Source organism: Glycine max, chromosome 2 (assembly GCF_000004515.6).
Source record: "Glycine max cultivar Williams 82 chromosome 2, Glycine_max_v4.0, whole genome shotgun sequence".
Taxonomy (NCBI): Eukaryota; Viridiplantae; Streptophyta; class Magnoliopsida; order Fabales; family Fabaceae; genus Glycine; species Glycine max.
This window is the reverse complement of record NC_016089.4, coordinates 6,582,266-6,699,728: the sequence shown is the minus strand read 5'-3', so window position 1 is coordinate 6,699,728 and position 117,463 is coordinate 6,582,266. Positions and strand designations below refer to the sequence as shown.

The following is a 117,463-nucleotide window of genomic DNA, read 5'->3' as shown; positions in this document are numbered from 1 at the left end:
TCAATTTTATCTTTCACATCATGCTTGAATTATACTAAAAGTTAAACTAAAATCTAACAATTTCAAGTGGTATTAACAGGGGGTTTTCAGTCTGCCCCCAGCAAGGAAATCTATTTTTCTCACGAAATATTTTGGTCATCAAATCTAACCGTAGTAGCTTAGCCTGATATCTTTAAGCTATAAGTAGAATAGAATTGCAAGTGAAAGGGAAAGCATATCAATAATCAAATTATAATCCATTAGACAAATAAACAAAATAATCTTAATATGTCTTAAGTAACTATTCCAAAATTAATCAGTATAATCTTAATAGGTCTCACTAATCTTTCTAGATGCTGAAACTCAGGATTTTGGCACAGCAATTTTTTCTGTTTGTCTAAACTGTCTTAGCATTAGGGATGTTCTAAATATTTAGCCAACCCATTAAAATGCTTATTTTACATATTACATCTTTTATAAATTTAGAAGTTGTTTCTTATATTCTTTTAAAAAAAAATTATTTCTTATATTTCTTTACACCAAATTCACTTTACCTTTTTTAGCGTATAATTTGAAATCAAAGCTTATTGTTATTATGATATTTATTGTTCAAATGTTAAGAAGTTTGTTAAATGTCAACGATTGGCATAAGTGCCCATATATTTTTTATGAGTGGTAGTACCTAATAGTGCCCATATATGATATATGCCATAGATTCTCACAAGAAAAATGGTGAGTAAACATTCAAACTCTAGTCTCTAATTTTTTTATAAGTGGGAAAATAAAGACAATCAAGCCATAGGGAAGCAAACCCTCAAGGCATCAACTAAAACAAGAGAACAAATAGCTAAAGGACAAGAATCCAAAACATCTAGAGACTGAGACAAACATATTCAGCTTCCATATAATTTTTTAAACTAGTTGTGCCAAACATTTTATCCAAGATTAATTATATCTGATTTTTTTTTGTTACAATTACATCTAAATATCATATTGGGCATCTATTATTTTTTTCAATTAAAAAATATAAATACTTCATTTTTTTACATCTTTTAATCATTTCTTATATTTCTTACGCCAATTTCACTTTACCTATTTTGGCGTATAACCTGGAATGAAAGCTTATTGATAATTATGATATTTATTGTTCAAATGTTAACAAGTTTTTTTAAATCATAATGTTGAGAATTTTCAAATGATTAGTAAAAAATGTGCCTTGACAAGTACGACCCAAACTCTTCCAGATACCTAGAGAGAGAAAATATGTATAATAGATGATAACTGATAAGTGTATATTGATAGGTGATATAGCACATATTTGAAAAATCATGTAAAAAATGTGAATAGTTTAGCATGGGAATAAGTTGTCTCAACATGAATGGGAAAAATTAATTGTGTTTCATTGAACATGTTGCAATACCATAGTTGTCATTAGCGGTCAAAACAGCCACTATCACATTGTGCTTTAGAAATGTTGCAATACCATAGTGGTCGCGATAATTGTTTCCATTTCTTTTGCTATCACGGCCTCTATTGCGCATACCCCAAAGTGTTCATGTATCATTATTCTTCTCACAAATAATAAAACGAAATCCTGGTATATGGTGCTTCAGCGTTGGAAGATCTTGACAACAATATACAAAGAGACAATCAACTCACCAGTTGCTTGCTATAAGAAATATCATAAAACCTATCTTGACTTTTCTTTTCTTACGTGCCAGAGAAATTGTAGACCAAGATGTCACTGTTGTTTCAAAAGGGAATCCATGGCCTCTGCCACTTTTTTCCTAAGAGCGTCAAGAGACTCTGTGAAATGAAATACTTCTGTTTGTTCCATTTCTAGAGACATTGCAGAAATATTTCCTGCATGATCGCACTCAAGATGCTTTACAACGGAGGATTGTTCACCCAAAACCTGCCATATGAAAAAGATAAATCAGAAACACAACCAGTATATGATGGAGCTCTAAGCACATTACCTTCATGCAAGAGTTCAAATACTAAAAACAACATAATTGGTCACAGTACCTCAGCTATTGTTGAAATTGCCAAAATAGTTTGTAATCTTTTAACACAAGATTTTGATTCTTGATCTTGTAATGGTCTCAGAATTTTATGGATCTCAGGACCAAGGCCACTACCAAGCATGCAATCGGCCTCATCCAACACCTACGCAAGAAACATGAGAAAGACTAGTGAGATCAATGCTAGGAGCTCCCAAGAACTGGTAACCTAAGAGCCTCTACAAATAAGATTCCCATACTAAAATATGATAAGTGAATGAATACTAACCAAGTATCTTATTTCAGCAGGAACAACACTCCCCTCTTCAATGTATTCAAGAATCTCACTAGGAGTCCCAATCATGAGGCCAATTGAGGCCTTTGACTGCCCGTTATCTGGTGAAGCACTATCCTTTGCAGACTTCAATTCTGCATTATGGATGATATATTTTGCAGCATTAAAGCACTGCAATGCCAATAAAATTTGCAAGGGACAAAATCAATTCATAAAATCCAGGTGCATACACCAAAAGAACTAAACAAGATGACAATAGTACATAGTAGGGATTGGGTCACCTGCTCACTTTTCTCCTCTGTAGCACAAAGCACGATGGCTTGTGGATACTTTGAATTCGAACCAAGCAACCCTCCATCCCGTCTTAGCAGCTGCACACGTTGCAGATTTAATCCATTTTTTCCAAAGGAAATAATGAAACACAGAAGGAACAGAACAGTAAAGGTAGATAAGGAGGTGTTTGATTTGATTGTTTTCTGTTTTCATTTTCACTGGAAATAAAAAATGGTGATGGAAATGCGTTTGGTTAGATTTTTGAAAACATTTTCAGTGAAAATATTTTCCCAAACGAACCAAAAATTGGAAAGAATAAAATCTCGTTTTCACTATTTTCAGTTGAAACCAGGAATCTCATTTTGGGTAAAATGAAAACGCGGTGACAACTAATGTAATTTTAACCAAATCTAAAAATACATTTCCTTTTAAAAACGCATTTTCAATGTTTTTATTTCTTGAAAGCAGAAAACAAGAAGTCAAACCAAACATGTTTTCAGAATTCTAATCTTTTGAAAATGAAAACAATTTTCAGAAAATAAAAACAGAAAATGAAAATACAAATCAAGCACACCCTAACAGTTCTCATTGCTTGTGTTGATGTGATGAAAACGAGGATAAACAAATATGTCACTAACTTTATAAATACTAAAATATTCAGCCTTATTTTGTATTTTATTCTCACCATCACTTTTCTAGATTTGGACTCCTTCCACAATCTTCTTAGTTCTTACCTTCCCAAATAATGTAATATGACTTTTTCCTCCCAAATTTGTGCTCCATCAATTTACCAATTTTACCATAGCAGTAAATAAAGCAAACAATCATGCTGATATCATATTCTTGTTGCAGTTTTAGGTTTCCACAATTGTCACCCATTTGTAAAGTCGACATAAGAAAACACTAGAAATAGAGATATTTTATAATTTAATTCAATACAAGATTGTAATATAAATCGCTAATTTGATCATAATAATTGATTTCGGAAGAAAAAAAATCTCTAAGTAGAATGCCAACGTTAACAATCGATTTTATATAACAGAGTTCCAATAGATCAAACATACAAGAATCCTTCCATGTGATTTTATGACATGATTAGGAACAAGGACCAACATAGTTAAGAAAACCATTTTCACTTGACATCACCTTCTAAGTAATTAAATTCCGGGTTTTTGAATCAAACTGAAACCCATACTAATACCAAATAAATAACACAACAAGAACAACAATAGTCTTATCCACCAAGTGAAATACCAAATAAATAAAAATAAACAAACTTCAAATTTAAAGGCACCTTGCAATGTGAATGCATTCAATTCCAGTATATAGTATCCACTCATCTAAAGGAAATTGTTGCCAAGGCTCACAAGTCAAAACCTTGGAAGGCAAATGAACAGAATTAAACTAACCTGAATAAGTGGCAACAAGAAGGCCAAGGTTCTGTCAGGTTCAGATGGTGAACTCAACAGCACACTCTTCCCTTCCAAAACAGCAGGAATAGCCACACACTGTATCTCAGTAGGAACAAACTCACCAATCCCTTCCATCACCTCAACAAGCTCCTCACTCACCCCCAACTCCTTGAAGCCTCTAACCACCAAGGTGGGGTCATTCTCATTCCGCACACCCTTTTGAACCACCTTTTCAGTGTCAGCATCAGAACTTAGTGGCACTGAAGTTGAACACACTTGAGGGGTACCCTTTGAGTCTTTTGGAGACCCTTTGAGTTTTCTTTGCTTGAACTGTTCGAAAATTAGCGAGTCCCTTTGGGACTTGGATGACGAAGTTGAAGTCTTTGGTTCTTCGATGGGAGGGGTTGCGGAGGAGGAAGAGGTTGAGAATGTGATGCTACTTTGTAAGAAAGAAGTGGGTGGTGGTGCTGATTTTGCTAAAGGTTTGTGCTTTAGAGAAAAACAGAGGCTAAGAAGCTCTCGTAGTCTTCTTCTCATAGCTTTTTTTTTTTTGTGCGCTCTTCAGAGGGTTGAAAGAGGGGAAGGGGTTTGGGATTTTGGTGTTGCCGAGGCGGTGAACAACGTTGAAACTATTGAAGGAAAATATCATCTGCAGTCCACTACTTAACAGCACATCGTACAAGTCAATCCCACCCGTTCAATCTTACTAAAGGATATCCATGGTTAGTTTTTTGTCACGTAATTTACTGGGGGCTAAAATATATTTTTTGTACTTATAAATATGAAAATGTTCAGAATTTGTTAGAAAATTATCAATATATTTTTATTTTCGTAAAATTAAAATATATTATTTTTAAACTTGAAATAAGGTTTGAATATTTGAATTTTCATGTATTACTTTTTTATATCAATTATATGCATAACCGACATAAAAAATATTACATTTATATATGTTATATGTATAATTAATATAAAAAAATATCATCGTAATTCTAGATAAATCACCAAAAAATGGCACATTTCAATTTTATAAAGATGAAAAATGTATTAAAAATTGTGTAATAACTAATTTTGAGCATTTTCATAATTACAAGAATGAAAATCATATTTTAGTCTTTACTATTTCAATTTAGGAGCAAAATGTACATTTGGAATTGAAGAGTAAGAACAAAACAAAGTCATAACCCTAGGAGGTTTCAAAGTTTGATTTTTGGATAAATAGTCAAATTCGTTCCTGAAAGTGTGAGACACTGACAACTTGATCCCTGAAGATGAAAAATTCAAATTTAATGTCTGAATGTGCAAAAAGTGCGATAAATTAGTCCTGCAGACAATTTAATGACAAATTTGTTGAAATATTCTTAATCTTTAATCCTTATTCTTTATGCGGAAGCTAAAATTTCACAAATCTATATCTAGGACAATTCACCAAAAGTCCTATGATCTATAACATACCTAATTATTAAGGATTAGAGTAAAATACATGAATTTGTAATTGATTCCTAATCAAAGCGTTCTTTGACAAACGTTGAATCACGTGATGAATAATGTAGTTGGCTGTCTTATGATTTTTCCGCAACCGGAACCTCTTTATTCCTTGATAAGAACTTTATAAATCTTCATATAAGGGGAATAAAAACTATATGTGACGACTCGATATATCGAGAATCATGACTTTTTATAGCGTGTTAACCTAATACGATTTTTGTTATCTTCTAATGGGTCAACATTAACATCTGTTCATTTAAACTCATATTATTTTATTTACTAGTCTAACAGATTCACTTAATTTGACAACATAAAATAAAACTCATTAATGATAAATAATTAATATATATTAATTATTGGAATAAAAAACTTCAACATAATTGACCCATAATTTTTGTAACTTAATGTCAAATTAGTACTCAAAATATACAACTTATTATCAAATTGGTTATGAAATATTACAACTTAATGAAGTGAACATTTGACATTAAATTACAGATATCAATCAATTAAAAGAGTAACAATTAAAGAGTTTAAACATCAACATGGTCAAAGTGAAATTAAGACTTGAATAAATTAGTTAAGAAGATTTTGCTAAAAATGATAAACACTAAGATAAATATTAATCATTAATAAAATTGATGAATATTTTACATTATTTCATGTTAAAATGACGAGTGGTGGATTTACATTTTTTTGGAACAAAAAATAGTCTAACATTTCTCAAACAAAAAATTATATAAGCTTTATTAAAAATGATAATAAAAAATTAAAAATAGTAAAATTTAAAAGGATAAAGTGGATAAAATTAATATCAATTTATTCTGTCTTTTATCTTTTACAGCTATTTACATTCATTTTATTAAAAAAAATTTATCTTATAGGAACAAGATCTATTTTTTTATGAGGACAAAAAAATATTCATTCAATATATTAAAATAAAAAATATTATTTATCCAGCACTGAGATGGACTCAAAAATAGAGTTTAAACATAATAATAAAGGGATAACTCATTAACAAAATTAAGTTAAATAGCAAAAATGACAATTAGTACATATATATGCATATATATATATATATATATATATATATATATATATATATATATATATATATATATATATATATATATATGCATATTTTTTTATTTTATTTGTAGGAATTAAACAGAATTTATAAGATTCATTTTAACCAATTGAGCTACACTATATATAATAATAATAATAATAATAATAATTAAGATTCTGCATTATCATTCTTTCTAAAGTGTACTTTACTTATATATAGATAGATAGATTCTTCAACTAGATTGCTCTTTACTATCTAAATTGATTTGTAGATAATAAATGAACCGTGTGATTTAATAAATATCTTAATTTTCTAATTTAGTGGAGACAGCGCTGGAACGGGGTAACCAAGGGGGTGGACGAGAGGGGAAGAATTTTCTATTATCAATGTGACTATGACGTTCTCCTTTCATATATTATGCATGTGTACAAAAATTCATTACAGAAAACGTACACGTAATAGACTCTAGCTAATTCAATCTATTTCCTTAATTTTGAAATTCATTATGCTCAAAGCTTTATCTATATATAAATTCAGAAATTTTAAAGTACCCACTTTCACTTTTCTTCAATTTAATTAAGCAACTTACTTCCTTCCCAAACCTCCTTGAACTGATGAGAAGGCTCATTGCTCAGCTTGTCTTTGTAAGCCTCGTATTTCACTATTTCCCTTGTGGTTTCTGAATTCAAATTTCACTTAGTTAATGAATTTTGTTGTTACGCATACGTTGTCATTAGTAATAATTTTCTTCTGTTGCCGCCACGGATTCATCTTTGTGGTGAAGGTGAGCTAGAGAGAGATATTGTTGTATTCACTCATGCGTTGATGGAAGACTATTTTTATTTTTAACTTGTTAGCAATATATGGTTCCGTTCAGAAGAAAGCCGGAGTAGTATTAATTCATATAATTCTGTTTATTATTCTGATTAAAATAGGGGCTTCCGATAATTAGCTAGCTAAACTTGATGGCTATGTGCAGTGTACTCTAGGTAGGAAATAAGGAGATACGTACGTAAAGAAAGTAGAACACGTACTCTTCACACTTTAAGAAACTCACTTTGTTTTGATTTTTTTGCTTAATGTACTAATATATACTACATAAGACACTGATAAAAAAAATACGTACTACATATATACAAGACATTCATGCATATATAAGACACGACTTGATCTTGAAAAAAAATAAATGCTTTAATTAATCTAAAGACGCATTAATAGGGAAGATGATACTCAAAATACATACGATGAATAGCAAGTTTAATTAGATTTTCCATTAAACTCTAACATAATTAATTACTTTTCCAACACTATCAATATTTATGTTTTAAGTATCTTTGTGGACTATTGATTATATCAGAATGATAATTTATATTCCTTACAGTATATAGTTATATACATAAGAAAAATATAACATTAATTATAGTATTCAAACTAATAATTTAATGAATGAATATTGTATTTTTCACCCTTAATTAAACAGGCCTGGGAATTTTTAGTTATATTCAGTCTTTATCCTTAGATTTGAAAATTTATTATATGTTCAAACCTTTATATGTATCTGAATTAACGGACACATGAGCCACTTCATTTCAGAAATCTCGAAGTGCAATTGTCCAAGAAATTGCTTGAAGATTTCATAAAGAAAATCTACATAGAAAAACTAGAAATGGCCAAAAGAACAAGTGCAATGAATTTAGCATTCATTTTAATATTATTGTGTGCCCCAATTAGCATGTTTATATGTATGGGAGAATGGGAGCCAACTTGGAGCACAAGAGCTGCAGAAGAAGCTGAGGCTGTGGCAGCCATACCATGTTCAGGACATGGAAGAGCCTACTTAGATGGTCTTATTCTTAAAGGGCATGAACATGTACATGTTTGTGAGTGCAATTCATGCAATGGTGGATCTGATTGCTTCAAGTTTTTATCAGATTGTATTGCCAACGCTTCAAGGTAAACCCTTTCCATAATCAAAATCCAATCTACTAACTGCTAATTTAATCATATGGTCTTGGACATTTGATTTATTTTTCCCTTTCAGTGACCATTTTGATCTCACTAGCTAATGTCTGTTTCCAGCATTCGTAAGTAACAATGTAATTAAAAAATTTAGTCAATGACTCATCTAAAAGTTTAGCATTTGATCGAGATCATTAGCACAATACTTCATAATTCAATACTACTTAAATTAGTAAAATGAATATTTACAATTTACATAAAAATATTAAAAAGTATGAGGCATTAAACTTACCCCACAAATTTTAAAATCACATGCCAAGAAGTAGCTAGCAAACAAAATTACAAAAAGTATTATTTGTGGACAAAATCATTTAGATCACATTCAATATTGATTTTTGGTCGATAACCTAAATTTATTCAACTTGTTTCTTGCAGTGGGGACCCATATTTTTTGGAGCCATTTTGGATGCGACATGCAGCAAGTAGCGCAATTTTAGTATCAGGGTGGCACAGAATGAGCTATTCTTATAGTGATGGATCATACATTTCAGAAGTATTGGTTAAGTACATCCAAAAAGTTCATAGCATCGTTGGAAATGCAATCACTAAAGGAAGGTACTTCATATTTGGAAGTGGCTCAACGCAACTATTCAATGCTGCTGTTTATGCCTTGTCTCTCAACTCTTCAGTGTCTCCAGCAAAAGTGGTAGCCACGACCCCATATTACCCAGTGAGCTCCATTAATATACTACTTCTTTATACAAAACTTAAATGCAAGTTTTAGGTGCTTTTATATATATATATATATATAAATATATATTTTTAGTTCTATATTTTCATGAAATCTTGTTTTTATTTCCCATAGTTTTATATCATTCAATTTAATTAGTCCTACATGATAAATAGATTACACGGTCTATTTAGTATGAATTTATGGAAACAATGTACAAGAAACAAATAAAATGAAAAAAAGTCGCAAGAATAAATCTCTAGCAATTGTTCAAGAATGACAATGGAAACAAAGATAAAATTACAGTTCTTGAAAACAGTTCAATGTGTTTGGGAGAGACAAGTAGAAGTTAAGGCTGTTTATAAAAATTCTTTGAGGAGGGATAGAAAACAAAGTCTTATGTAAATTACATGGATTAAAAATAAAATTTCATCAAAGTATAGGAACTAAAAATATTTTTTATATATATCATTATCAAAATTTTGGTAATCACCATAATTAGAATTTTTTATTTTTCGATAAGATCTAGAATATTTCACAAGTTTCAGTCCTTTGGATCGACTATGAAACGTATCCTTTATTTGGAGCTTAATCACATTTAATCATACTTAAAATTTCTTGCTAGTAATCCCCAAGAATGTATTCTATGTGAATTACACTCACATCTTCCTTCACAAACTTAGTATCTGTTAATTGAGCTTCATCGATTGGGTTATCAAATTAAATTGAATTTTATCTTAATAACTTATATTGACCTTTTAATACAAGCATTTATTGTGTAAATTAGTGATATGAAACTTCATTTGTTAATATAGAATATAACAATACCTAAGGAACTTTTTTTTATTACTAATACCTAAGGAACTTCACGTGTATATATATAATATATTTATTGATATTTAGTTTATGAAATTATTAGATATATAGATGACATAAACTATGTTAAACTTTTTGCCACAGCTCTATAGAACACAAACCCAACTCTTTAATTCTAGGGATTTTAGTTATGAAGGAGACACGTCCTTGTGGAAAAACAACACAGATAGCAACTCTAGATTTATTGAGTTTGTGACTTCACCGAACAATCCAGATGGAAAGTTGACTAAGAGAGTTCTTGAAGGTCCTAATGTAAAAACCATTTATGATCGAGCCTATTATTGGCCACATTTCACTGCTATTCCTTCACCAGCTGATGAAGATCTTATGCTGTTTACAATTTCCAAGCTCACAGGCCATGCTGGGAGTAGATTTGGGTGAGATATATATAAACGTTCATCAAAATTAAACTATATTTTGTCAACTAAAAGTAACCATGCATGTGTTATATATTGTGATTTTAATTTAACAGATGGGCAATAATAAAGGACGAGGCAGTATATCAAAAGATGTTGATATATCTGCAATTGAACACCATTGGAGTTTCCCGTGACGTTCAGCTGAGAGCATTAAAACTTTTGGACGTGATTGTTGAAGGAGATGGAAAAGAAATATTCCAATTTGCATATTCAACCATGAGAGATCGTTGGATAAGGTTGAAACAAGTCATATCTGAATCAAAGCGGTTTTCTCTACAGAAACTGTCTCCCCAATACTGTACCTTTTTCAAGAGGGTCAGAGATCCTTCACCAGGTAAATATCCTTTTCTGATAACTTTTTTTTTTAGTTTTCATAATTTTTTATGTATATGCATGATAATTCATTCTTAACCCTTTTGATTTTTATTATGTCTTACGCCATTTATTTCATGAATCTTATGATTTTTTTTATCGGTTAAGATTAATAGTTAATTTGTTAGTTTTTATTAATGCAGAGGAATTTGAATCTACAATCTCTTTTCTTATCTTCTCTTTCTATGGAATTAATTAATTACAATTGAATCAATCCTACCCAATAAAAATGTTGTGTAAAATATAAGAAGTGAAGTTTTTTTTTCCTTTTCTATTTCCTCACAGCTTACGCTTGGTTAAAGTGTGAGAGACAAGAAGAGAGTAATTGCTATGAAATCCTTGAAGCTGCTGGCATCATTGGCCGTGAAGGAAGTGACTATAGTGCAGATAATCGTTACCTGCGTCTCAGTCTCATTAAGAGCCAAGATGATTTTGAAATACTAATAAATAAGTTCAAAAGCCTTGTTGCTAAGGAAATGGAAACCCAACCTACTATAATAAGGTCGGCCTAATTCTAAGGTTTTTGAGTAGTTTGCATTAGCTATCTTAGTTAAAATAGGAATGCGAACCCAAATAAAGTTCACAATCAGTTTCATATGTTATCAAAATAACTAGCTAGTATATGTCTTGGGGGAAATTTCGATAAGAATCAAAGAAGGTATGCCAAAAGGCTTAATGAACAAAGGCTGATGGCATATTTTTTAGAAAATGGTTGTGTAATGTTAAATACGATCCTAGATAAGTTTGTTATTATTATTGAACAACATTAAATAAAGAGCATGAGATATTTGATTAATTTTCAAATATTTGAAAATCAATGTCCAGGCTCACATATTTTAAAGATATATATGTGTCCAATATCTAATTTATGGTTGATTAATTTTAGTTACATAAAGTATTGTTTTTTTATTTCTTTATCATATTTATTGTTTTATAATTAAAAAGTTAATTTGAAAAGTGATTGATTAAAACTGATGACATGCTATCATAATAATTTTTTTTGAAAGGGTCATAATATAAATTATGAAAAGAAGTAAGTGTTTTATAATCTCGATTGAAATAATAGGATTATTATAAATATGAAATCAATAATTTAATGGATCTATCAATATGTATGTAATATGGTTTTTATTAAAGATTAATAATTTTTATTTATTACTCACATGGTCATTAAATTTATTTTATATTATAATTTGATCTATTATTTATTAAAAGTTGTAGAATGGTTCATTATTTTATTTTTGGTTCTATATATAAGAAAAAAAAGATAATATTTTTTTAGTCTTATTAAATTTATTTTTTAATCTTAATTGATTGTGAGGTCTATTAATGATGACTCTCTTTTCTCCGTGAAAACATATGGGTATATTTATTGATCTATTAAAAAAATAAGACACACTTATTGGTTGAAAAATTATCTTTCAAAAAATAATCATATCTTAAATCATTTAATGTTATAGGTAGTCTTATAATAAAATTAAAATTTATAACAAACAAACTAATCTAACTATTATTATTGGTCTTGATAGATTAGATAACTATTTCGTATATATTGGATCAGAGTTAATAAGCTATTACTTTATAGCACATCGATCCTTTTCGAAAAACTAATTATTCTCAATTCTGGGAGAAGATTTTAAACTATTTGGTTGATTGATTCAAAATCTCTCCTGGGATTCACCTACATGAAAATTCATTGATGTTCTAAAAAAAAGAAACAAAAACAAGATGAAAATTAAAAAAAAAAATGAGTTCATGAGCAACTAGAAATTGAAAGTAAATATGACTAAATCCATATTATTTTTCTTTAAAGATGAATGTGACTCTTAAAAGGAATCTAGAAACCAAAATGAGATTAGATTTTTCACTTTTTCAATTACTGGTGAAATTCATTTTTCATGTGGATTTTTACCGTATTTCTATGTCTTCTTGGAATTAGTAAAATGAATTTCACGTCTTAAGTTAAAAATAGATTCAAAATTGTGCTTCAAAATAAATATAAAAAATCATTATTTCAAAAGGATAATATTAACCAAAATTTGAGAAATAAAAGATGAAAATAAATACTCATAATAACTTTTAATAAAAAAAGGACCAATTTTATTTTCTTCTTCTTATGTTTGTTAATTTTTATGTTTTTTCTTATAAGCTCTAGTTTTCTCATCACATTAACATTAATCATTAGGCCCTTTATTTTATTTTTCTTTCTATTATTTCTGCCTTCTTTTGGCCCTAAAATTCAGGTGGCCTTCTAAATTTCAACATTTCCCATTAAAAAATTAGGCGCCAAAACAAAATCCCCAAATTTCCCTCACATCTTGCGTCGTTCCAGACAGCTTCAGCACACAGCAGAGACTCCCTTCGCATCCAATGTCTACGCTCTTCATCGCCCTCCAATGCTGCCAATGCTCCACCATGCAGGCACTCTCTCTCTCTCTCTCTCTCTCTCTCATATTCTGTGTGCATTCTAATCCAATTGATTGCAACTATGTTCAGGTGAAGCAGAAGAAGAAGAGCAGCAACAAATGGAATTGCGCGGTCTGCAACCAGAAGCAATCGGTTTGCAGAGTCTTCGCCCAGGGATTCATGGCCAAGGAGCTTCGCAAGTTCGTCCAGGACTTCAACATGTCCCGCAAGTCCTTCGACGACGGAGAATATCCCCTTGCCGGAACCCTAAATCCGCCGCTTCCCGCCACGGAACACGGAGACGCCGAGCTCAACCTCAAAAAGAAGCGGAACGATTGGTCCGCGTACCTCCACCAGGAACAACAACCAGATCATGATGGTTAGAAATTTTAATCTGAAAATTTCAACATCAGTCTTTATTTAAATTTTATTCAGTTTTAGGCCTCGAAAAATTGTACAAATTAAAATATGAATAACATTTAGTATTAGAGTTCAATGGTCATAGTAGAGTATGGCTTTTGAAGTAGTTGATGTAAAAGTTAAAAAAACTTATCAGTGATTTGTAATTGGATCACAATGTAAAACTATTTTACACATTACATGATCATCTATGTGGAATAACTGGGTTTTGGTTTGTTGCGGTGTGGTATTTTTCTCTCGATTTTGATGAATTTGGGATGGTGTGAATTGAGCAGCAGATGATGATTTTGAGCCACTGGTTGTGACTGAGTTGCAAAAAGGTATGTTCAAGAAACGCAGAGTGGTGGAGGATTCTACTGCAGGAAGTGACAGGCTTTTCAAAAAGTCCCTTTTCCATAACTCTCAAGGTGCATATTCCTTAATGCTACGTGTCTGTATATTTCAATTTGTTTTGATGGTTCGTTGTTCATTCGCATTTCACGACATTGAAAAGAACAGATTTTATGTACTGTAGTTAGTTATAGAGCAGGAAAAATTGATAATTAATGCCATGTTAATTTCTTTTCCAGCACTATACGCTTTTAATCATGTTAATATATAGCATTTGGACATTATTCGCAACTTAAAAAACCTTTAAATATAAATCTTGATTGAATGATAAGACAACCAATTTTTCTACTTGTTAAATCCATCACCACTTATGCAATTGTTGCCTTAGAATGTGGTCTCAGTGGATAAAGAGTGAATCTCAAAGAAGATAAAATAAACTTTCATCAAAACCTTTTCCTTTTAAAACTACTGATAGCTTTGTGATGGATGAAAGAGCAGAAAATATAATAAGAAAGAAGAATTTTATTTTATAAATGTAGTATTGAATAACATTGAAATTATGTCATTTATGTGGATTCACATTGATGCAGAGGAGCTAAGGATAGATCAACCAAGAGTTACATCATTGACTGAAAGCAATCCAAAGAGAAATAATTACGTAACACCAACTAATCAGAGGACTCAAAAATGCAAACCAACTAGCAGCAGGGCAGCCTCCAAATGGAACAATTACTTAACTGAGGACAATGAAAATTTAGAGCTTGGATGGAAGAAAAGCTTTAACTTTGAGGACCATTCAGGTCCAAGGAACAACACCGTCTTAGAGACCATGACTAGTGAAATAGTAGAAGATGATATTCACCCAGATTTTATGTGAATTGTATTATATTATAGATTGTTGTGCTGAATGCTTATCAGCATGGAGACTAATTACCAGAAGAAAAATAATCACCAATTCACCAGATGAATATAAAAAGTACCTTGCATATAAAATTTGTCAACCTTTTCTCTATAAAACCCGGCGTTACATTAAAAAAAAAAAAAGATTTTCTGTACAAGTTGACAAGTTCTAGATAGCAAAGAGAGATTAACTTCGGGAAGATTACTCTAGTATGTATATCTTATTCAAAAGACGATGAATAAGTACAGGAAATATTATGCCTATTTATAATCCCAGGTTTGTACAGATTAAATGAGAAAATGGGGAATTAAGGAGAAGTTCAATAAAATTGCAATTAAATCAATATAAAAAACGGAAATATTATGCTGACACAAGTAATCTAATAACTCTACACAGTACTCGCGTGTTTCGGTGTAATGTTCAATAGCATTATTTGACAACAAAATACGTATATATTTTTGTGCAGATTATTTCGTCAGCAAAGGATACTTTCTTTATTCTGTCTAAACAATTAATAATTGACATAGCGTGCACAATCTATTTTTTTATTCGAAAGATTGGCTAATGGCTAGGTCTCCCAAGACTAATAATTTAAGGATTTGGGTATAAGTTTAATTTAATCTTAAAAGTTAATTTTGAGGTTGAGGATTACCTTCATTTATATAGTATATTTTGGTACATTATATCTAACGTGAGACTGGATTATTCTCAAAACATCTCTTTATGTCCAACATTTTTGGACTTAGTGCATAAATGATATGGTGAGTAACATTTTAATGGATTTAAAATAAACTTTGATAGTGATACATTTTAAAAGACTTAGTTTCAAAAGTTAACTCATAAATTAAAGATTATCTCACACTTTTATATTTTTTATTGACAATATTTATAGTAGATATAGGACTTGAGTTTTACCTAATAAACACACTAAAGAACGACTAAAAAAGAAAATGTTTATAATGATAATTTCAACTCCCAATCCTATCTACAAGGATCATTATTAGAGTTACATCCTTCAAAACATACTTAATAAACATTTAGCCCCTAGGAAAAGTTTGTCTTTACACTAGAGAGAGTTGCTCACTAAGAAGACCTAAGTTGTGACTTAAAATATGTTTGCTAAGGAAAAATCGTATTCCCGTAATAATTTAATTTGTAATAAACTGAATAATTTGGATTTTTGACAATAGTTGAATGAAATGTGTTTAATTACTAGTGAGAAAAATAAATTCCAAAGCAAATAGGAAAAGTGATAGGAATCAACACATAAGAAAGCCTAGGATTATGGTTACAAATCATGCAATTGATTTCCCCCAATTCATCCCATCTAATATGTCTTAAGTCTTCAGTCATTGACTTATCTTAAATACGCTAATAGGTTCTAATCAAACTCTATCACCTATCTTTCTCTTAGTTCAATTCCTATTAATTTGGTCAATTAGAAATTAAATTAAAAGGAAGTATAAATTTAGAGAGAGTAATTAAAATTAAATTATGTTAGAAATCTGTAAAATATGTATGGTCATTTGTTGTTTTAAGGGACCTGGTTATTCTATAGTTCCACTTATTCATACAAGGTTGGTCACAAACGCATAAACTATTTAAATATAGAGTGATCAATTCTAAAGAGATTAAATATAATAGAATAACATAATTGAATAAAGAAAATTTCAATTGATAAAATTGGGGTTCATTTGCATGTTACATCATCATAACCTAGAACAAAGGATTTAGCTAGCCATAGGCACAAACAAGCAAATAAACAACCTTAAATGCATAAGGAAAATACAGGATAAGAAGAATTATAGTTCATAGCCCCTATAATCTTCCTCATGTTCTTCCTATTCCAACAAAGCTCTCACATTGTGTCTAGCTCATTCTCAGAGTTCAATTTTGTAACATTAAAAAAATAGCTCAAACCCTCACCCAATTCTCCTTTTATAAAATAAAAAAATGTAACTAATGCATGCAGGAGCACGATTGTTCTCATTGAGCGGGAACTTTAAATTCGAACTTTGGGTGTGGGGGGCAGCGCAGTCGTCAATAATGCTTAATTATTGTAACTTAAATAATTTTTTTTTTACTATTTTCTATTCTTTTATGCTTGATTATTGTAACTTTTAAAATATTATTTCTAAATTAATATGAAACTAGTTATAATAGAGAAAAGTTACGTTGCCATGTCGTCAGTGGTAGTGCATGTTGCCACGTTCTTCCATTATGCTGAGTAAATGATACACTTACATTCTTCGAGGTTTCATGTGATTGTACGAACTCTATTATATATATTTTTTTATCTCTACACTAATTTTTTTAATTGTTTGAAAATATTACATTATGTTTCCTTGCCGAGAGATTGTTGAAAACATTGAAAAAATCTCACAAAATTTCAGGAAGTATGAATGTAACTCACTTTTTTACTTTTATTCCATTCAAGTAGTAATAAGCAGTCGATATACAAAATCATACTTTCTCTAAGAATTTTTTTCTACTAAATGAATTTAAGAAACAGAATACTATATTTTTTTTACGTTATCATACTAAATTTCTTAATTATAATGAAATTCCAAAAACTACACAAAGGAATGAAGTGAAATAAAAAACTTTCAAGGTCATAAAATTGTTGTAACAAGGATAAATTACCTAATTAAAAACTCACAACAAAAGAATCACCATTAAATAAAGTGTGAAAATTTTCAAAATATACATTCCACATGAAAAGGAAGTATGGAAACATGAAGTGAAAATAATAAGTAGAAAGAGACAAAGAAGGTAAATATTTTATTAAAAATAATATTCTATTAATGACATTGATTAGTCAAAATATAAAAGACTCATTAAATATGATTTATTTAATTTCTTAAATGAAAACACGTATAAATATACCTCTTTTTCTTTATTGAAAAAAGAGAGGAAGGAATTCAATTTCACATTGCACTGTAAGTTATTGTGGATTCAAAATTAGTTTGATTGAATCCAACTACACTCCACTTCAGATTTCAGTATTATATTACTTTTTTTTATGAACTTGTTTGCCATTAATTACTAATTTATCACTTTTTCTCCAAATAATGCATGACATCAATGGGATGTTAGTGTTGATTTACCATTAAATAAAACATGATTTATCTTATTTTAATTGGATTATATTGTGATAAATGAAGTGTTATATGAACGAAGTCTGGCTTAATACAAATCATTATAAAAAAAAAAATTAAAATCATCAATTCTTGAGTTTGATTTGTCTTTCCTAATTTTACTACCACATCTAAAATTATTACCTTTTTTTTATCAAATGAACATTTAATTATGAACACTAGGAGGTCAAGATTTTTTTATTTTATTTTATGTACTGTATATATATTTTTTTATTTTGTTAAGTTACAGTGGATAACAGTGGGCTTATGGGACAAACTGGATACTGGAAAAACTTCCCATGGAAACCTGCAGAATCTTCTCAATCACCCTGTGGTGTATTTGGAAGCGGAGGAAGGAGCCTATTTGGGAAGGAAAAAAATACACCAATAAACATCTCAACATATCAAGCCTTGCAGTTTCTTTTTGAATGGTGGAAATAATCTGTCTTTGTCGAAACCAGATCCTGGGGTCGTGAAAATAAATGTCGATGCAGCAATATTCAGTGATGCTAACACTCTTGAAGCAGACATGGTGTTGCGGGATCATAATGGAATGTTTCTTCAAGCAAAAACAGTCAGAGGCAGAAGTTTGAGCTTTGTTGTAGGCCAAACACTGGAGTATTCAGCAGTGGAGGAGGATTGTAAAGCTTTTGATGGTTTACAGACCAATATTATAGGAGTTTCTGAGTTTTATAATCTGCTTGCAACATGTCAATCTCTTCTCAGTTATTATCCAAACTCAAATGTGAGTTTGGTATTGAGACAAACCAACCAAATAGTCCATAATCTAATTAGGGCTTCTCGGTTACATATATTTAAGCAAATATTTTAAATGAAATATAATAAGTATTTTCCTCTAAAAAAAAAAGTTACATAGAATCTCGTAACTTCAATTTTCGAAACCTAAAATTTGTGATCAAGAATGATGACTTGGAAATAAAGTTTACAAACATATATGCTTTTACCAATTCGTCTTTCAAGGATTTAATTGGAAATATTTATATCGAATTTTAAGTCAAAAGAATATTGGCCAAACTATTGTTTCACAAGAACCACCATTAATTATTTTTATGTCAATGATGTTTCTTTAAGAGTTTTGTCAGTCATGTATAAATATGGTTTACATCTTAAGAGTTAAGAGAAATAGAACTATCCAGAGGCTAAGCTGCTAGGTGGAATTTATTTTTATATTAATTAATTTTATTACTTCAGTTGCTTAAAATATCTAGTAAGAATGTCTGAATGTCAATGTGTAACTTATTGTAAAAAAAAAAATTCCAACCAAGTCCACCTATGCATATAATTTAGATTTTAGCTTCCTTTAAAATTTTGGTCTTTAATTTTTTTATAAAATAAAAGCATCTATAAAAGATTTATTTTTTCTCAATCGATGAAAAACTTGGAAGGAAAACTTTTAGGGAAAATTGCAATGCATGCCACTGCGCAATCAAAGAATAGTTATCTGGTTAATATAAAGACTAAAAAATGTGAATTTCTTGACTCACATGTATTAATCTCATAAACATAATTAACATAATGACCAAAATATTTTTTTGAAAGGAAAATAATGACCAAAATATTCTAAACTAAAAAGAAAATAATTGGAAATTCTAAAATCTTTCTCGACCCAATTAATGCAACAACCTATCTGTTTTGGCCAATATAAGGTTTCTGAAGTCAAACACACCAGGACTAACTTGTTAGGATCATAAAAAAAAACTATAATATTGATCTAGAAGGAAATAGCGACAACTTGTTAGGATCATAGAAAGTCTATAATATTGATCTAGAAGGAAATAGGAACGGACATAATTATCCAAGATAGTTTTTGCTATCAAGCCAATATTCATGATTATGAGAATTTTAAAATCAGTGCCGACACTGTTCACGCTCTCATTATCAGGCTGATCGACTATATCAATCATGTCTACCATATACCAACCAAATCTAGATTTGTGGGCACCCAGAGAAATAAAACATCCTTTGCAAATCTAAACATGGCATACCCTAGAGTAGTTATGTTTTCATAAACATAGACATGTACACATAATAATGGAAAATTCACATGAACTCTAGAACAAATAAGAACTTAGCAATGGCCAAACAATTAGAAAACCAACCATGCATATAAAATAGGGTTGCATTTGCCTCATGGAGATTTTTAGCTCATCCACTTGGTTGTTTTAGCTCATCCACTTGGTTTGAATTCCTCAACCCAAATTAGATGCACGAGGTGGAAAAAAATTAATTTTAAAAAAAGGAAAAAAGAATGCATGTCCACCAACATCCCAATTCAAATAATGTAGGTCTAAACAAACAATATCGTCAAAAAGTTAAAAAAAACTAGATCATTTACTGCAAATCGAATCCAAATTAAAAGAAATTCATAGAAGACTAAAAAGATCCTTGACAACAAATGTTCTGATTCAAAAGTCAATAATCCAGGGTGAATAAAACAAGATCCTCATGAGAAAATGGCTCAAGTATGATTGAGTATATAACTCTAACACCGAGATTGAGATTGTATCATTCCTTCAATGAGACTGAGCCAAGTTGATCACCAACTTCTTCAGAATCTGGTGCGGCTTCACCAAGGGCCTGCATTGCCTCAAACACCTTTATTTTCAAGTCCTCGGGAGACTCAGTCAGATGGATGACCTCCGACTGATCCATTTCCAACAACATTCCTGTCACCTTTTCAGTCTGATGATGATTTTTAGTAATTTCGTCCACAAGTGGATATAGATGTTCAGCTAGCATCTGTTAGTTTTATCCATCATATAAAATTACATTACTCATACCAGGATAGATATAACTTGTCAAGAGTAACAACATTAATGTTAAACTATGTGCATAAGGTTTACACCCCTAAACAAAAAAATTCAATGAATTCAGAGGCCTTTCGGCCAATGCAAAATTTTACATACCAGGTGCTGATTTTCTGGGGTAGCAGAAGCCAGAGCTGAGGCAAATGTGTTGGACAATGAACCACCAGGATGCTGATTATAAGTAGGAGCTGCGGAAATTCCTGAACCATCAAAGGGCAATGGCATCATTGGAGCCACTATACCATGGGGAACTACTGACGGATCCATGCCATTTTGACCATTTCCCATGTATCCAAACCCTTGGCTGGAGTTAAGATGCAACATCTGGTTCTAAAGTTCAAATTTACAAATGTGTGAAATAACTAGTAATGTTATTTATATTAGAGGAATAAAGCTGAATTTAAGTAAAATGAAGTAATAATTACCCGGTGGAGATTTCTAAGTCTTGGAGGAACCTGTCTCTGGCGGTGGTATGGCATGATGAAATTTGGAGCAACACCAGGATGCATGCCCGGCAAGAGCTGCTGCTGGAAACCATATCCTGTTGGTTGAGGTGCTACAAGACTTGGTGCCCCTTGACCATAATGCAATGCTTGAGGGCCATGTCTTGGTGCCCCTGGATGATATACAGGGATTCCCGTAGGTAAATGCGTGATTGCATATAGGGCATGCATTTGAGAAAATTGAGCCTGCCGATAATCCAATTAGTAACACATTGTCAATTGATTCAGTTTATGGAAAAATATAAAATTCAAATATGTATGACTATATTAAATTAGGTTTTAAAACTTAAAAAATTGAAAAAGTAAACAAGTTTATGAATTAATACAAAATGACAGTTTTTGTCTTCGAGATGCACCAAAAAAAAAAAGATTCAAATTAAGCCTATGTCTAATTCAATTTTAGGTAAGAAAATTATTATAGATATACTAACATGAAACCATGTGTATGTATACCGGAAATTAGAAATTCACGCTACATCCACTCACTATAGAAGTAGTAATTTGTATGTAAATCATTATTAATTTATCCATAATTCAATCCAAGACAGATTTAAATTATATAATTAGATAAAAGATGAGCATCACCTCCAAAAGAGCCTTCCTCTCTTCTTTGCGTTGGGCCACAGCTACATATAGGGGCCTCCGTCCAATCATCTTTCCATTCATTTCATGCAACTAAACAAACATAGCAATAGTTCATGCTAGATAACAAAATAATTAAGGATATATTTAACTCAACCAAGCCAGGCTTCTGTTCTACGAACAAAAGAACTAAATACTTACGGCTCTATTTGCATTCCGAGGAGCAGAAAAGGCAACAAAACCATAACCCTTGCTACGCCCATTCGGTTCAAGCATCACCTAGAAAAGAAAAACAAACAACAAATGCAACAAAGGCTATCATTTATTAAAATAATAATAATAATGAAGTCATGTATGACGTCCGTACACAACCATGATAGTCAGTTCACATGCAAAGAGCCTAAGAAGCACCAAAAGACAAATAGACAAACAAGGAGAAAATTTCAATATACCTTGCAAGATGTTATTGTTCCAAACTCAGAAAACAGCTCCTTCAATTTGTCATCATTGATATTATAGTCAAGGTTTTTCACGTACAAATTAGTACCATGGTATTTTTCATATTTCCTTATTCTTTCCAACTCAAATCTGGCTTTCAACTCCGCCTCTCTTTCTGCTTTTCTTTGAGCTCTCCCTACATATAAAACCTTATCATCATTGACTGTGGTTCCGTTTAACCTTTCAACCGCAGCAACCGCTGAATCTGGACTTTCGAAATTCACAAAACCAAAACATCTAGATTTTCCATCTGTGTCTTTCATGACCACAGCACTAGTTATTGTACCATAGGTGCTAAAGAGCTGCTCAAGATCTTCATCAGTATATGTTTCGGAAAAGTTTTTCACATACACATTGGTGAACTTTGGTGATCCATCTACCTGAGCCCTTTCCTGGCGATTAACAAAGAGTCCAACATAGACTTTTTTATCATTTATCAACATGCCATTCAACTCTTTGATAGCATTTTGCGCAGACTCTTCATTGTCAAATTGCACAAATCCATACCCTTTCGACTGACCAATGCTATCAACGGCTACCTTACTAGAGAGTACAAATCCAAAGGCAGCAAAAGTGTCATGCAATGTCTTGTTATCTATTGATATGTCAAGGTTCTTGATAAACACATTTGCATATCCACTTTTTCGAATGCTAGGATCTCGGTTAGAAAACATAACACGAATGGATTTTCCATTCAGAGGAGTGAAATTCAGATGCTCCATGGCATTAGCAGCTGCAATATAAACACTGGAATTAGAGAGGCAAATCAATGCACTTCAATGTTAAGTTCATTAAATAACAATTTTTCACTTCTATTTTTCTCCTAGACTGGCTTAAATGGCTAATTATTAATCATCATCATAATAATAATTAATAAATGAGTCATTTATGTAAATGTAACAATTAATGACATCATTTTTCTTTCATCCTTAGTAATTTTCATTTGGAGAGTGGTGTTAATCACTCAAAGAACAAGAAGTAACCAAACAAATGGTAGAGCGAACAACTTTCTCAAATTCAATGTAATTCAAGCATTGTTTATTGTAAAACAAAAACAATGAAAGTTTCCTTCAGAATCATAATTGGAAAGATTCAATTTAGCTTCTCTAAAGGGTGCATATCACTTTAGAGAAGGCAAATCTGACTAGACTTAAAAAAAATTTATCAGTGAAATAAAAACTTTTTTCTATTTATTGTTGTCATTATTAAGCATGAGAAACCCGCATTAAAATTTAGGTCATTCCAAACAAAAAGCCTATTTTATTTATTGTTGTCATTATTATTATTAACTCTTGGACCACAAAACAAGAGTCAAACATTAAAGACAGAGAAATATTATAATTGAAGAGAGAGAAGGGGAAACACCCACAAATTCCCACCACTCTCCCTGTGAAAACAAAATTCACTGAAATATTATACTCCAAATGAATTGAATTAGCGCAGCATCAAACTCACAAGGTATTTTTCTTCTTTTATTCAATTAAAAAATTCATTCAGTAATAAACAACACATTTAAAAACACCAAACGTACAACCCAGACAGAAGACTACTCTAGATGAAAATAATCAAATGCAGAACTCACTAAAAGAAAAGGAATCACCCGTTACCCAAGTAATAATACAAATATATATAAAAAAAAAAAAACAATTCACTCATGAGGGCGAATGATATTTTTTTATGTTTATCATTTAAAAAAAAAAAAAACAACCAACACAAACAGAATTAGAAAACACAAAACACCACCCCCATCTCAGTAGACAAATTATTTCATTCAGAGCAAATAATGAAATCTAGAACTTCAATCAAAAAATAATAATAATAACTTTTTGGCACAAAACAATTTTTTTAATTCTAAACAATGAAGAATGATGTAACAAACCATCCTGTGGGTTGACAAAGTTAACATAAGCATATCCAAGAGATCGGTTTGTCTCATCCCTACAAACTCTAATTGAAAATATTGGGCCCACTCGGGCAAACAGTTGAAACAGCTGCGCCTCGTCAACGTTCCTTTCAAGATCACCAACGTACAAAGAGGCATTCCCAGATTGCATACCGTTCAATGCTCCTGCTGGAACCATCGCCGCCGCCATTTTTTTTCTGCAAAATTTCAATTAACTGAAGTCAAAGTAGCAGTGTAAGGATCAAACAGTGAAAGAAAACAACGAAAAGACAAAAAAAAAAACAAGGATTACAGTGGCTAGGGATTACCAAAAAGGGATTGAGGATTTTTTTATAATTTGCTTTAGTAAATATTTTGGTTCTTTGTTCCCTTGAGGTTTATATATGATGTTGGTGTGGTACTAAGGAGTATAAGCATAATGATGTGGACCCACGTCCGATGACAATGATGCGTGTAACAATGAGGCATGTTTTTTTTTTCTTTGTCATAATTCCCGCACGTTGAAGTTGACGTTTCTGGGACTTTTCACATTATATTAATTCACTACATTTATTATATTAATTGACTGCATTTTATTTTAGTAAATATTAATTGACTGCATTTTATTTTAGTAAATATTAATTGACTGCATTTAAGGGGCACACAAGTGGACTCTGGACCTTTGTTTTCACGTCATTCCGTGAGATAGAAACACGACACGTCATACTTACATGCCACCAATAAAAGGTTTACAACTAAAAAAATAAAATTAAAAAATTAACCTCTAAAATTATAGAAAAAGGGTCCACAACGAGGGCATTCTTGTGATTTCATTTTCCTTCTTTAGTTCCCCCTCTGACTGTCATCTTGTTGGACTAATTAAAATACCCGAGGTTGAGAGTTTTAAGATGTGATTTGAGTTTAATTTAAAGTTAGTTTGTATAATGAGACTTGTTATTTATTTATATATTTTATTTTTAGTTATCGTGTGAGATTTAAATTTTGTAATATATTTCTCATGTCTAATACTTTTAAACTTAACACGTGAATAACATAATAGTAATCTTTTGAATGGATTTAAATTCTAATATCATATTAAAATATGAATTTAATTGTAATTTATTCCTAAAATTAACTTATAAAATAAGGGTTATTCTTTAGTTATATATTTTATTTTAATATTATTTTTAATCAATTTCAAACTTAAATTTTTTATTCAATACAGCTATGATGATTATACAATGTCCTGAAAGTCAATTGAAGTTTTCTTGCTTTCTTCTTTTGTTTTAGTTTCACTATGTACCAAAAAAATCTAATTCCTTTTAATAAGGAAATAATATAATTTATTGCCTTTAATAATGATTTGATTTTATAAAAATATTATATATTTATAAAAAAATAATTTCTCTTGTTATCTTTTTGTTTATGTAAAATAAAATACGTAACTAACTAAATGAGAAATTTTATACATATATTATTATTATTATTATTATTATAGGCTTGACTCAACAGAAGAGTTTCTGCTGATTTTAACTTGATTTTTTTTAATTAAAAAGACATATAAAAAAATTTCAGAATCTAACTTGTTAAAAATAAGCCTAGAATAATAATTTTATATGTTTTTCTAATATATTTTATATGTATTTAAAAAAGTATATATAAATAGATTTTAAAATATATACATAATAATCTATTTAATATATAATATAGTTTAAAAAATATATTTCAAATATATTTGAGAAAAAAAACTAAACAAAGAAAGTCGTGTAGTGTATGGCATTTTCGCGTTGTCATGTAGAAACATCCATAGTTTTAGTTAATGAAAGTTTAGAAGACAAATGTGTGGCTTCAGTTTTACTTAATTTTTTAAGTTTAAATATATTTTTGATTGGTGTTTTATATTTGGTTTCTAATAAAAAATTTATTTGAGATGAATTCTTTATATTTGAAAATTTTTATGCAGGTCCCTTCATGATAAAGGATCCGTTGATGTGACAGTTATTTATGTTGCATGTCAAACATCATCACACACCGACCTAATCCCCAATCACGTGTTGCGGAACATGATAGCATAGTGGTGCCGTGAGCAGAACATCCCCTTCAAAGCAAAAACGGTTACAGGGAAACACAACGGTGAAGTTACCAACACGGGGATTAAGAGGCTGGGGGTGGTGTTGAGGGAGCGATCGGAGAGGACGAGGGAGAGTGTGGGGACGACATTGGTGGGGAGAATGAAGGGTTCATGAGAACGACTATCATGGTTGCTTCTGCAACTACAATGAAGGGGATTCTCTACTTGGTGCACCAGGCTCCTATCATGTTCAGTAGCACGCAATTCGGGTTTAGATTGGTGTGTGATAGCATTTGTCATGTGTTTAGCTCTAAGTCTCACACTTAATCCCACGTGATATCACATATGTAATTTATTGAGGCGTCGAGTTAATAGTCACATCATTAATGGATATCACAGGAAATTTTTTAAATATTAAGAACTCAGGTCAAAGTAAACATTTACTAGAAAGACCAAATATAAAATTTGGATATATATCATGTTCAACAACACATGATTTAGGTTTAAGTTAGTGTGTCGTAGTATTTGTCATCTGATTAACTTACATATCACACTTAATTTGTGAATAAGGATCTAACACAAATTTTTTTAAATATTATAAATTCATCTCAAATGAAATATTTATTAAAAAATAAATACAAAATTCAGATATATATCAATGATAAAAAATATATTTAATTCTTTTTTTTAGTAATAATAATAACAATAATATATTTATAAAATTTCTCATTTAGTTGATTATAAACCAAATATAACAAAAGAAATTTAATTTTTTATTATATAAATATTTAATATATCTTCTTAGGCACAATGGTTAAGTATCTAAATTTGCATACGATGCACAAATTTTTTTAACACTTATATTTATGTTTGGTACATCATGCTATCTTGGACTTCTGAGGCTATATCCTTCCTCCTTCAACTCTCTCCCCTTAAGTTGCAAACAGATTGACTCTCTCCCGTTCGTGCTCCACTGCTCCGCCGTCATTTCTGTCTTCGTCAAAAACCAGCTCCACGAAGTGAATCTTCGCTTAGAGACGCTGGTCGAAGAGAGGGAGTACGAGGTTGCCGTTCTCCACCGTGAGGTCAGCGACCCTGCCACGGGTCTGGAGAACAAAGCGAGTGCTCTCGCCGAAGAGCAGAGAAGGTTAGTTGGAAGGCGAAGAGGTTTTGTCTCAAAAACATAGAGACATAGCGGAACTGAAAACAAAGAAAGATTTAACGGTGAAGAGTTCTCAAGAGTCGCTTACTGTTATTGTCATTGAAACGTTGATCAAGGAGGCGATTGAAGTGGTGAGCAGTGAGAAGAGTGAGATTCAAAGCCGAAACCGTGCTCTAGAGAAGAAAATCGGTTCTCTGGAAACTGAGTTGAAGTGACTCAACGAGTCTACGAAGAAGGAAAAGGACTCAAACTAGAAGGAGAGCAAGAGGAGATAAAAATGGAGTGGAGGAGGGAGGCTTGTAACGGTGGTGGATAGTGGTGACTAGTTGCCAGTAACATTGGAGGAGTCATCAAAAATTGTGTTTGGCCAGAACCTGAGAGTCAAGGTTCTAGGTTCACGGGAGAGAATTGGAGGAGGAAGAACACACACTCTGGGATGTAATTATAAGATTTTTTTAATTCAAATAAATTTACAGTTTTTTAATTTTCATAAGTTTATGGTATTGGGAGTGACTGATTGATTAAATGGGTGAAGCTTTATGGAATGTGTGGAAGAGAGAAATAAAACAGAGAAGAAAGAAAATGAAAAGAAACGAAAATAAATATTGAGTTTTTGGAAGGAAAAAAATTATCATTTTTACTTTCTTTACTCTACTATATATATATATATATATATATATATATATATATTATTTTTTTTCTATCAATTTCTTTTTGCTGTTTCAACTTTCAAACACATCATACTAAGGGGGTTGGATCTAGGAGAAGGAGCTACTATCCCACAGCATGACAAACTACAGTTTGTCGTCAGGAGATGTGCTCATATTTAGTGTCTGACTGAGCTTCGGAATTGGATTGCTTATGAAGGAAAATACTTGTGGAAACCAAAAAACATAGCATAAATGTTTTTGGAAGAGTGGGTTTTTGGATGAAAGGATCTGAATGAAGAAGGGAATTTGAGATTTTGTGTGCCTATTGCCTAATAAGGATTATGGAGAGCAAATGAATTTAATGGTTAGGAACTAAGAAAGAAAAGAAATTTAACTTGTTTATGTTAAATTGCTTTTTGTAATGGGAAGAAAAGAATGTGTGATCTAGTTTAGTGAAGCTCAAAAGGTTTCAGTGTACTAATAAATTAGGGAGGGGAATATTCTATCTAGGTCTTAGTCTTGAATCCCATGTTAATATGTTATGGATAAGTAAAGAGCAGAAAATTAGTATGTGAGTAGTATGCGGATTCTGTAAAAAAGGAAAGTTAGCGGGTGGAAAGAAAGCCCCATATTATGCTTGGTTTTACGTAGAAATTTCAATGATGTTGAGTTAAATTGGCAGCCACAATAAGAAGAATTCCATAGGTTGTTGTCTAACAACAGTCTAAAATGATTTTATCTGAGTGCCAAGGAGGGGAACATTTTCTAGAAATTTTCTGTTGTTTCAAGGAATTAAGAGGAGTATACCAGAGGCATCAGTGATCAATAATTTATATGCTTCTGTATTAATCTGAGAGCTAAAAAAATTTCATTTTTGAGAGGTAATGGTGTCAAAATGTTTCTTGTATACCATGCTTGTTCATATTTGATTAAAGATGCGTTTATATTTGCTTCATATAAACTGGTCATATAGAGGATTTGACATAATTTATATATTTTTTTCACGAGTGATGTATATACAGTTATACATTTCTACACTATTTTTAAAGTTGAAATACTCCCAATATGAAGATGCAGTTAATGTAATCATAATACCAGTGCATGTAATATTGTCATTAGCTGAAAGACTGAAACTTTTCTTTTGCAGGACTCACTTGTTAAACCAGTGACCAGGATCTTGGTTGGGGTTGCTTTAATAACCTTTATGATAACACTAGTTTCGAGGGATACTCCGGACTGGTTGAAGAAGTTAAATTTCTCTGGTGTGAACTTCCCTCCATGGATCTTGGCTTGTGTGGTTATTGTCTTCACCCGCACGAGGAAGAGAACTAGAGATTTTCTGAAGAAGCGTGGTTGGTGAATGAACTTGTGTGTGAGGCTTCTGTGGTAGGGTTTTATGCATTTCTCTATACACTTTCAAGATTTGTTCAAACTGACATAGTTTTGTTAATTAATTATTTCATCACAATACAAGAGATGTCACATGTGATGATACATATAGATGTTTTTGTTCAGCGAGTATAAGCTATCTATCTACATAGATGATAGATCTTTTTCCTGTTGTTGCTCAAATATGTGATCACTGATTGGAGTGGAAAGAAATAGTTTTATATCATGCATGGGGAATCTTCTGAGCTAGCTAGTATTATATCGTTTTCTATTCTTCATGGATGAGTACAAGTGTTATTAGGCAACAATTTATAATCATCAAGAAGTATTGATGTTTATATAGTTATACTTGGAAAAAAAAAGTGTGAATTAACGGAAAATCGTGATCCTTGAAAAAAGTCAAGACGGAAGAATTGAAATATTGCTGCATAAGAACTGAAAATATAGTTCATCTTCAAGAGCCTTGAACTGAAGTTAATTGCAAGTGACTAGATGCTTGATGAGTAGCAATAGGAAGGTAATTTTTTTTTTTAGAAAAGTTGAAAATTGATAAATATTATCAGAACTGAGCTAATCATTGATCATACTAAATTGACAAGTCATTGGTTGAATGATGAGTCATTAGTTAAAAGATATGAATTATTATAAATTTACGAATTTATATTCAAATATAGTGTATAAATTCTATTTTTCTTATAAATCTGAACCGCTTCTTATAGTTCGTACAGTCGACATATCAGACACGATTCCTTATTATCATGTCACGTCACCATAAAGATTCTCAATTACAAACAACATAATTCTACCCGTTAATTAAGTGTAATTATACACAAATGAGTGATATTAATACTAAATTTCAAAATACAATGTAGTTAATAAGATTGAGAAATGGAAAAGACAGTATTTTTTTATAATATATAAAACTTGAAGTGCGAGCAAAAATGGTGAAATATAGCTCTCTTTTTTTGCATAACAGTTTTCAAGCTTTAATATAAAATTGTCTTTGTTAGTCGTTAAATAAAAGAGGTGGTTAATTTGTGGGAAAAAAATAATGATTCTTGATTATACTGTAAACAAATAAAGCAGAAATGTCATTACAAATATTAGAGGTATCAATTACTTATGCTCTATATTCAGTTGTAATGCTAAAAAGGTTTAAACTTCTGCTTTCTATGATTTTCGTTCTTTTCCATTGCGTACACTCGTGTTGCACCCTGCATATTTTTTTCTTCTTTGAAAAGTACTAAATGTTCCTTAGAATATTTTTAGAAGCTGAGTTATAAATAATATGGAAGCAACTAAATGAGAGAAACTGATTCTTCTTAATTTTATGGAGTGTTACCGATGATTGTTGTTTGGAGATTGAATGATAGTTGCGATTAAAGAATATTAGCCCGAGTTTAGAACTCCTTTTTTTCTTATCTTTTAACGGAAAATATTTTTTTTTTCCCGCTATTATACCCTGCGTTTATTATACAATATCGTAATGCAATGCATTACAAATGGCCATGCATGACTTGAGTATAAGCATAAAAAGGAGCAAAATAGGGTATATTGATAGAGATTTACGTTACAGGTTTCCTTGTATATGCTTCTTCCAAAACAGAATAGAAACAGAATAGAGAAAGAGCAATATATGATTTCAACAATCTAAAATTATATATATATATATATATATATATATATATATAAGTTTCAATGTGGCATATATATATATATAAGTTTCAATGTGGCATAATTGACTTTCTTTTCTATTTGTCCTATGCATTTTTTTGCTTCAGCGCGTCTTTCTCTTCAACCTTGTGTATACTGATATCTTCAGGGCGGCATGTCATATAATCATCAGAGTGGATTTATAAGGTTGTCTTGTTAGTTGAAGGGAGAAGGGGGAGAGGAAGAGGTTGTGGGTTCGAATTCCTCCTACTAGCAAACTAATAATTAACATTGGTTGATAAAAAAAAAAAAGAATAATCTGTCATCGATTGTGCTAATTGACCATATGGATTCATCTAAGTTTGTCTTATTAGAAAAAGCATATATCAAAGAAGCTTTCAAGGAGGCTGGGATCAAATAACACCTTCAAGAATTTGACTACAAAAAAAAATACTGTATTGAATTGTTATAAACTATATTTGGTAATTCATACGAGTTTGGATTTATATATATGTGTTCATGTTTATTTAGAACTAAAAATTGTTGTGCGGGTGGGGCAAGTGTAAAGTAACTTCAGCTTCTGTAAGCTCCAGTGGTAAAGGAGCATCTGAGAAGAAACCAAACAGAAATTTCAAGTTCTCTACAAGGCTAGTAATGTAGTTGTGCTTGCATAGGCAGGCCAATTGATGTCTGCATGTGTATGCATTTGATTCAAGTGTAGATTTGGAAAAAGAGATAAAGCAAAAGTAGTGTTTCTGATGATTTCCCACATTATTATTAGTGAGTGCCATTCTCTGTTGCATGTTCCTGTTTGCTGAAACAAAATGAATTGTCCAACCATCCATTGGCCTTTGCTCTTTCAAAATAGCATGCAAACTGATTTTTAGCATCAGGGACATCCAAGGCCAAGTCATCAAGAGATTCAGCAACCCTTCCAAAACCCTTCACCATTTGATTCATGGTTATTAGTCCTGATTCAAAGCACTCCTTGAGTAAACCCCACAACCTCTCATTCTTCTTTTCAATGGTTGTCACCAAAGCCTTCTTAACAACCTCATGATGGAAAAATGGCATTCCTAACTCTTTCATGCAGCGACATGCCTCCCTTATCTCGCCTCCAGACTCATACTCCTCCAACAGCTTCCCAATCATGTCCTTGACATCCTCAAATGCCCATCCAGGCCTGCTACTCCCTCCACCACCCCAACATCTTAAGATTCGCTCCCCGGCAAGTCTTGCCTTTAGCAATGACTTTGTCATTTGAAGCACTTTGCTCCCAATTGAACCTGGTCCCAAACTCTGTGCTCCAATCTCTTCAAGGTGTTGTGGGGCTAGGACTTCATCCACCACTGCTCTAGCTAGAAACATAGCAAGATCCTCGACAACAACAGGATTGTCGAGAGCAGTATCATCTGCTGACTCTATCAACATTACAAAACCACTCACTACATCATCGGCTGGGAAGCACAAAGACGACAGCAACACAGAAGCCATTTCCTTCTCTCTATTCTTCCTATCCATTGCCAGAGTTATCAGTTTTTTAACAAAGATTGCATTGAGTGCAGCACAGTTCTTGCTGTTTTCTTGTTCTAGACAGCTATTTACCTCCAATATATCACCCGATAAGAAGTACTCTTGAATGATAGACTGAGTCTTTACCTTGAAACTTTTGGCAGCACTATCTTCTATGGTGTTCTTTTCAGGCTCCACTGAAAGTGATTTCAAAGATGACACACATAACCAACCCTCAGATGCTGCTTTAGACATCAGTTTCTGTAGTATTCCACGTGCATCTGGTATGTCAAGTGATAAGTCGTCAACAGTGTCAATCAACCGACCGAAACCTTTAGACATTTGGCTGGAGTTAATGAAACCTTCTTCAGCTGCTGCCCTCAACAGGTCTAACAGTGGGGATTCTGCTTGACGTCTCTCCATTGCCATTATAAGTGCCCGCTTCACTATTTCGTGATGGAAAAAAGGAACTTTCAAATCTTTGATGCATCTGAAGGCTTCTTTCTTGTCACCACTTCCAACATACTCCTTCAAAAAATTGTTTATCTTGGCTTTAACATCATCAACTGTGGTATTCTTACTTCCACCCCAGCATCGCTCTATGATTTCCGCATGCAGAGGGGCAGCTAGATAGCTTTTCTCAGTTTTTTTCAAGACCTCAACCCCTTTTGAATCTTTGGGTAAGTAGGCCATGTGCTTCTTCAAAAATGCAGGAGGAAGTATGTCATCAACCACAGCTCGAGCTATGAAAAGAGCTAGAACTTCAACTGTGTCTGGTATATCTACAATCAAGTCATCTGCTGAGTCAACTAATTTGCTGAAGCCTTTGTAAACTTGTGAAGGATCAAGTACGTCGGCATAAAGTGCAGATAACAGAATAGCAGCCATTTCTTTTTCTTTGTCATGTCTGTCCATGGACATAGAGACAAGTTTTTTGACAAAATAGTAGCCATACTGTGGTTTTCCCAATTCTTTAACTTCATTCATTGTTGCAACAACATCATCAGTGGCAAAATATTCCTCCACTATTATTGTAGCTTTTTTCTTGTAGTTGTCAAGATCTGTCATCGGTTTCTTTTCATTTGAATGGTCTAATTCCTACAAAACCATATATATTTTCATGGTCGTTGGTGTTACAAAGACAAGCTCTTTTAGTAAATATAAGAGACCGAATCTTAACCCCTTACCTCACTGCTGTCATAGTTTGGATCATTAGGATCAAGAACATTTGTGTCATCTGTATCAAGCAATCCACCCCAGGTGCCTTTTCCCCCAGAACCACCTAAATAATGAGAGTAGGGTAAGTCGGTTGCTTCTTTGAATTTAAGGAATGCAAATATTTTATCATGTATGATTTGATTAGTCATAAAACATCAAGGCTAGACCATTCCATTCAATGCCTGTGAGTTTGTGACCAAATGGCATAGCTGAACGTTGAACGAATATTCTACTATTCCAAGTACTTAGATAATAATAATATTTAAAAGTTAAAGATCTTTATGTTGTTCTATGGACAGGGGTTTTCAAGAATTCAAGAAATTAATGTGTCCAATTATCATGAGTCTTCTAAGACTAAATGAGGGAAACTGGCAACACAAGTCTATGACCGTCATTTACCACATATTTTATGGTAGCTACTTGGTGAAGAAGTTATCAAGCCATGAAAAACTTCAATGGGTAAAAAGACTTCACCTTTCTTTGGACGTCCATCTTTTTGGAAATATGATTGTCTATGACTCCTTGGACTTAGATTGCTGCACTTGCCCTGCACCTTTGGGGACCTTGGAGATTGTGGAGACCTAGGAGTTTTAGGGGACCTTGGAGATTTTTGAGATCGTGATGACTTAGGTGAAAGCTGCAATGGAGAAACAGATAATGGATCTGCACTTTCTGTTGCAGATCGATGAAGCTCGCGATGCTCATTTGATACGTAACCTTCACCGAAATCCATTACGTTATGTCAAAATTTCCACTGTACAATCACAGAAGTCATATATGCTCAAAACAGAACGTCAGCTTCAGAATATAAGCCACTTGAGTCAATTATTATACACCATAGGTGACTTCAATCTCTAATTTGCAACTTGAGTCTTTCTTGTCTTCTTCTTTGTATTATCTGCAGACGATGATCCTTTCGTTTCCCTTCTGTCCTACAATCACCACACCAAACACGGGGCATAAATTTGATGTACACAAATGAAACAAATTAATCAGAAATATGCTGTATATTATTATAACAAAGTCATCTTTGCCTTTCATCAGTGCTATTGATATCATGAATTGTGGTAGCAAGCAACCCAGAAACACGTGATATAGAAGAAAATATGAAAGTGAAAAAGCCAGATAAGTGGATCTTATTATCTATGGTTTGAACTATAAGTACATACCCTTTATACTTTTGCCACTGCACATGATCTACAACTTCCATGCACAAGTTAAGTGCATTTATCTCTCACCAATTCGATAGGAAATCCTTTGAACCAATTTGAAAAGCGAAGATAGAGACAGGAAAGTATATTCTAAGTATACTTAATTGACCATGTGCTTAATACACTGTCCTCCCAAGAAACATCTGCTTAGCATACACTTTACTGTCTCTACCTTCCCTTTTTATATGCTTATTGTAAAATGCTAAGAATATATTGCAGCAACTCAAATAAAACAATTGATCATAATGGAAATATTATAGATCTACTGTTAGTCTCTTCACTCACTATACTAAAAAATCAGGTGTACAAGTACAGAACTAGCAAGTTGATTTGGTATTTCTTCTGTTTCTTTGTTTCTTGATTTTGATGGTTAGGAATATCTTAGAAGTCAGGCCAAATGCATTCAGACGAAGTTCAGATTTATTAAAAGCAAAGACACCTAAATCGTGACAAACAAAACTAGTTACCTACAATGCCAACATATGGAGAGTTTCTTATAGGATCACACTATTATACTAAAAATCAATGCGTGACATATGTAGTTAAACTAAACTTATATATTTTTTAGTCACAAAACAAATTGGATATTTAAACTGCCAAAAAAACTGTTAAGAAGATTAAAAATAACATTTTTTTTAAAATTCAGATTAAAAAAACAAATTTAAATTTAAAGAACCAAAAACAAGAATGATCTAAATTTGAGGGAACAAAAACATATTTTAACTCACTTAAATTAAATATAAAATATTATTTAATCAGAAGTAAATGGTTATAAAATTTCCAAAGTATCAATCTGGGATCATCTTGGAATTTCTTCAATACATGCCATCTGATTTTTTTACAGACAGAAGAGGTTTTCTAAGAAAATATTTTGTCCCATCAATTCAATTATATATATTGAAATACAATTTTTTTTATAGGTACCACAATAGACATTTTAACATCTTAGCCACAAGAATCAGATTAGACATTTCTCACATTAGATTCACGAACATTCTCATTCAACATATATAGATACACTCCAAATGAATTAATTGTATTTAGACATCATAAACATTTCAAATGGTCAAATATTAATCCAACAAATTTCCCATCAACGAAGATCGTACAAGATTACCTTTAGTTATTGCTTCCAAGAGATGAACGCTTGAGGGAGAAAGCATTGGCAGTGAATGGCTTTGATCGAGATTCTATGGTGTTAACTGCGTCTGGATAGAAAAACTATGTCTACGTTGATTATTATTTAGTTTTAACTTGGAAGTCGCGGTTAGTGACAGGTTTTTTCTCTTTTCTCTTTTCTCTTTTGGTTTCTTTTGCAAAGAGAATAGACAGTGTTTCAAAGGTGGTTGCAACATTTTAGGTGTTTGTATGTGTGGTCGGAAATCAACACGTCATGTCTAGGACTCTGTGGCTTCACAAACTTTGCCTATAGAAACGGGAGAGGAATACGCCAAGAGACCAAGTAACAAAATATTATTATTATATAAAAAATAAATTACATTAATTTTAATTCACACAAATTCCTTCATGTTCACCTACTATGGTGCACCATTTTATTGAAGGATTAAATTGTAAAATATTCTTAATATTTTTACTAGCCGAACAATAAATATGCATGTGTTTATCTATCCATATTTTAAATTGAGTTAAATATCTTCTAATCTTTCAAATTTAATCTATTTTTAAGCAACAAGTCCTTGGGTCGAAAAGAACTAAGTTTAATATCTTTAAATAAGATTGTCCTTCGTTTGAATAGAACTAAGTTAAATATCTTTAAATAAGATTTCAAATTCGAGTGTGATTTAAAAAAATTCCATTAAAAATTATCAATAAATTTTTTTCACTAAAAATTAATTTAAAAAAAACTAATTGATACTTCATGCTAACGTCTAGGTAACCATTTTTTTTAACTATTCCCTTTTTATTCTCCTCCATTCTTTCGAAATACCATAATATTTCCCACAGTTTCTTTTCATCCTTCCGTTCAAAAATCACCATCTTTTCCTTTTTCCTTCCATAAGTTAGTCCTCGTTTCTTCTTCTCACCTTGTAAAAAAAAAATGTCTACTAACTTTTATTTGTTTAGGTGGAAAGAAAATGAGGACAGAAAATAGAAAGAAGAAAAAATTTAAATTAATTTGAAAGTCAATTTGTTTTTCTTTCCTTCTATACTCCGTCCCTTTTATATAGGAATCTCTTGGCAAATTTGCTTGTGGAACAAGCTAAATTCATTCTACATTATTTTCCTTTTTTACAAATGCTTATGAACAAAGCTTATCAAACAGATCGAAGCAGGACCTTAGTCACTAATTCAAAACGTCTACACGGGTTATATGACCATCCCAAATTTTGAAACATTGATCAAAACTCAAACTAGTTTGCTTTTTCTAAAACGAACTCTCATTGCTCAGAGAAGTGTAACTTCACTGAAAAACTATAGAACTCATTGTCCCCTGCACTCAAAGGAAACAAAGACAACATTTCCATTCTCAAATAGTATTATGTATGGCCAACACATATATGTCTAGCTTGTTAAAAATCCAGGGTCAAAACGCTGAAAAGAAGTTAACATGCCATTACCGAACCATCAGTTAACCCTGCGAAGGTTTATGCTAAGCAACCTTTCAGGAAAGCTTGTCTAGCCCTTACATAGTCAAAGCTATGTTATGGTTCACCATTCTCGAATTGTTTATGCTTTAGTATCAGGTGCATCCTTTGGAATTGGATAGCTGCTTACAGCATCTTTCGAATCTTGTTCTTTACTAGCAGATGCTTCTGCTGCAAACTCCTCTTCTGTGTCACTCTCATCATCTGAACAAAAAGATCAAGAGACCAGTCAAAGTCAACTACGGCTAAAGCAAATTAAACTCAAGTTCATAAAAGGATTGAACAAATATATATGAAAAAAACAATTGATCGTGCTGCATCCCATAAATAACATGGACAAAATTTGTATCTAGTTACCATCATCATTGCCTGCAGCATCAAAATCCAATCCCTCACCCCCTCCCATGCTCATCTTCTGCATAGAAAATGAATTCATGGTCAAGACTTGAGTGCCCATCTAACTAAAAATATCAGTGTAAAACTATATTGTTTGAGCTATGCTACTTACAGAAAAATCAATGTCACCAAAGTCCATATCAGATGCTGCAGCTGAAAAGGGAATATGGAAATGAGACAAAACAATGGAAAATGAAACCTAAAGTTAACAGAAATTTAGAAAATCACTAACGTTTATTATCTTGCTCCTCATCTTCATCAACCCATTTATCCCAATCAACTTTCAGAAAGACTGGAGATTTCCCTCCCTGCTTCAACAATCTGTCCCACCACTTGTTCTCAGCCTTTTTCACCAAGTAGCAGATGTGTCTTGAACCAACACTGGCTTTGCTATTCTGAGAAGACATAGTACCACACTAATTACAAGATAGATGAAAAAGATATGATTAACAAACCATCAGGTCACTGCTCTTACATTTACATCAATCTTGTCAAACAGATCAATGTCAACTTCATAAGGAATCTTCTCTGCACCAGCAGTTGCAGAGAAGTAAAATTTTCCTTCTGGCTCCAGTTTGAGCTTAACATCCTGAGCATCAGGCAGCTCAACTGTTAAGTAGAGTACATCAGACGTCTGAGCCCATTTGACAGAAGGGTGGCGGCTGTATTATAAGCAAAAATATCAGGAAGAAAGTTAGAGTAGCACTTTTGAGGAACAGATAATAGTATACTTGCTGTAAACAGTTTGGTAATGTGACAAGATTAATAGAGACTCAAATAAGAAAACTGTTTTTGGATGAAAAATAGACTGATTGTATCCATGTTTGAATAAATGCTAATTCAAGTAGAGCATTTTTAAGTTCTACCTCCAAACTGCAGACTAAAATAAGCTATAAAACACATTGACAAGCACATGTGCAAGAATGAAGTTTTTGGCAATTCATGTAGTCATCAATTATTATGAAAAATGTTTTCTTGATACATGCTAAACAGTAAACAACACCAAAGTGGTAAAATGAGTGCATCCAACTCATGAGTCATTACTATTCCAGATATGTGGTAGACAGCAGAAGATTCCCATCACTTGCATCCATAACCATTTAGTAACAAATAAATTTAAGAATGAAACCAAAAAGAGAAATACACCTCTAAGACCAAATTCAATCTTGCCACAGAGATCATGGATGAACAGGGTACCACAACTGAGACAGTTTCAAATTTGAACAACAAAAACACGATTTTTTTTTACTAACCAGTCGTTTTCTCTATTTCTCGCTACCCTAACAGCAAAAAAAGAGGCAAAAACAGAGCAAGTAGTACTAAACTAAACCCTACAAGAAAGAAGCAAACTGAAAATAAAAATCGAGAAAAAAAAAGGTTACATAAACAACTCTTTGCAACAATCCATATGAAGATTACAAACGATATGATACATAATGAAATTATCGCTTCAATGAAAATTTAAAACGCTAAAACCCTAATTATTTTGTTTTTTTTTTTCTAAAAAATAAGCAGACAAATTAAAAAGGAGAACACGAAGAAGTAAATACGATTAAAAGAAATCCAGAACAACAAAGCACAAAGAAATTTATCCAAGTTAAAAAAAAAATAGTAATTAGGCAAAACAAAGAGAAATCACAGTATGCATGTGCTATAAAATTATCTGTTCAATCACGTTCTCAGAAGAGAAAGAGTAGCTAAGAAAATAAAATGCATGCGCACCTCATCTTGTTTTCTCAAGAGTAATCGATCTGCTTGGGTTTCTCTGCTCAAGGAAGCGTTCTGTCACCGCTGAGGGAATCACTTTCTCTTTAGATTTTCAGTGTTAAAAAAAACTAGTTTGGATTTTTCATTGTATTCCTCGTAACGTGTGTGCATAATGATTATTTTTACATAAAAATAATAATTTCAATGGCAAACATTTGTTTCAAGGAAATTCTTTTCATCTGAAAATATATATTATAATTAATAAAATATTCTTATTACAAAATCTCCCATTACCTCCCTCGTTCCCTCTCATGTGTTCGACGATTTGAAAAAAAGAATAAGAAGGAGCATGCTAAAGGAAAGGAAATATGATCCTAAAATGTATTCATGAAATTGATACAAAATCAAATTGCAACAACATTAATTTATTGGAAGGAAATGAAATTTGTGAAATTGAAAAAAAAAAAAAAATCAAGTCACATGTGCTGAAGGAAGGAGCAACGAGATACTAGTAGGATAGTGGTTACTAGGAAATTATATATGAAATTTTACACCTAAGGACTAAATATTAATAGAATATGAGATTATATTTTTATTGGAAATAAAATATATCTAGAATTAATTTTTTTATCTTGTATTCTCAAAAATAATTAAATATTCCGTGAAATAAATACTCCTATCTCAATTTCTTTGCCTCCCCATTTTTTTATTATAAAGTTTGAGACAAATAAATGAAATTGACATAATACACTTAAATGAAGACTATCATTTATTTTTCCAAAACCATAGAAATTGAAGGAATGGAGAGGATTTTTTTCCATGAACCGTATGTAAAGTTTTTGCATAACGAATGGGCGAAAATGAGTTAAGTATATGTTTGTATTTAATTTGAGTTGAGTGGTGATGTATCGATAACATAAAATAATTTTATATATTCATTTAATTATAAATTATTATTTATATAACTTTTAAATAATTATCACACATGATACATTAATATTATGATTGGAAACGATATAAATTATTTTACACTGGCAGTCTGTTTTTTATTTTTTTTATTATAAATAATAAGACTCCAAAAAATAGTAATAATTAAGCTTTATATTTTCCAAATTAAGTTATAGTTAAATACAAAAGAAATCATTAATAATTAGGCTTTATATGCTCCATCTTAAAATACACAATAATAATAAAAAATTGCACAAAGTAAACTAATACAGTTTTGAAATTTAAATGTATGGCTAATTAGGTTGCGCATGCTCGATAACTTAAAGCTTTGATTGAGTTCCAAAAAAGATTATGATTTATCTTAAAGAGACCACAGTTGCAGCAGTACAATTTCATACCTGAAAATTCAGAGGAATATTTGCTATTCTGATTGCAGTAACATTCTAAAAATTACTAACAACATTGGAGAAGAAAACATAAAAAAATTACTAACAACATATAAAGAAATTACTAGCAACATATAAAAATATTAGATATATTAGATAGGGTACAAGGGATACTCAACCTTTCTACAGAAAACAAAAAAACCTGTTCTGCACCATTCCACTGACCAATTAAATCTGATAAACCTTTTCCTATAAATAATAAACACACCTTAGTACTCCTACATAATTCCTTCAAACACTCCATGGGATACATTGACCATTCATAAAAAGAAAAGGAAAAAGACTTCATTCTCCTATTAGACCATCATATCCACGATCTATACTTGATCAAATCAGAAACACATTCAAAGTTAGGACTGTCATTATTGAAAACAATTTTATTTCTATGTAACCATAGAGTGACCATTCGCATATGGTCTCTTTGTTTTTGCTAGGGAGCAAAATTATTTTCTGTAACGTTTCCTTTTGGCTTAAGCTTTATTTTTTTTGGATTTTATCAAGGTCGACTCTTGATCTTTGATTCCAAGCTTAGTTAGATATAACCTCTTTGTCCGTTTTGGATTGCTATTTTATGTCTTGTATCTTCATGGATTCCTCTTAAATTTCTGATGTTTCTTATATATATACAAGGGTTAGAGTATTCCTTTTACTTCTGATTTGAATCCCATGTTAATAAATTTTTTTTGCCTGCAAAAAAAGTCAACAAAGAAAGTAGGACACTTCTCACATTTACCCCTTCTTTCGAACCAAAAGCAATGATAAGTAAATCACAAAACAAATAAACAACTAACACAAACAACAACCTTGCAACTTCTTGGTATATAAATACTTGCTAATTCCTCCTTACTGATCACAAACTTGTTTTACTGCAAACATAAGTTGTCTTCCAAGTTTCTTTGTGTTTATATTTCTGAAGTTCCTAAATCATGGCACACAGAACAGCACCATCTTGGTCTACCTTCACACTTAAATGGATTTATGATGTCTTCCTCAGTTTTAGAGGTGAAGACACTCGTCAAAAATTCACTGGCAATCTCTACAATTCTCTGTGTGAAAAGGGAGTTCATACTTTCATTGATGATGAAGGGCTTAGAAGAGGGGAAGAAATTACACCAGCTCTTCTCAATGCCATTCAAAATTCAAGGATTGCCATTGTTGTTTTCTCTAAGAACTATGCATCCTCAACTTTTTGTTTGGATAAACTTGTCAAGATCCTTGAGTGCTTGAAGGAAGAAAAAGGTCGATCAGTTTTTCCAATATTTTATGATGTGGATCCATCACATGTTCGGCATCAGAAAGGGACTTATTCAGAAGCATTGGCAAAACATGAAGAAAGGTTCCCAGATGACAGTGACAAAGTGCAAAAATGGAGGAAGGCTTTATATGAAGCAGCCAATCTATCAGGCTGGCATTTCCAACATGGGTATTCTATACTTCCTTTTTATTGTATGTGTTATAAACTGATCTCTTTTTACATTTGCCTAATAATTTTCATATTAATTACTCACAAAGAAAGAAAGCATAGTAAATCACATTGATCTATCTTGAACGGTGAAATTTAAGAAATGGAGACAATAAATTTATGAGATTAATTCTGATTGAAATGAGTAAACTAAACACAAATTTGAAGCTTTAGTTTCAATTCACATGTTTTATACAATGGGCAGGGAGCTAGAATATAAGTCCATCCGAAAAATTGTTAAAGAGGTCTATAAAAGGATTAGTTGCATTCCTTTACACATTGCTGATAATCCAATTGGGCTAGAGCATGCAGTGCTAGAAGTGAAATCTCTCCTTGGACATGGTTCTGATGTCAACATTATAGGAATTTATGGTATTGGTGGTATCGGTAAAACCACAATTTCTCGTGCCGTGTATAACTTGATTTGTAGTCAATTTGAAGGCACATGTTTTCTCCTTGACATTAGAGAAAAGGCAATCAATAAGCAAGGTCTTGTCCAACTCCAAGAAATGTTACTTTCTGAAGTACTCAAGAAGAAACATATCAAAGTGGGTGATGTTAACAGAGGAATTCCAATAATAAAAAGGAGGCTTGAAAAAAAGAAGGTTCTTCTGGTTTTAGATGATGTTGACAAATTAGAGCAGTTAAAGGTTCTTGCAGGAGAAAGTCGTTGGTTTGGCAATGGAAGTATAATCATTATCACCACAAGAGACAAACACTTGCTAGCGACTCATGGGGTGGTAAAAATATATGATGTTAAACCATTAAATGTTGCAAAGGCTCTTGAATTGTTTAACTGGTGTGCCTTTAAAAATCATAAAGCTGATCCACTTTATGTGAATATTGCTAACCGTGCAGTTTCTTATGCGTGTGGCATTCCATTGGCTCTGGAAGTGATAGGTTCTCATTTATTTGGAAAAAGTTTGAATGAATGTAATTCTGCATTGGAGGGCGAGCCCTGGTGCAGCGGTAAAGTTGTGCCTTGGTGACTTGTTGGTCATGGGTTCGAATCCGGAAACAGCCTCTTTGCATATGCAAGGGTAAGACTGCGTACAATATCCCTCCCTCATACCTTCGCATAGCGAAGAGCCTCTGGGCAATGGGGTACGAATGTAATTCTGCATTGGATAAATATGAAAGAATTCCTCATGAAAAGATCCATGAAATACTTAAAGTAAGCTATGATGGTTTGGAAGAAAATGAGAAGCAAATTTTCCTTGACATTGCTTGTTTCTTCAATACTTGTGGTGTGGGCTACGTCACATCAGTGCTACGTGCTCATGGTTTTCATGTAAAAGATGGTTTGAGAGTGTTGGTTGACAGATCTCTCTTAAAGATTGATGCTTCTGGTTGTGTGAGAATGCATGATCTAATTCGAGACACAGGCAGAGAAATTGTAAGGCAAGAATCAACAGTTGAGCCTGGCAGACGTAGTAGGTTATGGTTTGAAGAGGACATTGTTCATGTTTTGGAAGAAAATACGGTATGTTAGAAATTACGAACATCTCTATGCTATTTCTTTGCTTTTCATTCCTTTATTAAAATAACAATTTTACTGAATACATGATAATTTTTGGGATTCTTTCCCCTGTTATCTATTTAATTTTTATATGATGATGAGATTGCTAATGTGCACATTTTTGTGGCTAAATTGTGCTTTGGGCATGGAAGGGAACTGATAAAATAGAATTCATAAAGCTTGAAGGGTACAACAACATACAAGTGCAATGGAATGGAAAAGCCTTGAAGGAGATGAAGAACCTGAGGATTTTGATTATTGAAAATACAACCTTTTCTACAGGCCCCGAGCATCTGCCAAATAGTTTGAGAGTGCTAGATTGGAGTTGCTACCCTTCACCATCTTTGCCTGCTGATTTCAATCCTAAACGAGTTGAGCTACTCCTTATGCCTGAAAGTTGCCTTCAAATCTTCCAACCATACAATGTATGTATCAGTTTCGAAGTTATTATTTTTAACATGAATTTCTACTTTAAAAAAAAAAAAAAACACGCACCTCACACACAACTTGAGTCATTGTCTTTTAATTTGCAGATGTTTGAATCATTGTCTGTGTTAAGCATTGAAGATTGCCAGTTCTTAACAGATCTACCAAGCCTACGAGAAGTACCACTTTTAGCATATTTGTGTATTGATAATTGCACCAATTTGGTTAAAATTGATGGTTCAATTGGCTTTCTTGATAAGCTCCAACTCTTGAGTGCTAAACGGTGTAGCAAGCTAAAAATTCTAGCACCCTGCGTCATGTTGCCATCTCTTGAAATTTTGGACCTTCGGGGGTGCACATGTCTTGATAGCTTCCCGGAAGTATTGGGAAAGATGGAGAACATAAAAGAAATATATTTAGACGAGACAGCCATAGAGACACTGCCATGTTCAATTGGAAATTTTGTTGGGCTTCAACTTTTGTCCCTGAGGAAATGCGGAAGGCTTCATCAGCTACCAGGTAGTATATGTATATTGCCGAAAGTTAAAGTGATTTTCGGTTTTGGGCATGTGGTATATCGATTTTGGGAAGAGAACCAATATGAACAAGAGTTGAGCTTAGAAGTGTCTCCAAGGTCCATGGTTGTTGTTGATGGTGACCTGGATTTTACATATATTGACATGTATTATCCACACATAAGTCCAAATAATGTCATCCAAGTATGCAGTCCTAATCTGCTCTTGCATCATGATTTCATTTTGTTGTTCAAAAAGCTTGCAAGCAAGGATGGGAGCAGATGCAGGAAATCGTCAATGCATTTCTCGTTTCGAAACAAATTCCCCAAGATTGCGGTATGTTGTTCTGTATTGCCTAGTTTGAAAATTACCATGATATTGATTTTGAAGTTGGGCGTACTCATCAACGGCACTAAGATATTTAGTTCATCATGTAACTACTTATTTACACAAACATGGAACCCAAAACTTTGGTGTGATCTAGAAAGCAAAGCAGAGGGGATGTTTTCAGAGCAAGAATGGAATGAAGCTGAGATTTTGTTTGAGTTGGGATACCCCACACCATGTGCTGGATTAACAATGTCGCTCCACAACTTTGCTGAGGGACGTCTAAATTGGACCCTATTTGGTGTCTACGAGGAGGGAAATAATAAGGAGGATATTAAATTTAAAGATCCCATGTCAACCTTTTCATTCTGTAACATGCTCATGGAACCTCCCTCTTCATTACCTAGTTGTTTGTACTATGTTGTTAAATGAAAAAGAGGTAGCGATCGATGGAATGGAGAGAAATTGAGTGAAAGGGAAAGTAGTTTCATTATTTGGTTTGTGAAATTTGGAATGGAACTTAATGAAAGATGATAGATCATGATTCATTCTATTCTATTTTTTAACTTCGGTTTCATTAATTTTGTGTTTTTTTCACATATTCTTTTATCGATTCATTCTATTCTATTGTTTAATTGATCTTTAGGTCCCTGCAGGTTTTCCTACTTTTCGTTTCTTTCCTATACGAAAAAATTATAAGTTATCATTACTAAATTTTTTTTACAGGTCTTATAAACTACCTTCTTTCACAACAAAGAAGGTAAGAGAAACCATGATTATTTGTCCAAATCTATTGCATTCTTTGTCATCTATTACATTCTGAATTGCCTCTTATATATATGTCTTGATACATAGACAGTTTGACTAATAAGTCAAAATTATGGAATATTCATCTCTTACCCTTTTTCATTCAGCTGCATAACTAACAACATTGTACAACCAACTAGGTAACAAATATGGAGGTTCTATGAGCATGTTAGAGAATGAAAAAGTTGACATCTGATTTTTTAACTCAATTAGGGTCCAGTCTAAAATTACTCTGGCAAAGTTAGGGATCTCCATTACTACTCCTGAACTTGATGTAGGGCATTTTAACAAATAAAATCTCAGCTTCATTCAATTCGTGCTCTGAAAATATCGCCACCTCGGCTTAGCATTCTAGATCACACCAAAGTATTGGATTCCCTGTGGAATATATGTAATTACATGAAGAACTGAATTGCTTAGTGCCATTGATGAGTACTCTCAACTTGAAAATGAACACCAAGAGAAAATTCAAACCAGGCAATATAGAACAACATACCGTGATCTTAGGAAATTTGTTTCGAAACCAGAAATGCAGTGATGATTTCCTGCTTCTGTGATGCAAGTCTTCCTCACCTCTTGCAAGCATGTGGAACATCAAATCAAAATCACAATGCATATACAGATTAGGACTGCATACTTAATCGGATGACATTATTAAACTTTATGTATGGATAATACACATCAAGACATGTAATATACTCGTAAAAATCACTAATAAGCATGGCCATTGGAGACACTTCTGAGTTCAACTCTTCTTCATTATGATTTTCTTCAAAAAATCAGCATCCACCATTTATTGAAGAAACAAGAAATGTCACGGAAAATTCCCTTCTCACTCACTTTCTTCCAAACCATCATAGCTTACTTTAAGTATTCCATGGATCTTCTTATAAGGAATTCTTTCATATTTATCCAATGCAAAATTACATTCATTCAAACTTTTTCCAAATAACTGAGAACCTATCACTTCCAAAGCCAAATGAAGGCCACATGCATAAGAAAGTGCATGGTTTGAAATATCCACATAACTTGGATCAGCGCATGCCAGTTAAACAATTGAAGAACCTTTTCAACATTTAATGGTTTAAAGTCGTATAGTTTTACCACCCCATGAGTAGCTAGCAAGTGTTTGTCTCTTGTGGTGATAATGATTATATTTCCAGAGCCAAACCAATCATATTCTCCTGCAAGTACCTTCAACTGTTCTAATTTATCAACACCATCTAGAACCAAAAGAACCTTCTTTTGTTGAAGCTTCCTTTTTATTATTGGAATCCCCTGTTGACATCTCCCACTTTGACATCTTTCTGCTTGAGTATTTCAGAAAGTAGCATTTCTCGGAGTTTGCCAGGCCATTCTTATTAATTTCGTTTTCTATAATGTTAGGGAGGAAACGCATACCTTCAAAATGACTAAAAATCATGTTATTAACAGCACGAGCAATGGTGGTTTTCCCTATACCACCAATACCATAAATTCCTATCATATTCACCTCATCAGACCCAAGTCCAGGGAGAAATTTCACTTCTAGCAGTAAGCATTCTTCAATAAGCTTTGTTTAGAATTTAGAACAAGTTAATTCAAACGAAGCAGAAAAAGGTGGTGGGTTTTCATTTTATCAACTGCTCTTTCTCTATCTCACTATTATTTAACAGATTGAATCAAAAGAATGGCATGGAGTTTATGAACAGGAGATCTTCCAATTTGAACAGAGAAGTAAATATTGAACATGGATATTTAAGTGGCTTAATTTTGATTAATTACACATTTCGAGTGAGACTAGTAGAAAAATTGTGGTCACTGGTTAGATAGGTCAAAGGTGATTGTTTGAGCCAATATTTGGTCTATTAGAGAGGATTTTATTGAAGTGATAACAGAAAACAAAAAGACTTGTACAGGGGTGAGCATTGGAACATGCTTACTAAATACTCGTTTTGGTAGTTCCAATCCTAAAATTTTAAATATTAGAACATGCTTGATCACTTTGAAAACATATAGAAATGAGTAATTATATTCTAATTTAATAAAAACAGGAGTTAACTAATTTATTCTTCTAAATGAAAATTAAATCGCCATATGGACTGTGTACATTTTGTTCTTTAAAATTGCAATATACCGTAAGTTATGCTTATGAAGACTTGCTCTTGATGTACTCTGCTTGTTAAAGCCTAGTCTCTCCCAAAGAAAGTTTCATTTCGGTTTAATTTGTCGACTTATAAAAGTAACGCTAACCATCAAATTATGCTGGCATTTTCATTCGCCAAAAAAGATGTATTTACCATTGATATGTACATCTACAAACTTTAAGAAAATACTGCAAAAATAACATGAAGTACAGTGTATTAGTGTCAGTGAATAAAGTTTAGATATATTGGTGGAATACATAACATTACATAATAATCAAAGCAAGCCAATTTAATTTGTCCTAAAACCATAAAATTTTATCAATATCATCAATCAAAGGGAAGAGACTTCATTTCCAGGAAGAGACAAACGCCAGTCTCTTCTTTTTTTCCCCATGTTGGTCAATTGTGAAAATCTCGCTTTTCATTCAACAATAGCGGAGGTAAATTGGATATCCTCCATGTTGCTTCCTTGTTTGAAAACATGGATTCCAATTTGTTTGATTGGTACCCATGATATAGTACACACCACGTGATTCCATTCATTTTCCAGAAAAACACAGTCGTAGAATAGTTCTTCTATGTGATCACATATACACAGAAGATCACCGGATAAATCCGCACAGAAAATATGCGGTGATAAATATTTCTTACTATTGATGATAACTATGAACCATACTCCCGCATATAACTCCGGTCCAGCAAAAACAAAAGATAGAGATATCACAGGGAACTTGTTACTAAACCAGAAAGAAATTGATGAACCATTGATACAATGCTCAAACCACTCTGGAATGCTTGTTCCTGGCAAATCAGCCTCATCCAATTCCTATAGGTCATAATTCATTCATAAATTTAGCAACATAAATATTCAGAGTATCAGTCAATGTGAAATATATAAATTATCAAGTCAAATATATAGGTAAATACCAACATTATTCAGTGACATGCTTCTACACTCAAAACTCAAGAATCTACAATATCTTGCAGAAAAAATTCCAATGATGGATGGAATCCCTTTTATTTCTTCAAGCACCCAGTAACCATTCAATTTAAATTTACTCAAACTACGACATTCTTCGGTGCATATAGGAGGAAGAATAAGATCTAGATCTTTCAAGGAACCGCAGGATTCTACAATCAATTCTTCTATGTTCAGTGGAAACCCTTTAATTTTTTCAAGATTCTTGCACCCACTTAAAAGAAGGAATTTGGCTGACATATTGGACTGTGAAAGTTTACGAAAGTCAAATGTATTTTCAAACATCAATGAGCTCATTTGTTCTTCTCCTTCATTCTCTCCGGGAAGTAGCAACACCTCACATTTGTCAACATGGAAACAACGAAGTTCTTTCATAACAAAAATGTTATTTGGTAACCGAATAAATCCACCACTACTCAGTTTAATTGTTTGAAGTCGAGTGAGATTTTGAATTGAAGATGGCAGTTCTTTTATGGGAGTGCCATAAATATAAAGGAAAGTTAAATTTTCCATCTTCCTTAATATTTCTGGAAAACACTCAAGAATATCACAAAATGAAAGATGAAGTTCTTCAAGAGAGGCCAATTTGATAGGGTGAAAAACCCTTAGGCTTCCTGCAGCCATTAGCATCCAAGATTTTAAGTTTATCCAGGGATCCAATCGATCCAAGAATTAAAATATAATTCTTGTAAATTTGGGACACCACATATGTCAGGTATCTCTGTTATATGTTGACAATCATTAAAATTCATTACTGTCATGTTCTCGAACAACTGCCAAAACATACAAAATGAAAATTAAAAAACAAAAAAAAGGAATCTAACGAATAATGTTTAAAAGAATTTATTGATATAAAATTAAAGAAAACTTATGCTTACCTTCCTTGAGTTGAACAAACTAAGCAACTATTAAGAATAAATAAGTATGATCAACATACAATCTATCATATTATCAATTCTAATAAAGAATTATTTTTTATTTTATTATTTTATTAAATTATTAATTTGATAAGTTCTTGATTAAAATAAAAATTTGTTATCATGATTATGATAATAAAAAATAAGTTCTTTATAATTTTAATTTAAATTATTTTTTATCATAGGATTATTAAAAATAAGACATTAATAATTCGGATAGATCAAAATATATATAATGATATGATAAATATTAATAAATTTTATTTATTAAATTATATATATAAATAAATGATATACATGTGAATGTTATATTAATTAAAAGTTATTTATTATATTTTAAAGTCAGACACCTCATGCCTTTGCCTTAAGGTATTAGTAACGAATATTTGATATGATTAAATATATTGGTAAGGAAAAAAAGTTTCTTAGATCATTAATCATTAATTAATTAATTAAATGTGTTAGTCGTTTGACAATAATACTATAATTCAGAAGAGTTAATCTTGATATATAAATAATGCAAGGAAATACGTCACTTATTCTTTCTAAGCCGTCACAAATTCCTGTTTCTTTCAATTTATTTATTATTAATAATAATAATAATTTATTTTCATTAATTTTAAATTAACTTTTAAAAAGTAAGCAATTATTGTAAACTCTGACTTAATCCGCAAGTTAAATATAAAAATATTTACCCATTACTAATATATTTTGACTAAAATTATTATATGTTTTTGGATATAAAAAATGCCATTTACATATAATAAATTAAAACTGTCATTATTATTTAAATACATGATATATTATTTATGTAAAAACTGTCATTTCACAATAAATTATTCTAAAAAAATAATAAATCATGATGTAGTATAGTAAAATTAACTTTAATAAGTTATTTTAAAAATTATACTTCCAATAATATTTAATTAATGAAATAATATAATAATCATTTCAATGACAGTGGATCAAATTAAACTTGTTAAGATATATATGCATATCAAATGGCATAAAATTCAAATGTTTAAATGAAATCCAGTGAAGGCTGAAAAAGAAAGAAATGCGACTAGCGTATTTATCTTGGACAGGGGTATCTAATTATTCGCAATAATGCCATGTGGCTGTGGATTACATTCATGTCATCGAGTTCTAATCCCGATCACATTCATTAATCCATGTCGCAATGAAGGATGCTTGTCCCAATGTCGTCAAATTTGTCCACTATTTTTTCAGATCCATAATTTAATTTGCTCCTCTCATAAGAAAATTTTACGTATCATGAAATTCAAACATAATTCTCACATATATAAACAAAACGAAACCTTGAAAAGAAAATTTTACATTTCATAAAAATCAAACATATCTCACATATATAAACACACCAAAATTTTACACCTCTCAATCAACCCCTTAAGTTTATTTATTTCTAAACAGTACATTATTGAGGTAAAACTTTAAATTTGATTAAAGAACAACATCAACTGTACTTATGATACTATATCTAAATTTTATTCCTCCCCTGCAATTTATGCACCTAGATTATCCTAACCGTAAATTAAGACTCAAGACTCTTCGTTCCCTGTTGTGCAACTTCTTCCCCATTTCTTTGGTTGAGTAACATCAGGGTTGCAATGTCATTATTGTGAGGTGTAAAAATTTGAACTTCGCTTATTTTGCAGATTCTTATCATGTTCAGACTTAGTCCTCTTAAAACTTGGAACTTGCAGATGACCATCCAAAGGCCACTATTTTCAAAGTATTTGAGCCATTCTAAGAACTATGAATTATGAAATACACAACTTCCTCACATGCCATGTCCAACATGATATCAATGCTTTCACACTTTCAATTGCTGTTCCATTCATTTTCTGAAAGTACTTCTTCGACAACGTCATCTTCATGTACCAAAAAAAAAAAACCTCATCCTCAGATTTATTTATCGAAAAACATGACCAAATACTGCGATGTGAGAACCAAAGGTGTTTCCCTTCTACTTGGGACTTTTTATTCACTTAAATGCCCATTGATAATCATTTAGGGCATAAAACATATGCAAGGTAGAAAGTGATAACCATTAAATAGAAAGATATGACAGGTGACTTGTTACAAAATTTGAACCAAAAAAAATGAAAAAAAAAAAACAAAATGCCGAGTTTGCAAATACATTGAGCTAATTGCAAGATCTGAACACATTCCACTGATCCGTGAACTTCATTTAATTAAATTAAATTCTCACAATTTAAAAACAACATGTCTTCTAAATTAGGGACGCCAAATACAACAAAATCTGATATCTCAGCTATAAACTAACAACTTCCAAACTTAGACTCCCAGATCTATGAACCTCTAGAGAAAAAAAAGGAAAAATAAACAAACAAACAAAAAATCAAACAAAATTGCTGTTAACAATCTTAAAATTAAATACTAACATAGAAAACCAGAGAAAAAAACCTAATTTAAGTTTTGTTTCTCTAGTTTACTTAATTTAATTTATTCTCACAATTTTGAAATAACAGATCTACTAAATCGGGGCAACAAATACATCATAATCAGAGATCTGAGATCTCCATTATAAACCGAGAACAATCAAAACATAAACTCAGATCCGTGAACTTCCCAACAAATAACCAAACAAAACTTCAGTTAAAAATCTTAAAATCAATTTATTGGAAGACAAAACCGGAGTAAAAACCCACTATACTTGCCTTCTTCAGAAGAAATCAGAAAACTTGAAGGGAAGGGATAGATGGAATTGGTGGAATAGGTAAAACAACAACTAACTATAACAATTACTTTTACAGAAGTAGTTGTTTTACCTATCCCTCCACTTCCATAAAATCCAACATAGAGAACGTGTTAACACCTTCATATGATTAGGGCAAAAAGAGGAGAAAATGAGAAGTGAAAAAGGGAAAATATCACCACTGGTATTTGAAGGAGAGAGTCAATTCAATTGTGCATCTTTGGCTCTAATTTAAATCCGTGAACCTCACCTCGTGAAATGTGATAAGCCAGCGAATCTTCGTAATTACCGTCGCACGTGAACGGCTGAGAAGGTTCCACGTCATAATGCACTTCCGGAACCAATAAACTAGGTTACTACTAGTATATTTTAATATTGCGATTTTTTTTTATTCTGTATTCTGCAGTTTCATTGTTTCAAGCTACGATTGTTTTTTTATTAGGTGAAATTTATATTAATTCTACTAAAAATGTACTAGTAAATTTAATTTCTAAATCAATGGGATTCAATATTTTAAGTAATAAAATAGGTTATATTAGGAATTATTGAAAAATTATTAAAAAGTATTTTTTTAAAATGTGCCAAAAAAAAGTATGTTATTGATACTTTACTTTATATCAAAAGCCAATATCTATCGACATTATAATTTTATTTGTACTGCTTTCTAAAAAGAATATACAAAATACTTATTTCCCAGTTGTTTCCAACTGTCTCCCACTTCTACTCATTAGCCCATCCGTGTTCCATTTTTCCCACTCAGTAGTCAATACACGTGCTCAGTGACTTTAGTATTTTTTTTTTTTTCAGCTTACATATTTATATACTGAATTTATTATTTACACTTTGATTGAATAACTTATCACCAACCACTGTCATACCCGACCAAACTTCGTAAAAATCGAAAAAGAAAACGATGGGGCAAGGGCCAGATCAAATTTCGGGTTGGAAAGTTAAAAAAAGAAAATAAATAAATAAGAAGATTATAAACAGTTTCATTTGAACGGTATTGAGGAGAATAAATTGGTATAATTACCTTTCTATTCTTCTACCGACAATAAATTTTCTTTTAATTTTTATAGTTTAAAATTTATAATTGTAATTTTTTAACTTCGTTAATGTTGTTATATTTTAATCCTTTAAAACTACTATAAACTTGAAACTAACAATGTAAAATGGTCATAAAAATGGTGATTTTCAATGGCTAAATATTAAAAAAAATATTTTTTGCGCTAAGATGGACCAAAGTAACACCATTACCTCCACCATGAACAACACACTAACAATGCTACACAAAAGTTTGGATCCTCAAAGGAGGTTGTGAATCTTGTGGTCTTGACCAGCATGTGTACGGGAGGATCGACAAGTCATCTCTGGAAGAGGATGGCAAAAGGCACACAAAATTGCCGGAATGTGCGATGTAGAACTTAGAAAAAAAAAAAAAAAATCTTTGGTGGCGAGGAGAAGAAGAAAAAAAAAAAGCAAAATCATTATGGAGTCTCAGGGTAACTTAGTTCTCACATATTTTAATATGCTCCCTGACAAACCTCTATGGAGAGAAAATATTATAAAATATCACATCATCTATTTCAATTCTCTCCATTAAACATCTTCACTTAATGTTAAATAATTTAAGCTAAAATAAGGAGAGAAAAAAACTCTTGCTTTTTCAAATTTTATCAGTCAAAATCTTCATAAATCAATTTAGACGTTTTGGTCTCAATCTCATTCTTTTATTACTACATTAGTAATTAGTCAAGTGAGGGCAGAGAAACTCGTATAGGCATTGAAACTTTTTTTTTGAGGGAGGCATTGAAACTTAAAAATAGAGTAGACCCCTAATTCGTTCATGAAAGGTGTGAAGCGCTAGCAAGTTAGTCCCTCAGAAATATTAATTAATATTTGGAACAAAATATGAATACTTATACTAAACTTTAATTTTCTATAATCCTAACTACCTTACAATCATTTTTCCTTAATTGAACAAAATATGAATACTTATACTAAAATTTGGAATACAATATTGAAATAATTGACAGAACATAGCACCTGTTCAAATCACATTCACGTACACCAGATTAGATCATCATATTTAATATTTTCAGGTATTTGTTTCTAAGGCACTTTATTCAAGATGGAGAAGGTTTGGAATGCAAAAAATTCAAAATATGGCATTCTAAATGTTTAATTAACTTTCACTTCTTAATTATTATCTATTTTCATGTTCCCCTGTTGTGTGTCCTAAAGGAATCTTGATTGCTGTATAATCAACAAGTAAATCACAGGTTTCCGAGAATTCCTTCACCTATAATCTTCTTTTAGGTGGCAATAGACATATGATAACAGGAAAACCATAGAAGAAGGGATATGATAACAGGAAAAGAGTAGCATCTTTGTTGTTCGGAATGTTGAATTCTATTCGCATGCGCATTATGGTTTGTACTTTGTAGTGTCCTGTAGTCAATTAAGCAGCTTTAATTTTGCGACTTGCGAGAAATGAAGCTGGTAGTTAACGTCTCTGTTGCTCTTGTGGCCCTTGTGTTATCGTTAATTATCCTTACACAGATTGCATAATATCTATCAGATAACCATTTCAGCATTTCTTTTTTCTTTTAAAAATGTACTCCAATCAATTAAGTGCGTATTATTTTGTATCTTACAATTTTTATTTTTTATTTCATCCTCAAAAATATGAAATTACTACTTTTAGTCCCTAAAGTTTATTGATAGATAAATAATATTTACTTTAAAAATATAGAAGAAAAAATATATATTACATGTTCACATGGAAAATAAGTCAGTGACCAGGTTGAGTTTAATCTAACTTTTAAATTAATTCAATTAAACTTAATTGAATTTTTTCGAGTTAATAAATAGTTATTTGTACTCCCCTTTTTATACTAATAAACTTTTCATTTATTAAAGAAATGAATGATACTAATTTTTAATCATAAGAAAAAATAATCACTTTTATTATTACTTTTTTATTATTTTAATGTGAAATTAGTTAATGAGATATCGTTCATTTTTAATACACTTTCCATTTATTAAAGAAACAAATGATACTATTTTTTAATTATAAGAAACAATAATCACTTTTAATATTAATTTTTTATTATTTAAATGTGAAATTAATTAATGAAATATTACTTATTTTTATAAAAATAAATATGTTTATTGGACTATTAATAATATAATTAACTTATTTAATTTCATTAATTATAAAAATATTTCTTAAATTATGAGTGATATCATTATATTATATTTAATGACCATCACACTTAAACAAATGAATTCTATAAATATTTTTAAATTTATAATAATATTAATTAAACATGACTTAGAATCATATCTCTTTTCCTTACATATAAGAACTCTTAAAATGTTCCTTCGTGTCTCAATACAGTTAATGAACTTTATTAGTTTAATAAGATAACAAATATCTTTTAGAAATTTTGTATGGTTATATTGGATAAAATATAGTTGGAATATGGATAAATAACTGGATGTTAAAAAATTAATTTATTAAAATAGAAGAGTGAGTTTGATGAAACTAGCTGGAATATTGAAAATGAAATTGAAAAATTAGTCAAATAAATTAGAAGTGTTTATGAAAAATAGTAAAATAATAAAAAAAAATACATCAAGAATAAAAATAAAAAAATCTAAAAAAATTAGGAAGTAACGTTTTAAAAAATTAAGAAATATTTAAAAAATTAATTACTAAATTCAAAAAATATTTAAAAAATTTAATTACTAAATTAAAAAAATATTAAAAACTAAAAACTAATTGAAATTGAAATATTTGTATTTGACTTTCTCAAATCATAAAAACTCTTGGATTTTGGAACTCATCCTAAAAAATCTATACCTTTCAGATTTCCTAAACTAATTTTGCAAGTCAGAATAAGATTTACAAAGTCTCACTAACCATTTAGTACTGCTATTAACAAAAGAAAAAAAGTCTTACCATTTATTGAAGAGAACAAGCATCAAGACAGTGCACAACTCCCACCTTAATTAATAAGATGAAAACAAAGAAAAGAAAAAGAAAAAAAATTCCCAAACTATGCAAACAAAGTTTCCTCCCATTCATATCAAACTTACATTGATTCATATGGCAGACACGTAGTTATTAACTTGTACAGTAATATGCACAGTTGCGCACACACACATAACACAAAACTCATTCAAACATTACAAGTCCTCATGATGCTCCATCATCATCAAACCACATCAATCTGCCTCACGTTCTTGTTCTCCGGCTTCTTCTCCACCTTGGGCACGGTGACGTTCAGCACCCCGTTTTCGAGCGTGCAGCTGATCTGGTTGGGGTTGGCATCCTCCGGCAGCCGGAAGCGGCGGAGGAAGCTTCCGCACTGCCTCTCGACGCGGTGCCACTTGTCGTTCTGGTCCTCCTTCTCCTTCACCCTCTCCCCGCTTATCTGCAGGATCTTATTCTCCTCCACCTGCACCTTCAGATCCTCTTTCTTCACCCCTGCCATCAATATTATTGTGTCCCCACAACTCGCTCAGCTTGCATAATAGGGACCTCGCGAATCTGAACCCGCGAGAAACCAACGCACACACGCCAATTACACATGCTATAACTGCTATCTCTTTTTCTTTTTCCTTCATTTTTTATATCACCACAAAGAATTATGAATTCTCAATTAATATATATATATAAATAAATTTTCATCTTTGTCATCAACTAAAGGGTAATAGTGAAATAAAATTCAACTTAACTTCTTCACAAATTAGAAAGGATAAATAAAATATGAAACTAGGCTTCTCCTTTCTTCAAAACAAAGATTGAAGAATTAAGAAATAAAAATACGTATACACAGCAAATTATTGAAAGATATTTAAGTTTAAAAAATTGGACCAAACATTGAAAGAAGAAGATTTTATTTCATTTGGCACATCAAATATAAGAGTATGATCCCCTATTTATATTAAAATAGAGTGATGACTCACATAATTTGTTTATTCAAGAATACTAAATACTCACATAATTACTTATTCAAGGCTTTATAACTTACAACCTTACAACTTTCATCTTTTACAATTTAAGACTCATAAAACTTATTATTATTATTATTCTAATTAATATCTAACAACAAACCCTTCTTAAATGGCTTTATTTCCTGAATTAAATCCAATGATGGTATAAGGAAAATAATTCCTGGACAGTAGACAGTCTTTATACTTGGAGAAGAAAATAGATAAATGAAAAAGAAAGCGATATGTACTATAATATAAGTGGTGATATATCGTGATGAAAAGTGATAATATAGAATAACATTAATTTCCCTATTTGAGTGTTGTGACTTTCTCTGTTATATGCATGGTATGGGAACATGAAAGGCTATAGCTAACTGGTTCTAATTAAATTCCAAATTGATTCAGCGCGTATGTATGATGCGAATATAAAACAAAAAAAAGTAAGTTGAATTGTTAAAGTAGGTGCGTGTGGTTGAGAAGGGCTAACCTGGAAGATCAGCACGGAAGATATGAGCTTTATCAGTCTCACGCCAGTCAACGTGAGCATGGGCGAGAGAGGAGGTGATATCATCAGCGTCACCGACACGACGAGGGTCCCACAAATCAGTGAATGGTGATGAAGGGTCGCACCAGTCCCTGCTTCTCTGGCCTCCGCGGTACGCTCCGATCCAATCCATCTTAGTTCTTATATTCCTATATTCTCTTCTTCTCGATGAGGGCACATTAATTTATACATATCTATATATATAGTTGGCAGGGGAAAATGGAAACAGCGTGCACCGCTTCGTGTGTTGTATCTGCATGCGGCAACGTGACTTTGCGGAGGGCACGTAGGAGAATTAGGGTGCTACGTGGTGAAGTCTTGCTATACTTTGCATGGGGTCTCAACCAACTTCAATTCCTGTGATGAGAAGTGAGAACCGATTCATTACTCATGGATACTGATTTCTTTGCCCAAACATCTCTGCCATGTGTTCGGTGTAAGATGGAATTATTATACGGAGGCCCGGCAAGGGAACTTGTATTTTTCTACGTAACTTTGTAAAAAAAAAAGTACACGTACTATAAACAAAAAATAGGAAGAAAAGTGACAGCGAACGAAATATGAAATGAAGTAATTATTACGCATAAATAAAACTAAAAACGTATCATATAGAGGGTGGTCTAAATGTTCTACGTATATGTATAAGGCTAAAATATATATACCTCGATTCTTCTGTGTTTTAAATTTTTCAATTTTTTTATATTTTTAAAGTGAGTGAAAATAATAATTATGTAATATAATTTTAAATCCATTGTGATTAATTCGAGTATGAAATTTATCCTGCTAGATTTATGTACATGCATGAAAATTTTAGAATGCAACTCATGTTTATATAAAATATAGATATGCCCTTTGCAAGTGAGTGAGTTGATCGACAAACTTTGCGGATGAGTTGTGAATACCCACTGGAAATTTTAATTTCCTTGGACTTTGATCAAATGAAACCAAACTCAGAATTTATAGAAACGTTAGAAGCGATGCCATCAAACACTTTGCATGAAGTTAGGATGTTCACGTTTACCAGTATTTGCCATCAAACACTTTGCACGCAGTTAGGATGTTCATGGAAGAGTTACTTCTGAATTTAAATTGATTCAAATCAATTCAAATAATTTAAACTTGATATATAGTATGTTCAAGTGAAATTCGAACTAACTCATTCAAATGTCGAGTTTTGAATTAGGTCTTGATTTTTGAACCGGTTTCACAATAACTGACTCAATTCAATCCTTTTAATTTTAATTGAATTAAAATTATGAATTTGACCAAAATCAAGATGTAAACACTCCTACTTGCAGTCAATTTAATTCAAAAATGACATCCTGGTAGTGCTTATCAACCACCCAAGTAATGGCAACCAACAAAGCCTGATTTTCTTCACAGGGCCCTATATCTCTGAAACTGTGTCGCCCATGATCTGAAATTAGAAAAACTTTAACTCACAAGTTATTGCTTGGGGTATGCAAAAAAAAACCGATACGAACCAAACCGGTTTGTAATCAAGTTGAACCGATGTTCAACCAAACTGGTTTGAAGAAAAAAGAATTGAATTATTGTAAGAATAGTTTCAATTCGAATTGAATTTTCTAAAAGAAACAGGTTCAATTCACTTACAACCAATTATTTTTTCTTTAAAAAAAATTGATTATCTCATCATATCACTTATTGTGAACCCGTTCAGAATCCATTCAATTCTTAAACCACCAGTTCGAAACTAATTCAAAATTGATTCGCTTAAGAATTGATTCCTTAAAAACATTTTGGTTCCAAACCGAATTGACAAATATAGTTTGTCAATTTTGATTTAAGAAACAAACTTATTAAAATAGTTTGGTTTGGTTTTTAATTGATTTGACCAATAACTCATCAACACACACTGATGAAAGTTTCCTTAATTATTAAAATTTTTAATCAACGTACACTTTTGTTATCTTGTTAGTTTAATTGATGAAAGTTTTATAAATAAATATTTTTGCATCGATGATTAATATAACAAATGTAAAACAAAATATTTGTATATTAATTATCAATACATCCATGTAAAAAGAAATATTATACAAATCCAAATCTTAACAAAAATGTCAATTTTAATTTACATTGATTATACTCATATTTGATGTAAAAACATCTTCTGTCAAACAATAAAAGTGATAAAAAGAGTGTGATATATAGTGTTTTAAATCAAGAACATGATTTAACTTGTTAGTAATTAAGAGTTTCAATTAGGATTTTAATAATAATTAATTAATGAATTGTACAACTAAGCCAAACATTAATTAAGAGAGGCGGGTCTAATTTTGCCTTCAATAAAATAAAGTTTTAAAGTTTTAACCCGAGAATATCCTCTTCCATTTCCAAGTTATCCCACACATGCCACGTCACTAGACTCACACCAGAAACTCTCAATGGCTGAAACTCCCACAATCCGTTTCGGCGTCATCGGCTGCGCCGACATCGCGCGCAAGGTCTCGCGCGCCATCTCCCTCGCCCCCAACGCCGCCCTTTACGCCGTCGGCAGCCGCTCCCTCGACAAGGCGCGTGCCTTCGCCGCCGCCAACGGCTTCCCCGCCGCCGCCAAGGTGCACGGCTCCTACGAGGCGGTCCTCGACGATCCCGACGTCGACGCCGTGTACGTACCGCTCCCCACTAGCCTCCACGTGCGCTGGGCCGTGCTCGCCGCGCAGAAGAAGAAGCACGTCTTGCTCGAGAAGCCCGTCGCGCTCCACGCGGCGGAGTTCGACGAGATCGTCGAGGCGTGCGAATCCAATGGGGTGCAGCTCATGGACGGTACGATGTGGATGCACCACCCCCGCACCGCCAAAATGAGGGACTTCCTCTCCGATTCTAACCGTTTCGGCCAACTCAGATCGGTATCAACCCTTTCTTTGTTAGTTTTTAACTACCTTTCTTTCCTTTTTTTTTTTTTTAAATGAACCGACCTTGTATCTCCCAAAGTAAGAAAATGTTGAATAAGTCCTAGGAATGTTAAATAAGTCCTTAAATTTAATTTCTTATTGTCATTTTAGTTCCTAAACATACGTTCTTGTTCTCACTTTTGTTGCATGATTTTTTGAATTTTGGACTAATTTGATTGTCGATTTACACTTTTAAGGACCTTTTTTTTATATATAAAAAAAAACCTTTAATTCAGATACCAATGTGACACTGCAGTACAAATTGACTTAATTGAGGAGCCAAAATGACTGTATACACCATTTTTTAATTCAATTTTGCTTATTCTAGGCATAGTTTTTCAGCGTTTTTAGATCGTTATGCCCTCCTATGGAAAAGTTGAATTTCAGGACCAGATAAAGTGGGTTTATGCATTGTCCATCTCCAGCCAAATGGACATTTATGTTAGGGAATGGGTTAGATATAAGGCATTCATAAGTTTACACCTCTAGCTCTTGGGAGAGTTGATCTTTAAAAAATATGAGAAAGATGGCACTTCATCGATGATTTGGCTTCAGATGCAATGTTTAATTTTCATATTTGTATTATCTTAGTATTTGAATATTGAAACCCTTTTAAGTAACAGTGATTAGATTTTTGGCTTGCCTTTTCACAATGCTTGTAAGTTTTGGCTTAGTTTCGATTCCATTAATTAAATCTCATCTTGAGTTTTTCTGCTTTACTTGTTGAAAGTGATCAAGGTAGTGTAGCTTTTGAAATATAATCAAAGGCACAAGTAGAGCTTTGTATCTTCTCACGGTCTTCTAAGTGCGGCTTCGTTTTTTAGCTGTCATTTATCTGATGTTGAATCATGCAGTTGCTTGCCTATTCAGTATTCAAATGGTACATCATCATTGCCATATTTGTTGAAATCACACGGTCTTTTGGGCCCTGATATCTTTTCCCTAAGTACAAGATGCAAAGTTAGGTTCATTCTCAAGGAAATAATAAATTGTTCAGTTGAACGTATTAATAAACTGTATTGTTACTGTGCTGGGTATGAAACTTTGTGTATTAAATTTAATCCAGATTCAAAATTAGTCGTCAATAACATAGAGCTACTTACAAATTGTCTCTAGCAACCATAAAAGGTTCTCAATAAGTATAAAAATCAAAGCAATAGAAATATGTGTCAATTAATCATTTTCAATTTATTTTTAATTTGCATATTTGATACTTATCTTACTTGGTGGGATATGGCTTTTGTTGTTGTTGTTGTTGCATATTTTATTTGTTTTGTTTTACTTATGCATCTATCTAAATAAATCAGATTTGCTTCCTTTGTTCTCCACATTTTTACTGATGCATGCCATGTAATAATGCATATTGTTTGGACTTTGGACTTTAAATAAGTAGCTATTGAATGAAAAGACAAGTTAAAAGACATTCCTTGGAGGCTTAGACTGTTGGCCATGTTAGAATGTTGGGGAGGGGGTATGATGTATTATCCATTCATGTTCTACATTGATAAATCATTTCTTTTTGAATTGCACAGATTCACACTCATTTTACATTTGCTGCTGATGCCGATTTCCTTGAGAATGACATTCGTGTGAAGCCAGATCTTGATGCACTTGGCTCTCTTGGCGATGAAGGGTGGTATTGTCTTAGAGCAATACTCTGGGCTGCCAACTATGAACTCCCTAAAACTGTAATAGCCTCACGCAATCCTGAGCTTAATAAAGCTGGGGTGATATTGTCTTGTGGGGCTTCTTTACACTGGGAAGATGGGAAAGTAGCAACCTTCCACTGCTCCTTCTTGACCAACTTGACAATGGATATAACTGCTGTTGGGACAAAAGGAACACTACATGTTCATGACTTCATTATCCCTTATGAAGAGAAGGAAGCATCGTTTTATGCAGCTACAGAAACAGGCTTTGATGACCTTGTGTCAAAGTGGATCCCACAGCCAAGCAAGCATATAATAAAAACTGATATCCCTCAGGAGGCTCTTATGGTAACAGAGTTTGCTCGTTTGGTGGCAGATATCAAATTCAACAACTCAAAACCTGAGAAGAAGTGGCCAACAATTAGTAGGAAAACTCAACTGGTATTGGATGCTGTGAAGGCTTCAATTGAGAGGGGTTTTGAGCCTGTTCAGATTCAGGAATGAGATGTATGTATTGTTTCTGTGGCTTGTTGAACTGAGGTCTTTGTTCCATTAGTGCATCTCAAAAGTCATTTCTATTTTATTTGTATTTTTAAGCAGTCATTGCTGACCTGTGCATAGAGGAGGAATGCAGGGTCTGAAGACTCTTACACAATGCACATTTTTATGTACTTCAAGGATGGTGACGGGGAATGAACCAAATAAATAGTTCTAACAACTTCCTTACCTGTTTTCATTTGTGATTATAGGAGTGCTTGCCTAATGCCTAGTCATTTTAGCTAGTTTATACTTTTTTTATTAGCTTATAAGCTTTTGAGTTGGGCTATTTGGCAGAACTAATTTAGAAGTAAGCTTAAGTTTATAGAACTAGCTGACAAGTTAGCTTAAATTTTAAAAGTTACTTTAAATAGCTTATAAGTTAACTCTTAATATGTGATTTTGGTCCATTTATTTCATTTTTTCCTTTTTTTAATTAGGGTATCTCTTAACTAAAAGTCAAAGATTAATTTCTCGAGAGAGACTAAGATCCATTTAAGGAATTGATGTTTCCTAACATATTTTTCTATAGACATGATAAGTACTCGAATTGATGATCATATGTTTAAGGAATAAAATTATCTATCAATTACAACAATGTTATATCATGTTGGTTTATTTTCACAATTTTAGTTTCTATATTTTTAAAAATTCACAATTTTGATCAAATCTTTAATTTTATATGCATTTATTCTATTTTTTACATTTTAATTAATTAAATTATTTTTTAATAGTATTTTAAATGAATATGATAGATGTAGACTACAGTATATAAAAAATTGAGAATTGTATCAAAATTGTTATTGTTTTACAATGTACCAACTAAAATCGAGAAAAAAAAATAAAGGACCAAAATCACATATTAACAAGGAAACTAAAATTATAATTTAAAAAAAATAGCACATTTTTTTCAACAAACCACGTAGCTTAACTGATATATTAAGTGTAAGTGTAATTTTTTTTTCAACAAACCACGTAGCTTAACTGATATATTAAGTGTAAGTGTAATTTTTCTTATAAACAAAAGTCTAAGGATTACTGACTCCTTATAGATTGATTTTAATAGTAATACTTGAGGATCTTTTCCATTTCGTTATTAAACTGCAATGCCTCACATTTGCTAAATTTTGTCCTATATAAGAAAAATCTACCTTCCTAGTTGAACTACTTTGATTTTGACAAATCTTTTTAACTGTCAATAAATACCAAGAACTTAGTTAGTAGAGAGTTGTCAACAATTATCACCTGATTAATAGATTCAACGCGCTGTGTTTGTATTGAGCAAATTAATTAAAGCAACAATACCTTATTTGAAGGTGAAGTTTGTAATTAAGATGGTTTACATGCTCTGGGCCTGTAACTTTATAAAAATAGAAACATGGAACATGATTATTTTTTAATTTAATCTGAAAAGTAGTAAAACTGGAATATAAATAAAGTTGAAAGCTGTTGGATATAAAATGAAATTTGATGTCAAAACGGTAAGAATTGGTTGAGTAAAGAAATCAAAATGTCTAATTGTACTTGTAAAGTTTTCAGAATTTAATTCTGGTAGGTTAGTAGTCCACCACTTTCAAGCTAAACCAAATTGTAATTACTTTTACAGTGTAAATAGCATCTGAAAATGTTTCTTCTTTTGTAGTTGTAGTGAAGTTATGTATATCAATAACACTAATCAACAGTTAATTATCAATAAATGGTAAGTATTAAATATACCCTATCTCTGTTTATGAGAGTAGTTTTTTTTTTCTAATAAAGAATATAACTTGAACATGCGTATGTGTAGAATACGGCATTTCAGTGTATCCGTGCGTGATAAGTATTAAATATACCCTCTATCTTACAATCATTTTTCCAAAAATTTCATTAAAAACAACTTCACTCAATAAAGCAATATATACTCTAAAGACTATAAGATACAAAAAACTGACATAATTCGTTGAAATATCCCTCTTCAATTTCTTCCTCAAATATTTTCCTCGTTGTACTAACTAACATGGACTTTCTCTAATCCTGCTAAGCCATTCACACTGAACTCAAATCATATTTAATGACAAAGATTAAGGATAGTGAAGTCATATCATATTTAATGACGAAGATTAAGCCTCCTCAACATAACTTTCTATTAAAATCTGTTCCATTCAGCTGAATGCTGATATAAAATTTCCCACAGGAATGCTCAGATACAATTGGAAGTAGTATTGTAGCAAAGTGAACATTTTTCTCTCATGAAAATGTGGCTTGACAAGAAAATTATCTTCCTTCTAACTCTGATTTGTTTTTCCTTAGTTGGAATCAATTCCCATGGATTGAAGGAATACCATTTTGTTGTGAGTTCTGTTACATACTAAACCACTATCTGCCTTTGCATCATAATTTTTAATTGGTTTTATGTTAGTTTGTTTCCCAATTCTTGTTGCATGAGATTGCATGCTTAGTAGTTCCTCTTGAAGTACATGCAGTGCTATCTATTATTTATATATTAGGTCATGGTTCATAGTTAGAATAATTAAATAGCTAATTTGATAAATTGTGTAGGTCAAAGAAGCTCATTATAGAAGACTCTGCAGCTCAAAACCCATATTGACAGTGAATGGACAATTTCCAGGACCAATTATTAGAGCCTACTATGGCGAAACGATATTTGTCAATGTTCACAACAAGGGAAAATACGACATCACCTTGCACTTGTATTGATTTCTTAACCATACGAGCTTTGATGTTATTTGGTGAGAAAAAAAAAAAGCAAGGGTAAAATGTGTTTTAAATCTCTTAATTTTTGGTCAAAATCTATATAAGTCCATATGTTTTTAAAGTGGCAGTTCTGATCCTCATTTTTTTTATTGAGGAAGGAACCATACGATGGCATGCTCATAGTGACTGGGCAAGAGCCACTGTCCATGGACCTATCTATATTTATCCAAGAAAGGGTGAATTCTACCCTTTTCCCACACCTGATGAAGAAGTTCCCATTGTATAAGGTATGAAAATCCTTTACACTATTCCTTTACCCTTTTAGATATTTATTTATCTTTGCTTATTTAATTTTGTGTACTTAGGAGAATGGTGGAAGAATGATGCCAGAGATGTCTATGAGGAATTTCTCAGAACTGGAGGAGCCCCAAATGATTCTGATGCTATCACTATAAATGGTCAACCTGGTGATCTTTATGCTTGCAAAATCAGGTAGACATCAATATTTTATTTTACATTCATCAACACAAGCATATGATGCCATAATTATATGTTTATGCTCAAGGAAAGAAAAACTAGGAGTAAATCTACGATTTAGTTCCAAAAGTGACAATCTGTATTGATTTAGTCCATGAAAGTTTAATGTCTAGTGTCTCAATGTGACATCATAACAAATTAGTTCTGCCTTCATGAAATTAGATAAATTTGATGAACGAGTTCAATGAAATGGAGTAGTTTGTACTTAACAAATTTGTGGACTAAATTATTCACACAACTTCAAAGAGAAAATCAATACATATAAACACTTTCAAGAATGAAATTATATATGTATTCAATCTAATCTTTTATGTTTTCTTTTGTAGACGTGTATTTTCATTTCACAATTACTATTTTTTTTATAATTTCAGAAACATTGAGTTAAATGCACACCAAGGAAAGACTTATCTTCTGCGCATGGTCAATGCTGCAATGAATCTCAATCTCTTTTTCTCCGTTTCAAAGCACCATCTCACAGTTGTTGGTGTTGATAGTGGCTACTCTAAGCCATTGACAAGAGATTACATATGCATAGCTCCAGGACAAACAGCTGATGTATTATTGCATGCCAACCAAGAGCCTAATGACTACTACATGGCTGCAAGAGCATTCAAGTGCATTTGGAGTTTCCTTTAATAATGGCACAACCACAGCTAGGATCCACTATGATGAGAATCATGCTCCAAACAAATCTCTTTCATTACCTTATCTCCCTTATTACAACGACAAAGAAGCAGCTTTTGACTACTATGTTAGCATCAAGGGCTTAACTGAAACATACCCTTATCAAGTCCCTACAAACCACTCATGAGGTAACCACCCTTTCAATTAACACATTTCCATGCCCTGAAAACCAAACCTGTGAAGGACCGAACGGACCGCGTTTAGCTTCTAGCATGAACAACATAAGTTTTGAAGACCCCAGAGCATTGACATACTAGAAGCCTATTACTACCACATCAAAGGGGTGTATCACAAGGGGTTTCCTAAATTTCCTCCATTGAAATTTGACTTTAATGCAGAGTATTTGCCTCTAGAACTTTAGATACCAAAGGAAGAAACCAAGGTTGCTCTTACTAAATATGGTTCAACAGTGGAACTTGTTTTTCAATGGAAAAATTTGGTTGCTGGGATAGACCATCCCATGCATCTTCATGGTACTAGTTTCTTTGCTGTTGGATATGGGTTTGGGAATTTTGACATACACAAGGACCACAAGACATACAATCTCATTGATCCTCCCATTATGAATACAATACTGGTGCCCAAGAAAGGTTGGGCCAGCATAAAGTATAGGGCTGCTAACCCAGGTATGTGGCATGGGAAAATTTCTCCTTTTAAATGCTATTTTTATTTGAGAAAAAGGATTATACACTACCAATTAATATAAAAAAATTTAAATAATCATCTAATCACAAACTATTATGTATAAATAAGTTTGTTGACTTTTATAACAATTACTTTAAAAGTCATATGAATAATGATTTGTGATGTAATTATATGATAGTATAAAAGTATTTTAGAGCTGACCATTAAACTCTTATTTTAATAAATAATTTATGCATTAACAATGTAAAGTGTGTCATGTAATTACAAATTGTTATGTGAGAATTGAGATAAATTTATTAACTTTTTTAATAATTATTTTAAAAATTTTAAAAAAATATTTTTGATTGATTGTTGATGAAATTTTGTAAGATAGTTATTATTAAAATTAACAAAGTTATTATAAATGATGACGGGAAAAACACTTTACTGTTGAAGCAAATTCATTTGCATTTTCATGTTCTATATTAATGTATATAATTCATTAATGATCTCATTTTGAGTAAAATGAAAATGCGAACAATAATTTTAAGCTAATATAAAAATACAAAAAATCAATATATCATAGATTTTCAATATTTTTATTTTCTAAAAACAGAAAATAAGAAGTCAAACCAAACATATTTTCAGAATTATAATCTTTTGAAAATAAAAACAATTTTCAAAAAATGAAAACATAAAATAAAAATGGAAACCAAACACACCCTAAAATCCTACCACCACCTCCATATATGTCCCCGTGTTGAAGAATATTCCTCTGTAGAAAATTTTAATAAGATGGCCACATGGCACGGTTGTTTTAACTCATGCTTTGGGAACTGTATTAGAAGAATTAATAGAATAAAGTTTTGCATATGTTACTGTTAGGCTTTTATTATAAGGAAAATGTTACATGGACAACTTTATACTACTTAAAAAAGAAATATGGGTATATGAATATCATGACTAAAATATTTAATTATACGGTCTTTTTGTTTTTAATGTGCCTATTAATATTTGACCGATTTTGATTCTTCATTTGTTTTTTTTTTTTGTTTGATTTTTGGTCTTCACTGGATTAATTCAGTTTCATCATCTTTTTCGTTTCATTTTCTCTCTCTGTTACCAGAAAAAGAAATGCCAGAACTCGAAGTAGAATCCTCTAATTATGTAATTTAAGGGCGTAAACATGACATGATTTGATATAAGATTACCTCTAATCATCAAGAAAAGAATTCATTTACTTACAAATTAACGAGAAAACTATGAAAATGAAGTATGCGCTATACGTAAAGAATTAAAGAATTGAACAACAAATTGAAATGAAATTTAGAAACTTGCAAATGGCAAGATTCTTGTATCTGGTCAGATATCTCTGCCAACAAACAAATTTGCTAAGCAAAGGAAAATTGTTTGAATGTGCCGCACTAGGTATTGCTCACACTCGGTTGGTTTGCCATGTATGTTAAATATATGGTCCATGCATAGGCGCAGGCACTATTCAGCAGTGGCTGCAGAAATTGAAAAAAGATATTCAAATCAGGACAACTAAACAAAATAACTGCTGAGTTGAAGCTGCTGATTAAATTAAGACAGAAAATTGTTCTTAACAAAGACATTTCATCCACAGTCACAAACCTGTAACTGGACTGGAACGAATCTGAAGGTAACAAAATCACATACAGGCCAAAACATAGCACCGCCTAATAGTGTAGGAAGTAGATCTCTCTTCAATCTGGCAATGACTTCAGGCACACCTTCACCTGATATTCGCATCAAAATGTTAATTCAGAATCACCAATAACTTTTGTAAAACATAAGGGTAAAAACTGTATGCTTATTCCATAAATATGATCCTGCTTTTATAAACTTCTTCGTAAGTACTTATAGGAAAAGAAAATACGAAGATAAAATGAATTAAGCTTCACACATTAGTTAAAATTAGCCATTGCATAAATTAAATTTTTTTTTGGAACAATTAAATGGGAGAATTTCTATAAATTAGCTAATGCCAAATATGGCCATAGCAGATTTTAACAAGCATAGCTTACGTTACAATGCCAACTAATGCATGGAAATAAATCAAATATGCACATGTTAATCAGTAGAGGGTTAAATAGCAAGGCAGCGTATAGATCACAACCATGGTTAAACAGCCCAAGTTCCCTACACCTGAGTCTGTAACTAGCAAAAGAATATTAGAAAAAACTATGAGGGTGTATTGAAGCCCATAAACACATGTCAGTGAAGTATCATATAAACTTATGGAATTGAAGATTTAAGACAAGGTCAGCATTCAAGAAGATAAAAATCACCTTGAAGAACACCATTATAAGAGAAGAAAACAGTATTGATGATAGGACCAAATATAGCTTGCCCCAATAAAATTTTCTTCAAGGTTGATAGCACATCTGTCTTCGGTATAATTTTGGATAGAAAATTAAACCACTTATGCTGTACTGGCCCCAATATTAGCAACCCATATATTGCCATTCGGGACGTCCTCATTAAATCATATGAAGCAGGAAAACTGGGCAATGTAATAATCTAACAAATGTGTAAATCAGTATGTTAGTGACAAAGACCCATTAAAAGTCAAAAGAAGTAATAAAAAAAATAATGACAGCATTTTTACCCAATTCAGTAAATAGAGTATGCTCCTCCTAGAGCATGATTTAAAACAGACAAGTAGTTTGATAAAATTAAAATTCATTAAATATGTTGAGAAGTAATTTAGTCATCCTTCACCTAACTCATACAATTTATACAAATTATTACAGCAGTAGCTACCAGCTCAAATATGAGTATTCATTAGACCAACAGCAAATTGAATTAAGAGAGGAGGAATATAGTGTGAATGCTATCTTACTTAGTACTCTTTCACCAAGCAGATTTAAAAATGACAACAAGTACAAGTCTAGGTGTAAATTTTTTAACAAAGGCTTATTAAAACGAGGTCTAGACTGAATTTTATTTTTAAGAAGCTCAAGTTTATGAAAACAAATTGAAGTTATCTTACAATGTAGAAAACCCTTTTCTAAATTTAATCTATTTCAAATTTGTCTAAGCATTTCCTTCAGCAGATCATTCAAACATGTGGCTTTATTCAGATTATGTCCTTCCTTTATTCCTCTGTTTCCTTTCTTAGTTGATTTGGATAAGTTGATTGTAACTTATAAGAGAATTTCAATTCATGTTACCTTCTTATTTTATTCTGCAATTAGTAATAATTAGAAAAGTTTATCCAAACAGAACCTTAAGTCATCTTCAGAAAGATAGGCTAGAATGACGGAAATTTGAAAAGATCTAGTAAGCTTCTTGAAATCCTAAGAACAATATTGAATAAAACTTTTAATTTTACAAAACACAAAAAAAAGAAATCCTTTTACTTGACCAAAATATCAGAAAACTGCAGCATATTAATCTCAGAAAATTTTCTAATAAATATAATACCTACAAAAGGTCAAGCAATGAAAGAGGAAAAAGAAAATCCCACCAGAGTTATTCGAAGTAGAATGCAAAGTAATCATCTCATATAAAATCAACCAAAAGTTTTTGACTGGAGGTAAATTGAGAACAAACTTGAGTCTCTAACATCCCCGCAAGAGGTCAATACATGATAAGTTGATATCACAAAATCGTTACCTTTCTCATAATTAATTCATCAAAAAGATCTCTTTGACTAATATCTATAATCTATATCTATAACAATAACAAAGGGAGGATGTTTCCATTTGATTTACAGTTTTTAGATTTTTCCACTGTTTAACTGTAATTGAAAACCACTTCACTATTCTATTTCAACCTCCACGTCAATTACATTGATAAAAAAAATAAAATAAAAAAATGCATCAGTATATATGCATGCAACAAATCCAATCTCAGAATAAAAAATGCAGACACCCTGCTAGTAACAACATAATGCCAACAAGAAAACCAAACTAGTCACAAGAATAAACATTAATGGCAAACACTTGGAAATAAAATTAGCTCAATATCACCTTTCACAGAAAGCTAATCTCGTTATAAAAAAAAAAAAAAATTCTTTTGGATTTTTAGCAATGTATCTCACATGCAATTCAGTCCTTAAATTATTCAAACGCGTTGCATATCAGCGATAACAAAAGGGTCACCAAAACTGGTCGTTTAAATTTGAGCACTTGACAAACACAAGTTAAGAACGAAGGAGAAGAGTTTTTCCGTTACGGCGTTGTTACCTGGGAAGTGAAGTCAGCAGCGGCGAAAACAAGCGACGACGTTACGCTCTTGGTGACGAGAGGATAAGTTTGGAGCATGCGCATATACCATCCCACGAACCCGAACTTGTGAGACTTGCCAGACGGAGAAGAAGAAGAAGAAGAAGATGACGACGATGATGAAGAAGATGAAGAAGAGGAGGAGAATCGCGGTAGCGAGAGAGAAGCGCGTTGGTGCGGTGGCGCTTTGTGGTGGAAATGCATTCTGGTGAGGCGGAAGCGTCGAAGATGCGGAAGCGGGGTGGCGAGGAAGAAGCGTTTGGGAATGTGTCTTGAGGCCATGGTGGCGCGTGGAACGTGACGAATGTGGAGGCTCATGGCGTTCGCATTTGCAGTGGCATATTTGGTTTCAAGAGAAAAAGCGTTTGTGGTATTTTGTATGCAGAGATCCGAAGGTGGTGCCGTGGTGCCAAGGACAATATCTTGTTAACTGTAAACCAATTAAGGGTACCAAAATAAAATTCATTTCATAATATTTTTAATTCATCCAAATAAATTCTCACGTTTTATTAGTATGGATTCACCATGAATTTTTTTTGCCATAAATATAAGGCATAGTAGTTATTTTCCTTGGTGCATGATGAGATGATGTTATTTTTCTTTGTGTAGCCGTTGGATCGATTAGCAAAAATGTTTCGCCAATATTTTCATATATAAATTAAATGAAAAAGATTTAAATAAACTAAAATAAAATCTTTTACTTATAAGTAATAAACTTGGGAAGTATCTTGTAGATGCTCTAGGATTGTTATACTTGGGTCCAATTGATCCATTTAACTAAGCAAGTCAAGTCAAAAAGATTTTTTTTTTATTCTGGTCACCATTTTGAAAATCAACTTGATCCTATTAACTGGTTAATTAGGCGAGTCTACTAGGATAAACTCATTTTGTCAACTTTACTGAAGGGTCCAATTGGTGCAATTCAAATTTAGGAGACTAAAACATTACTATTGTGATATCCAAGGAGGAACAAAAAATGTAATTAAACAAAAATTATATAATTAATTAAAATTCTAAATAAAGTGAGATGGGTTTCTCACAAAATTTTCCAAACTCAATAAAATCTTATAAGAATGAGGTTGGATTTAAAAAATTTAAACTCGTCTCTTTTAAAATATGATAAAGGTCAAATCATACCTTAATGGAAATAAGTGACTTTCGATCTTCCTTTACAAACACACACCCGGAATTATTTCAAATAAGTTAATCTCAACTTATATTCTTTCCGATTTGAATTGGCATAAGTATCGAAATTCTTGTAAATACCCCCCCTACTTGGTATCTACTTCTGGATCTTCTCCGATGTCATTAGGCAGCTTGACCGAAATATTGATAAGAACAAGTGTAATTTCTTTTATAAGCTCATTTTTTTATAAGTATAATCAATCTGATATTAGTTTCTAATTTAAATTTAAGATATTGAATAATATGTAAATTAAGTAAAATTTTAAGTTTGAATCGGAAATCCAAAAATGATAATCAAACAAGTTTTTAGATGAATATTAATCTTTGGAAAAGCTAACGAATATTTTCTACCAATATCAGGCTATCTTATAATCACTGCAGAGGGATTCTGTTGTCTTGGTCGGAACAAAAGGAAACTTAAATGACAGAGAGTGTATGTTGGTTAGATGGTATAATTAGAGGGTTTCGATGTTAACTATAATAAGGAAGGGCCTGATATCGATGTTGTACTTGGTCTGGAGGGTGTTAAAGTTGAGAGAAGGAAGGTGTATTTTATATGCAGCTACTGGTTTCAACAGGATGGAGTTTAGATGGTTAGTAGTTATTTATGTCAGTTGAGAGTGTAAATGGAAACTAACCATGTAAAGCTCTTGGTTACTTTGTAGATGGATTTTGGTATCCCTTGTAACATCTTTTACATAATTTTTTGGCTGATTAAAAAAAGTCATGGTGACCCAAATAGATATATATAGGATCAATAATAAAATACTCAACTCATAATTAATATATATATATATATATATATATATATATATATATATATATATATATATATATATAAAGTGTATGATATGAAAATGATTAATCACAATCATTAGATTTAAGTGAAAGATTAAATTAAAATATTTTAAATTAAAATTAAAATTTTATTTAATCATAAAATCTCTAAAAGATTTATCAAATTGAAAATCAAATATTTTAAAGATTTAACTTATGTCATCCTAAAATATTTTAAATTTATCATCACGGTTATGACAATTTTCGTCACAACTGATATGAACACTACCACAAAATCATCACCACAACAAACATCACCATTATGATCACTGTCATGATCTCTATTACTTCTACTATTACTGTCACCATCAAATCTAAATTCATTTAAAACTCTCCACCATATGTGTATTTTGCTAATGTGGTATTACACCAAGTCAAATTTTGTACGGGTTCACGAGTATATTCATATGCAATAAATCAAATTAGTCTATAAACTTTTCTAAAAACATAATTTTTTAGTAAATAATTAACGAAATAAAAAGTTATGAGTTTAATGATTAAAAATAAATTTAAACCAAAATAGGTTAAATTAGTTTTTTCCTCTATAGCCTTGAGAAGTTGAACATTCTTGTTTGGCTGATTGTTCTTCACATATAAGAACTTCTAGGCAGCTTTTCTTGTCCTTGTTGCTTGCAATGTTTTCTGGGGTTATAGGATACTCTTCTGAATCTGAAGAAGAAGGTTCCACCACAGAGCTTTTGTGTTCTCTTTTGTTGGTTCCAATCTCTAAACCAAGAAAATGGCATGGATGGTATAAATAGAATGTGGCATTCCTCTCAGGAACCTCTTACTCTTTATTTTCACGGACTTGACTACTATAGCTTCTTCCTCACATCCTTTTAATTGGCTTGGAACATGCAAACCCCTCATCAAGCCATAGCAGCCGGCATGACAAGAAAATTAAATGAAGCTCACTCTCTTTCTCAGCGTCTTTAATCTTCTTCTTAAGTTAGGCAATAAATTATTTTTTCACTTTGCGATTAAGTTTTTCTTTTTCTTAACAAGGCAAAGAGAACTTTTTTTATTGACAAAGAAAAGAACACAACTGATACAAGAAGTACCATAGAAGACCCAAACAAAACAGAAAAAGCAATAAAAAAAGAGTTACAATCACAAACCAGTTAGAAAAAACAAAAAGAGTTCCCTGGTAAAATAAACTGCAATGAGAAAAAACTAAACCATGAAGCATCACAAATTAACCAGACATATCAGATCCCTCACTTTATGTTTAGTCTGCCTAAGCCTTTTCCTAAGAATATCTCCTTCTATCTCACTAAAATCAAATCCACCCTAAAGGGGTCAACTATATATTAACACCAAAACACATATAGATTCATTCTATTTTATTAGTTACTATATCAAACAACGTAAATTTAAATTTAGTTATTTTTGTATCCTAAATCAAACACTTAATCATGTATTCTGAAAATCATAGTGTTACAGTAAATAATTTTACATGACAACAAAAACTAACAAAATTATACAAATTAAAATCAAACTAAAAAATTTTAAAGGACAAAAATTAAAACTCCCTATTTTATAAATAGAAAATTGTATTTAAGCCTAAAAAATGTTTTACTCTTTACTCCAAGTCAAAAGTAATAATTTTGAGTAAAAGCAAAATATAATCATATCATAAATCATCTCTATATATAAAAAAATCATAAATCATCTTTTCAAATTTAAAACAAATAAATTTTACGTACGGTCTTTATAAAAATGCAGATAAATTTATGTATAATTTTCCATAAAAAAATTGTATGAGATTTCAAGAAACAAGAATAAAAGTGAAACACAATAAAGTAATGTCAGCACAATTTTTCAAGCTTTTTTTAACTAGTATAATTTTTTTGAAAACCATAAAATTAAGAAAAATTATATTTGAACATTCAACATTTTTAAACATTTAATCAATATTTATTGTTTTTCTTTTTCATTCTCTTTTCTTCATATCATATCACCAGTACTATCTGTAATTTTTCTCTTTTTTTTTCCTCTTATTAGATATCACTTGCATTTTGAGTGTCCAAGTATTATTTTTCTAAAATAAATTTTATGATGATTAATAGTCAAAGCTAAGTCACTGTAAACTAATCATGGAATACAATAACAATAATATAGCATGTGACAATAATAACATGTTACAGAAGCATAGGATAAAAAACCATAATACCGCATAAAGGCAAGGGAAGTGGGACCCACAAAGTGACACGCTAATTGACCCCAAAACGGAGGGTTTTGCCTCACGTCGCTTTCCGCGATATAGCACGAAGGCGTTTTGACTGGATTCGGGCAGCGGTCAGCACCGTTCGGGCAGCCTCACTCTCACTCTCAGCAAGCAGCACGCCTCACTCAAAACATTCACTGATAAATACACAAACAGAAAAATGAAAATAAAAATAATAGTGTTCTCTTTCTGAACCAAGAGAGAAAAAGTTAAAAGCAAAATGTTTATTTTATTTTATATTTTCAACTTAGAAAAACAAGAATGTGGGAAAGTGTCATTATTTTTTTCTTGATTTTTTTTTTTTTTTTTGGGAGGTGATTTTGGAATAGGCGTGTTTTGATGAGATCGGGTTCTGGGTGTGGTGTTGGTTACTTGCATGTGAGATTTTTTGGGGGGTTAGAGTTTTGTGGCATTTTGGGTTTTTGAGGAGAATAAGGTTTGGGTTTTTGTGATGGTGTGTTGGGGGGTGAGGTATCATTTGGATCTGAGGTTTGTTCTGGTGACTTAGTTTTTTGATGGAGAGAGAGTTGTGGGGTTCTGTTTTCATCTATTGGGTGTTATTAGCTCGCCCATTATGGTTGGTTTCTGCTAACATGGAAGGTTTGTACTTTGTGTTGAAACTCTTTGCTTTGTGGCTCTTTTTGAAAGGAATGTGTGCTTGTTAGTTCTTTGGTTGTGTTTGAGTTGGAGTTTGTTAAATGGATTGAACCTTTGGTGTTTCATTGTTTGTGCCATCTGTGTTTTTGTTTTGTCAAGTGGTTGTGGAATGTTAAGTGTTGGAGTGGTTTTGATGGATCATCATTGAGGGATATTGTATCTCTTGATTCTTAGAGTACTATTTTTTGTCCCAATGGTCTTATTGGTTTTCTGTTGGAGAGTGTTTGATGACAATGCCTTTCCTCTTAAGGTGCTCGGAAAATGGGTTATGCCCTTATGGCTAGGGTATTCAATGATTGCTCATATGGGAGAATAGGAACAATGTTCATTAGGCTTATCTTTTTCCTCAATTGTTTGTACTTGTTTGTCTAGTAGGGGACCTGAACCTAAGGTTCTCATTCACTTTCTTCAATTGCTGCTCAACTTGTTTTGTTTTCTTTTATTTTTGTCTGTGTGCGTGTGCGTGGGGGGAGGGGGTGAAATGTGTTGCTCAAATAGTCAAATCCAACAACACAGTGCTTTCTTAGCTGCAGTGTCTAGCAGATTCTTTTTGCAACTTTGTTTCTGTAGGTGATCATCTTTACAGCACCTGATCTTTTGTCCTTGTATTATGAAACAGGTGACGCCTTACATAGCCTGAGGACAAATTTACAGGATCCTAACAATGTTTTGCAAAGTTGGGACCCTACACTGGTCAATCCATGCACATGGTTTCATGTAACATGCAACAATGATAATAGTGTCATAAGAGTGTAAGCTGCATGTCCTTTGAGATCTGTCATATTTATTTTCGTTCTGTATTTATACAGCTTAGTTTCATCTTCTTCTTTTTTAATGTGTTCTTTCCTTTGGTTTAATATCAGTGATCTGGGAAATGCTGTTTTGTCTGGTCAACTTGTTCCACAGCTTGGTCAGCTCAAAAACTTACAGTATTTGTATGTTATACTTTCATCCTTTGATTTTTCAATATTTTAGTTTTTCTTTTTTGATATTTTTATGAACTTGGTTAGTGGATGACCATGCTTTGTTTTCTTTTTTGTTAATATTTTATTTGGCAGTTTGTTTTTCTATTACAATAGTATCGTAGGAAAGGTCATCCAAGTTTTTAGATTGTTGTCATTTCATTTGAGTTGCATAGAAGCTGTAGGCTTTTGGAACAATACTTTTTCTAGTAGTGTGGTCTTAATGACCAATATTGGTCCTCATATCTCTAAGGTTATGGTTATTTTCATGATTTATTCTCACTTTTTAAAGTTGTTTCCTCTCTATAGCATGTCATTCAGCTTTTACAATGCAGACTTTTGGTGGTAAGGTTTATATGTAGGACATTGAACTTGATAAATGCATGTTATTATTCAAAATAATCATAAAAAATTTCTGTAACTGGTGAGTTTATCTAAGGCTTCTGAAGCATGATGAAGTTGTAACATTATAGCCTTTGTAACTGGCCAATAAGAACCATGGCATGGGGGCAGGGACAAGCACGCTTTTTATAAGAGATTCTCTCAAGGGGATCTTTATTCCTTTCTTCTGTTGTGATTGTTTGGTTTTGACTCTGCATGATGATGTATTGCTTCACGCTTTTATGTTAGGAGGGAAGGGGGAGTTGAGGGTTGGTCTCGATTCTTGAGAATGTACTAGTCTCTATTTGTCTGTACACTGTTGACTGTGGATTATTGAGAAGCTATCTAAATTGAAAATGTATTTGGCTAAGGGTGGTTTGACTAGCATTATAATTGTGCATAGGTTCTCTTTGGTTATGCTATCTATTTGAGTTTGTGAGATTCAACCGTTGCATTTGACTTGATCAGAAGTTTCTTAAAGAGGTAATCCAAGGCCTCCTGTGTTTTGGGATTACGTGGATCATATTCTAAATGTAATATTATAAGGAGCCTTGAAACAAATCTGGTAGCTAAATGCTAATTTTACAAAATATTAATTTGGATATCTGATATCTTCATATTTTTATGTAATTTATTTTTCATAATAGAGAACTTTACAGCAATAACATTAGTGGACCAATTCCAAATGACCTGGGGAATCTTACTAATTTGGTGAGCTTGGATCTGTATCTAAACCGTTTCAGTGGACCTATCCCAGAGTCATTGGGCAAGTTGTCAAAATTGCGCTTTCTGTGAGTATACTTATTGATAGTGGAAATTCTTAAGAAATTAGTTTTATTCTGAATTCAATTATTTACCATCAGTATACTTTGTTTGCATTATGATTTATGAACAACTCCCATTAGTGTATATGAAAAAATGAATATGCCAAAGTGCCTTCTTGAGTTAAAGTATTGAAACTGAGATGATAAAACAAAACAAATTCTTATGGGTTGTAATAAAGAATTTAATTTTCATACATTATCAGTGTAAAGATTTCTACACTGTCAATCAATTAGAAATTAGAAATTAGAAATTATCCTAGATATGACTTTTAAAGTAATTATTATAAAAGTAAAAAAATCTTACCATACATGGCAATCTATGATTAGATGACAATGTCAGTACATACTAATTAAATTCCATAATAAATCTAAAAATTAGATGAATTGCATCCAACTATGGTTTTGGTATGCATTTGCTGCAAATTCTGTGTATTCTCTGTGGAGTTCTTTCAAACTTGAAATTTTTAAATCTATTATATGAAAGTGAAAACTTAAAACCAATCAAAATAAAATCGTTCTTTGTATGCAACATTCCCAACTGAAAACTAACCATTGATAAAACCAAAGGTGTCATTCTTTGTTCTAAATGCATATTGAAATACTAGGTTAGATTAGTTACTCATAAAAGGAACTTTCATTCTATTCCTATCTACCCAAAATTACTCCTTCACCCCTCCCTTGCCCCAAAACATTTGATCTTCATTAATTAAAGCCTGTGCATTTGACTCGCCTTTTTATGCATACATTTTTTTTTGTTTTTCATGCATGTTTCTTTGAAATTTTTTAAAAAATACTATAAGAGTGAACCTGAAATGAAAGAGAGAACTATTTTCACTTAGGTATGAATTGCTAATACTTTTTTGTCATAGTCATAGGGTAGAACTGCAAAAGCTCAGTATGGTGGTTTGTGCCTGTTGATGTGTGTATTCTTGTTTTTTTGTATTACTATTGAATTTAAGTTCTAATGCCATTTTCCTGGTATGTTTGTCTAAGGATAGCCGGCTTAACAACAACAGCCTGACTGGTCCTATTCCCATGCCACTGACTAATATTACAGCTCTCCAAGTGCTGTGAGCCAGTTTACCTCAACACGTGGTTTATTTCTCTTACACAATATTTTTATGCAAAGCTAATGTTTTGTTCTGAATATTTACTTTTAAATGTAGGGATTTGTCTAACAACCAACTATCAGGTGTGGTTCCCGATAATGGCTCCTTCTCATTATTCACTCCTATCAGGTTTTTTGCTCAGCTTTGAGATATTCTTGCATGCAGTGGTTCTGACTTGCAAACAATTTCTGAATGGACTGCCCTTCTTGCAGTTTTAACAACAACTTGGACCTATGTGGCCCAGTCACTGGGCATCCTTGTCCCGGGTCTCCTCCATTTTCTCCTCCTCCCCCTTTTGTCCCACCATCCCCAATCTCAGCTCCAGGTAACCTGGGCCATATTCCATCATACTTATTTTTGTACTTTTTATTGATTGAAATATAATTATAGGTCTTAATATGGTGTTTTTTATTTTTCTTTTTTCATTCAATGTGTTTGGACTCTTACTGTCTCATGCTAGTGAGTTTGTTATATCAATTTACATAGACTTGTTCATTATCCATCATTACTGTTTATTGTATTGTTAATTTTTTAAGACTAAATTCTTTAATGAATCCACTTGGGATAAAAACTCATTGGTCAGATATACATTTTAATAGGTCCAATCTCTGTTTTTGCTACAACAACTTTACATTTATTTTATATGTTCTTGGAAACCTCAAGATAAAAGAAGCACTATTGTTTCAACTTTCCTCTGTTTGATTGCAGAAGGAAATAGTGCCACTGGTGCAATAGCTGGAGGAGTAGCTGCAGGTGCTGCTCTGTTATTTGCTGCTCCTGCAATTGTGTTTGCTTGGTGGCGTCGAAGGAAACCACAGGAGTTTTTCTTTGATGTGCCCGGTGAGCTATCCCATCCTATTCAATTGAATACTGTATTGGTTGAATAAATTAATTGGATGGAATTTGACTTACATCTAATTACAGCTGAAGAGGATCCTGAAGTACACCTTGGGCAGCTTAAGAGGTTCTCATTACGAGAACTGCAAGTTGCAACAGATACTTTCAGCAATAAGAACATTCTTGGAAGGGGAGGATTTGGTAAGGTTTACAAAGGACGTTTGACTGATGGTTCACTGGTTGCTGTGAAAAGATTGAAAGAGGAGCGCACGCCTGGTGGGGAGCTTCAGTTTCAGACTGAAGTAGAGATGATTAGCATGGCTGTGCACCGAAATCTCCTCCGTTTACGTGGGTTCTGTATGACTCCTACTGAAAGGCTACTTGTATATCCTTACATGGCTAATGGTAGTGTTGCCTCATGCTTAAGAGGTACGGCCTTTGCTTTTTCCTCCTATATGGCCACTAGACTAGTAGGCAACAAAATAGGACATACTGTATTTTTTGCTATGTTGTGACTACGGACTCAATTATTTATTTTATTTGTCAAATATGAGTCTTCTACATTATCTTCTACTTAGCATTGTCTTGTGATCTTGTATTTGCATTATTCTAGAGCGTCCGGCACATCAACAACCCCTTGATTGGCCGACAAGGAAAAGAATAGCATTGGGATCAGCAAGGGGTCTTTCATATTTGCATGATCATTGTGACCCAAAGATTATTCATCGTGATGTAAAAGCTGCAAACATACTGTTGGACGAGGAGTTTGAGGCTGTTGTTGGAGATTTTGGGTTGGCTAAACTGATGGACTACAAGGACACCCATGTTACAACTGCTGTACGGGGCACAATTGGGCACATAGCACCAGAGTACCTGTCTACTGGTAAATCTTCAGAGAAAACAGACGTCTTTGGGTATGGTATAATGCTTCTGGAGCTAATCACTGGACAAAGGGCTTTTGACTTGGCTCGACTTGCAAATGATGATGATGTTATGTTGCTGGATTGGGTATGTTGACTATAAAAGAATATCCTTGTGTTTTTTTTTTTAATTATATTTACCTTTACTGTTGAATTTCATACGACCCCTAAGTAATTGTTTTCCTTCTTTCAATACTATCCGCACTGATGGCTTAGAATAACTATACCCATAGATAGTAAAGGGAATTAGGAACATTTTCCTTTGCCGTCACTGTCGACTAATTTTGATTTTCTTAGTGTTTTGAAACACTTGAACTTTTTTTATTCAAAGGAGTATGTATGACATGAAATGTAATATGTTGGGTCTCAGAAGGAAAAAGCAAGTTCTATCTGCTACTTTTTGAATGCAGGCTAGGAAAATTGGGTTAAGGTTAATAATGCCCATTAGCAAGAATCAGTACTGAAATTGTGTTACTGCCTTGATAATCTCACTTATGGAGGAAAATTTAGGCTGTCTCTAATTGGAAAGAAGGATTAGCATATTGGTAAACAATGGCACGTACTCATTTGAAGTGTGCATTCATGATCTTCCATGAACCAATTATTAGTATTTGCTTGTAGTCCATGTTACTTGTTGACATGAATTTCATAGTTGAGCACTGATTGTTTGTTTCTCTGGATGCATTTTTTTCTTTTTCTTTTAGTAGTAATGTCATATCCAAATCTGACATGGCTGAGTATGTTCTTAGGTAAAAGGACTTCTGAAAGAAAAGAAGCTAGAAATGCTGGTTGATCCTGATCTCCATAGCAATTACATAGATGCTGAGGTAGAACAGTTAATCCAGGTTGCACTGCTTTGCTCACAAGGTTCCCCTATGGACCGGCCTAAGATGTCAGAAGTGGTGCGAATGCTTGAAGGTGATGGCTTGGCAGAAAGATGGGATGAGTGGCAAAAGGTGGAAGTTCTGCGCCAGGAAGTGGAGTTGGCCCCTCATCCCAATTCCGATTGGATTGTTGACTCAACTGAAAATCTACATGCAGTTGAGTTATCTGGTCCAAGGTGACTTTGGCACAACAGTAAGTTAAAGGGAGAAAATAGAATTATTTATGACATTTTTTCAGCTATAATAGTTTTCTTTCACTCTTGTCCTTTCCTGATTACACGTCCTGTAAGTCAAGTCCACTGCATTGTATTCATTTACATTTGTGCATACGGGTTGCTTTCTTGAGTTACAAATTACAATATGTATCATATGCTGTAGTTTGATGAAGTGAAATTTTACTTAGATGAAGCAATTGCAGCTCAACTCTGTACACCATCTTTCATATTATTTTTTAAAAAAAATCTGCGATTTATGCTTTATAATTTTGACGAGGAATAGTGTATTAAAATTAAATTTATTACTTTTTGAAGCAAAGTTTTAAAAAATGAACTAACTTCCTATCCGTAATAATTGGGGAATCACTGATCAGCCTTCTAACTAGTAACTTGTTTTTTTTTTGTACATAATTAGTAACTTGTTTAATCAGCCATCAATCAAATTTAAATAAATAAATAGCAGAGATGGTAAGTTTTCTTTTTCAAGTGGTAAGTAAAATAGATCAGTTTGATTTGGACAACTAACAATCACTAAAATTTACATAGTATTTAAATAAAGGATGAGAAACTGATACACTAATAAGTTTTCCTTTTCGTTACAAGATTATTTTCAAATTTACCTTGTCTAAACAGTTGTACCAAGAAAAAAAAATTCCAGAAATCAAGCTCTCTAATAGCAAAAAACTTCTGTACATTGTTGAGTATAATCCTCCAATTGAGTTTCTACTCTTGACTTCATCAGCTCCACATGTGCACCTTTTGGTAGTAGTTTCCCTCGTAGCTTTCCCACGTTTCTAGCTTTTTAATATTTTTTTGTCACATGTGCCAAATAAAAGTAACAAATGCGTTGCCTAAGACTTGAGTTTGGAACGAAAGAAAGTGATGATTCAATCTAAACCATGTTGCTGTTTATCCTGAACGAAAAATACAAACGTGTAACGTGACCAGCACTAACAAATTAGTTTGTCGAGAGACATCTTACTCTCAATCTCGTGTTTTTCTCCCCATTAGATTACCCCACCCGTCACCCATTATATTAAGAGGAGTGGTTGAAATTCACATAAATCTCACTAGTTCAGTAACAGAATGCATCAAATGAGAAGTTAAGACTCACTCACATAAATATGGCATTACTATTGAACACCCATGGTGCTGCATTGCTAACGAAAATAAGATAGTATGTGTTGACTTGATGACATACAACAGTGCAGGTGTAAGTGGTGATGGTAAAATAGGAATTGGACGGTATTTAACAAGTAGAAGGGGACACAATGTTCCATCAACCCATCATAGGATTTTGCATCAACTCCTGATACTATATTGCATCTTGTTTAATTAAACCTCCCTTAACTATTTGAAATACAGTACACAAAACTTGGTAAAAGTTACACTTTAAATTGTCAAATTTAAAATCCATGACATAAATGTCACAAATACATGCCACACCAAAAATTTGTAAGAATTCAACCATACTGCAGATCTGCATCAGGTAGCTCATCATGACACTTTCACCATACAACAACAACAACAACGCCTTATCCCACTAGGTGGGGTCGACTACATGGATCAACTTCCGCCATAATGATGACACTTTCACCATACTCGCGCAAAATGGTATATACAAAGTACTCATTTTTTTTGTCAAGACTGTGAGGGCAAAGACCAATTTCTGACCCAATCTGTCAGAGTTGCCACATTTCTACTAATGTCTTCTATATTATCACTCTTCATTGCAATCAGTTTCTCCTCTGAGTAACTTTCTTTAGCCTCCTCAAGCAGAACTTGGAAGATTTCACATTCAATATTGTTCGAAAGCTTTGAATCTTTGTACCCCCTGTCACATATACAGGGAAAGTTTATAATGAAATCAATAATAGAGTAGCAAAATCAATAATCAATAACAGAAACGAGTCTTCTGTACCTCCGACTCAAACGGTCATACAAAACGGTGTTATCAGTTTGAAGTACAACCACGCAATCAAACCAACGCTCGGGAAAGAAATCACAGCCATGGTAGTCCACAATGTTTCCCCCCTCTTCCATAACATCCTCAAGTTCATCACAGACCTACAGAAACCATGCAAATTAAACTCGTAAAATAAACCTATATATCAGGCAGCACACACAAGATGACAAGAAATGTGTCAATGATGAGGATAATATCAAAATCATTTCATTTAATCAAACATAAACCAAATCCAGGTAGCAGTTCAACATCAAACAAAAAATATATTGACACATAAATGGACAAGTAGGTTCTTAATAATAAATTAAAAAAGGGGCTTCCCTTTCCCTGTGGCAACAAAGAGCCCCAAGAAATTACAACTAGATGTACATAACCACATAACCAACAGTCTAAGCAGACAACTAAGCTCATGAGGAAAATTCGGAAGAAAAATTAGCTTCAAATTTCAATGTCTTTTATCATACTAGTATGACTGGAAGTTCAATATTTGTATGCACTATGGTAATAAGAAGAACGAAGGAGGGAAAGGGGTAAGGACAGCTGCAAAAGGATTAGACATTGAAAGATCCTCATTGTTTAGTTATAGTCCATTCAACTATTATCTACGCATCCTTCAAACAAAATGAATTTAAAAGAACTTCATCAAAATCCATATGTTGTTGCACCACTAAAGGATTAGGCTTTTCTAAATTGAGATGTGTAAAATAAGAAAGTAAAGATGTATCTACAATTCATTTGAATTGTATATAACACTCTTTAAATTAACAATGGATATATTCTTTCTGTCTTTACTATTTTACACGTCTTCTTGCTTTAGAGGAGCTAAATTCCAAACAAAAGCATACATGAAGGATCATAAGTAAATAAATTGGTATCTTACCAAGTCTTCATTAAGAACATGACAATCAAGCTCATCATCCCATCCATCATGCAAATTCTTTTCTTTGACTAGTTCTCCAACATTGATGTGGCGGAGCTGGGTTGCTTCTGCTAGAGCAGTGCACATGGTTGTCTTTCCTGTCCCCGGTGTCCCAGTCACCAGAATGTTTGGCTTCTTCCTCTTGCCATTTTCTTGCACCATGACTGCAACCTACAGCAACAAACAGACACTTTCACTGTTTCGCATTGCACACAATTATCTAGTATAAAGATGACCTGGGAGGCTTTTGATAAACAATATTACAAATCACATCATCAAGAGAAATTGTAAGGTTTTGGTGCCATTGTGAAAGTGAAACTACACTATGTACAACAAGGCCATTTTCAAATTTATTCTTCAATCTCTATTGCAATGCTTCCTTTTTTTTTTTTTTCCTATCTGTTCTAGTTCTGCTTCTACCTCTCCACTTGCTAGGGTAAGGCTGCATACATCTAATCCTCCGTAGCTCTCACTAGGTTCAAACTTCACGCACAACATCGCCTATTTGTTCTGGTTCTGTTTCTCTTATCCTCTTAGAGCATTTTAAAGTCTACCCACTGAAAACATATAAAGACTAGTGGTTTCTCTTATCCTCAAATCTTGAACAAAAAAAAAATTAACATAAATTGATAATTAGTGTTCTGTGACTTGGCAATAGACTGAGTGACGAATAATCTAATACTATGTAATTTCTCATCACCAACACCAACAACCCTCCTTAAAGTCACAAAGAAAATTTCAATACCAAAGCCAGTATAGGGGGCGAAGCCAAATTGATGAAGTTAACGTGTTCGGGGTGTTTGTGTGAAGAGTGAACGGTGGTGAACTTACGGTAATGTCAGAGGCTGAATCGCAACGGCGTCGCTGAGGCAGCTTCCTCAGGGTTCAGCTTCAGATTTGAATCACTCCTCCTTGTTTTTATCCACAACTCCCTAATATTTGAAAACAACACTTGTATATTAGTAATATTACACTGAACCTCTTAATTTCAATTGGGGAGTTCTAATTTTTATTTTTATTTTCTGACCATGTTATTATCGGTACGATTGTATGAAGTAATGCTCACGGCAAAATAACTTTTTTTTTTACAATACGATTTATTGTATATTTAAGACAAAATTTAAACTCAATATTATTTAATCAAAGGACACAAACTATTAACATTTGTATCAATCATGATTAGTGTTCTAATGAAATGTAATATATTAATAATTCAGTACATACGAGTACACTTAATATATTTAAACTTGATAAAACTCATTACAATTCAAATTAATGATATATAATTATAATAATAAAAAATGAGCGAGCTAGTTATTGAACTAGACTAAATTAGATTAAGATCGATACTAAGTTTTAGAACACAATCCACATCATACATTAAATTATTTGAGCTTAACTCATTTTGAGACTTCTAATCAATTCAGCCAAGCTTTTAACATACTTCCACTATTAGAATACATCTTGATAATGTAGTTATGCTATAAAATATTTTTGGAAGATCTCAATTGCATATATACATCAATAACCTTGAATCTGCTGTAACTATTTTCCAATGGCCCAAAATTGTATTTAGGCATAAGATAGTTAGTGCAAGTAGCATGCATTCTGTGGTAATGGAGCCTATATTTTTAGTTTATAAAGCATTATAATATAATTATATAAGAAGTACTGTAATAGTTTGGTCATTGGGATTGGAGCGAAGTATTTTATTTCTTAAAAAAATTATAACAATGACGACGCATTTGTGTGGGCACAGAACTTCAACTACGAAAAATAGATAGGAAAAGGATGTGCACTACCATTATCCAATAATTTGAAGCGCATTAGTCATGACACATAGACACTAAATTATAATGGTACGTTCATGTCAGCAATTAAAGAAGATGTGATCATAGAGAATTCATGACCTTGATAAGATCTTCGCTAGTCTCTTGTCTGCAATATTTTGAACCCTTTAAGGGAGAAGAGATTTGAAAAGGTAAGAACAATTTCTTGTCAAATGATGCATATCTAACAGATTTGGCAACAATAAGGCTAATGTGTTACATATTACTCAAAAGAAAAATCATGCAAATATCTATGAAGTGATATATTCCACACTCTAACATGCCGCCACAGTATTACAATAATTACAAATGAAGTTCTGAAAGCATTAAAATGTCTAATATCCTCCGGTGATTTAACTCGTATATCTGCTGTGTAGCTGTCCTTGAAACAAAAGAATATAAAGAAAATGAAGCTGAATGCTTTTATTCCAACACTATAAGATTTCTACACTCATTGCAGCCCCAGCCACAAACAGTAACGCTTCTGAACCAAAGAAATTATATAGTGGCAGTGCCCATCCATCATTATGCAAAGCCAGCCTTAATATTTACTATGTAGACAACAAAGCCAAGAATTGCATGCTCTTTGAAAATAAAATAAAAATAAAGTACTGACTGCAGAAGTATAAAACACACTCATAAGCAAGACTTGAGACTCATAAGGAAATGGGTGGCCGGATGATAATTCTGCATCACAGATCATGAGGGGAACGGCTGTTATCTGAATGAGGGGAACGGCTGTTATCTGAATGAGCCTGAGATCCCACATTAGAGTTTTGAGAGGTAAATAAGTTGGGGTATGAGAAATACGAGTCGTCGTCCATTGAAGGTAATCTCTTAGGCTGGTGACTCGAGGACTTGTCATCCAATACACGATGATCATTGGGTAGGGAAGAAGCAAAATCCTCCTTAAGTGTCTCAAAGGAGGGAAAACTTGATGAATGAGAGTCTGGGGAAGCATAATGATCCTGGTGATGTTCAACATCGTTTCCATTATGGACATCAGAGTTACCTGCAGTATTTTGCTCAGTGAAATGCTTTTCTATTATTGTTGGAGATTCATTACTGCCACCAGCATAAAACGGGTTCTCAGAGCTACTGCTGTCAGGCACATGTTCACTACTTTTCTTCTTTGTCAGCTCATTAATTCGGAGTTGAGCAAGGCTGGCCGCGCTGCGAGCTGCCGCTGCTGCACGTTCAGCAGTTTCAGCAGCAGCATGGGCAGCAGCCAACACATCCTGTAAGTCCACATTGCCTTCAGATTTTGTGCTTGAGAAGGAGGGAGGTGAGTCACTATGTCTTGCAGAAAATGATCCAGATGATACAGATGGAGGGGAGATGAATGGCAAAAACTGTTTATTCTCCGTTTTGCAAATTGAAGTGTGGGGTTCATCTTTGTGAACTGATGATCTATCTTCAACTTGCTCCTGTTTTGCATCTGCAAAATCTCCAGAATGTCTTGGTGAATCAAGATCAACCTCGAGGGGTTCCATAGTCAAAGGTGTAACCATTTCTGGAGCTGTGGCAACATTTGCATTTGGCTGGACTGATACCTTAGGAACTTCAGGAAATTCTAATGTGTCGGAGCCAGAATCAGAATCAGGTTGTTCTTTATTGGGTGCATCATGAGTGGAGTGCATCTCTTCATTGTGTTTTTCATCAGGAAGGGGCAACTTAGACCCACTAACGAATTGGGTGGGGCCATTCTGACAAGGAAAGCACGTGTAATGTAAGATAATAGTGTGTGAAAGAAAGAATTTACCATATTATTGCCAATTTTTTTCCCATCTAGTTGGTCACTATGGCCTAACACTTACCAATAAATCTTCATGCTTTTTAAAGAACTCAGTTTCTGAAGCTTCTGGATCCCAATCTAAATCATGCTCAACAGCAATTTCTTTTAGAAGGTTCAGTTTCTTTTCTGGTGAAGGAGCACGAATTGAAAGCAGCTCTATCAACTGCAATTGAAATTCACATGGAGAATGTCATACAAGAAAATGGCTCTGTATGAAAATGTTTTATCACAAAAGAAAAGCAAAAGTTTGTATAGCATAAAAATTCATGGAACCTGGCGATTAACACCACAGTCTGGCCTGAGCTCAGTCGTAGCAGATAAAAATTCCTTCCCATATTTGGCAGCAAATAGCATCTGAACCTGCAACAACTCTGGCAAATCTGCACACCTTGGTGCAGCAAAACATACACTAGATATGGCTTCCTTCAAGTCAAGGGGACATTCCCTGAACAATATTGAGAAGATTGATACATAATTAGAGAATAATGGTTGAGATTTTATACTTTGGTTACAAAAATGATCATGGTCTTAATCATAACACTAGGATGACCTAAACAATGTTAAAAATCCATTAAACACTTTTTTTGCCATGCTCTAAAAAAGATAATGGTGAGCAAAATTCTTAGTCTGATCAATGATACTAATAGCAAATAATACAACCTATATGAAGATTAGAATAGAATTGACAACTATTAAGGGGTAGATCTGTAAATGTTCAGCTCAATATAACTTGCTTGACTAAATATCTTGACAAAATAGTTAAAGGAAAGTTTCTTTTACTTTGTAAAAAGCTCGTAATGGTTACCAATATAGATGTCACTTCAATATATATTTGAGGTAGAATCTGACCAAGTACTCTAACAATGTGCAAGTACTGAATATTCCATCAATGACAAAGCATATGCATGTTTCTTAGCTACGGATATTTTATTTCCATGTTTGACTCCCTTGTTATTTCAAAGTGGGTATACTTGCCATGGAATCAAAGGAGCTAATTTTCAAATATAGCAATACAATAACAGAACATCAAAAGAATTAAAGAGCAGTACGACGACATGCATAAAAACTTATTATAGTGAAGCAACAATTATGATGCTATCTGGAATTTTCTTTTGTTGGCACTTCACAGCCCAAACACCAAAGAGCATCACTCATTTCATAGTTTCCAGTAGATTTTTCATCTCAGAGTCAAAGGCAGTCACACTGCTATCACAAAATTATGCCCCGAGCATTTATCAAATTAATCAACACAAGATTTACAAATGACTAGCCTGAATGCAAAAATCACGTTGGCATATCACACAAATTCAGACAAAATCTAAGCCAGTCAACCAGACTTCTGTTTCATCTCTACATTACCTTTGAGATTCAATAATTGGAAGGCGGACTGCAATAAGTTCACAAAAGAGTTCAATGATTTCTTGAGCAGCCATCATGTTCTCCTCTCTTATTATATGTTCTACCTGCACAGTTGACCACATCAGCAACAGTGCTAACAAAGAAAATTACCAAAAAGATTTTCTGTCCAAAGCCATTGGTTTAAAATTCTCAAACAGAAAAAAAAATGCAACACTAAAGATCCTATGCAAGGTTTTTAAAAAATGGCTTGCAACCATGATTTTGGCCGCAACATCAAGGTTTTTTTAGTGTCCATGATTGCAATGCGACCGCAATTGTGACCGCATCGATCACATTTGCCTGCAATTTCCCATAATATCAAGAAACACAATGAAACTGCACCGTGACCGCAATTTAAAACCTCAATGCTATGCAAATCAGGTATACCCTAATTCGAGCTGTGGCTTCTTGTCCAGTCTCAAGTAGCTTGGCAATCTCACGCCGCATGTTCTTCAACTGAATCTCTCGTCTGTTTCTTAGCAGCTTTATACGCGGAATTGTCAGCTTCAGCAATGTTTTACTGAAAGTATGAACATTGGTAAAAAAATCACTTACAACCAAATAAATAACGATAAAAAAATAAAAATAGAACAATTTTGTCCAGATGAGCTATTGCAATAAACATTATCGTTTAAATCAAACTGAAATGCATATGTGATCAATTAAACTAAGAAAAAAAAATACCCAGTTACTTAGCAAATAAAGTAAAGGGAAAATTCAGCATAAACCATCCCAAATAGTTCAACCAGGCCAATTGATGCACAGTATTAAATTCATTTCAAAGCATAAAAAAATATACAATTGCAAGAAGAAAAATTAAACCCCAGATTATTTTATACAGAAAATAAATAAATAAATAAACAAACAAACAGTACCATTTGGCAGCCTTAAAACCTTTGTTGAAGATGGAATCGAACATGGCCATGGCGCGGGTTTCGATCAGAATCAAACCCTAAATCACAGGAAAACAAAATCGATGATTGCAGAGTGAGTTTTACGATATTGAAGACAGCTAGGAATTTAAGGTTTCAATTTTTTTATTTATTTAAATAGAACAAAGAAAAAAGAGAAGGGTGGGGTAAGTGTGCATCAATGACGATGAAAATTGGATTATATGTGGTGTACCCTCTGCTTCTGGGTCTTCCTTAACGAAGAAGGATTTTGATTTCTGAAGAAGGATCGATGAAACTGGACTCAGTTTTTTTTGTTGTGTTTTTTTTTCCTCTGTTTATATTAGTTTTGAAGTGTTCAGTCCGCGTGGGTTATGTGTAATTATCTGTTGAGTTTAACTTCCAGTAAATTATACTCTCAGTTAATTTAAAATATTATTAGAAGTTAGCAATTTTATTATATAAGGTAATTTATATTTAAATAATATTGCAAAAATTATTTACCATTTTAAGATATTTATTCTCTCCATATAAATTAAAAGTAAACAAGTCGAAAAGTTTTAAGTGTGTGTGACTATCCTTCATAATTAATTTGAAAAAAAATTCTCCTACTCTTTTTATCTTCACAAAATTTTTATTTAAACTTAACTGAACAGAGTAAATAATATAGTTAAATAAATTTTATCTAAAAAATATACTTAAATAAATTTTTAATATTTTCATATTTATTATTTAAATTTAGTTTAGATTTTAGATTTTAAAAAAATTGTATTCTCAACTACAATTTATATATTTATTGGATACTCTTTGAATTATTTAAATACAACTCTTTATTATATATTGATAGTATTAAATTCTGTTAAAAAAATTATTTTTTTCTTCTAAAAATATTATTGAACAATAACGTAGAAGTTTTTAAATATTTTATCTTGTAATTAATACTTAAATTTTATTTAATTAATATAATATATAGTAAAACATTTGTAAACCATCTTTTAAATTGATTTTTATTAATTACTTTTTATATTTTTAAATTATTTTTTTTGAAAAAATACTACATGAAAACAAAATATATGTTATTTAAATGAGTGAATAACATAGTAAAATAAAATTTTGACATTCTAAAATATTTACACTTTTTTCTTTAAATTTGGTTTATATTTTGGATTTTCTTAAACTTTAAATGAGTAATTAAGTTTTTATTGATTTTTTTTACATTGATAATTCTTAAAATAAAGTATACTTGTAGAACAAAAAATAGTCATTTAGAAGCTTTTATGGATCACATTTTGGTTAGCACAACTTGAGGAGTTCATTGATTAGGTCCCAAGATTTATTAGGAGATATATAGTGGCAATAGGCAATAGCATTCAAGCTTCAAACATAGGGCACTGATGATCCATTCTGAAGTCATTTCATCAAGTACATTCCCACAAGTCATTTGGTCTATTACACAGGTTTCAACCCGCTTTTATCATAAAAGTTTTATTGACTTCTCTAGTCGATCTTAAACCAAGACCACCACTATTTTAAGGTTGAAAAATATTCTTCCAAGCCATAGGGTGGATTTTAATGACATGAGAGAGAAGTACAACAAGGACCAAATTTGTTAGGATGACTCAGCCAAAAAAGATAAATTTCTGGCTTTCCTACTACTTAATCTCTTATTAGCTTTGGTAGAATGCCTTGGTATGTTCTTATGTTCAGTCTCTGATAATGAAGAGGAACATCCAAATAGTTTGTTAGTTTTGTTAGAAATGTTAGTTAAGAGCATTTGAACCCGTGGCCTCTCTCTCATTTCTTCTCTCTTCATCCTTTCCCAATCATTAAACTAATCTTATATCTCATAAATCTTCAAGATTAAGATTATTCATGTTTATCGCGAGGGTAATCGTTGTGCTGATGCTTTAGCCAATATTCTGCATGATTCCTCTTTAGAGTATGTTTCTTATGAGCAAGTTCCGACTGTGTTTAAGTCCCTTGCTTTGTTATGATGTTATGGGAGTTCAATTCCTGTGTAGTTCTTGGGCTTAGGCCCCGTTGATAAAAAATAAAAACAAAAACTTCAAAACCTTAAAATTCCAAGGGCCAAGGCTTTACTAATTTGTTGTTGCACTTGCTAATTACATAAGAAGAGAAGAAAATACTCATTTTTACATTATTAACTTTTTGGATTGGCCAAAGTTGTTGCAAAATAAATTCAAGTATAACTCTGGCATTACACTGACTCAGCTAACTCTAATATGCAGAAATAAATATATTTTGGATTGGTAATTTTTTCTCTCACAAATAATAGCAGAAAATCAGCTTATGCAAGTTTTAAACACCGTATGCACAAGTAGCATTTCCATTCTAAATTGCCCATGTCAGAGAATAAAAGATCTCTGATTGATTTTGCATCATTTTCATTATACATCTATTGAAGAAGTCAGCTGATATTCTCTGTTACGATTTGACATTTTTATAAGAAGTATAATTAAAGAGAAAGCAAAAATGATTGTTTCCCAACAAGTGTAAAGGTATAATAATATAACTAAAAAAAGTGAACTGAAATAAAAGGGTTCTACTTCTATAAGACGATGTTGAATTAATGTTACAAAGCTTGTTGGACAGAGGGTTTCTTCTGGAAAGTGGAAGCATGGCAAAGCATAAAGGTTTCCCACCTTGAAAGCAAATGCTGACACAAAAACATTGCCAGAGAAGGAAAAACATATTCCTTCAACAATTTTCATTTACAAAGGAAGGAACCAAAACAAAAGCAAAGATTGTTTTCTTTATATTGAAAACAGTCCTTATAATTCCACATGAACAAACTTCAAGACCACCACAAAATCCCCTCTTCCAAATCCAAATAAACCTTGTTTTTGCTGTGAGATGAGTAACTCAAATAGTACTCAAGAATTGATTCTCCACTGTGATGATCAACAGCAGCAACAGAATGAGGATGATTACTATGATCTTGATGACTACGACATTGATGAATCCTACTATTTCTATGTCATCAATGCAATACTAAGTGGCACTGCTAGGCTCAATGTCCTCTTGCCAACAGTGACAATCCTTGCCTTCAGCATTTTTGCACCTCTCCTCACAGATGATGGTGAATGCAACACTTTGAACCGTTGGTTGATGGGAAACTTTTTGGCCCTTTTGGCAGTGTCATGTGTTTTCTTCACCTTAACTGATAGCTTCAGAAGTGCCACAGGAAGGTTGTACTATGGAGTGGCAACATTCAGAGGGATATGGACTTTCAATGGAGGCAAGAAGCCGCGCGTGCCGTCGGATTATAGACTAAGATGGAGTGATCTTTTCTATGCATCATTGTCCCTTGTCTCTTTTCTTGCTTTTGCAGGGTTGCATCAAGATGTTGTCAAGTGTTACTACCCAGCATTGCCTAGAAAGGTGACCAACACTCTCCCCCTTGTGATTGGTTTCTTTGTGAGTGTTTTGTTTGTTGTGTTTCCTTCCAAGAGAAGAGGCATTGGCTACCCCTTCTTGCTGCAGAGAGATCCTTTCTACTCTAGAACCTGAAACACCTTTTGTTTCCAATATAGTTTCTCTAAAACACAAGAGAGCTTCTTCAGATTAACTAATGCAGAAGTTAATTTTAACTTATGAAAAAACTTATTCCATTTTTTCTTCTTATTTTATTCTCGTAAAAGTAATTCTTGAAAAGTTTACTCAAACATACTCATAATTATAACCTGACTTCTTGTATAAGAATTTTAGTTAACACATTCAAGGGATCACTATAAAGGATTTGATCCTCTTGTGTTGACAAATAATATGATAATGTCGTGTTATGTGAGAGAAAAATACAAAAATAAAATTAATGGACCCAACAGAAACAACAATGGGTGCTATTAATGGACCCAGGTGTTTTGTGTCTATCTTCTCATAACATGTTCAAAACTAACATTAGAGGATCTTAATCCAAAGAAAACGACTGAGAGTCAGCTATTTGTTAAGGGATGATTGTGACTTATAGGTTATCTTTGAAAGAAGAAGAAAAAAACTAAAATCTCTGATTTGTTGTAATTTGATCCCCAATGGAGTTCTAGATATGAGAACAGATTATATCAACCTTTCTCTCGTTTCTATTAAGCATTGCGTTTATTTCCATTGTTGTTACTCTTTTCTCAAAATAGTTCCATAAATAGCAAGGTATAAAAGGAACTGCACTGAAAGTAAAAGTGCACTCTTCTGCCAACACCATCCTACTAGGAGAATTGTAAATCACTCCATGCACGCCTCAAATCTCATGATCTATGAACTATCACATGATATAACTAAGGGTCCAACTTACCTCACATATTCAAACTTACAAAGGGACCACGTAAGACAGAAAATTAGTTTTTCTATTAAGGATGAGTAAAGGACTTTGGTACCATAACTAGACATGGCAAGAAAATCTATACCCGTGGGTATCCGCCTGAATTCGTCCTGATTTAGACTGGTAATATCCGAGTTGATCGGGTATGGGTTCGGGTTTTTTCCGATAACCAAAAGTCGGGTACGAATACGGATATGGGATTACTAGACTCGTCCCGACCCTGAACCCGAACCCGCCTACCACTTAAAATTTTTAGAATTTTTGTATAATTTAATCAAAAGGCATAAAATTTTTATTACTAATTAATTTTATTTTAGAACTTTTACATAATTTAATATTATTTTCTTAACTATTTTTGTAGACACATGTGCTATAATAATTTTATTAATATATAAATAGTTAAAAATAAATGTTTAACAATCAATTTATTTTTTCTAAAATCAAAATTTTAATATATTTTTTTAAAAAATATTTTTCTAAGTTAAATCGTGTACGGGGATGGAACAATAAACTTAAACTCGTCGGGTATCAGGTAAAGGTATGAAAATATGTTGGAGAGTCAGGATAAGGGGTTGGGGAGACAATACTCGTACCCGTCCCATTGTCATATCTAACCATAACAACCCAAAACGATAGTGATATTAATATATATACCTCTAGTGTTTGTGGGTTTCACAATTTCCCTCCCTCTAGAGTTAATCATCTGGGATTAGGATTCGTGTGGGATTTGTAGAAACGCATAAAACAATTGTGATTTAGATTGGGATTTTGGCTTTCGTCCTTGTTTTACTTCTCTCTCATCAAAATCATGATTGAATTGGGATAAACCATAAACATGAACATTGATGCTTCTTATAGGAGAGAAACATTTTTAAAAATAATACTATTTTATATGGTGGAGATTTTGGGATAAACCATAAACATGAACATTGATGCGTCATTCACTTCACTGAATGTTGTGGTCGGGTGTGATGGTGTATCAATATTCTTCTCTTTGAAAATACACTAATCATATCTTCTCTTTTCTTTGCATTCATTTTCTCACCCTCACAATTTTAATTTTTTTTATCCAAACACAAAATTTTAAAAATAAAAAAAATTTAATTGAAGTATTTGAAATTCTTAGAATTAAAAATTTCTCCCTCATCCAAACACACTCTTAAGTTAAATGAAGTTAAATGAAATTTTCTATATTGATGGAGAGATTAACATATCCAACAAAAATAATCTTGACAAATGCTAGATTATAATGATTGTTTTTCTTTAAACATCAAATAGGCTAAGTAACTTTTTTTTTACACATAAACCAAATCAATTAAATTTAAAAATATCAATATAGTGCATAAAAACTAATTAATTTAGGTGAAAGTCTCTTTTTTTCCTCAAATTTTTCAACTCTTCTTCCTATCATATGAGTCCATCCGTCCACTCCGTTAATGATCAAGCAACATACCGAACAAGAGTCTAAACCCGTCCAGTTCTATATTTCACATTAATAATCCTTAAAACCAAGTTCTATATTCAATATGTATTGTATGTGAAATATAGATTGTATGTGTTTTATATTTTTAAAATATCAAATATATTTATTTTTCATTCAAAATTTCTTTGTAAAGTATTTTCTCCATCCCGTAATAATTATCGTGTAAAAAAAATAATTTTTATTTTAATTTTTTAATGTAACATTAATTATTTTTTCACATATATCCTTTATAATATTAATAAAGTGGACTACAATGATTATAAAATAAATTAATGATGATAAGATTATTTCACTATTAACTTAGCACGATAATTATAAAGAAACATGCTAAAACGAGTTGTAGGAAGATTTATCATTAGTTATTCCACTATTATCATAAATGCAACTGAAACTAGGAGAAGACATATAAAATATAAAATAAAAACAAAAACTAGAAGACACTAGGCAGAAAAACGGGGTCAGGCCTAAAAAGCAAAAATCTTCCACGCCCCTACAAAATCTTCAGATTTCTTTCACTTTCTAGCAAGAGACAAACTTCAAGAAACCCACAAGGAATTTGCCAACTATTCCACACACTTATTTACTTCTGTGAGAATGAGACAGAACAACCACCAATCTTTTCTGAAGACATTGCATCAAGTTTATCTTCAATTTAGAACTTGACTTAATAAAAGTAAAATGACAAGGAAATAATTTGAAAACTCCTTAATATTGTGACGATTAATAAAATAAATCAACAGAATTTTAAAATTCCAAAAACTATAATAAATTTCAATTAAGTTAAAAAGTGTTAAAAAAAATCATACTCCTAATGTTTCTTTTTTGCTAAATATGGAAGAGATTGACAAATAACAACACAAAGACTAGAACCTAATATTCTCATTACATTACAGCTTACATTTCTTTTAATGTGCATTAAGGGCATCTTCACTGGACAAATAGAGATTAATTTTTTGAGACAGAGATCACGGAAGTCCTGACTCCTAACAAAACAATTTCTATAAACTTTGTGTGCCATTGAAATTGCAGCTTACATTTCGAAAGAATATTTACATGAATAGTTCACGAACTCTGCTATTGAAATTGCAGCCGCAACAATGAGTGAGAAGTGAATTTAGAGTGATGAAAAAGTGGTGGAAATATGTGTGGGTGAATTCATTTTAAGTCAACTTTGATACTTGACATAAGTATTCCTCTAAGCCCAATTTTTTTAGTTTTAGCCGGTCGTGAAGCAAAAGGAAAATGCCAGATAAAGTAGAATCACACTGTAGAATTTTTTTCATGGCTACAAATGTCATACTCTTTTACAAGAAAACTAGAGAAAGAGATTAGTTGCACCCACAACAAAATTCAAAGGGGCAACATAGCAATACCATGCTATAAACCATCCCACAAGAAAATTCCCTAGTCTTATTCTATCTTATAGTTTAGACTAGGACTCCATTGCAATTTCATCAAAATTCCAGTTTCTTACTCGGTCCCTTGTCACTGCACGGCTTCGTACAAGCCGCGGCGTACCGGCTATCAAGTTGTTACTTGAACCAGTAGGTTGTGGGGTCACTTTGGATGATGATGATGGTGCAAGAAAAGAGTGTAATGTAGAGGGTGGAAGAGATAATTTCCTGGTTAAGCAGGTTGCAACAGCATGACATCTTCCTTCATTTTCTGCACTTGAAACAGAGTAACTCCTGAAAGAATGTGACGGTGATGGACTATCCACACTATGGCACACAAGACATGCCAGACTCATTGTGACTCTTGCAACCTTCAGCAACAAGTTGTGTCAGAAATAAGATTTGAGTAAAACAAAAGACACTATTAAAGGTTTTACTGGGCATTGATTCTCACATCAGACTAAATCTGGTGCCTAGAGAATGCGATGAAAGAATGTTATAATTAACACAAGTTTGAACCATCTTTCTTGAAAGATTTGAGTTAATTGACAATTAGGTTAGGTATTGGACACCTAATCCAAAAGTGAAAACAGACAGAGCAACAAACCTCAGACACTATAATCTTAGAAGCATACTACAGTTATTATTATTTAATACAAAAACCATCACCTTTGTCATTGCTGAATACCTATCTGTCCTCCATTTAAAGCAAGCATCACATTTAAACCCTAAGATATGACCTTAAAAACATTCTAAATATGAAAATAAGACAACCAACCCCACTAATAGCATGAGTTTGGTGTGTGTGTTTAATTTCTATTATTTTAGCAACCGTCAGCAACTTTCACATTTCCTTGCCAAAAGAATGCACTTTGAGTAAGAAATATTTGATCTACTCAGTACAAATCTCACACCAAAAAAAATAAAATAATGAAGCATCAAATATGATGATTATCAATCTCAGAATGCTTTTCCCTTACAGAACCACATATTTGATTATGTCAGAGGGCACACTTGGGGCCCTCATGCCTGGAAATCGAAGTAAAATATTTCAAGATTTTAGAAAAGTAAATAAGGACAGACTTTTCCAAGCACAACCCCCAGCTTCCACTGCCTCAAACTAGAAGACCATCAATACAGGATGATAAATCATGGACTCAGATTATGCCAAGCTATTTTCTCAGTCAGGTTTTCAAAATTACAAGAATTTTCAGCAGATTCTTCCTCTTCTGCAGCTCATGTATTTAGAGATTTCAGATACATTTCTATCTTAAAAAGTAGGAAACCTCCAATGCATACATATATAGGTCACATTCAAATAGGTTGGAACAGTAGAAGGAAGACAGGGAGCGAGAGAGGGGAGGAGGTTGGAAGAAAAGTGGCAACCAAAAGGTTAATCATTCTCAAGGTTTCTGAAAAGGGTCAAGCTAAAAGGTTGATGAGCCAAAAATCAGTTTCATGATTGATGACCAAGCTTGTAGGTTACTCAAAATTCAAGCAAAAAAAAAATTCAAATTGAGCAGATCAGAAACCAGTCATATATCTATTCAAAATTAAATCTAATCACTACCTTCTTTTTCTTCCACTACATGCAAAACAACACCAATTACTCCATAATTCTTGCTTTTAAGTTCTAACAAACTAAGATGCCCTCAATTTATTTTTCTACTCTTTTTCTTCTTTATTTAAGGGTTGACCTCTCTCAACAAATATTTTTCTAAACACACAATTATCAGGATCACACCTCTCACCACATACTTAAGGAACAAGGTTACCTATCAATCATAACACAAAACCGTGTAGATTCCCACACTTTTACTTGTTCCACACCCCAACTCTTCATTCACAAATCTACAAGTCCTCATTCCTAAAAGCCCTCCACATCCAAATAACACAAAACACAAACCCCAAAAACAAAGTTTGAAAATGAACACTTGATTTGAATCTCGAGGACTTTAACAAAAAATGAGATGCAAGTCTCACGACCCAAATTATTGTAGTATTTTAGAACAAACGATGAAACCAACGATCCACAACAACATCATCACAAAAGCACCAATCACAGGGCATTATGACGGGATCTGAGCAAAAATCATTCAAATTGAGAAGAATTCACAAATGGGTTTATATTGAATCAGCAAGTAACACACGTAAATGCAAAAACTACGAAAGGGAAAAAGAAAAAATAGAAAAACAAAGTTTGGATTGGAGAAACTAACCTCGTATCCGTGTGAGTTTGGTGCGTACGATTGGGGGGAAAATGGGTAAAGAGTGCAGAGAAAATGGAAAGAGAGAGAGAGAGAGATTGGTGGGACAAGATTCGATGAGGAGCGCAGAGCAGTGTGGGGAACTACACGTGTAGTAAATTCCGTCGAACTTGCCAACAACAATGCGAGTACAGATAAAGTCACTACTCACTTTGTTAGTTTAAGATAAATAAATTGTCACATCAATTACTATTACTTGAGATTGATCTCAGTTAGGAATAAATAAATAAATGAAAACTGACCGTTGTAATTAATTGACTAAAAATTAATGTACGGAAGCAATTAACATTGTAAATTTCTTCTCCTAAGCTATGGTGACCTATGAGATTAATTTATGATCTTGTGAATTAAGAAATAGACGTAATCTTTAACCCATAACCAAAATTAGTATTGTAAATTTTGACTATAAAATTATGTGAGAAGTAACCAAGCCTTCCCGTTAGAAAAGTTACAGAACTTATTTATTGTAAGGGAAGAAAAATAATAAAATTTTATTAGAATATAATGGTACTCTCTGTGTTGAGGTCTTCTCCCTCTCTCCCATTTGGTTGATTGTGATGGCAATGGAATGTGACTTTATTTCCGATATTTGCCCAACTAGGGTGTCTAGTAGAGGATAGTGAGACTGTGGCAGGTTAGATATTTGAACAATGTATAGAAATGATGATCAACCAAAGGGTATGTTCTAATGTTTGATGAGTGTATAAAAAAAATCATATTTTTTTATGAATTTTCATAAAGTGGGACCATTCCCTATTATTTAACAAAGGAAAAGAAAGAAATCAAGTGATATAATATGAAAAAAAAAATAGAGAAAAAGAATAAAACGTATTATTAAGATATTATAAATTATAAGTATTTTTCGTAGAAATCAATTATTTTCAAATAAAAAAATAATTTATGTCACATTTAACATAATTATATATTTAAAATTTATTTTTAAATTAAAATAATCTCATATCAATTTATGTATATATTCAGTATTATATATCAATATTAGTTAGGTTAAATATAAGAACTTTGTGGTCCATGATAGTATTAATGAAAATACATGTTTATAAAAAAAACATTTAAGATTAACTCTTGTGATAATAATATAGACATGTATCTATATCATTACTTTAATTAATTTGATTTCGTTGACTTGCCAGAGATTTTTTTCCATTGAAATCCACTCAGTTTTTCCACCGTGGAAAGCACTGGCTTTTTTTTTCTCTAGTTTTTCTTGAATCTGCGTACGTATAATGAAACATTTCAGTACCACTAATTTGAATAAGAATCAAACATAACTTATAAAATTTCTCATAAATAGAACTCCTGGAATGTCAACCTCAAAGTGATTTAAATAAAAGAAAGAAAGATTCCTTGTTTTTGTAAAGCTTCCTCTCACAAAAAAATTACGTTCAAAGTGCTTCGGAATGTGTTATTTGTGTAAAACAAAACACAAACTAAATAATTAAATGCCCATGAACACTTGTACATCAAAGAACGCCATTCTGTTTTTCAACTCACCAATCCTATCTGTTATTTTCTTTCTTTCTTGTGAAACCTTCATATTCAAAATTCAAGTGAATTCATGTAAAGGACAAATTTCTCTCTTTCCTATTTACAATATCTGAATTTGTGACCTTAGGAGAAAGAAACCAATTCGTTTTCAGTTTTCACTCAAAATTCCTTTCAAAATTCAAAAGCAAAAGCTGAAAAAGTAAGATTCAAAAATCAAACTTCAATCTTGACAGAAGATAGAGAAGAATGTCTATCAGAAAAAACTTCAACGTCAATATTCCATTCCATATCCCTTCTACCATGCAACACTTTATTTAAGAGTCAGTTCTATCCATCGTTACACATGCAAAACAAGAAACACCAGCCAACTACTAAAATCATAATGCTCAGAATAAAAGCTTTTCTACTTTGTCTTTACCCTTTTCATCATTTCAGTTGTTGCCATCTCACCAGGCTCAACCCTTTATGCTTCAGACACAAACCAAGCATGGTCACCCCCCAACAACATCTTCTCTCTTCATTTTCTGCAAGTCAACCCTCAATTGGATTTTAACTTGGCCAGTTTTGGGGTTGGAGCCTGAGGGAAATTAAGTATCAATTCATGATCCAAATTTCACTAGCACTGCCACATTTGCTTATATCAGTGACTATGCAGAAGAATGATGTTCTGAGAGTGTTAAAGTTGGATGGTGATGCGAATTTGAGGATTTATAGTTCATCATATAAAGGGAGTGGAACTTCTATCATAAGATGGGCTGCTGTGAAAGATCAGTGTGACGTTCATGGATACTGAAGAACATATGGTATTTAATTTGTAGCAATACAAGGACTCAGAATTTTGAGAAGATTGATCCAAATAATAGTAGGAAAGGGTGTAGGATGAAGGTTAGGCTAGAGGATTGTCCTGAAAAGATGGGGATGTTGTAATTGGACCATACTAGACTCTTGAGTTACCCTTCTATTGCTTAATACAAGATCAACCCAGAGGTGTTGTATACACCTATGTCAGCTTGTAGAGAAATTTGTCTTTCAGCTGGTTCTTGTTTTGCTTCTACTTCCTTGTCAGATGGATCAAGATTCTGTTACGTAAAGACAAAAGATATATTTGGTGGATATCAGAGTCCAGCACTAACTAGCACTACATATGTCAAGGTGTGTCTTCCACTGGCTCCAAACCCATCACCAATTCCTTGGAAGGAAAAGGATTGGAGCAAGCATGCTTGGATAATGATACTGGTGCTTGTTTTTCGTACCCTTTTAACTTCAATTGCCTTTCAGGGTGGTTTATGGTTGTGGACTTGTGGTGTTGCAGAAACATTCCAAGATTTGGAGGACTATATGGTCAGTATGATCTCGTGGAGTATGCTTCTGGTGCACCAATTCAGTTCTCATATAAGGAGCTCAAAGGCCTCACAAATGGGTTTAACGAAAAGCTTGGTGCTGGGAGTTTTGGTTCTATTTATAGAGGAATGCTTGGTAATGGAACTATTGTTGTGATTAAGCAAATTCAGGGAATTGAACTAGAAGAGAAACAATTTAAGTTGGAAATTGCTACCAAATGTAATACTCATCATATGAATTTAAGTTGGAAATTGCTACCAATTCAGGAACATTGTTGGATTGGGAGAGTCGGTTCAACATTGAACTTGGATTTGCATGTCAAAAAGTGAATTTTTCATGAGTTTAGCTTAATCCTACAAAACCAACTTGTAAGGTGAGAATTACTCCCCACTTATATAGTTTATCTCGGCACTATTTTTATTCGATGTGGGACTTCAACATGCCCCATCACCACATTGCAAGGGGGTATCAACTATCATGTATATTCATGAAGAGTGTCATAACTGCATATTGTAACATAAAACCTGAAAATGTTCTCTTGGACTAGGATTTCGAGGCCAAACTCTCCTATTTCAACCTTGTAAAGCTCATAACTCCCAAGGATGACAGGTACCAAACCGTGTTAAATATGAGAGGAACCAAAGGGTATGTAGCTCCAGAATGGCTCCCAAATCTTTCAGTAACTTCAAAATCTGATGTTTACAGTTATGGTTGTTTTGCTAGAGATAGTGTGTGGAAGGAGGAACTTTGAAATCTCAGAAGAGACCAATAACAAAGAGTTCTCAGTTTTGGCTTAAGAAGAGTTTGAGAAAGATATTATCATGTGCATAGTTGACAAAAGACTACCTGAAGTTAATTTGGATCAATTGAAAAATGTTGATTCAAACAAGCTTTTGGTGCATTCAGGAGCAACCATCTCAGAGGACAGCAATAAGCAAAGTCTTGCACATGCTTGAAGGTGTTACAAAGATTAAGAAGCCACCAGCACCAAAATCAATGAATGGAGGGTCGTTCAGTGGAAATGAAGAATGGTTGAGAAAGAATGTCAGTGCTCTTTCCACTGTGTCAACCCCAACACCAACTTGTTCTTCCTCTTCGTTTCATTATTAACAAGCATTCTCCGCTTTTGCATATAGAGAGGAACATGAAGAGGGATTTTTCATCCTTTATATTGTCAGCATGGTTTTAAATTGCAGTTATGGTCGTGGTCACGGTTGTGGTGAGTCAAAAATCCTTTACATTGCAGACAATTGCGGGAAAATGTGATTGATGCAGCCATAATGCTGTTATGGTGACTCAAAAAACCATAATATTGCAGCCACAATTGTGATTGTGAACTGTAATTTAAAACCATGATTATCAGAAACATATAGAAAACTACATCCTCTCTTATTGTAATTATATGAGCTAAATCTAAAGAAATAAATCTGTCATTGATTTCATTTCGTTCTCACTTGCATCATCACTATTTGCCGATACAAAACTATATGGTGGAATTAATGATTTCCAAATAGAAATTCATATAAAAATTTGTTGACAATTTGACACTAAATATATTTTAAAAAATTCTAATAGCTATTTGTTGACGCTAACGGTATTTTTTAGGAAACTTTATAAGCAGGTACAGGGTCTTACTAAATCTTTCATGGCCATGCGTTTTGGATTTTGACAACAGAACAAGAGATTATTTTAACATCATTTTTACTTGGAATAATAGGGAAAGGTAGAGCAACTCTTTTAGATTAATTGGTTCTTTTAGTTAATCTTAAATTGACTAACTAACTTATTGATCAAATTGCTAACCTGATCTGACAACTTGATTAAAAGTTATGTACCCTCCATGATTTGCTGGTTTTCAACAACTGGGGCCAGGTGCCAAGAGCCAAGTCCTACTTGTACATTGAATTTGAACTCGACAGAAATGGAGACGTTCACAATTGACATCGTCACAATTGACATCGTCACATGAACTCGATAGAAATGGAGACGTTCACAATTTGAACTCGATAGAAATGGAGACGTTCACAATTGACGTGTTGTTTGGTTACCCATAGCGCAAAGTAGAATTTTGCATTAGCACTTATCCTAAGGGGAAGGTATTGGAAATACTGAATACCACACAGTTCACAATCAATAGGGAGAAAATGTGTTAAAATGTATGATAAGTGTCATATTTTAGGTAATATGTGATTTGAATGTTGGCACTTATCTTGTGATTTTAAGAATTTTTCTTAGAAACTTTCTTTAATTTTGAATTATTTATTAATTAAAATATATTTAAATGTTTTGTTATAATGTAAAGGTTTATCCAATTCTTTCTCGTGTAAATTTTGTAGATTAAAGATTGGTATATGATGGGAGAAAGGTGGAAGAAGTGGAAAGCATTCTTGGAGCAATGAGGAGTTGATTCCTGAGTATTTGGAGTTTTAAAGTGTCTTATTTCTTTGTCTAGGTGAGACCAGAGTTGCTTAAGCAAATGAAATCTGTAAAAATAAGGGTTCATCCAGTCGGTTTTTTTCTCGTATAGGCAAGAATGACTCACCTGGACAAATGTACTCATTGTCCAAGACTTCCCCAAGCGAGAATCAGTAGACTAGGCGACCCAAGCTTTCTTCATCCTAAAGTCCTCCAGTTGCCTAGACGAGAATGTCTCGCTTGGGTGAATATTATTAAACCAAACTGGTTTAACAGCTTGAGAAGACAAAAAAAGGGGGGGGGGGATAATTTTCAAGAGCTCTAGAGAGAGAAACCGGGAGAAAATGCGTAGAATCATGTTTTTTTCTTTATATAAAAAGGATATGATCACATCACTACTTGGACCAACTACTAAGGAATACTAACAACACAATTCTAACATTTGTATACAAGATCAACTTAAATTTGATCATTTTGATAAATAGTAGGATAGAGATTTAGGATGATATGGGTATGGAATCCATTTGGGAAGACTATGGCCTCCTGCACTTCCTTTTGTCTCTTCAAATGATCAATTCAAAATGTAAAATTATATTCTAGAATATACTTTCTTTTTTACTTTTGGAATGACCAATTTAAAAAATGAAAAAAAAATTAAAAAGAGTGCAAGAAGCAACAGCCATTTGTGAATCACATTTTTCCTCCACATGGGTGGAATGCAGTTTTGTGTCAATAGTCTAACCTATCTTTGGGATGCTAATAATAATAGCACTTTTGTTCCTATTGGATTGGGTACCCTTTTAATAAACTTTATTCAATTTTTTTTCTTTACAAGACCTAAAACTTAGGGAGAATAACAAAAAATGTGAGACTTCTTGTTTCATCATGCACATAATTAATAAACTCTGAGGACTTTCTAGTTGTCACAATGTCCCAGACTCCTAGTAATTAATTTCATAACAACACATTGTTATACTATTGACAAGTGCATCAATTGTCATCACAATTTGCAAAATTTGTAGTTAAGATCATCTCCTCTGGGACTTGAGTTATTTAGTTCCTTGGATAATATTAAATAGCTCAATAGTTATATACATGATGTTTGATCGAAAATTCATTGGTTTGTTGCGATAAAAGTAAATAGTGTAAAAGTTGCAAGCCTATAATTCTATGAAAAGTGATGGAAAAGGTTTTGAACTCAATTAAGGAAAACATAGGATTAGATTTTATCATTCGACTCTTTAGTATCCTAATTAAATTTATACATATGAATCATTCTTTATTGTTGTTGATGTATACGCTAAATCATATCGTATCGATTCCTCGCATACAACATTTCTAAGAGTAATTATCAAATTTCAATTCCTTGCATATTCAATAATCTAACATTAAAAGCAGGTGTAATTAAAAATTAAAAATTCAAAATTATGACTCAAACTACTGAAAACAAGATTCACCTTAATTGAAAAGTATACCACATTTATTTTCTACGGTCCGAACACGTTATTAAAGTAGCCATGAAAAGTCATAGACTCACAACTCACAACACTCTACAACTCATGAACGTATTTCTGTATTGAAGGAAAGGTCTTTCTTTAGATAATTCAGCAGCAACCTATCATCTACAGTCAATTTCCTTATTTTATTTAACCAAGAATTATATCATATCATTGATAATCAAAGTTTCGATACATGGAAAAGTAAAATCAAACCAATGGTAGTTACAAACTTACAATACAATCTTGAGAATGAACGATAAGATTTGCTTCCCTCCAAATAAAATGAACCATAACATTTGAAATAAAAGTGAGTTTATCTCTATATACAATTATAGAACCACACCAATGGTTTCTTTTCTCTCATGAAAGTCCCAAACCAAAAAAGGGAACTAGAAATTGAAGGTCAAGCTTGAAAACTTTTCCACTTCCAAATCGTGAAGGGCCAGCAGCAGCCATTCCTCCCCATAAAATAATCAACCCTTTAGAAGATTCAAGTCCTTCCCCATTGTTGAAAAATCAAAAACAGCACAAAATAAACCCAAAAAAATAATTTCCAATCATTTGATCAATTATCCAATAACGTCCAAGCGAGGGCAAGTCAAAGTCTTCCATTCAGTCCCCATCTCCAATGTAAAATTCTTAAATAGAGTTTCTTAATTCTTGTGGTTCCACATAGTCCTATGAAATTATAAAAAATTTATATATAATTTTATTTTAATGATAAGAAACTTTAATTTTTTATATTATTTTTTTATTTAATTATAGTTGAAATAAAATAATATTATATGTCAACTAAATATTATTTTTCATTATTAAAAAATAATTTCTTACAAAAGATATAAATTTTATTTTTAAAAAACTTTTCATATCATATAAATTTACTCTAATAAAAAATAAATGATAAAAATGATTTATTCACTTAAAAATCATTAAAAAAAATTCTATTTAGAGATGCTCATCCCCATTCATTATAACCACATTTCTTCCACACGTACAAAACCAAACATCATTAACACACACATACGCGCGCATCCAACAACATGGTTAGTTCGTTATATCACATACACACAAACAGAAACACACACAACACAATTGAAAGTTGAAACATCAGAAAACATGTTCCTCAAAACGCAATTTCTGTTCCTCACCCTTGCTTTAGCAACCACTACAGTCACCACCGCCATAGACCCAGGTTCTACCCTCGCAGCTTCTTCTTCCAACCAAACGTGGTCTTCTCCCAGCGGCACCTTCTCCCTCCGGTTCATCTCCGTTCAGCCACCGACCACTCCTCCTTCCTTCATCGCCGCCATCGTCTTCTCCGGCGGAGCTCCCGTGGTCTGGTCTGCCGGAAACGGCGCCGCCGTGGACTCCGCCGGGTCCCTCCAGTTCCTCCGCTCCGGTCACCTCCGTCTCTTCAACGGCTCCGGCGCCACCGTGTGGGACACCGGCACGGCGGGTGCTTCGTCAGCAACCCTTGAGGACAGTGGCAATTTGGTAATTTCAAACAGCACTGGCTCCCTATGGTCAAGCTTTGACCACCCCACTGATACCCTTGTGCCCTCTCAGAATTTCACCGTTGGTAAGGTTCTAAATTCTGAAAGTTACTCTTTTGGTCTTAGTTCAATTGGGAATTTGACCCTGAAATGGAACAATAGCATAGTGTACTGGACCCAGGGTTTGAACTCCTCTGTGAATGTGAGTTTGGATTCCCCTTCTTTGGGGTTGTTATCAATTGGGCTCTTGCAACTTTCTGATGCAAATTTGAGCCCTTCTATTGATGTTGCTTACAGTAGTGACTATGCTGAAGGGAATAGTGATGTGATGCGGGTGTTGAAGTTGGATAGTGATGGAAATTTGAGGATTTATAGTACTGCTAAGGGTAGTGGAGTTGCTACTGCTAGATGGGCTGCTGTTCTGGATCAATGTGAGGTTTACGCTTACTGTGGGAACTATGGTGTGTGTAGTTACAATGATTCAACCCCGGTTTGCGGCTGCCCGTCTGAGAATTTCGAGATGGTTGATCCGAATGATAGTAGGAAAGGGTGCAGGAGGAAGGCGAGTCTCAACAGTTGTCAAGGGAGTGCGACTATGTTGACACTGGATCATGCTGTTATCTTGAGTTACCCCCCTGAAGCTGCGTCGCAGTCATTTTTCTCGGGGATATCGGCGTGTAGAGGGAATTGTCTTTCCGGTTCACGTGCCTGTTTTGCATCTACTTCCTTGTCAGATGGCACGGGGCAGTGTGTGATGAGATCAGAAGATTTTGTTAGTGCATATCATAATCCTTCGCTGCCTAGCACTTCTTATGTCAAGGTTTGTCCGCCACTGGAGCCAAATCCGCCACCCTCTATGGGGGGTGTGAGGGAAAAGAGGTCCAGGGTGCCTGCTTGGGTTGTGGTGGTGGTTGTTTTGGGTACCCTTTTGGGTTTGATTGCCTTGGAAGGTGGTTTGTGGATGTGGTGTTGTAGGAACAGCACGAGGTTTGGTGGGTTATCTGCTCACTATGCGCTTCTTGAGTATGCTTCTGGTGCCCCAGTGCAGTTCTCGCACAAGGAGCTCCAACAAGCGACAAAGGGGTTCAAGGAGAAGCTTGGAGCTGGTGGATTTGGCACTGTGTATAGAGGAACTCTTGTTAACAAAACAGTTATTGCTGTGAAGCAACTTGAGGGCATTGAGCAAGGTGAGAAGCAGTTTAGGATGGAAGTTGCCACCATAAGTAGTACTCATCATCTGAATTTGGTGAGGCTTATTGGCTTCTGCTCGGAAGGGCGCCACCGGCTTCTGGTTTATGAATTCATGAAAAATGGGTCTCTTGATAATTTTCTATTCCTGACAGAACTGCATTCGGGAAATTTTTTGAACTGGGAGTATCGATACAACATTGCCCTGGGCACTGCAAGAGGCATCACATACCTACATGAGGAGTGCCGTGACTGCATAGTCCATTGTGACATAAAACCTGAAAATATTCTCTTGGATGAGAACTATGTTGCCAAAGTCTCAGATTTTGGTCTTGCAAAGCTCATTAATCCTAAGGACCACCGGCATCGGACCTTGACAAGTGTGAGAGGAACCAGAGGATATTTAGCCCCCGAGTGGCTTGCAAATCTTCCCATAACATCCAAATCTGATGTTTACAGCTATGGCATGGTTTTGTTGGAGATTGTGAGTGGGAGGAGGAATTTTGATGTGTCAGAGGACACAAATAGGAAAAAGTTCTCCATTTGGGCTTATGAAGAGTTTGAGAAAGGTAACATAAGTGGAATTTTGGACAAAAGATTAGCTGAGCAAGAAGTTGAAATGGAGCAAGTAAGAAGAGCAATTCAGGCAAGCTTTTGGTGCATCCAAGAGCAGCCATCTCAGAGACCAACGATGAGCAGAGTGCTGCAAATGCTAGAAGGGGTAACAGAGCTTGAAAGGCCACCTGCCCCAAAATCAGTAATGGAAGGAGCTGTTAGTGGAACCAGCACATACTTTAGTAGCAATGCCAGTGCATTCTCCACAGTTGGAGTCTCACCCGCTGGTCCCTCCTCTTCATCATCATTTCAGACTAGTGTTGTTTCAACCTTCACCTTGGGAAGGAACCCTGAGAAGGCAACCTCGTCCCTTTTACAATCAGACACATGACAGAAATTGCTTCCTTTTTTCCTTTTTCATATTTTCAATTAGAATCGATTGAAAGTCACATTCACTTGGGACTTAGAGCTGGAACAGCAGAAGTAAAAAAGCTTTGCCTGTAAAGCCGTGTATTTTATTTTTTTGGTAAGAGACCATAGGTATCATTCAGATAATGCAACCCTGCTCGAGGTAGGTAGAATCACTATGAATTTCAGATTTCTTCTTCCGTGTATAATATGATATTGATTGTATACTAAGTTTCTTTTTCTTTTCTTTACCCTGATCATTGTATACTCATTCAAAACAAGAAATTGCAAAGTTGTATTAATTATTTGTATTCAATTCCTGAAATTGTTTTTATGTGTATATACATCTGATGAAGAAGTTTTAAACTCATCCGTTCATTGTTTCAGTTTACCAAATAATGTTTTGTGCGCTTTATTTACCTTACAATGTTCATCATTGGTTGTTTAATATATGTTCCTTCGAACACTGCCAAAATTCCTATAACAGCATAGTGAGATGGCCTAGAGGATCGTGTTGGCACAATAATAGTTTTGCTATCTCTGGGTGATTCTGAGGTAAGGTAGTTGCCTTGTACTATATATGTTGGCCACAGTATCTAGTTACGGAATCAGTTTCACCTCTTGCATGGATAAAGTTGTAAGAGGAGTGTTTGTAATATATTTTCTGACATTTTTTTTTCTTTCAAGAAGAAGTTAAATTTCACAATTTTGATTGATAGTGGCACATTCATGAATCACGTTAACCCTGCACATGGGTCACGCATATTTCTGGGTCAAAAGTCTAACATAATAATATATTTGGGATGCCAATAAAAGTGAGCATTTTAAGTTGTTGGGTGTCCATCTAATAAACTTTATTGTTTTTTCCTTTCCAGAAACCTAAAAAGTTTGGGAGAATGACGGAAAATGTGACTTTTTGTTTCAATCATACACATTATTAGTCAATTGTAAGGTCTTTCAAGTTGTCACAATGTCCAAGTAATTAATTTCATAGCAATGCAGCCAGCATGATTTAGGAAACAAAGGTCAATTATATGCATGACATGTGAAGTCTTAAAGGAACCCGCGTCATGGTCTCTAATTTTTGTGGACTGTGGTATTTCCAATACCCTTCCCCCAAGGTAAAAAAATGCTAATGCAAAATTCTACTTTATGTGTTACTGGTAACTGAACAATATGTAGTTTGCTTGAAGTAGGACTTGGCTCTTGACAGCTGGCTCCAGCTATTGCAAACCATCAAATCATAGAGTAACTTGTAATCAAGTTGTCAAAACAGCTTAGCAAATTGGTCAATAAATTAGTTAATCAATTTAAGATTAACTAAAATAACTGATTAATCTAAAAGCGTTACTCAACCTTTCCCTTTTACTCCAATTAAAAATGATGTTAAACAATCTCATGTTCTGTTGTTTAAAACCCAAAACGTCGGTAGAAAGTTTTTTTTTTAAACCAGATAAAAGATGTCATAATTAAGGTTATCAAAATCCGTTCGGACCGATTGATTCAACCACGGTCCCAACTTATAATTTTTTCTCAATAACACCGTTAATTAAGATTATTTAAGGAATATATTGAATTGAATCTTTAATTTTCAACATATACTTACAAGATCTGTTGCTGAGAAAGAAAAAAAAAGTTATGTAAAAAAAAAGCATAATAGCTATCTCAAAAAAAAAAAAAGCATAATAGTTATAAGAACTTTTAAGAAATATTTAGTGTCAAATTATCAACAATTCTTTGTAATTTCTATTGGAAATCAATGACAGATCAACCAGCAGTCCTCAAAACTTTTTATTTAGATTTAATTCATACAATTACCATAAGAGAGGATGTAGTGTCTCTATGTTTCTCACAATATAAACTATAAAGGATGAAGTATTTTCTCTTTATGTTTCTCTCTTTATGTTTCTCTTTATGTCACCTAAACCTCAACGTGAGAAGAGGACTTTATCTAAGTCTCAGTGTGCCTAACACTACTCTACCATTACTTAGGAAATTAAGTAATATTACACAAGTTCAATTTTGCTAAGTTGTTAGAAGATTCCCTTTTCTGTCATGATTTTGTTGATGCTATTGAGATAATGAGAAGCAGAAAATTGATGCAATTCCTTATTCTTCCCTAATTCCTTCTAAATGAGCTTCACTATACATCCACTTATCAGTTTCCTTCTTTCTATCCTTCCTCTCTGTTCTACCACCACACTTGAACCAATGCTCCGCCAGGTATTGTGGCCTCTTTGCAGTGGCGGAGCCAGAAAAATTATAAAGCCTGGGCAAAAATTTAAAGATAGCAAATTCACATTGTATATAATATGTAAATAGTAATCAATCAAAATAAAAGAGACTCGTCATTTTGTCAACAAAAATATAGTTTAAAATAAAAGAGATAAACATAATCTTACAATAGCGGGTTAAATAAAATTACGAGGCAAGTGTCCTTTCCGAGACTTCTTTGCGATAAATGTTCGAATAATATCAATATCATCAAGTGACTTGAATATCTCCCGCTCGGTGTAACATACCATCAAGTCATTGAACCACACATGTTGATCTTATTGCGCAATTTAGACTTGATAATCTTCATTGCTGAAAAAGCTCTTTCAACGGATGCTGTCGACACCGGCAATATCAAAGCTAGCTCAATAAGTTTATAAACCAATGGAAATACCAAATGTTTCTCAGTTTGAACCATCTTCATAGCCAAACTTTGAACATCTTCACAAGTGGAAAAAGAAGCATTTCTTCTCACTTGAAGCACATAAGTTTCAAGTTGATCCCTAATTGTTCCTCGGTCATCATCAGAAAAGTCTGCATGATAAATATCAGCAAGACGAGCAAGCTTATCAACATCAAACTTGGAGAAAGAGTTCTTGGGGTCAAGACATGAGAAGCAATCAAGTATAATGTTACTTCCTTCACTAAAGCGGTGATCCATCTCCACACATATTTTATCAATAGCAACATAAAAAATCTCTGCACGGTAATGATGAAGATTAGTGATAGTCCTCCCTTCTGCTCTTGAACGACCCCGAACTGGTATTTCGTCATCCATATTTGGTACCAGAATACTTTTAGCAACACAAAATCCTTGGACATCGGCAAAAAAATTATTCCAGCCACTCTCTCATTGTGCCCAACCGAGCTTTGACAACATCAACTAATTCCATGGCATTCACAATATTAAGATCTTTTCTTTGCAATATATTTGAAAGCTCGTTTGTGATACCAAACAACTTTAACATTAACCTCAAAATAAAAGCAAATTTAAAGCTCTCCATTTTTTCTATCAAACCTGCTGCTTGAGATGGTCCACGTCCATCTTCATCAACCATACTAAGCACCTTTAACACGGAGGACCACATTTGATCCAAACGAAGTAATGTAGTATGATGTGAACCCCATCTAGTATCCCCGGGTCTAGTGAGACTAGATGATTGGTGTAAGCCCCTTCCTCTAGATATCTCACCACTCTCAAGTTTATTTAAAATATCTTTGTGTTGTGCCTCTGTCAAAGCATCCCTCCTCTTACAAGATGCACTTGTTGTATTCACAATCAAGGTGATGTACTCAAAGAAATCATGAATAGATGAGCAACTACTAGTAACAGACACAACAACCAATTGCAAACGGTGAGCATAACAATGGACATAGAAAGCATAAGGATTTTCATCTAGAATTTTTCTTTGCAAACCATTAAATTCACCTCTCATATTTGAAGCTCCATCATATCCTTGCCCTCGTATCCTTGAAATAGATAATGTGTACTTATCAAGAATACCATAAAGAGCATCCTTTAATGACTTAGATGAAGTATCTGTGACATGATGTAGAGCAATAAATCGTTCCACAACATTCCCTTTGTCATTCAAAAACCTAAAACAAATTCAACCAGTTTACTTGGCGGCATAGAGAATAATAGGTAATGAAAATTGGAAATTGGAAAATACAACTACTAACCTCAACATCACCGCCATTTGCTCTTTGACGGATATATCACGTGACTCGTCAATAAGCACGGAGAATTGTCTATCACCAAGCTCTTCCATAATCACCTTGGTAACTTCATGTGCACAACACGTTGCAAGCTCCTTTTGAATGTCACCGCAAGTCATTGTGCAATTTTTTCCACCACGGTCAAAAGCATCCCTCACTTTTTCATTCTGAGATTTTACCCAATCTACCATCTCTCTAAAATTGCCCTTATTTAGCGAAGTAGAGGATTCATCATGGCCACGGAAAGCCATGCCTTGTGCTATGAGATATCTTGAACAATCTAAAGAACAAGTCAAACGAATCTTATACAATTCTTCTGATTCCTTGGTTGCTTTAGCAAACTTACTTGTCACACTTTGTCTTTGATTATTATAATCATCGTAGTGCTTGACACATGAGTTGTGCAAACTATTATGACTACCAACATGATCTTTCAAGCCTTGAGATGCATGCTTCCAATCTCTATATCCGCTTTTAGTGAAGACTTCAAAACCAAAGTGTTCGGCCCTCCCGGGTTGCTTAAAGAGAAAGCAATAAAAACAATAAGCTGCATCCTTGATCTCACTGTATTCTAACCATGTGTAATTCTTATACCATGATTTACTAAATGCTCTAGAAACACTTCCAAATGGAGTACGAGGAAAGCTTGGCAAATGTGGTTGCATTGGACCCTTCAATATATATGCCCTCCTCACTTGATCTTGAATATCCGGAGCATACTCATTAATTTGTTTCCTATGACCTGGATCACGCACAATCTCATTTGGGTTAAACTCATTAACCACATTAGGTGGCGGTTCTAATTCGGCTTCTTGTTGTACAACATTCACATTCTCAATACTTGCTCTATCAACCAAAAATCTCCTCATCTCTGAAATTAAATGATCTTAAGTTAATACTCAATTAACAATTAAAATCATAAGAATCAAAATTTAAATAAGAATATTTTTTCAAAATAAAAGTAATCTCTTATGATTTATAAAGAGTAGGAACAAGCATTATATTATATTCAATTAAACACCATTATAGAAACTAATAAAATTAGATAACCAAAAGAAACCTTTATTGTAGATAATTTATCTATCAATAAACAAATTTACAAGTGGTATGATTCCACTGTAAAAGATCTCTTTTACTGCTATTATAAATAATACTATATGGTG

At 32.8% G+C, this 117,463-nt stretch overlaps 16 protein-coding genes, 1 non-coding gene and 3 pseudogenes across 20 annotated transcripts; 9 read left to right on the top strand and 11 right to left on the bottom strand.

Annotated features, from left to right (window-relative positions):
* Positions 1-1,558: 1,558 nt before the first annotated feature.
* LOC100800575 (DEAD-box ATP-dependent RNA helicase 39) lies at positions 1,559-4,590 on the bottom strand. Its single transcript, XM_003519926.4, has 5 exons — positions 3,960-4,590; positions 2,559-2,648; positions 2,272-2,448; positions 2,008-2,148; positions 1,559-1,894 (listed from the first exon to the last, which is right to left on the bottom strand). Exons 1-5 carry the CDS (start codon positions 4,497-4,499, stop codon positions 1,721-1,723), a joined length of 1,122 nt encoding a protein of 373 aa, XP_003519974.1. The 5' UTR covers positions 4,500-4,590; the 3' UTR covers positions 1,559-1,720.
* Positions 4,591-7,045: 2,455 nt separating this feature from the next.
* On the top strand, positions 7,046-11,693 carry LOC100800049 (tryptophan aminotransferase-related protein 4). Of its 2 annotated transcripts, none has more exons than XM_006574714.4 (6): positions 7,046-7,163; positions 8,113-8,472; positions 8,914-9,208; positions 10,169-10,461; positions 10,557-10,837; positions 11,161-11,693. In XM_006574714.4, exons 2-6 carry the CDS (start codon positions 8,186-8,188, stop codon positions 11,385-11,387), a joined length of 1,383 nt encoding a protein of 460 aa, XP_006574777.1. In that variant the 5' UTR covers positions 7,046-7,163; positions 8,113-8,185; the 3' UTR covers positions 11,388-11,693. The 2 variants fall into 2 exon arrangements, with proteins under 2 accessions (XP_006574777.1, XP_003519973.2); XM_003519925.5 differs by having other exon boundaries at positions 7,090-7,163; positions 8,251-8,472.
* A 1,383-nt stretch (positions 11,694-13,076) lies between these two features.
* LOC100799512 (uncharacterized) lies at positions 13,077-15,019 on the top strand. 2 transcript variants are annotated; one of them, XM_006574713.4, is made up of 4 exons: positions 13,077-13,296; positions 13,372-13,660; positions 13,980-14,108; positions 14,622-15,019. In XM_006574713.4, exons 1-4 carry the CDS (start codon positions 13,246-13,248, stop codon positions 14,906-14,908), a joined length of 756 nt encoding a protein of 251 aa, XP_006574776.1. In that variant the 5' UTR covers positions 13,077-13,245; the 3' UTR covers positions 14,909-15,019. The 2 variants fall into 2 exon arrangements, with proteins under 2 accessions (XP_006574776.1, XP_006574775.1); XM_006574712.4 differs by having other exon boundaries at positions 13,084-13,296; positions 13,977-14,108.
* Positions 15,020-20,433: 5,414 nt separating this feature from the next.
* On the bottom strand, positions 20,434-24,750 carry LOC100798998 (polyadenylate-binding protein 3). Its single transcript, XM_003519923.5, has 8 exons — positions 24,692-24,750; positions 24,360-24,580; positions 22,435-23,213; positions 22,184-22,261; positions 21,986-22,075; positions 21,323-21,586; positions 20,997-21,227; positions 20,434-20,829 (listed from the first exon to the last, which is right to left on the bottom strand). Exons 2-8 carry the CDS (start codon positions 24,571-24,573, stop codon positions 20,596-20,598), a joined length of 1,890 nt encoding a protein of 629 aa, XP_003519971.2. The 5' UTR covers positions 24,574-24,580; positions 24,692-24,750; the 3' UTR covers positions 20,434-20,595.
* A 6,715-nt stretch (positions 24,751-31,465) lies between these two features.
* LOC102668745 (MA3 DOMAIN-CONTAINING TRANSLATION REGULATORY FACTOR 2) lies at positions 31,466-36,666 on the bottom strand. Of its 2 annotated transcripts, none has more exons than XM_006574711.4 (4): positions 36,346-36,666; positions 34,492-34,949; positions 33,987-34,081; positions 31,466-33,897 (listed from the first exon to the last, which is right to left on the bottom strand). In XM_006574711.4, exons 2-4 carry the CDS (start codon positions 34,748-34,750, stop codon positions 32,065-32,067), a joined length of 2,187 nt encoding a protein of 728 aa, XP_006574774.1. In that variant the 5' UTR covers positions 34,751-34,949; positions 36,346-36,666; the 3' UTR covers positions 31,466-32,064. The 2 variants fall into 2 exon arrangements, with proteins under 2 accessions (XP_006574774.1, XP_014621118.1); XM_014765632.3 differs by having other exon boundaries at positions 34,492-34,944.
* A 943-nt stretch (positions 36,667-37,609) lies between these two features.
* LOC100798465 (co-chaperone protein p23-1) lies at positions 37,610-40,280 on the bottom strand. The gene is made up of 6 exons (XM_006574710.4): positions 39,953-40,280; positions 38,706-38,892; positions 38,463-38,625; positions 38,343-38,383; positions 38,192-38,249; positions 37,610-38,038 (listed from the first exon to the last, which is right to left on the bottom strand). The coding sequence occupies exons 1-6, from the start codon at positions 39,955-39,957 to the stop codon at positions 37,917-37,919; spliced, it is 576 nt and encodes a 191-aa protein (XP_006574773.1). The 5' UTR covers positions 39,958-40,280; the 3' UTR covers positions 37,610-37,916.
* Positions 40,281-42,117: 1,837 nt separating this feature from the next.
* On the top strand, positions 42,118-47,067 carry LOC100797941 (disease resistance protein RUN1). Its single transcript, XM_006574709.4, has 5 exons — positions 42,118-42,754; positions 42,999-43,714; positions 43,876-44,276; positions 44,465-44,737; positions 44,846-47,067. Exons 1-5 carry the CDS (start codon positions 42,258-42,260, stop codon positions 46,010-46,012), a joined length of 3,054 nt encoding a protein of 1,017 aa, XP_006574772.1. The 5' UTR covers positions 42,118-42,257; the 3' UTR covers positions 46,013-47,067.
* Positions 47,068-53,149: 6,082 nt separating this feature from the next.
* Positions 53,150-53,243, bottom strand: MIR1510B (microRNA MIR1510b). Its single transcript, NR_048649.1, has one exon. It is a non-coding gene; the product is annotated as a microRNA MIR1510b (primary transcript).
* Positions 53,244-57,216: 3,973 nt separating this feature from the next.
* On the bottom strand, positions 57,217-58,867 carry PM31 (seed maturation protein PM31). The gene is made up of 2 exons (NM_001251076.2): positions 58,641-58,867; positions 57,217-57,644 (listed from the first exon to the last, which is right to left on the bottom strand). The coding sequence occupies exons 1-2, from the start codon at positions 58,828-58,830 to the stop codon at positions 57,373-57,375; spliced, it is 462 nt and encodes a 153-aa protein (NP_001238005.1). The 5' UTR covers positions 58,831-58,867; the 3' UTR covers positions 57,217-57,372.
* Positions 58,868-60,928: 2,061 nt separating this feature from the next.
* Positions 60,929-63,979, top strand: LOC100778071 (uncharacterized oxidoreductase At4g09670). Its single transcript, XM_003518363.5, has 2 exons — positions 60,929-61,567; positions 63,145-63,979. Exons 1-2 carry the CDS (start codon positions 61,103-61,105, stop codon positions 63,763-63,765), a joined length of 1,086 nt encoding a protein of 361 aa, XP_003518411.1. The 5' UTR covers positions 60,929-61,102; the 3' UTR covers positions 63,766-63,979.
* Positions 63,980-66,577: 2,598 nt separating this feature from the next.
* LOC100797403 (laccase-15-like) lies at positions 66,578-68,441 on the top strand (annotated as a pseudogene).
* A 1,072-nt stretch (positions 68,442-69,513) lies between these two features.
* Positions 69,514-73,031, bottom strand: LOC100796872 (PXMP2/4 family protein 4). The gene is made up of 4 exons (XM_003519919.4): positions 72,552-73,031; positions 70,650-70,881; positions 69,973-70,097; positions 69,514-69,845 (listed from the first exon to the last, which is right to left on the bottom strand). The coding sequence occupies exons 1-4, from the start codon at positions 72,906-72,908 to the stop codon at positions 69,762-69,764; spliced, it is 798 nt and encodes a 265-aa protein (XP_003519967.1). The 5' UTR covers positions 72,909-73,031; the 3' UTR covers positions 69,514-69,761.
* A 3,897-nt stretch (positions 73,032-76,928) lies between these two features.
* On the top strand, positions 76,929-83,836 carry LOC100813918 (somatic embryogenesis receptor kinase 2). Its single transcript, XM_003518348.4, has 11 exons — positions 76,929-77,439; positions 78,116-78,248; positions 78,360-78,431; positions 79,487-79,630; positions 80,662-80,733; positions 80,830-80,901; positions 80,985-81,097; positions 81,481-81,612; positions 81,697-82,038; positions 82,223-82,617; positions 83,279-83,836. Exons 1-11 carry the CDS (start codon positions 77,355-77,357, stop codon positions 83,591-83,593), a joined length of 1,875 nt encoding a protein of 624 aa, XP_003518396.1. The 5' UTR covers positions 76,929-77,354; the 3' UTR covers positions 83,594-83,836.
* A 1,087-nt stretch (positions 83,837-84,923) lies between these two features.
* On the bottom strand, positions 84,924-87,495 carry LOC100810701 (adenylate kinase isoenzyme 6 homolog). Its single transcript, XM_026124935.2, has 5 exons — positions 87,345-87,495; positions 86,475-86,684; positions 85,550-85,695; positions 85,226-85,462; positions 84,924-85,140 (listed from the first exon to the last, which is right to left on the bottom strand). The coding sequence occupies exons 2-4, from the start codon at positions 86,673-86,675 to the stop codon at positions 85,270-85,272; spliced, it is 540 nt and encodes a 179-aa protein (XP_025980720.1). The 5' UTR covers positions 86,676-86,684; positions 87,345-87,495; the 3' UTR covers positions 84,924-85,140; positions 85,226-85,269.
* A 1,086-nt stretch (positions 87,496-88,581) lies between these two features.
* LOC100805899 (uncharacterized) lies at positions 88,582-92,803 on the bottom strand. The gene is made up of 7 exons (XM_003518336.5): positions 92,661-92,803; positions 92,411-92,487; positions 91,923-92,055; positions 91,497-91,600; positions 90,411-90,582; positions 90,160-90,300; positions 88,582-90,048 (listed from the first exon to the last, which is right to left on the bottom strand). Exons 2-7 carry the CDS (start codon positions 92,458-92,460, stop codon positions 89,035-89,037), a joined length of 1,614 nt encoding a protein of 537 aa, XP_003518384.1. The 5' UTR covers positions 92,461-92,487; positions 92,661-92,803; the 3' UTR covers positions 88,582-89,034.
* A 2,496-nt stretch (positions 92,804-95,299) lies between these two features.
* LOC102667702 (protein DMP2) lies at positions 95,300-95,956 on the top strand. The gene has a single exon (XM_006574708.2). The coding sequence runs from the start codon at positions 95,300-95,302 to the stop codon at positions 95,954-95,956; it is 657 nt and encodes a 218-aa protein (XP_006574771.1).
* Positions 95,957-99,496: 3,540 nt separating this feature from the next.
* LOC100802707 (uncharacterized) lies at positions 99,497-102,043 on the bottom strand. The gene is made up of 2 exons (XM_003518331.4): positions 101,855-102,043; positions 99,497-100,006 (listed from the first exon to the last, which is right to left on the bottom strand). Exon 2 carries the CDS (start codon positions 99,989-99,991, stop codon positions 99,674-99,676), a length of 318 nt encoding a protein of 105 aa, XP_003518379.1. The 5' UTR covers positions 99,992-100,006; positions 101,855-102,043; the 3' UTR covers positions 99,497-99,673.
* A 3,183-nt stretch (positions 102,044-105,226) lies between these two features.
* Positions 105,227-105,859, top strand: LOC100796339 (G-type lectin S-receptor-like serine/threonine-protein kinase At1g34300; annotated as a pseudogene).
* Positions 105,860-109,657: 3,798 nt separating this feature from the next.
* LOC100795819 (G-type lectin S-receptor-like serine/threonine-protein kinase At1g34300) lies at positions 109,658-112,647 on the top strand. The gene has a single exon (XM_003519918.5). The coding sequence runs from the start codon at positions 109,780-109,782 to the stop codon at positions 112,288-112,290; it is 2,511 nt and encodes an 836-aa protein (XP_003519966.1). The 5' UTR covers positions 109,658-109,779; the 3' UTR covers positions 112,291-112,647.
* A 2,071-nt stretch (positions 112,648-114,718) lies between these two features.
* LOC100795285 (zinc finger MYM-type protein 1-like) lies at positions 114,719-117,169 on the bottom strand (annotated as a pseudogene).
* Between the last annotated feature and the right edge of the window lie 294 nt (positions 117,170-117,463).

What these genes read in the sequence shown, in the direction of transcription:
- LOC100800049 (XM_006574714.4), top strand. Translation starts at nt 8,186, where the DNA reads ATGGCCAAAAGAACAAGTGCAATGAATTTAGCATTCATTTTAATATTA. An exon ending in TGTATTGCCAACGCTTCAAG is followed by an intron (nt 8,473 to 8,913) that starts GTAAACCCTTTC and finishes TGTTTCTTGCAG; the next exon opens with TGGGGACCCATATTTTTTGG. An exon ending in GGTCAGAGATCCTTCACCAG is followed by an intron (nt 10,838 to 11,160) that starts GTAAATATCCTT and finishes ATTTCCTCACAG; the next exon opens with CTTACGCTTGGTTAAAGTGT.
- LOC100795819 (XM_003519918.5), top strand. Translation starts at nt 109,780, where the DNA reads ATGTTCCTCAAAACGCAATTTCTGTTCCTCACCCTTGCTTTAGCAACC.
- LOC100796872 (XM_003519919.4), bottom strand. Translation starts at nt 72,908, where the DNA reads ATGAGCCTCCACATTCGTCACGTTCCACGCGCCACCATGGCCTCAAGA. An exon ending in CTGCTGACTTCACTTCCCAG is followed by an intron (nt 70,882 to 72,551) that starts GTAACAACGCCG and finishes CACATTTGTTAG; the next exon opens with ATTATTACATTGCCCAGTTT. An exon ending in TCGTTCCAGTCCAGTTACAG is followed by an intron (nt 69,846 to 69,972) that starts GTTTGTGACTGT and finishes CAATTTCTGCAG; the next exon opens with CCACTGCTGAATAGTGCCTG.
- LOC100799512 (XM_006574712.4), top strand. Translation starts at nt 13,246, where the DNA reads ATGTCTACGCTCTTCATCGCCCTCCAATGCTGCCAATGCTCCACCATG. An exon ending in ACAACAACCAGATCATGATG is followed by an intron (nt 13,661 to 13,976) that starts GTTAGAAATTTT and finishes TGAATTGAGCAG; the next exon opens with CAGATGATGATTTTGAGCCA. An exon ending in CCTTTTCCATAACTCTCAAG is followed by an intron (nt 14,109 to 14,621) that starts GTGCATATTCCT and finishes ACATTGATGCAG; the next exon opens with AGGAGCTAAGGATAGATCAA.
- LOC100798465 (XM_006574710.4), bottom strand. An exon ending in TGAGGAGCAAGATAATAAAC is followed by an intron (nt 38,384 to 38,462) that starts GTTAGTGATTTT and finishes TTCCCTTTTCAG; the next exon opens with CTGCAGCATCTGATATGGAC. An exon ending in TGCTGCAGGCAATGATGATG is followed by an intron (nt 38,039 to 38,191) that starts GTAACTAGATAC and finishes CTTTTTGTTCAG; the next exon opens with ATGATGAGAGTGACACAGAA.
- LOC100798998 (XM_003519923.5), bottom strand. Translation starts at nt 24,573, where the DNA reads ATGGCGGCGGCGATGGTTCCAGCAGGAGCATTGAACGGTATGCAATCT. An exon ending in GAACAATAACATCTTGCAAG is followed by an intron (nt 22,262 to 22,434) that starts GTATATTGAAAT and finishes TTTCTTTTCTAG; the next exon opens with GTGATGCTTGAACCGAATGG. An exon ending in AGAGGAAGGCTCTTTTGGAG is followed by an intron (nt 21,587 to 21,985) that starts GTGATGCTCATC and finishes GATTATCGGCAG; the next exon opens with GCTCAATTTTCTCAAATGCA.
- LOC102668745 (XM_006574711.4), bottom strand. Translation starts at nt 34,750, where the DNA reads ATGGATTTCGGTGAAGGTTACGTATCAAATGAGCATCGCGAGCTTCAT. An exon ending in AGATGGACGTCCAAAGAAAG is followed by an intron (nt 34,082 to 34,491) that starts GTGAAGTCTTTT and finishes CTCATTATTTAG; the next exon opens with GTGGTTCTGGGGGAAAAGGC. An exon ending in CAAACTATGACAGCAGTGAG is followed by an intron (nt 33,898 to 33,986) that starts GTAAGGGGTTAA and finishes ATGGTTTTGTAG; the next exon opens with GAATTAGACCATTCAAATGA.
- LOC100797941 (XM_006574709.4), top strand. Translation starts at nt 42,258, where the DNA reads ATGGCACACAGAACAGCACCATCTTGGTCTACCTTCACACTTAAATGG. An exon ending in GGCTGGCATTTCCAACATGG is followed by an intron (nt 42,755 to 42,998) that starts GTATTCTATACT and finishes TACAATGGGCAG; the next exon opens with GGAGCTAGAATATAAGTCCA. An exon ending in AAATCTTCCAACCATACAAT is followed by an intron (nt 44,738 to 44,845) that starts GTATGTATCAGT and finishes TTTAATTTGCAG; the next exon opens with ATGTTTGAATCATTGTCTGT.
- LOC100800575 (XM_003519926.4), bottom strand. Translation starts at nt 4,499, where the DNA reads ATGAGAAGAAGACTACGAGAGCTTCTTAGCCTCTGTTTTTCTCTAAAG. An exon ending in CAGAGGAGAAAAGTGAGCAG is followed by an intron (nt 2,449 to 2,558) that starts GTGACCCAATCC and finishes TTGGCATTGCAG; the next exon opens with TGCTTTAATGCTGCAAAATA. An exon ending in CAATTTCAACAATAGCTGAG is followed by an intron (nt 1,895 to 2,007) that starts GTACTGTGACCA and finishes TTCATATGGCAG; the next exon opens with GTTTTGGGTGAACAATCCTC.
- LOC100810701 (XM_026124935.2), bottom strand. Translation starts at nt 86,675, where the DNA reads ATGGTGCAAGAAAATGGCAAGAGGAAGAAGCCAAACATTCTGGTGACT. An exon ending in ATGTTCTTAATGAAGACTTG is followed by an intron (nt 85,696 to 86,474) that starts GTAAGATACCAA and finishes TGGTTTCTGTAG; the next exon opens with GTCTGTGATGAACTTGAGGA. An exon ending in TATGACCGTTTGAGTCGGAG is followed by an intron (nt 85,463 to 85,549) that starts GTACAGAAGACT and finishes TATATGTGACAG; the next exon opens with GGGGTACAAAGATTCAAAGC.
- LOC100805899 (XM_003518336.5), bottom strand. Translation starts at nt 92,460, where the DNA reads ATGGCCATGTTCGATTCCATCTTCAACAAAGGTTTTAAGGCTGCCAAA. An exon ending in AAGCCACAGCTCGAATTAGG is followed by an intron (nt 91,601 to 91,922) that starts GTATACCTGATT and finishes TCAACTGTGCAG; the next exon opens with GTAGAACATATAATAAGAGA. An exon ending in AAAAGCATGAAGATTTATTG is followed by an intron (nt 90,049 to 90,159) that starts GTAAGTGTTAGG and finishes TTTCCTTGTCAG; the next exon opens with AATGGCCCCACCCAATTCGT.
- LOC102667702 (XM_006574708.2), top strand. Translation starts at nt 95,300, where the DNA reads ATGAGTAACTCAAATAGTACTCAAGAATTGATTCTCCACTGTGATGAT.
- LOC100802707 (XM_003518331.4), bottom strand. Translation starts at nt 99,991, where the DNA reads ATGAGTCTGGCATGTCTTGTGTGCCATAGTGTGGATAGTCCATCACCG.
- LOC100813918 (XM_003518348.4), top strand. Translation starts at nt 77,355, where the DNA reads ATGGAGAGAGAGTTGTGGGGTTCTGTTTTCATCTATTGGGTGTTATTA. An exon ending in GGTTTCTGCTAACATGGAAG is followed by an intron (nt 77,440 to 78,115) that starts GTTTGTACTTTG and finishes ATTATGAAACAG; the next exon opens with GTGACGCCTTACATAGCCTG. An exon ending in ATTACAGCTCTCCAAGTGCT is followed by an intron (nt 80,734 to 80,829) that starts GTGAGCCAGTTT and finishes TTTTAAATGTAG; the next exon opens with GGATTTGTCTAACAACCAAC.
- LOC100778071 (XM_003518363.5), top strand. Translation starts at nt 61,103, where the DNA reads ATGGCTGAAACTCCCACAATCCGTTTCGGCGTCATCGGCTGCGCCGAC. An exon ending in GTTTCGGCCAACTCAGATCG is followed by an intron (nt 61,568 to 63,144) that starts GTATCAACCCTT and finishes TGAATTGCACAG; the next exon opens with ATTCACACTCATTTTACATT.
- PM31 (NM_001251076.2), bottom strand. Translation starts at nt 58,830, where the DNA reads ATGGATTGGATCGGAGCGTACCGCGGAGGCCAGAGAAGCAGGGACTGG. An exon ending in CTTCCGTGCTGATCTTCCAG is followed by an intron (nt 57,645 to 58,640) that starts GTTAGCCCTTCT and finishes TATTGATGGCAG; the next exon opens with GGGTGAAGAAAGAGGATCTG.